The 131256-nt window shown below is 43.4% G+C and overlaps 1 protein-coding gene across 1 annotated transcript; it reads right to left on the reverse strand.

Moving 5' to 3' along the window:
• Positions 1 to 11083: 11083 nt before the first annotated feature.
• Positions 11084 to 121552, reverse strand: LOC137648911 (glucosidase 2 subunit beta-like). Its single transcript, XM_068382098.1, has 10 exons — positions 121378 to 121552; positions 110508 to 110645; positions 97717 to 97967; positions 82000 to 82302; positions 81189 to 81350; positions 80267 to 80332; positions 31229 to 31367; positions 30139 to 30329; positions 29828 to 29971; positions 11084 to 11939 (listed from the first exon to the last, which is right to left on the reverse strand). The coding sequence occupies exons 1-10, from the start codon at positions 121472 to 121474 to the stop codon at positions 11784 to 11786; spliced, it is 1647 nt and encodes a 548-aa protein (XP_068238199.1). The 5' UTR covers positions 121475 to 121552; the 3' UTR covers positions 11084 to 11783.
• Positions 121553 to 131256: the final 9704 nt, after the last annotated feature.

Below are 131256 nucleotides of genomic sequence, written 5' to 3' on the forward strand. Positions count from 1 at the left end.
TTGCAACCCTTGATACTTCAGCTCCTAGGGGTCGCTCAGCATCCTAAGAGGATCGCGAGGCTCCGTAAGGAAGTCGTACTTAAAAAGGCAGAGTAATTGTTCAAGTCGACTTCCTTACCAGGTACTTATTTATTTTATGTTTGTTATTTTGATAACTGCTAAAATGAAATAAAAAATCCTTAGCTCATAATAATGTAAACATTTATTGCTGGTCTCTACCCACCCCCCTGGGTGTGAATCAGCTTATATAATCACCGGCTAAGTTAAATATTGAAAAATGTTATTTTTATAATAAAATAAATTTTTGAATATACTTACCCGGTGATTATATATTAAAGGACCCTCCCTTCCTCCCCAATAGAGACGCAGTGGACCGAGGAGAAAATTGAGTTCTTTGTTTACATTGAGTACTGAGTACCTGCACGACAGATGGCGCTGTTGAAGTACACCCCCTACCTGCATAGCGATCGCTGGCGGATTTTTAACGTAGAGTTTTCTGTCGAGCAGCAGAGCTGCAGCTTATATAATCACCGGGTAAGTATATTCAAAAATTTATTTTATTATAAAAATAACATATTTCCTAGCTGTGAAAAATTGACCCTTTAATTTAATATACCCCTTTCAGTCCCGAGACGAAAGTCAAAAGTAAAGTATGTCCGTCAGGAGGCTATGCAGGGCAACTCGCTCGTGCCCACCCACTTTTATTAATTGCCTTGTTAATGAATTCAGGGGCTGTCTCTAACTTTGTTTTGGGTCACTTTACAGTACTTTGGTAAATGGTTACTTTACAAGTCGACTTCTTCATAATTGCATGACAAGATATACGTTAGCCGCGCATGCGCCGCCGGGCCTCACCGGGAAGGTAGAGCATAGGTCTATAAAACAATTGCCACAATGGAGGTCTTCCGATCACTTGCTCCTGTGATTCAAAACGAGACAAGAGAAACACAATCATTCGGGATTATTTCCTCCTCCTCTCCATGTGTTAAAGAACATGGCGGATCTCTTACATGGTTTCGGGTTCAGATTCCTTGTGATTTCCTCCTAACCCCATCATGTCTGCATAGGAAGAGTCTCATAAGCCATAAATCCTCAGGGTTACTCTTTTTTATCCCTAATTTTCTTAGAGATTGAGTCTGCTCATGCTTACAAACTATTGCAGACATAGATTTAAGGGATCCTCTCCTCTTTACACCTTGTCATCATGTCACCGTTTGCCCAGGCTCCCTCGGGAGTTATACATAACGACTTCAACCCTCCATCTCGGGGTTCTCCTTCGGGAAGGCTAAATACGGCCAACTAAGAGCTTGACCTTGGTCTTGTTCATCATCTCGCTGTCAATGATGCTCTCCCTCAACCTAGGTTACCTCAGCCTGCGGAGGGAATGGAAAGTCCGAAGCTTCAACCTTTCGTCTTTAGGAATAACGCCTTTCTCGTCTGCAAGTCAGGCTTACCTCTAAGGGACTGCGATTCCTCTCCGAGTTAGGAATACTCATCACTTCTTCAACCATACCTCATCCAACCAGCAGGACTCCTTCGGTTCCTGTAATGAATCCTAAGGCTGGATCCCACAAGACTTCTTGCCACTCCCGCAGAGGTATTGAGGATCGACGTTCACAGGACTCCGCCTGTGAGCAGGTGATCCAAGTTGAATGGAGTTTTTTTTCCTGCAAGGGCTTAAGCGAACAAGTGACCTAGGTAGATTACAGGGGCAGAATATCCGCAGTTCAAACATGTGTTTAACCTCTCCCCCCGGAACAGTTTTGTTCAACAAACTCCGTTCAGCATGAAGACGGCAGACGAGCTGAGACAAGCAGTAAGACCACAGGACTTCATGTGCACGCTGGACCTCAAGGACGCATACTTCCAGATCCCAGTACATCCCAGTTCAGCATGAGGACTCCCCGATTCCTATGGCCCCTATGGGATCCAAGCAGAAGACAGACCTGAGATGGTGGGTGACAGACGAGAATCTCTGCCGAGGGGTCAACCTTTTCATCCCTTCCCCGGAATTGATGCTCCTTTCGGATGCATCAAAAGAAGGGTGGGAGCTTACATGCCACACCTCACGAGCTCCAGGCTCTCGTCAAGAGTCCGAAAGGTACCAGCACATAGATCTCCTAGAGATGAGGGCAGCATTCCTAGCACTTCAGCAGTACCATCAGTTCCTGGCGGGTCACTCGGTGGTGTTAATGAGTGGCAACACCACAGTAGTGGCTTGAATAAACAAACAAGACGGTACTTTTTCTTAATACCTTTGCCTTTTAGTAGTGGATATGCTAAGATGGGCAGAAAACTTGTCGCTGCTTGTTGGCGATTCTACCTGTAAGCGAGAATATTGCTACTGTAATTTTCAAAGGAGGGCAACTTTACCTCGGAAGGTTGTGTTGCAAGCTGAGTGGCGCTGTGACACTGAATAGTGTCACAATTCTAGGAGTAATGACGATCAGGCCAGCAGACAAGACGGAAACTTGGATGCGAGCTGGAGACTGGTCACGAGCTGGTCTGCGCTCTCTCTTCATTAGTCCTGAAGTGCGATAGAGAACAGAAGGGAAATCACATGAAGAGGAATCATCAGGCGCTGAAAGTGATTGCTGGAACTCCAGAACCTGGCAGGACCTGGCAGGCAATCGCAAGCTGACAGGAGATTGTAAGCTGATGGGCGATTGTAAGCTGAGGGGCGATCACAAGCTGACAAGAGTTCGCGAGCTTATGGGAGATTGCAAGCTGAGGGGCGATCACAAGCTGACAAGAGTTCGCGAGCTTATGGGAGATTGCAAGCTGAGGGGCGATCACAAGCTGACGGGCAATCGCAAACTGCAGCAAGGCTGCTATCAGGTAGCCTAGATGGTGAAGAATCCCAAGACGTGTAGCAATGAGATGGTGATGAGTCACTCGCTGACACCCACTCATGAGCAGGGGGTTGTTCTCGTTCTGGCAGGTGATGGTGAGCAGCTGGGTCACACGTTGCCTGGATGCTTGCTGGAATCCGCTGGCAAGCAGGAGACTGCTTGATTGCTGATGCGTGGTGGTGAGCTGGGCTGGTTCACGCAGTGAAGCACTCCTGGACCAGGAACACAGATTTCCCTGGATCGCAGAGATCGCCCTAGGTGATACTTCTGACTGCGCTGCATGACAAGGGTGGAGAGCGCTGGGTGCAAGGGGCAGACTGCGCTCAGACGATGATGGTCTGGATTCCCCGGGGGGAACGGCGAACACTCCTAGACTCTGCAACAGGAACAGGACAAGGCAAGGCTGGAGCACGTCAAACTTGCAGGGCTAGTAACATTTTCTTCATGTTATGGACAAGTCCTTAACTCTCTTAGTTCCGTGTGGAGAACACTACTACAGGGAGGACCGAACCCAGGAATGGGAAAGGTGTCCACCATGAGTAGCAAGAACAATCTTTGGACTTTGCCCTTCCTCCGCCGGCTAAGCAAGCTCAGAACAAGGGAGAGCGCTGTCATCACCATGATGATCAGGAACTGGCGCAGGCTACGAAGGCGGTGACAGGGCAGGAGCAGCAACTTCCACAGGAACGAACATGCTTCCGACTCCTGCCTTAGCTGAACAATGGAGTGTGACGTTAGCGCTTTAGTAAACCACTCGGGAGAAAAACCTAGCTCGTGAATGGGAAAGAGGTCCCCCAAGAGGCACAGAAACATGCTTTAGACTTCGCACTCGCACCACCGGCTGCCATTACAGAACAAGAGAGTGCTTTATCGTCAGCTCTGAAGAAAACCAATAGAAAACCTAACCCGCGAATGGGAAAGGCGTCCCTCGAGAGGCACAGGAACAAGCTTTAGACTGCACTTCCTCTGCCGGCTGCCATTGCTGAGTGAGGGAGTGCGTCGTCATCCGCATAGGGGAACAAGACCTAAATCAAGCTCTGGTTACTGCTATCGAGCTCGCTGAGAGCGAACATCTACAATGGAGGTGCACCCACATGGAGAACGACTCCCGAGGAGGAGGACTGAGCTGCTGCACTAGGGGAAGCAGGGAAGTCATCCAGCCTAAGTGTTGTCTGGCATCAAAGGGGAAGAGATCAAAAGAAAGGTTTCTCCGCCCTCGAAGCAAACCCTGCACTAAGCCGTCAAAGGCCAGTCAAATAAGGTTGGGTGGTAGAGAGAGACGAACGTCCACACTCTACCGAGCCAAAAGTAAAAGTGACGTTATAACACAGGTGTGTGTGTGTGTGTGTGTGAGCAGGGTAGCCGGTACTACCCCCCCACCCCCACCCCCCCAACTCGCAGTCGGGTAGTTACACCTCGCTAAAAGTCTTATGGCTAGTCCTCCAGCTTCGCCCAAAGTATATTCCCTAATAATAAGCGAAATGGTTTGCACTTTCTTTCAGAACAAACATGAAAATTGAATTTTTCAATATTTAACTTAGCCGGTGATTATATAGCTGCAACTCTGTTGCCCGACAGACAACTCTACGGTAAAAACTCGCCAGCGATCGCTACACAGGTTGCGGGTGTGCCCAACAGCGCCATCTGTCGTCCAGATACCCAGTACTCAATGTAAACAAAGACTCAATTTTCTCTCTGTCGAGCTATCGACAAGACGTACTTACTCGCTGTTGCTAAACTGGAGTTTTTTCACAACTAATTGGTGAAGTACTTTATTCTAGTTTTGAGCTTTCGCTATGCAGGTGTTTTATCTTCGTCTTAAATCTTGAACTCGTTTTGGATAGATTCAATTATGGTGACAAAGAGAGTATGGACTTTCTTTCACTTTTAAATGGCCGACCCTTCCCTTAGACGGAAGTGTGTTTAGGCTTTTAGTAATTATCTTATCACGTTATAGATTTTCCTCTATATATTTTATATCTCTCCGCCTTTATTAGGCCTCTTCGATTAACTTTCCTTTTATTATAAACATATAAAAATAATTTTAATGTTTTGTTTATATAGACCTTTCCTGAGAGTAGGCGGTCCTAACTTGGAAACCGAAGTTAATCAACGTTGAGCCCTTTATATCGTAATTAGCTTTTAAAGAGCTAAGGATTTAAAACTTTTTAAATGTAATATTTTATGAAAGAATTTCTTTGATAGTCTTCGTACTGTTTTCAAAGATGAACTAACGTTTAGTTTTTTTATGCTACGCAGTTGTTGACGTTCAGGACGTTCAACATGCGCTCTATCGTTACGATAGAGAGAGAGTGTATCACGGTTTCACTTTGCAGTAAGAGTAAATCGATTCTGACGTTTTGTTCATTCTTTCTTAGCTTAAATGTTTTAAATTCTATTTTAAAGGAACTTTTTATTTGAAAAACCTTTCAGTTTTTTCCTTTAGTCAAATAACATGTTTTTTTGACGAAATATAATTGGGCTCTTCTCTTAGGTGCGAAATCAAGAGAGAAAGAGAGAGAGAGATAGAGACGGAGGGAGAGAGAGGAGAGAAAACGTTCCGTTCAAGCGGGTAACGTTGTTCTCGAGTTACTCTCGTCCCTAGTCGCTGTACGGGGAGGAAGGATAAAACGTTTTTAGTTTTTTATTCTCGTCCCCAGGCTATGTGCGGTGAGAGATTGAAAACGTAGTTATATGAACTAGTGTTTAGTCTCTTTCCCAGCCACTGATTTTTTTATCTTAAAATATGTTTTCTGTTTTTTGCTGGTATTAATGAGCTTGCATTATACGACTGATTTCGCAATTACTACCTTTTAATGAAGGGTAGAATTGCGTGTTTCAGGTAGAAATCAGTAAAAGTTTCGATTTCAGTGAAATAAGTGCAAAACAGAAAATCGAAGTGATAAAGTGATATGCGCAAAGTGTTACAGTGTTGCGTCCGAGGGTTCGTCTGTTCGTGCCTGTCGTTCACCTAGTCCGGGACCTCTTGCATGCTCCCAAGCCCAGGGGAGAAGTAATGTCAAACGACTTATGGGTTCGAGAGGCCTTGATCAACGAACAGACGTTTTTCCCTCTATGGTATCGGGTGTATCTTACCAAGATCTCCCCTACCATAAGACGAGAGAGACGTTGTTTCTCCTCGTCATCCGAAGGCTTTTCGCATAAGAAACCTGTCACAAGGTTTCAAAGCCCTTAAGCGAAAGTCAGTCCTTTCAGGACAGGTCCAGCGTCCTGGTTACAACCATTAGGACAGCTCTGACCCTATGCAGTCATCGGATAACTGCTCGCCGCCTAACAAAAGCGTAACACAGACTCCGAGTCTTTTTTTGTTGGCAAATTGTTGCGGTCACAGACGTTACCCTCGTCTCTTACCACAACCATTTCCGTTGATCCTTAATGGGTTGTATGGCAAGACATGCAGTATATGCTTGCCTCCCTTATGGAAGACTATTCTGCCGATTAGTCCGTTGAGTCTAGCCGTTTATCTCATCGATATCCTGGCTTTCAGCCAACCTAACGTTCCTTTGTGCTTACTGTTGACGTTGGCGTAGCTTAGTCACGTCAGTCAGGTTGTTTAGAACCACACTCGATGCGGTCTCGTGTGGTTTTTCAGCCGCATTTGGACGTTAGGCCACTTGCTGATGCTCCTGTTGACGTTCAAGACGTTCACTAACAATCGGAGTTGACTTGTTTTGACGCTGTGCGTCAACCTCCGCATTCTAGAGTTGTTTTGACTGCTCAGTCTAGGCAGTCAAAGCAGTCTCGAGTGGACGCTGTGCGTCCTCACGCACCTGTTGTGGTTGACAGTTCAGTTGTTGACAGTTCACAGACTGTCAAGCAGTTACATGACGTTGCGTTCTGGTCCGCTACTAATGCACCAGTGAGTGTGGACTCTGCTTGTAAAGCATTGCCACCACGGTAGGTCTCTCCCTTGCTTGAGACTCAGCTATTATCGGACAAGGTTCCTGTAGATGAGGAAGTTGCTGTTCCCCCTCCTACTGATATTCCCTTGAGGACTCTGTCAGATGGAGAGGAGCCTAAAGCTGCTTAGCCTCCTATGGACTTTAATTAAATCATGATGATTTTTTTTAAGGATCTTTGTCCGGATCTTTTTGTAACTGCTGCTCCTCGTTCGCCTAAACGTCATAGCTTACACTAGGCCTAGCTACTTCGAAGCCGTTGTTTTTAAGCTAGTGCTCTCTCGCTCTCCTAGAGAGCTTTACGTTGGCTAGGCGACTGGTTTTTCACCAGGAGGAGTTTGGGGGATACAGCCTTTGCTTTCCCTTCCTTTAAACTGGTTTATAGAGCGAGAGTCTGATATGACACGAGAGAAGTTCTCGGCTTGGGAGTTCATGCCTCTGCCCAGATAGACTTCTCATTTCTCGTAGACTCTCCCTGGCGCCTGGCCAGGAGATGCTCCAAGTTGTTTACAGGTCAACTTCACAGCTGTTTTCGAGCCTTTGAAGTTTTGCTGTACAATTATGTCATGCATAACAAGGCTTTCAGGGATGGTAAGCGGTACCGCCTCAGTCGCTAACCCCGTCTGTTGCCACACCTGCTCCCGTAGACCCTAAATGGGCTTTGCTGCAAGACATGCAGTCCAAGCTTACGTCCTTGATAGAGGACTTTAATGCGGAGAAGGTTGCTACCGAACCTTCTGGCCAACAACCTTCCAACCGGTCGGTTGTGCGCCCTGTTGACGCTGAGGTAACCTACTCGCGTCTGCCAGTTGAGGTGGTCCCTCCACCGATGCGACCCAGTGTGGGTTGCCAGCCGCACGTTGACGTTAAGTGACGCTCGGAGGTGGTTGTTGACGTTCAGGACGTTCAACAACCAGCAGAGGTGACTTGTTTTGACGCAGTGCGTCAACCTCAGCAACCCGGTAGGGTGTTGACTGCACAACCCAGACGGTCTAGACAGTCTCGGGTTGACGCTGTGCTTCCTCGCGCACCCATGGTTGTTGACAGTTCACAGACTGTGCAGCAGTTCCATGATGTTGCGTCCGGCTCCGTCACGCATCCACCAGTGCGACCGGACTCAGCGAGCCAGACGTTGCCCACTCCGTTGCCGTTTCCTCGTCAGTTTTCGGATGAGGAACCCTCTGATGAGGACGTTGCTGAACAACAAGACGATCAGCCCCCAGAATAGATCAAGCCCTGCTATCCATCCAGAAGATGCTGAAGAAGGAACGCTGCTCAGTCAGGCTGTGGATGAGTCTGGTAGGGACGCTGTCATCCGTGGAACAATTTGTGTCACTAGGAAGACTACACCTCCGTCCTCTTCAATACCATCTAGCTTTTCACTGGAAAAAGGACAAGACGCTAGAAGCGGTCTCGATCCCGGTTTCCGAAAAGATAAAGTCTTGTCTGACTTGGTGGAAGGACAATATCAACCTAAGAGAGGGTCTTCCCCTGGCTGTTCAGACTCCCAACCACGTTCTCTTCTCGGACGCATCGGACGTGGGCTGGGGCGCGACACTAGACGGTCGGGAATGCTCAGGACTGTGGAACTCGAGTCAGAGGAGCATGCATATCAACTGCAAGGAGCTGTTGGCAGTACATCTGGCCTTGAAAAGCTTCAAGTCTCTCCTTCGAGGCAAAGTGGTGGAAGTTAACTCGGACATCACCACGGCCTTGGCGTACATCTCCAAACAAGGAGGTACCCACTCACTGACGTTGTACGAGATCGCAAGGGACCTGCTCATCTGGTCAAAAGGTCAAGACATCTCCCTAGTAACGAGGTTCATCCAAGGCGACTTGAACGTCATAGCAGATTGTCTCAGTCGGAAAGGGCAAGTAATTCCAACCGAATGGACCCTCCACAAGGATGTGTGCAAGAGACTTTGGGCCACTTGGGGTAAAACCATCCATAGATCTCTTTGCAACCTCGCTGACCAAGAGGCTTCCAATCTATTGCTCTCCAGTCCCGGACCCAGCAGCAATACATATACAGTAGATGCTTTCCTCCTAGATTGGTCACATCTGGATCTCTACGCATTCCCACCGTTCAAGATTGTCAACAAGGTACTGCAGAAGTTCGCCTCTCACGAAGGGACAAGGTTGACGTTAGTTGCTTCCCTCTGGCCCGCGAGAGAATGGTTCACCGAGATACTTCGATGGTTAGTAGACGTTCCCAGTAGTCTTCCTCTAAGGGTAGACCTTCTACGTCAGCCACACGTAAAGAAGGTACTCCAAAGCCTCCACGCTCTTCGTCTGACTGCCTTCAGACTATCGAAAGACTCTCGAGAGCTAGAGGCTTTTCGAAGGAAGCAGCCAGTGCGATTGCTAGAGCAAGGAGAGCTTCTTCCATTAGAGTCTACCAATCGAAGTGGGAAGTCTTCCGAGACTGGTGCAAGTCAGTTTCTGTATCCTCGACCAGTACCTCTGTAGCTCAAATAGCTGTTTTTCTCTTATACCTGAGAAAAGGACGATCCCTTTCAGCTCCCACTATCAAGGGCTACAGAAGCATGTTGGCATCGGTCTTCCGGCATAGAGGCTTAGATCTTTCCAAACATAAAGATCTGCAAGACCTCCTTAAGTCTTTTGAGACCACCAAGGAGCGTCGTTTGGCTACCCCTGGATGGAATTTAGACGTGGTACTAAGATTCTTCATGTCAGACAGGTTGGAGCCGTTACAATCAGCCTCCCTGAAAGATCTCACTCTTAAGACTCTTTTCCTGGTATGCTTAGCCTCGGCTAAAAGAGTCAGTGAGATTCATGCCTTCAGCAAGAACATAGGATTTTCGTCAGAAAAAGCCACTTGTTCGCTACAACTTGGTTTTCTAGCCAAAAATGAGCTGCCTTCTCGGCCTTGGCCTAAAGCTTTCGATATCCCCAGCTTATCGGAGATCGTAGGCAATGAACTAGAAAGAGTCTTATGCCCTGTTAGAGCTCTTAAGTTCTATTAAAGCGTACTAAACCTTTACAAGGCCAATCTGAAGCTTTATGGTGTTCAGTTAAGAAACCATCCTTGCCTTTGTCAAAGAATGCTTGGTCAGACTTTATCAGATTGTTAATACGAGAAGCTCATTCACATCTGAGTGAGGAAGACCGAACTTTGCTTAAGGTGAAGACGCACGAAGTTAGAGCTGTAACAACTTCAGGGGCCTTTAAGCAAAATATATCTCTGCAAAGTATAATGGACGCAACCTATTGGAGAAGCAAGTCAGTGTTCGCGTCATTTTACTTGAAAGATGTCCAGTCTCTTTACAAGAACTGCTACACACTGGGACCATTCGTAGCAGCGAGTGCAGTAGTGGGTGAGGGCTCAACCACTACAATTCCCTAATTCCATACCCTTTTAATCTTTCTCTTGAAATGTTTTTATTGTTGTTTTTTGGGTTGTCCGGAAGGCTAAGAAGCCTTTCGCATCCTGGTTGATTTGGCGGGTGGTCAAAGTCATTTCTTGAGAGCGCCTAGATTAGGGGTTTTGATGAGGTCCTGTTGTATGGGTTGCAACCCTTGATACTTCAGATCCTAGGGGTCGATCAGCATCCTAAGAGGATCGCGAGGCTCCGTAAGGAAGACGTACTTAAAAGGCAGAGTAATTGTTCAAGTCGACTTCCTTACCAGGTACCTATTTATTTTGTTTTAGTTATTTTGATAACTTCTAAAATGAAATAAAAACTCTTAGCTCATAAAAGTGTAAACATATATTGCTGGTCTCTACCCACCCCCCTGGGTGTGAATCAGCTATATAATCACCGGCTAAGTTAAATATTGAAAAATTTTATTTTGATAATAAAATAAATTTTTGAATATACTTACCCGGTGATTATAAATTAAAGGACCCTCCCTTCCTCCCCAATAGAGACGCAGTGGGACGAGGAGAAAATTGAGTCTTTGTTTACATTGAGTACTGGGTATCTGGACGACAGATGGCGCTGTTGGGCACACCCGCAACCTGTGTAGCGATCGCTGGCGAGTTTTTACCGTAGAGTTGTCTGTCGGGCAATAGAGTTGCAGCTATATAATCACCGGATAAGTATATTCAAAAATTTATTTTATTATCAAAATAACATTTTATTATGGTTCTTTACGTCTATACATAATTCCGTATTTCAACAGCAACACAACTAAAAAAAAGATTGACATCTAGTTTTACGTATGGCTGTCTAGTTTATATACATACTGTATGAACACTGTAATATCCCCACCATCACCCATACAAAGACTATACCAATAAACCAGAAGAAGAAATGAGGAGGTAAAATTAAAAGACAAATTCTTCATACAAAAGTTTATTAACCATTTCTTAAATCCCTAGGGATGATTTTCAAGGAATGTAATGATAATCACAGGTGCCATGTGTCAAAAAAAAAAAAGTGTGGGCATGAATCCATTTCCTCTTTTATCAAAAAGTTCTCACCCAGATTGAAAAAGAACAGGTGAAATAGATGCTATCTTAAAAGATTATCTAGGCGTCATCAGAAGATCATACCAATATGATATATGTTCTGATTTACTAACATTCATACAATAAATTGTGCCAACAACTTTCAAGCAATGTAACAAACTATACACTATTATGTCTTCTTATTTATAAATATATGTCAACATACCTTGGATAAATAAGTTTATCTGGTGATACACACGCACAAACACATACAGCACTGACTTGACTACCAAAGAGCTTTGAACTGTTTGAGCCTTTGTATAAACAATCACATCAACCACGGGGATGGGAAATCCTTCACCTATATTAATAAACCTCAAAATAGAATGTTTCAAGATTGAGAGACATAACAGTATAAAAATAAATTAAAAACTGGGTCCACATCAATAAGAGAAAATGTTCCCTACATTCAGCACAATAGCATGGCAAGAGGCCACTATATAAATCAACAAAAAAAAAATCAAATAAAAAATACTATTAACATTACCTTATTGTAAACATCTACAAGTTATTTTCTAATAATTTTATTAATGAACCCTACAATTCACTGTGACTATGCTCAAATCCTTCATCACCGCTCGCATCTTCTGGTTTCGAGCAAACGGCCGGAGTGCTCATTACAAATAGATATTCACACCTATTAGGCTCGGTAACACTCATCAACCTTGTTTCCGTACCACAGGTGAGACGTACCTGAAATAAAAAGAAAAAGCAAGAAATTATGTATTGTTCATCCGCCATGCAAGTTTACACATTCATATCAATGACTAATCAGGATAAACAAAAAAAGGTTGTAGTTAGTGTTAATACTCCTATGTATAAAAATGACAAATTTGGAATTTGTATTTTTACTAATGATACAAACCTGTAGCTATTTATAGGGATTTATACTTTTGGACCAAATTACAAACCCTTGCTATTTATAGGGATTGACTCACTCCTTAGGAGGGTTTTAATCCAGATCAACTGGCTGGTCTTTGACCCAGGGTTTTCCCGTATGTGCTCCGCATGTAACAGTGAGAAACCCTGACACCTTGCTAAACTATTCGTGCAAAACACAATTAGCGGCCTAAGCAATTTTTGTGAACGTGTGATAACTAGCAGTGTTGCTAGTCTAGGTAAACATTCTCAGAAACATAGGAATCTTAGAATCAACCATAGACGTTACCCAATCACACCTTGCCAGGGGGTATAACAAGTATATCTCACTATACCAGATTACACAAGGGAAATGGGTAACCTGCAGACAGTGGAGGTCAGCTTTGCAGAGTACTGTAGGAGCTGTTGTCCTGTAGAGGGATGAAAGAGTCTGAGGTGTTATAAACCATTTTTGAGCTCAGCCATGTCATCCTGATGGAAGGTTCCTTTAGCTAGCTTTCTAAGTGATATTTGGCTACAGTGATACTCCCAGAGAATTAATCACAGGTTCTCAGAATTCTAACTCCTGGCGCAAGTATCTTCAATATAACTTTTAAGGATATCGCATAATATCAGGGGACGTATTTCTTGATACAACACATGGCAATCTTCACCTCTAATAGATTTTACGCTTTGAGGGGGAAGAGTGGCGAAATTGAAGGGGAGCCGTTATCAAGGTTACCCGGTGGATCCCCTCCCAGTACTACTACGGCGTATTATTCCTTTAAACGTAGCCAATTAAGCACGGTGTTTCTCCCACTTGCTCTCGGTGTTGTTACTGTTTTCAAGGAATATTACCAAGCAATCTCCAGCATCTTCATCCTCTGGAAAGTTGAGTATTTAATCTTTCCTGTGTATAATTTTTGGCTCCCTTCTCTCAGTTAAATTAACATAATTTAGGTGTGTTAAGCGGAGCAATGCCATCACCGGAGGCGGCTATTTTAGGACCGCTGTCGTAATAAATGCTTTATTTAGTTAGTAGTACGACGTTCCCGGTATATAGCTATAAAGAAATTCTAGCTAGTTAGGCAAAATTATACTAGTGAAGATAAGATTTACACATTACAATTTTCTCTTCCGAATAAACATTTCTTTCGTATACGATAGGGCCTCGTTGGTACTAGCGTAGCCGAGATCCCGACTCAAGTTAGGCTAGCCTAACGCGTTTTAGTATACTTTAGTTACGTTATCCCCGTTTAACCTCTAGTATCGTTTTATTAATTCGGTCGGAGATATAGATATCTCCTAGAATTACTAGCATAATTCGATACTCTTCTCCTAACCCCCCCCCCCCACCCCCGAGTGCCGCCAGCCAGGCGACAACCCTATCTTCTGTCATTGCCATCGAGTAGTGTACTTCGGCGTGACTGGGATAGTGTTTTCTGTCGATCTTCTTTGCCGGTGAGTAGCCGGGCTTTTAAATACCACAGTAACTCAGGGTATTCTGTCTTGATGCCGACACCGCAACCGGTGGGGGATATAGTCAATTTCCCGCCGATTACACCATTGTCGACATAGGAAGTTCAGCTTCCCTAGTCCACAGCCAAAAGTGGGTAGCATAATTGCCGCCACCTTTTTCCCTGGCGGACTACAAGACATGTCTCATATCCGACAATGTCTCAGGCTAGGGAATCGTTATTCCTCTGCCGCCCAAGATGGTGCCGGTATAGGAACTATGTTTCCTTAATTTACAGCCGAAAGTAGGAGGCATACCTGCCGCCACCTTTCTCTGTAAAATATAAGACCCTTTCCCTTCCCCTTCTGTCCTTTAGTGACGGCTTAGCCGACACTATTCCTGTGGCCGGTATTCTACAATCAACCCGCTTGTCGGGCTGACTTAGTTACCGGCCGGGCTCGTACAAAGGCGGTTAGGTTGCCGCTTCGACCCTCTCCCTAACGGAAGCAAAGCTCCGGGAAAGGTTGAGCCGGCCCTGGCGGTTGCCGATGGGAAACCCATTACGCTTTGAGTATTCTTCAGTCCTTCCTTGGACTGCCATCCACTAACCCTGTAACTGGCAGTATAGCCAGCAACAGAAATTGTGGCTGGATGGAAGCTAGAATCAATGCATTCTCTCCCCTTCCATTTGAATCCTCATTCTGGAAAGCATGCAGTAGAGACAGTAGTCTCTACAACCCTAATTATTGTACTAAACTATAATAATACAGTAGTTCTTCTCTCCATTCTTTCTCTCTCTCTGTCTGCTAGTGCCGCCAGGTGCTAGCCTAACCCGGTAGCATACCGGAAAAACTACAGTATATAAAGATACAGTAGTATGAAATTTCTAACATACTGTACTCTGTGTATCCATTCACAGTCCATTGTTAAGACCGTTTAGAAAATGTTGAGGTGAAGTATTCCTTCAACATTCTGATGTATCCTAGATCATCGGAACACCAATGATTACCCTTCAGTATTAATATTCTACAAGTGGTGGAGTTAGTGTTAGTATACACTGACTCCGGCTCTGCGTACGAGTTATTCCCCTCTGTATTTTCCCTAAGAGGGAAATGAAAAATATTAATATTGTAGGAGGTCACAGCAATTGCCTGGAGGGGGAACACAGATATGTGTCTTTCCTATTTCCTTTCTAGCTTACTATCCTAGGCTATAATAATAATAGTAATGTATACTATTTTAAGCATGTGAAAATTTATCAGTGAGATAAATTACTCAATACTCATTTCACTCTTTCTTTCCTTACAGGAGGAGGCTAAGGTGAAGTGTGCAGTCCTGTTCTCCAACCACGAAAGTAAGGACTCTTGTGGTCACAAGATGTGCAGGTCTCATGCCCCCTGCTCCATTGCAACTGAAACCCTGAGGTATTGGAATCCGAAGGGTTGCACCGTCTGCTCGGCCTTGATGACCGATGGTTTCGGTGATCCTGAGACGACAGAGTCGAGGGAGACTGCGAGGGAAACGCTCGGAAATGGGTAAGAGGGTTCCAGAAGAACTCTCCGGGACCTTACCTGCTAAACGAAGTTATGAGATGCCTTCTGTTCCCTAAAGCCCAATTCGACGCGGTTGTCCCTCAGGCACAGGTCAAGCCTCCATTCATCCAGCTGACGATAGAGGCTGACATCAATAAGGCTCTTGAAGGCATGGACATCCATCGAGAACGGATGTTAAAGGTGTCCTCAGACAACGAAAAGGATCTTCTGCAAGATCCTGAAGAAGAGGTGGCCCAGCCACCCGCGAAGGAAGAAGGATTCGTATCAACGATAACGGAAGACCCTCAGGTCTCTGTGACGGCTTATCAACCTGTGCCGTCAACCTATTCGGCCCCAACTCCTCATTTGGACCCGCTGATAACCAATAGCGAGGCACTCCTGGAGCAGCTGCAACAGATGATGAAACCGTTCCACAAGGAACAACAAGAGATGAGGAGGGAAGTCAGAGAAGCGAAACGCTCGGGAGAGAAGCGAAACGCTTGGGAGTTCTCAGAGGCTCTCACAAACCTATCAAAGTCTCCGATTACCTCAATGCTCCGAAACCAACCCCTGGAGGTATGCGGAGTATGTGACCATGATGAATGGGAAACTGTACATCTCCGAAAGGATGGGGGGCAAACCCATCGAAGATCTCCAATTCTGGCCTAACATTTCGGCTTACCCAGAATGTTATGTGAGATTGCGGGATGAACCAGCATCTCGAGAGGAGACAGAACCTAAGGAGGTCATGATCTTTGAATATGACAAGGCACAGGCTCTCTTGACTAGTACCCTACAGAAAGTCGGCTATACCAACTCGAAGGTTTCAGCTTTGAGCAAGAGGCACCCTACCTTCCTTGCTCCTTCCTCCAGAGCTTTACCCTTTTCGGCCAAAGCTCTCAACTGCGTACTGAAAGCAGTTGACGCGGGCAAACCATGTCCTATGCTAGAGGAGTGCAAACCATTGTCTCTAGCTCTGCCTACCTGCGAGAAGGATTGGAACGAGGTTCATCTAACCTTCTCAGTCTTGAAACTGGATCCAGAGATAACAGGACAACAGTTCAACGAGAACCTTCCAAAGTTGTCGGAACATCTTCTGAGAAGGGAACAAGAGACAAAAGAGAGACTAGCTGCCTCTTTGTCTCTCCAGAACTGTACGGAGATGTGTGCAGGCCTTTCAAATACCCTAGATATGTACATGGTCCTAGCCAAGATGCACATGGCTACCCTTGTTAAGGACATGTACACTTTCGTAAAGGCCAGGAGGGCCTGTAGAGAGCATGTGTTTGCCAATGTAACGGTCAAACACGAGCCCAGGAAGTTGATCACTTCATGCATCTGGGCCAAGGCCCTCTTCCCAAAAAAGTGGTCCAGGAGGTCATTGCTAAAGCCGCCACAGAGAATAGGAACCTTCTCCAGAAGTGGGGGATGTCTTCCAAGAGGAAATCATCCTCTGACGCTGGTCCCCAACCCAAGAACAGGAAGACAAAGAAGCCACAGACCTGTACAACATCCAACTGTCACCATGACCATAGTGCCCCAAATGGTTGCCCAGCCGCAAACCACCTTCCAAATGGTGCCCCAGCACCTGGTAGCTCAGTCGCCGGTATTTAACCCAGGCATACCTGGACAACTGGCTGGTGTGGGCAGCATCCAAGACAGCTTGTCTGCAGGCAGCCTCGAAGGTGATTCAGTTCCCTGGATCATCTGGGCTTCAAGATCAACTACAAGAAGTCTCGCCTCTCTCCAGCTCAGGAGTTTCAATGGTTAGGAATCCATTGGAACTTGCAGTCACACCGCCTCTCCATTCCACCGAAGAAGAGGAGAGAGAATGCGGGATCTGTCAGGAGACTACTGAAATTCAACAAGATTTCAAGATGCCAACGGGAAAGAGTACTGGGCTCTCTCCAGTTTGCAGCAGTGACAGACCCAGAGCTAAAAGCACAACTAAAGGATGTGTCAGGAGTCTGGAGAAGCTATGCATCAAACGCCTGAAGAGATCAACAGAGATTGGCACTGACCTTACTGCGATCGCTTCTAAGGCCATGGTCAAAGGTCAAGAGCCTGACAAGGACAATTCCCTTACAACCACCTCAACCTTCAGTGGTCATCCACACAGATGCCTTACCGGAAGGATGGGGAGACCATTCCCATCAAAGGATAGTGCAAGGGAACTGGTCGCACCAGTTCAAGACCTTTCACATCAACATTCTGGAAGCCATGGCAGTCTAACAAACGTGGAAGAAACTATCCCCTCACAGATCAGCCCACATCAGGCTGATCTTGGACAGCAAAGTAATAGTGAAATGTCTGAACCAACAAGGCTCGAGATCGCTTCACATCAATCACGTGATGTTAGCTATCTTTCGCTTGGCAAGGAAGAAAAGATGGCACTTACCAGCAGTTCACCTGCAAGGGTTCCGCAATGTGACGGCGGACGCCCTATCCAGGCAAATGATAATAGAGACAGAATGGTCCCTGGATGCAGACTCATTCTCCTTCATCTTGGAAAAAGTACTAGAACTGCAGATCGACCTCTTCGCAACGAACGACAAAAAGAAACTACTTCGATATGCGGCCCCTTATGAGGACCCTCGAGCAGAAGCGACTGACGTCATGTCCCTCAATTGGAACAGATGGAATCATATCTATCTGTTCCCACCAACAAATCTCCTGCTGAAGGTCCTCAACAAGCTGAGATCCTTCAGGGGAACAGCAGCAGTAGTGGACCCCAAATGGCCCAGGAGCAATTGGTTCCCTCTAATTATAGAACTGAAGCTGAAGCTGTTTCCTCTACCGAATCCAGTTCTATCCCAGCTGGTTCAGAAGTCGACTGTCTACGCTTCATCACTGAAAACCCAAAACCTACAACTCATGATTTTCTCGCCTTAGCAGCCAAGAAAAGGTTCGGGATCTCAAAAGACAACATCGACTTTATAGATGAATACAAGTCAAAGTCAACCAGAAGACAATACGAATCGTCTTGGATGAAGTGGGTTTCCTTGGTGAAAACAAAGAAACCAACAGAAATCTCAATAGACTTCTGCCTTTCCTTCTTCATCTACCTTCATGAACAAGGCCTGGCTTCCACCACAATAACTACGTGTAAGTCAGCTTTGACTAGACCTCTTCTTTATGCCTTCTAGGTGGACCTGTCAAACAAAATCTTCAACAAGATTCCAAAGCATGCGCCAGACTCAAACCAGCAACCCCTCCAAGCCAATATCATGGTCCTTGGACAAAGTCTTGCACTATGCTTCGAATTTGAACAACGAAGATTGTACCCTAAAGGATCTAACACAGAAAGTGTATTTTTGTTCGATATAGCCTCAGGGGCTAGAGTTAGTGAAACTGAATCTTTTCCCCGATCCTACCTTTCTCGCCAAAAACGAGCTGCCCACCAAAAGGTGGGGTCCTTGGAGAATCTGCCCTCTGAAGGAAGATGACTCTCTATGTCCAGTAGAGTGTCTTAAGGTCTATCTTTGAAGAACTTCTGACTTCAAGAAGGGAAAGTTCTCCCTAGGCAAAACCTCAGGATCAAACTTATCCCTAAAACAACTGAGGGCAAAACTCACCTACTTTATTCGCAGACCTGACAGTACACCCGCAGGTCACGATCCTAGAAAAGTTGCTTCCTCGTTGAACTTCTTTCAACATATGGACTTTGATAGACTCCGCTCATGTACGGGGTGGAAATCATCTAGAGTTTTCTATAAACTTTACGCGAAGCAAGTACATGAAATAAAACACTTTGTGGTGGCAGCAGGTAGTGTTATAAAACCTGTCGTTTAGTACTGCGATGAACAGTGGACTGTTTTGGGACTTGACAGTGTATTGGGTGAACAGGTATTAGCACCTTCGAGTGTAATACCTTTTAATGAAAATCACTATGGTGATTTTTGGACTGTTCTACATAGGTGTAGAATCTAACCAAAAACACCAGTGCCGTGTGAACATTTGTACAGTGTTGAAACATATCCAACATCTCGGTGAAATCAATCAAGTAATTTCACAATAGTGAGTGGCATTTATGGATGATCTAACACATATGTATTTCTTCCCTTACAGGTTAAAAATATATATACCCAGAGATGTAGATATGTTACAAAGATTCTTTTTATGATACATTTTGCTTTTTGTATTTTTGTTTATCTATAAAAATAAAATACATATAAATGTATCTGCGTCTTATTTGCCCTTCATGAATACGAATAAACGATCCAGAGCCTTTTATTTTTTCCTAAAATAATATGCTTGAGAGTAAAACCTCTGAAAGAACTACCTGGTAATCTTTACAAGTTCCACATTGTTCCTACAGAAAACAAACTTTGATGCCTTAATAGTCGATATCAACAATTTCACTGCAGAGGGAAGGAAGCCCAAGTTAGTTCCAAACTTAGTGGATATGACAAATAATGGTAATGTCATATATGTGAGGTCTGGGAGACCATTTAATGAATTAAGTCAAGTAAAGGCACTTATAATACAAACCCACAGATATAGTACTTTCAAGTAATTTTCTGGTAAGCTTCCATCAGGATGACATGGTTGAGCCCCAAAAACGGATTTTAAGCAAAGCGAAAAATCTATTTTTGGGTGATATGGCCATGTCGTCCTGATGGACCCTCCCTTCTTTCAAAAGGAGTAAAACAACTATGTAATGAAAAACCCCACCCGAAACTACTGTATCTGCGGCTATCCATGCTTAAATGCAATACGGAATAATACGCCGTAGTAGTACTGGGAGGGGATCCACCGTGTAGCCTTGATAACGGCTCCCCTTCAATTTTGCCACTCTTCCCCCTCAAAGTGTAAAATCTATCCGGGGTGAAGATTGCAATGTGTCGTATCAAGAAATATGTCCCCTGATATGCGATATCCTTAAAATGATATTTTAATTATAAAATAAATTTTTGAGTATACTTACCCGGTGAATATATAATAGCTGCAACTCTGTTGCTTGACAGACACATACAATAAAAACTCGCCAGCGATCGCTATACAGGTTGCGGGTGTGCCCACCAGCGCCAATTGTCGGCCAGATACCACTCTCGATGTAAACAAAGACTCAATTTCTTCTCATCCCACTGCGTCTCTATTGGGGAGGAAGGGAGGGTCGTTTAATTTATATATTCACCGGGTAAGTATATTCAAAAATTTATTTTATAATTAAAATACCATTTTTAAATATTTAACTTAGCCGGTGAATATATAATAGCTGATTCACACCCAAGGAGGTGGGTAGAGACCAGAGTTAAATATGTTTACATCGTATAAGCTAAGAGTTTTTTATTTCATTTTGGCAGTTATCAATATAACAAAACCAAAATAAATAGGTACCTGGTAAGGAAGTCGACTTAGACGATTACTCTGCCTTGTAAGTACGTCTTCCTTACGGAGCCCAGCGATCCTCTTAGGATGCTGACAGACCCCCAGGAGCTGAAGTATCAAGGGCTGCAACCCATACAACAGGACCTCATCAAACCCCTAATCTGGGCGCTCTCAAGAAATGACTTTGACCACCCGCCAAATCAACCAGGATGCGAAAGGCTTCTTAGCCTTCCGGACAACCCATAAAAACAACATTAAAACATTTCAAGAGACAGATTAAAAGGGTATGGAATTAGGGAATTGTAGTGGTTGAGCCCTCACCCACTACTGCACTCGCTGCTACGAATGGTCCCAGTGTGTAGCAGTTCTCGTAAAGAGACTGGACATCTTTCAAGTAAAATGACGCGAACACTGACTTGCTTCTCCAATAGGTTGCGTCCATGATACTTTGCAGAGATCTATTTTGCTTAAAGGCCACGGAAGTTGTTACAGCTCTAACCTCGTGCGTCTTAACCTTAAGCAAAGATCGGTCTTCCTCACTCAAGTGTGAATGAGCTTCTCGTATTAACAATCTGATAAAATATGACAAAGCATTCTTTGACATAGGCAAGGATGGTTTCTTAACCGAACACCATAACGTTTCAGATTGGCCTCGTAAAGGTTTAGTACGAGCTAAGTAGAACTTAAGAGCTCTAACAGGGCATAAGACTCTTTCTAGTTCATTGCCTACAATCTCCGATAAGCTAGGAATATCGAAAGATTTAGGCCAAGGACGAGAAGGTAGCTCATTTTTGGCTAGGAAACCAAGTCGCAGAGAACAAGTAGCTTTTTCTGACGAAAACCCGATGTTCTTGCTGAAGGCATGAAGCTCACTGACTCTTTTAGCCGAGGCTAAGCATACCAGGAAAAGAGTCTTAAGAGTGAGATCTTTCAGGGAGGCTGACTGTAAAGGCTCAAACCTGTCTGACATGAGGAATCTTAGGACCACGTCTAAATTCCACCCAGGAGTAGCCAAACGACGCTCCTTAGAGGTCTCGAAAGACTTAAGGAGGTCTTGCAGATCTTTATTGTTGGAAAGATCTAAGCCTCTATGCCGGAAGACCGAGGCCAACATGCTTCTGTAGCCCTTGATAGTAGGAGCTGAAAGGGATCGTACTTTTCTCAGGTATAAGAGAAAATCAGCTATTTGGGCTACAGAGGTACTGGTCGAGGATACGGAAACTGACTTGCACCAGTCTCGGAAGACTTCCCACTTCGATTGGTAGACTCTAATGGTAGACGCTCTCCTTGCTCTAGCAATCGCACTGGCTGCCTCCTTCGAAAAGCCTCTAGCTCTCGAGAGTCTTTCGATAGTCTAAAGGCAGTCAGACGAAGAGCGTGGAGGCTTTGGTGTACCTTCTTTACGTGTGGTTGACGTAGAAGGTCTACTCTTAGAGGAAGACTTCTGGGAACGTCTACTAGCCATCGAAGTACCTCGGTGAACCATTCTCTCGCGGGCCAGAGGGGAGCAACTAACGTCAACCTTGTCCCTTCGTGAGAGGCGAATTTCTGCAGTACCTTGTTGACAATCTTGAATGGTGGGAATGCGTAAAGATCTAGATGTGACCAATTTAGGAGGAAGGCATCTATATGTATTGCTGCTGGGTCCGGGACTGGAGAGCAATAGATTGGAAGCCTCTTGGTCAGCGAGGTTGCAAAGAGATCTATGGTGGGTTGACCCCAAGTCGTCCAAAGTCTCTTGCACACATCCTTGTGGAGGGTCCATTCGGTTGGAATTACTTGACCTTTCCGACTGAGACAATCTGCTAGGACGTTCAAGTCGCCCTGGATGAACCTCGTTACTAGGGAGATGCCTCAATCTTTGACCAGATGAGCAGGTCCCTTGCGATCTCGTACAAAGTCAGTGAGTGGGTACCTCCCTGTTTGGAAATGTACGCCAAGGCCGTGGTGTTGTCCGAGTTTACCTCCACCACCTTGCCTCGAAGGAGATTCTCGAAGCTTATCAAGGCCAGATGAACCGCCAAAAGCTCCTTGCTGTTGATATGCATGCTCCTCTGACTCGAGTTCCACAGACCTGAGCATTCCCGACCGTCCAGCATCGCGCCCCAGCCCAAGTCCGATGCGTCCGAGAAGAGAACGTGGTTGGGTATCTGAACTGCCAGGGGAAGACCCTCTCGTAGGCTGATATTGTCCTTCCACCAAGTCAGACAAGACTTTATCTTTTCGGAAATCGGGATCGAGACCGCCTCTAGCGTCTTGTCCTTTTTCCAGTGAAAAGCCAGATGGAATTGAAGAGGACGGAGGTGTAGCCTTCCTAGCGAGACAAATTGCTCCAGGGCTGACAGCGTCCCTACCAGACTCATCCACAGCCTGACTGAGCAGCGTTCTTTCTTCAGCATCTTCTGGATGGAGAGCAGGGCTTGATCTATTCTGGGGGCCGACGGAAAAGCCCGAAAAACTTGACTGTGAATCTCCATCCCTAAATACAGAATAGTTTGGGATGGGACCAGCTGTGACTTTTCCAAATTGACTAGGAGTCCCAATTCCTTGGTCAGATCTAGAGTCCAATTAAGATCCTTCAGACAGCGATGACTGGAAGAGGCTATGAGAAGCCAGTCGTCCAAGTACAGGGAGGCTCTGATCTCCGATAGCTCGAAACTGGTACCCCACATTCCTGTAAACAAACCTCAGAAACGGTTGGGAATCCGGGTGTATAGGAATGTGGAAGTATGCCTCCTGAAGGTCGAGAGAGACCATCCAGTCGCCTTCCATAAATGCTGTCAAGACAGCCTGGTAGACTTCATCGTGAAGTTTGTCTTGACAATGAATACATTGAGCGCACTTGCCTCTTACGTACTCCTGCAGTGAACATGGCTGCCAAATCATGGAGCCATCCCTGAGGGACTTGTCCCTGCAGAGAACGTGGCTGTCAGATCATTGGAGCCATCCCTGAAAGCCTTGTTTATGCATGACATAATTGTACAGCAAAACTTCAAAGGCTCGAAAACAGCTGTGAAGTTGACCTGTAAAATCTAGGAGCGTCTCCTGGCCAGGCGCCAGGGAGAGTCTACGAGATTTGAGAAGTCTATCTGGGCAGAGGCAGGAACTCCCAAGCCGAGAACTTCTCTCGTGTCATATCAGACTCTCGTTCTATAAGCCAGTTCAAAAGAAGGGAAAGCAAAGGCTGTATCCCCCAAACTCCTCCTGGTGATAAACCAGTCGCCTAGCAAACGTAAAGCTCTCTAGGAGAGCGAGAGAGCACTAGCTTATAAAACAATGGCTTCGAAGTAGCTAGGCCTAGTGTAAGCTCTGACGTTTAGGCGAACGAGGAGCAGCAGTTACAAAAAGATCCGGACAAAGATCCTTAAAAACCAGCATGATTTATTTAAAGTCCATAGAGGGCTAAGCAGCTTTAGGCTCCTCTCCGTCTGACAGAGTCCTCAAGGGAATATCAGTAGGAGGGGGAACAGCAACTTCCAGTAGGAGGGGGAACAGCAACTTCCTCATCTAAAGGAACCTTGTCCGATAATAGCTGAGTCTCAAGCAAGGGAGAGACCTACCGTGGTGGCAATGCTTTACAAGCAGAGTCCACACGCACTGGTGCATTAGTAGCGGACCAGGACGCAACGTCATGTAACTGCTTGACAGTCTGTGAACTGTCAACAACAACAGGTGCGAGAGACCAGGACGCAACGTCATGTAACTGCTTGACAGTCTGTGAACTGTCAACAACAACAGGTGCGTGAGGACGCACAGCGTCCACTCGAGACTGCTTTGACCGCCTAGACAGAGCAGTCAAAACAACTCTAGAATGCGGAGGTTGACGCACAGCGTCAAAACAAGTCAACTCCGATTGTTAGCGAACGTCCTGAACGTCAACAGGAGCATCAGCAAGTGGCCTAACGTCCAAATGTGGCTGAAAATCCACACGAGACCGCATCGAGTGTGGTTCTAAACAACCTGACTGACGTGACTTAGCTACGCCAACGTCAACAGGACGCACAAAGGAACGTTAGGTTGGCTGAAAGCCAGGATCTCGATGAGATAAACGGCTAGGCTCAACGGACTAATCGGCAGAATAGTCTTCCATAAGGGAGGCAAGCTTATTCTGCATGTCTTGCCGTACAACCCATTTAGGATCAACGGAAAATGTTGCGTTAAGAGACGAGGGTAACGTCTGTGACCGCAAAACCTTGCCAACAAAAAGACTCTCGGAGTCTGTGTTACGCTTTTGTTAGGCGGCGAGCAGTCTTCCGATGACTGCATAGGGTCAGAGCTGTCCTAAAGGCTACAACCAGGACGCTGGACCTGTCCTGAAAGGACTGACTTTCGCTTAAGGGCCTCGAAACCTTGTTTCAGGTTTCTTATGCGAAAAGCCTTCGGATGACGAGGAGAAAAACGTCTCTCTCGCCTTATGGTAGGGGTGATCTTGGTAAGATACACCCGATACCATAGAGGGAACGTCTGTTCGCTGATCAAGGCCTCTCGAACCCATAAGTCGTACGACATTACTTCTCCCCTGGGCTTGGGAGCTTGCAAGAGGTCCCGGACTAGGCGAACGACAGGCACGAACAGACGAACCCTCGGTCGCAACACTGATAACACTTTGCGCAAAATCACTTTATCACTACGATTTTCTGTTTAGCACTTATTTCACTGAAATCGAAACTTTTACTGATTTCTACCTGAAGCACGCAATTCTAACCTCATCAAAAGGTAGTAATAGCGAAATCAGTCGTATAATGCAAGCACATTAATACCAGCAAAAAACAGTAAACATATTTTAAGATAAAAAAATTCAGTGGATGGGGAAGAGACTAAACACTAGTTCATTCAAAACTACGTTTTCAATCTCTCACCGTACATTGCCTTGGGACGAGAATAAAAAACTAAAAACGTTTTATCCTTTCTCCCCGTACAGAGACTAGGGACGAGAGTAACTGGAGAACAACGTTACCCGCTTGAACGGAACGTTTTCTCCCCTCTCTCTCCCTCCGTCTCTATCTCTCTCTCTCTCTCTCTTGATTACGCACCTAAGAGAAGAGCCCACTTACGTTTCGTCAAAAAAACATGTTATTTGACCAAAGGAAAAAAAAAACTGAAAGGTTTTTCAATTAAAAAGTTCCTTTAAAATATGATGGGAAAAACTCCAGGTTCTACAGCGAGTAAAAGTACGTCTTGTCGACACGTCGACAGAGAAGAAATTGAGTCTTTGTTTACATCGAGAGTGGTATCTGGCCGACAGTTGGCGCTGGTGGGCACACCCGCAACCTGTATAGCGATCGCTGGCGAGTTTTTATTGTATGTGTCTGTCGAGCAACAGAGTTGCAGCTATTATATATTCACCGGCTAAGTTAAATATTTAAAAAGTTATATTAAGGATACTTGTGCCAGGAGTTAGAATTCTGGGAACTTGTGGTTAATTCTCTGGGAGTATGACTGTAGCCAAATATCCCTTAGAAAGCTGCCTAAAGGAACCTTCCATCGGGACGACATGGCCCTATCACCCAAAAACAGATTTTTCGCTTTGCTCAAAATCCATTTTATTGTGTATCCACTACAGGGACAATGGAGAATGTCTCCATGTTCCTCTGGGTCGCGTCTTCCATGAAGTGGGCTCGGGATTTAGTGTCTTGTCCATGACCTTGCAAAACCCAACCAAGAACTTATTCTTGGTGACCCTTCTTTGACCTTTCCCGGGCTGAGGAAGAGTGCCGAACACTTGGGGACGAGCTACTGTAGCTTCCTTAAGGTAGAACCTCAAGTTAATCACTGGAATAGTAGCCATTTATGTGGACCATAGACATGCTATGAAGAACTTCCAATCCTTGGAGCTTGAACCCGGGGTCCCAGGTCCGAGCTGTCAGGAAAGAAGCTGAGTGTTACTCGGTTCGTTGTCATGGAAGAGACGTTGAGGGTGACCCAAAGTGAAGGGAGACCTGCCCTCGAGGTCAGGCAAAGACCTGCTGCTAGGAGTTCTGGGTTATCGGTGGGTGCCCCCAGGGCCAAAGAAAGCGCATTTTCATGCCCCATGGAGGGGATTTCCTCTCCGACTATGGGCAGGTAGACTTGAAACGCTAAATTAAGAGAGAATGGCGACATAGAAGAAAGTTAAAACCTTTCGGTCTGAAGGTGGGTCTCAAGGATGAGCAGTGGCCTCTCATCGCCTGAGAGAGCGGCCTTACTCCCACAAGCAAAATGAGGAACTACTGGAATAGTGGCCTTGAGGGAAGGGAAAACCCTTACACGATAGAAAACCAGTCCACTTGGCCTGGGAGACCAAAGCTGAAGAAAACGCGGGTATCCAGCCATCCTCTTCCAATTAGTTGAAGATTGGGAACTCCTTTCTGGAACTGGATAGCCTCCGGGCGTGGAACCACAGCAAAGCTACGTTTTGTGAAAGATGTTTACACGTGGCTGTCATAGATCGTGTCGTAAGGGTACTGTCGGGAGTTGGAAACGCGTCTGATGGGCAAGAGGAGTGTTGCTGGTGGGGCTAGGCGAGCCCAGTAACTAGACAAGACTGCCGACGACGAGGCCTGCTTCAAAGAGCGATGGTGGAGAATGGGCGAGACCATTTCCCTTTGGAGGAATCTCCCGAAGGGGGCCTAACAGGTGAAGCAAGTCTTTTCACACGGACGGGAGACGAGACCAACGCCTGTCGCCATTATCAGGAAATCCTCCTGCAAGTAGGGAGACCGCTGAACAGAGGCTGGAGGAGGGGGTCTCCCACAGAAGGGGAGTGGATATATCTCAATTCCGTCAGAGGAATTCCTCGAAAGGGAGAACAAAATAGGTGAAGGAAGTCTTCCCGTGGACGGGGAAAGAGACCAACACCTGCTGCCAATTTAGGCGATTCTTCCCGAAAGAAGGAAGATTGCATCTTAGTGAAAAGAGGAGTACTCCAAGCTCATAGGAGGGGTTTATCCACTACTGGAAAAAACTCGCTCGAGGACGATAAAGGAAGCGATCCTTAGCAAACAACCTTAGACGAAAGGAGACCTCCGGCTACGGAAGAGAGTCATTGTCCGAGGGTTGACGAACAAGACCGAGTCCAGTGAAAGGTTGGGTATACATGTCTCTCCGGGAAAGAATTCCGCGGATGGAGGCTGAAGATGCTTGTACAAAGCTCCAAGGATGCATGGGCTGACGGAGACCGGGAGCACGCAAGATGCCACCAATCTCTGGTGTTCTTAGGAGGTCACCCATCCAAGGGTTGACCGGATCCTCCGATGCATAAAGAGGATCTGAACACCTAAATTGTTATAGCTGTTGCGCCGGACACCGCTGAATTCAATCCCTTAGAACCGAGGGAATGAAAGAGAGAGTACCCCCACGAGGTTATGTCTCCTAACGCGAAGGAGTACATTAGAGGAATCTTCCTCTACAAACCACGTCTGAGATCCGATTTGCTGCAGGTGCCTGCGCAACTATCACAAGTTCTATCCATGCAGAATCAGGTTGTAAAGGTAGTCATATACCATAACTTGAAACAAGGGAGGTGGTAGCAGCAGACTCATCTATGAGGCACATGGTACATAAGCCACTGCATAGTAGGAACAAAGTGTAGGCAAAGAACATACGTTCATCAGGGACGAACGTCCGCGCTGACTAGGATCAATGAAGAATCCTGGCCACGTGTATGCAGGTTCTCCGAACTTTGGAGGAGATGAAAACCTCGGGAACCGAAGAAACTCTTGCTTGTGAAAACAACAAAATCCAAGAGGTAAGAGAGGTATTAAGCACCAAGGTTTTAACCCTTGTGGATTACCCCGGCTGTTGATGGAGAGTGCTGTGTTAAGTTCCAAGAAGTAAATTCATGCTAAACTCCAACTCCATGCGAAACGGCTACTGAAACAGCACAAACCAAAGAGAGTTGGGGAAGACGATCTATATTGGCTAGTTGAGGGTACTTTCTGATAAGTAAAAGTGTCTCTCAAGAAGCAGAAGCTTCAATGAAGTGAGGGTCTCAAGTTAGAACAGATCGTAACTACTGGGGACTACGCACTCCATCTGACGGCTGCCGTCGCTGGAACAAAGGAGTGCGGCTTGAAAGAGCTGTATACACATCAAATCAAATTTCCGAAGAAAACATTTGGTAGAATAACCTAACCCGCAAGCGGGAAGGGTATACCCCACAAAGGATCAGACACTGCCCACGGCACTGAAGGAAAGCGGCAATATCAGCGAGAAGGCGGCAACCGGTCTCCCTCTAAGGAACTCACAAAGGCGGCAGCGATGTCAACGAGAAGGCGGCAAATGGCCTCCCTCTAAGGAAATTACCGAGGAGGCCCCCCAGCCTACGGAAAGTACAGCGTCAAAAGGGGGAGAGACCAAGGAGAAAGGACTTTGTCCTTCAGAAGACGCCCGCTGACTAAAGACATAGTGTACTGTAAAAATAGAAGAACTCATAAAGACAAGTAAAAAACATAAGTCAAATACTAGGAAAAAGTTAGGGAGGAGAGAGAGACAGATGTCTACTCAAGCCAAACCAAAAGTATAAAGTGTCTAGACAACACAGGTCTGTTTGAGCGGCGTGGCCAGTTACTGTGACTACCCCCTGGTAACCAGCGGTAAGGTACTTTATACCTCACTAAAAAGTCCCATGGCTTGTTTCAGCTTTGCCAAAATAATAAATCCCTATAAATAGCGAGGGATTGTATTTAGTGTTGGAACAAATTTCAGATTGGTAATGCTTGACAATTTTTTTTTCTTTTTTTTTTTTTACAGCAGACAAGATATACCTGAAAAAGAGCAATTAATGAAATATATAGTACTGTTAATCTGTCTGGTGGGTTTACATACTTGGACCAATGCTAAACTGGATTCAATAAGAATAATTGTGCATATGGTTGAGAATCCTAGCTAAAAAAAATAAAGGAATTGAAGGAAAAATTTGTTATAATGTGCCAGAAACATCAGCAGTCTGGTAAAAACAGCAATGAGTTATAACAAAGCCAAAATATCAGCAATTTTTTCTATTATTTTTGTCATACAGTACAGTGTATGACAAAAATTTAACACTTTAACACCAACTACATTATACTATTGGGCACCCAAAAAAAATAAGATTCCTAACTTAAAAACTTTAGTGAAATTACACTAAATAATTTCAGGAATAAAAGATGTTCAGATGTAAATTAGTATCAAGTTTTACAGTCTAATGTCTGATAGACCAAATCAAAGTACAGTACTGTACAGACAATGAGAATGAACGGACCACAAATTATTAGCTTGTTATAAGCATTTAATTATATTAAGTGAGGCTAGTTTATTCTTTGCTAGGTAAACCTTTACCGGCAAATTTTTTAAAACTTCCCTTAAAAAACCAATGGTGGAAAAACCTAAAATTACCACCACAAGAAATACTATTTACAAAAGCAGAGAACAAAATGTCAACTTACATCTGCCGACCTCGTTGGGCCATTCCAGCAAGCCTGGCCATTACTATACATCATTCTGCTATATCTGTCAGTTTCTGGACCACTCCATTCACCCCACTGACCAAGCCTTGTCTCCCCATGTCCTGCTTTTGGTTTTTGAATTGCCTGTAATGATGACAGAAATTAAGTCTTCCTAAGAACATCCATTACTATAACAGCAAACAAGTACAGAATTTTAATATACATTCAGAGCATGCAATAACTTCTAATATTTCCAAATCAGACTCAAACAATTCAACTCGATGAGATATTCCAGAAATGAATGAACCAACCTTGTCAAATGGGCAGAGGCGATAAATGTATTCCCTATCGCTGTACTCAAAGCAATTTCCCTCAAGGATACGAAATTCTTCTTCTGGTCCATAATCTTTTTCTTGGGTTTCCTCTAAACTACGGAGTTCCCGCACAAGGTCTCGGACCTCCCTATCTGCTTCGTCATATTCAGCACGAGCGGCATTGGCAGCTGTGGGAAAAAATGATGACAAATGTTACTAAACTTACCCATATGGCTCTCAAGTCAGGAATGTAAAAGCAGAAAATGCTTATACGATATGGAAATAATTTTAAAACATGCAATTCCTTCCAAAATTAATTCCGCAGAAAGGAAATTAAATATTCTGTCTAGAAATTAGCTACAGCTTTTAAAATTGTCTAAAATTTGTATAATGTGATATGTTTACCCAGTAGAATATTCAATTAAATTTTTCAAGCTTCAATGAAGTTTTATAAAAAAAAAAAAAATTCTTTTACAGTAAACACAAAAAAAGTACTGTACAGTATATGGTTTGAGAACAGGTCTTTACAAAACTACTTATCTCTAACACAACTTCAGATAAAACACTCCAATGATAATTGTTCCAAATAAGAGAATAAACTTTGAAAGTACAGTACCAAATTGGAGGTAGCTAATGCTCAACATGGGCAAGAGACAAGTCGATGCATGCACTGAACATGCACTACAGTTTGACCAGCACCTTCCCACTCAAGAAAGACCTGGAGAACCTAGGCATTGGCAACTAAGTCTCAGTAGCTAGACCTATGCAACACCTATCACTCATCTCTAGCTCAAGGAAACAGCAAGGTAGTGTGCCAGTGAAAATTTATCATGACGTAGACTGTTCATACAAAACCTTTTCTTTAAACAGATAAAAACTTTCCCAATAAATAAGAAAGGCTTTTGATGGTTGTGCTGTTTTCAGAAATATTAACAATTGTCTCTTGGACATACAAATATTACAGGCGACATTCGGTGACTAAAAGAGCCACATTATACTTCCAACATATTCATTGAAAACCTTGACAATCAAGTCTTTCAAGGGAAAGAATCTTGTTGCTGTGAAAATTAAGATAAAAGCTACTTACTGTCAACCAATTTTTGGGTTTCCTCATCATATTTTGGTTCTTCTTCCTCGTTCTGAGTATCCTCGGCATCTCCATTTGCGTCAAAGTCATCTTCAAGTCCTTCCTCCTCTTCCTCCTCCTCCTCCTCCTCATCTTCATCCTATAATTACAAAATAACATTTTATTAAAAAAAAAAAAAAAACTTTTTAATATTTTAGTAGACAGTGCTGTTCATAAAATCACCATGTGTTGAATAACAAAACCCAGTAATTTTAAAATACATAAAAAAAAAAAAAAAATTTACTCCGTAAGTGCTGCATGCACAAGACCTCCGGGTGAATTGAATCATGACAACCAAGCTGTCTGTCAACATACCAGATACTTCAAAAGTCTGATTCTTGATAAGTAACAGACACTATAAAGTACACATCAAATTTTGGTTCACATACAATAACATACACTTGAACACTCAGACAACACAACTAAATTACATACATTTTACAAAATTTTTAGACTCAACAGTGCCTTACATGTCATCACAAATTTCAAAGTAATTTGTATTTTTCATAATTATAAAAACATATTCTTTAATAGGAGTATTGCTTCTGTGAAGCTGGAATGAGCATGTTAATTTTTAACAAGGTATTAGTAGTAGTAGCTGGTGGGTATAGCCCACCTGCCTGAATCAATGGACAGTGGAGAAGGTCCAACTGGAGCATAAGAAGTTCTTCAGGTTGGTAGGATTTGTCCTTCAGAAAAAAAATGGCAGGCAAGAACTGTGACTATAAGGGTTTGTTAGCTGTTTATGGGGTGCCAAAGTGCCATTAGATGGACGTAGGCCCTGCCCTGATAGGCATTACGGTCACCTCCGGAGGTCAATGCACTCATATGAATGCAAAGACTTAATTGATCATAGACTATGTCTTGAAGATCTTTGTCTTATTGGGTAATGGACTAAAGTCAGTTGTTGTAGGCCAATGATTGAACTTCTTCAAAAAATCATTCCTCTCTATAAGACATTTGTGAGCAGAAATAAAAATGAATGCTCAATGACTGGTCTTCTTCAATGACTGAACTACTTCTGGCTTTAATGCTTTCCGAGGCTAAGGAGCAATAGATGCCTTAGGCTTTGGAGAAAGAGCGGGATTGTGTGGCACTGCACAGCACGTAGCAGCGTCACTATAGTGTCTGTCCTTGGTTGGAGAGGATCCATGCCTGCAGCTGGGCGAGCACGATGTGGTATCTCGATGCTTGTACGATTGCTGACATCAAACCTGAGAAGTAGCTTGTTCTAACCCATATCACACAAACGAGTTGGAAGATCTTGGCATCAAGGAAAATTCTTGGATTGTGGGAAGATCTATTGTGAGTTGTGGAACAGTCTCGTCACGTCAGAATTTCTAAAGCATTGAAAAATTCATGTGTATTGGGAGATCTCTGGGATGGGAAAGCTGGGAAGTAACATATGACTGGTGCACTAATTCCCAGGTGACTAGAAAGTAACAATCACCCGAAGAATAAGTTCTGATCATGTGGTTCCAGATAGCGGGGTTCCCAATCACATGGTTCCTGAACATGTGGTCCCCAATGGCATGATTCACAGTCGCCTGACCACCAATTGGATGGTTCTTGATCACGTGGCCAATCCCATGGGGAAATGTCACTCATGGATAACAAGTGTGCGATCTGACTTGCTGTGAAAAAAATCGGAATGTTCATGTAAAGATGAAACACAAAGGGAAAACCACAAGAAAACACTGGTGCTCATGAATGGAAGATCTTTAAGCCTGTACAAGCAATGAGAACGATCATAGGTTCCTCTTCCATTGGAATCATGGACTAGAAAAGTTGAAATAAAGCACGTCTGAAGTTCTGTGACCCGAAAACACTGAAAAACAGGCACGAGAGATACAAGCACAAAGTATCCGATCACATGGTGTCCAACAAGTTCGTAGAAGACTAATCACATAGTGCAGACAGCCCTCGATATTTACAGGTTTTATCTTCATGATACAGAGAACCGTATACCTATTAAATAAAAAATCACATTCACTGTTTCGCGATAAGTTTTCTTGCAGCCCGATGATTTCAAATCGACCGCATTCCTTTGCACCCGGCATGCTTCGTGCCATCTCCCTCTCTACACAGCACAGCACCTTATCTCTCGCTCACTCGGCCTCGCTCTTGCATCGTCTGTCTTCGTGTGTGCATCTCCCGCCTCAGTCCCTTTTTTGCAGAATCTTGTTTAAAAAAAAAAAATAAAAAGTTATGTTTAAAGGACAGTACACATCCAGTATTTTTATAGTGATTTTAGTATGAAATGTGATAGGTACATTATGCTACCCCACATGCCAAACCGTCTATGGCTCAAGTTACATTCATGCTTCAGACTTACTGCATAAAACTTCGTATGTAAACGGTTATTGGTGTTGTACCAATACTTTTCTTTTAATCTTTATTGTGTAAGTGTACAGTATTCATTGTATATTAGTGTTATTGTTATATTAACTACTGTTTACAGTACTATAAACAAAATACTGTACTATACAGTAGTAATGTAGATATATGCTACGTGTGTGGTGAGTTTGAACAGTGCGAGTTGAACCTACCGAAAACAGCCATAGTGTTTTGTTGTTACTGTACGTACAGTACTGTAACTGGTAACACCGACCCTGTTCAATGGAACAAAATGCTTAAAAGGGTGAAACAAGAATGCATGAACGTGCACTTCAATTCCCCTGAGACCTTCATTTTCTTAGGAAACAGAGCACCAGTAGCAGTTGAGTGAGCACCTGTACAGCTTAACGATATGTCCAATCAGGGAAGGAACTGTTCCCGTTATATACACAGGTGACAATATGGAACAAACTGCATGGAGAGGTGAAGGGGAAGGCGAGCGCATACGCTTCAGTTCTCCAAAAACCTTTGATCTAATACGGAACAGAGCACAGCACATCTGCACTGCATACTGATACTCCAACCCAGGGAAGGGAAAGTTCCCAGTACGTACTACATATCTCACCTTGCAAATGATCTGAGAACGTCCTGGGATTGTCTTCCCGATTAGATGCATGCTTCATATGCACTCAACTGTGATTTGTTCACCAAAGATAACAGTGTCTGTAGGAAAGACCAAGTTTCATATGGCGACATTTCTTCCCGCTATGGGATAACTTTCTGGTGAGCAGTGACATCATGGTGATCGTACAGCGGGGAAGAGATAGTTTGGTAACATCATGCTCATGCTGCTCATTGATCATACATTCTACCCCACACGTTCCGTTGAGTTGTTGTCTCCGGAACTCTCTGAATAACGAAGGGAACGAGGGCAGCACCTATCATCTCACACGAGGGTTCGCGTGTTCGGTTTCTTACGAGACAGATCAGAGGTAGCATGTGTGTGAATGCCTGTACCACTTACCAAACATATTCTCTGGGAAGGAAGCCTTCCCGATATGTAACCACTAAGTTTTGGTGTCACCAAAGTGTCCTGAGGCAGGAGAAGAAGAAAGGTGGCTGACAACATACTGACCAGCAGTGCTTATGCTTGGTCTCGCTTTCAAATGAGCTCTGTCATTGGTAGCAAGAGCACGAGCTCCTGTATTGTACTGAAAAACCTTCCTGTTAGGAGGGTTGGGTTTTAGTACAGCAAGCTCCTCACATGAAACCATGCAGAGGAATTGGTCGATGTCTCATGAGACTCGGATACATTGCTCATCATGTACTTTGGCCGAAGGTTACGACAATACAGTGAGGATAAACCCTTACTAATATCTTCTTTGGCATGCACCACTTCATTCTCTCTCTCGAACTTGACCGGCAGTGCATGTGCTCAGTTTGTACGAGAGATGTAAGTACTGATGATTCTTCCCGCTATGGGACAACTTACGCCACTTACTCCTGGCACGAGAATGAGCACAGGCAAAAGGTATGAACTCCCATACTGAGTACCCAGACACCTCCCTAGTGTTGTGTGCTACTGTTTCTTCCCGCTACAAGACAACTCTCAGCAATCACTCAAAAAGGGAGGTTCCTGATACCACATAGTTTCTCCAATGGGGAGAGAAATGATTGGAGTCACTCATATACGACTTCTATTGATCAGACTTTTTGGACTTCTTCAAAGACGTCTCCTAAAAGTTGCAGCAAAGACTTGAAAATGAGGCAGGGGAGAAGGGCGTATTAAATATTGGTAGGTAGCACAAAAAAACGTTTCACCATTACAATTATCATAACACACTATTTATACCTGTACTTAGCTTCTTACATTATCCCTCAAACAGGATGATCTGCTAGTATTTAATCAAAAGATTAAAACAGATAGATAAATAGGTAGCACAGTAGTTCATCTATCTGAACTGCAGCCGAAGTCAAAGTGACTGTTACTGTGCCTGTTAAGTTGGCGAGGTCTACTGTCTACCCGCATTGTAATATTACTACCTCCTTAAAAGTTGAAACACATTTCAACTTCGCTAAAGTCATACTCCTAACAAGGGACAATGCTTTGTGTTTGTGTGGGAACAAATTATAAATATTGCTAGTACAACCATACCATTCTTATTTGCAATATATTCTGAATAAAAAAGAAATAAAATTAAAACAGATACATTAATACTGTATAGTATAGTATTACAGTATACAAAACAAAAGAAATTTAACATATTTTTAACAGAAACTTTAGCAACCTAAACCCAGATTCTTTAGATATGGTGGCAAAAGGCCCTTTAAACATAAGACTGAAAGTGCAAGAGATCTCTCATTTAATGTATTTCCCTGCAATAAACTTTACAGTTAATTCAATGGGTTTTATCCTGTTCTCGAAGAATGAATGTACATCATACATATAGCATGATCATGACCATATTAATAATAATAAACCAAAAAAAAATATAAATACTGAAACCATAAAATATAGAATACATTGTATTCTGATTTCTTGCAAATTTATTTCATTTGGATTCAAATTTTAATTGGGTATCATTTAAAGGATTTTATTTAAATTCTATGTAACTCACTAAAGAGGTTTATACCTGGTTCTAGGACAAAATGTCTTGTAATATAACTCAAATGGTACATTAATCAGTGAAAAACGTACAACAAAATCTGAAAATGGGAAAATACCCAAATCTTTTTAAAAAACATTACTACGTCCTCACCCAATTACAAATTCCTAATTCATATAAGCAAATAAAAACCCCTTCTACACTTCCCTAAAAGAAATGAAGCTATAATACATTACAAACTTTATATATTTTCTTTTCCTGTTAATAAAATATGTTATTTTTATTAATAAAATAAATTTTTGAATATACTTACCCGGTGATTATATAAGCTGCAACTCTGTTGCTCGACAGAAAACTCTACGTTCAAAATACGCCAGCGATCGCTATGCAGGTAGGGGGTGTACATCAACAGCGCCATCTGTCTAGCAGGTACTCAGTACTCAATGTAAACACAGAACCAATTTTCTCCTCGGTCCACTGGGTCTCTATTGGGGAGGAAGGGAGGGTCCTTTAATATATAATCACCGGGTAAGTATATTCAAAAATGTTATTTTCATTAGTAAAATAAATTTTTGAATATACTTACCCGATGATCATGTAGCTGTCACCTCTGTTGCCCGACAGAAATCTACGGTCGGGATACGCCAGCGATCGCTACCCAGGTGGGGGTGTACTCAACAGCGCCATCTGTGAGCAGGTACTCAAGTACTTCTTGTCAACAAGAACTCAATTTTCTCCTCGGTCCACTGGTTCTCTATGGGGAGGAAGGGCGAGTTCTTTAATTCATGATCATCGGGTAAGTATATTCAAAAATTTATTTTACTAATGAAAATAACATTTTTCAATATTAATCTTACCCGATGATCATGTAGCTGATTCACACCCAGGGTGGTGGGTGGAGACCAGCATACATGTTAACAAAGAAGCTAAGTATCCCGTATTTCATTTTATTAGTTATTCAAAATAACAAATATAAAATAAATAAGTACCTGGTAAGGAAGTCGACTTGAACCATTACTCTGCCTTTTTTAAGTACGTCTTCCTTACTGAGCCTAGCGGTCCTCTTAGGATGCTGAACGACTCCTAGGTGCTGAAGTATAAAGGGCTGCAACCCATACTAAAGGACCTCATCACAACCTCTAATCTAGGCGCTTCTCAAGAAAGAATTTGACCACCCGCCAAATCAACCAGGATGCGGAAGGCTTCTTAGCCTTCCGGACAACCCAGAAATATTTCAAGAGAAAGATTAAAAAGGTTCTGGAATTAGGGAATTGTAGTGGTGGAGCCCCCACCACTACTGCACTCGTTGCTACGAATGGTCCCAGAGTGTAGCAGTTCTCGTAAAGAGACTGGACATTCTTAAGATAAAAGACGCGAACACTGACTTGCTTTTCCAATAGGTTGCGTCGATTATACTTTGCAGAGATCTATTTTGTTTAAAGGCCACGGAAGTTGCGACAGCTCTAACTTCGTGTGTCCTTACCTTCAGCAAAGCTTGGTCTTCCTCATTCAGATGGGAATGAGCTTCTCGTATAAACAGTCTGATAAAATAGGATAAAGCATTCTTTGACATAGGCAAAGATGGTTTCTTAACTGAACACCATAAAGCTTCAGACGGGCCTCGTAAAGGTTTTTTAAAAAGAACTTAAGAGCTCTTACAGGACATAAGACTCTTTCTAGTTCATTACCAACCATATGATAAGTTTGGAGTATCGAACGATATTGGCCAAGGCCGAGAAGGCAGCTCGTGTTTGGCTAGAAAACCAAGTTGTAGAACATGTAGCCGTTTCGGATGAGAATCCGATGTTCTTGCTGAAGGCGTGAATCTCACTGACTCTTTTAGCTGTGGTTAAGCATATCAGGAAAAGAGTCTTAAAGGTGAGATCTTTCAGGGAGGCTGATTAAAGTGGTTCGAACCTGTCTAACATAAGGAATCTTAGAACCACGTCTAAATTCCAACCAGGTGTAACCAAACGACGCTCCTTCGTGGTCTCAAAAGACTTAAGGAGGTCCTGTAGATCTTTATTGTTGAAAAGATCTAAGCCTCTGTGACGGAAGACTGATGCCAACATGCTTCTGTAACCCTTGAAAGTGGGAGCTGAAAGAGATCGCTCTTTTCTCAGATATAAGAGGAAGTCAGCTATTTGAGTTACAGAGGTACTGGTCGAGGATACGGATACTGACTAGCACCAGTTTAGGAAGATATCCCACTTCGATTGGTAGACTCTAAGGGTGGATGTTCTCCTTGCTCTAACAATCTCTCTGGTTGCCTCCTTCGAAAAACCTCTAGTTCTCGAGAGTCTTTCGATACTCTGAAGGCAGTGAGACGAAGAGCGTGGAGGCCTTGGAGTACCTTCTTACGCTAGGCAGATGTAGCAGGTCCACCTTTAGGGGAAGAGTTCTGGGAACGTCTACTAGCCATCGAAGTACCTCGGTAAGTTATTCTCTCGCGTGTTAACTTTGTCCCATCGTGAGAGGCGAACTTCTGCAGTACCTTGTTGACAATCTAGAACGGAGGGAATGCATATAGATCTAGATGATACTAATCTAGTAGAAAGGCATCTAAAAGAACCACTGCTGGGTCCGGGATAGGTGAGCAAAGTATTGAGAGCCTCTTGGACATCGAGGTTGCGAAGAGATCTATGGTTGGATGGCCCCAGGTGACCCAAAGTCTCTTGCATACATCTCTGTGGAGGGTCCAATATGTTGCAATTATTGTCCCTTCCTACTGAGACAAACTGCTAAGACATTCAAGTTGCCTTGGAAGAAATTTGTTACTAGTGAAAAGTCTAGACCTGTTGAACAGGAGAGGAGGTCACTAGCGAACTCGCACCATGTCAGAGAGTAGGTCCCTCCTTGCTAGGAGATGAACATCAAAGCAGGGAGTTGTCCGTGTTGACCTCCATGACTTCGTCTTGAAGGAGAGACCTGAAGCTTTTCCAGGTCAGACTTACTGCCAAAAGCTTCTTGCAGTTAAAAAGCATTGTCCTTTGACGCGAGTTCCATAATCCCGAGCATTCCCTACCGCCTAAGATCGCACCCCAGCCTACGTCCGATGCGTCTGAGAAGAGAACGTGGTTGGGAGTCTGAACAGTCAGGGGAAGACCTTATAAAAGGTTGATAAAGTCCTTTCCTCAGGTTAGACCAGACTTATCTTCCGGAAACCGGGATCGAGACCGCTTCTAGCGTCTTGTCCTTTTCCAGTGAAGAGCTAGATGAAACCGAACAGGATGGAGGTGTAGTCTTCCAAGTGACACCAAATGCACCACGGATGACAGTGTCCTAACCAGACTCATCCACAGCCTGACAGGGCTGTATTCCTTCTTCAGCATCTTCTGGAAGGATAGCAGGGCTGGGGATTGATCTTCTTGTTCAGCCATGTCCTCATCAGAAGGCTCCTCATCCGAAACTGATGAGGAAACGGCAACGGAGTGGGCAACGTCTGACTCGCTGAATCCGGTCGCACTGGTGGATGCGTGACGGAGCCGGACACAAGATCATGGTACTGCTGCACAATCTGTGAACTGTCAACCATGGGGAAGCGAGGAAGAACAGAGACAACCCGAAACTGTCTAGACTGTCTGGGTAGTACAGACAACCCCTTATCGGGTTGCTGAGGTTGCCGCACTGCGTCACAACAAGACACCTCTGCTGGTTGTTGAACGTCTTCCCAGTGACACACTGAACGTCCACAACCACCTCCGAGAGTAGCATAACATCAACGTGCGACTGTCAACCCACACTGGGTCGCACCGGTGGAGGAACCATCTCAACTGGCGGACGTGAGTAGGATACCTCAGCGTCCGTAAAAAATCCTCTATCAAGGACTAAGCTTGTACTGCATGTCTTGCAACCAAGCCCAAGGTCTATGGGAGCAGGTGTGGCAACAGACGGGGTTAGCGACTGAAGCGGAACCATTTACCCTCCCTGGAAGCATGTTATGCTTAAATAAAAGTCCATAGGAGGCTAAGCAGCTTAAGGCTCCTCTCCAAATGACAGAGTCCTCAAGGGAATATCAGAAGGAGGGAGAACAGCACTTTCTCATCTACAGGAACCATATCCGAGAAAAGCTAAGTTCTCTCAGTGAGGGTTTCACTGGTGCAAAAGCAGCAGACCAGAAGGCAACGTTATGAAACTGCTTGACAGTCTGTGAACTGTCAAAAACTGAACTGTCAACCACAACAGGAGCGTGAGGACATACAGCACTGGTGTATAAGTAGCAGACCAGAAGGCAACGTCATGTAACTGCATGACAGTTTGTGAGTTGGCAACCACTTGTGTGGGGAAGCCTCAACTCCTGCCTGACTAGTTTGCTGCTGGCGAGTGGCGGTAACCACAGTGTGTTGCGGAGGCTGACACACCGTGTCAAAACACGGCAGCTTGTGGTAGCTCCCGCACGGCAACGGAGTGCTCTGTGTGTGGGAGTCATCATACATCTGGCCGGGTTGACTGTGCATGGGTGGAGGAGCTCTCACAACAAAAGTGTGAGAGCAGGAAGCCATGCTGGGCGCACAACCGTGGGAGGTGTAGGCCCACGGGTGCATCGTCAACCTTCTCCGCAGTCGGAGAGTGGGAGCTGGCAACAACAAAAGCAGAGTGCTGGTTCGTGGGAGGGGCTGCGGTGGGTTGAGGAGCATGCGGTATGGTATGCAGAGCATGCTGTAAGGTATGCAGAGCATGCTGTAAGGTATGCAGAGCATGCTGTAAGGTATGCAGAGCATGCTGTAAGGTATGCAGAGCATGCTGTAAGGTATGCAGAGCATGCTGTAAGGTATGCAGAGCATGCTGTAAGGTATGCAGAGCATGCTGTAAGGTATGCAGAGCATGCTGTAAGGTATGCAGAGCATGCTGTAAGGTATGCAGAGCATGCTGTAAGGTATGCAGAGCATGCTGTAAGGTATGCAGAGCATGATGTAAGGTATGCAGAGCATGCTGCATGGGCTGCGGAGAATGCCGCATAGTGCTGGAACCCGGCAGCTCTACAGAACCTTCCCACTGCTGATGCGGTAGCTCACGCATGTTAGCAGATGGTGCAGCAAGAACATGCGTCTGGCAGGGTGGACTGCGCATCGGTGGTGGAGCTCTCACAGGTGGAGGGTGGGAGCAGGCAGCCGCAGTATCTGCTGAGCGCACAACCTCGGCGGGTTGTAGGTTAACAGGCTGCATTGTCAACCTTCCAGCATGATACTCCTGCATGAAGGAGCAAGCTGAGACTGTATAGTCTGCAGCATGGACCACTAGGGTCTATGAAAGACAACAACAAACGGAGCTACTGTCCGTTGTGACTGAGGGTCTAAAACAGCTGGTGCGGCAACAGACGGAGTTACTGCCTGTTGCGGTACCACCTAGCCTCTCTTAGGAGGTGTGTAGTTGTCGTACTGCAGCGAGTCCGAACTGACCCAGTGGCTACACCTAGGCCGTTGGACTTGCGCGGAAGGGACCGACTTGCACTTAAAAGCTGCAAGATTTGGTCCATGGTTTCTGCGAGAAACCTCTTCCGCAGACGAGGAATAAATGGGCTCTCTCGTCTTTGTGTGGGTGGGGTGATCACGTCGGCAACGTGTGTAGATACACCCGAAACCACGGAGGGAAACGTCTGTTCGTCGATCAAGGCCTGAGGAACCCATAAGTCCTTCGACATTACTTCTCCCCTGGGCTTGGGAGCTTGTAAGAGGTATCGGACTAGGTGAACAACTGGCACGAACAGACGAACCCTCGAACGCAACACTGTAACACTTTGCGCATACCACTTTATCACTTTTGATTTTCTGTTTGCACTTATTTCACTGAACTCGAAACTTTAAGTGGTTTGTACCTGAAACACGCAATCCTATCCTTCATTAAAAGGTAGTAATTGCGAAAACAGTATTACAATGTAACAGAAAAACATAATGAAAGATAAAGAATTCAGTGGCTGGAAAAGAGACTAAACACTAGATCAAATAAACTACGTTTAAAATCTCTCACCGCATAAAGCCTGGGAACAAGAATAAAACTCTAGAAACGTTTTACCTTCTTCCCCTATATCGACTAGGGAGAAGAGCAAAAAACGAGAACGTTACCCGCTTGAACGAAACGTTTATCCTCCTCTCTCTCCCTCCGTCTCTCTCTCTCTCTCTCTCTTGACTTAGAACCTGAGAGATGAGCCCAATTATATATATCGTTAAAACATATTATTTGTTAAAGGAAAAAAACTGAAAGGTTTCCCAAATAAAAAGTTCCTTTATTAGAATTACAACCATTTAAGCTAAGAAAGAATGAACGAAACGCTAGAATCGGTTTACTCTTACTGCAACGTGAAACCGTGAATTACTCTCTCTCTATCGTAACGATAGAGCGCAAGTTGAACGTTCTGAACGTCAACAACTGCGGAGACTAAACAAAACGTTAGTTCAACTTTGAAAAAGTACGAGACTATCAAAGAAATTCTTTCAAAAACATTAAAATTAAAATAGCATAAATTCTTAAAAGTGAAAGAGAGTCTATACTCTCTTCGACACCAACACTTCCGTCTAAGGGAAGGGTCGGCCATTTAAAAGTGAAAGAGAGTCCATACTCTCTTCGTCACCATAATTAAATCAAATTAATTCCAAAAGCTTGCTAAGCTAATGATAAAGCTTCCTGAATAGCGAAGGCTAAACTCTAGAGCAAATACATCACCAAATCGTGAACAATAACTCCAGAATCAACAGCGTATCCAAGTAGGTCTAGCCGGAGGCACGACAGAGGAAAAATTGAGTTCTTGTTGACAAGAAGTACTTGAGTACCTGCTCACAGATGGCGCTGTTGAGTACACCCCCACCTGGGTAGCGATCGCTGGCGTATCCCGACCGTAGATTTCTGTCGGGCAACAGAGTTGACAGCTACATGATCATCGGGTAAGATTAATATTGAAAAATTTATTTTATTAATAAAAATAACATTTTTCAATATTAAACTTAGCCGGTGATTATATAAGCTGATTCACACCCAGGGGGGTGGGTAGAGACCAGCATTACTTGTTTACATTATTATGAGCTAAGTATTTTGTATTTCATTTTAGCAGTTATTCAAAATAACAAACATAAAATAAATAAGTACCTGGTAAGGAAGTCGACTTGAACAATTACTCTGCCTTTTTAAGTACGTCTTCCTTACGGAGCCTCGCGATCCTCTTAGGATGCTGAGCGACCCCTAGGATCTGAAGTATCAAGGGTTGCAACCCATACAACAGGACCTCATCAAAACCTCTAATCTAGGTGCTTCTCAAGAAATGACTTTGACCACCCGCCAAATCAAGTAGGATGCGAAAGGCTTCTTAGCCTTCCGGACAACCCAAAATCAATAATAAAACATTTCAAGAGAAAGATTAAAAAGGTTATGGAATTAGGGAATTGTAGTGGTTGAGCCCTCACCCACTACTGCACTCGTTGCTACGAATGGTCCCAGAGTGTAGCAGTTCTCGTAAAGAGACTGGACATTCCTAAGATAAAAAGACGCGAACACTGACTTGCTTTTCCAATAGGTTGCGTCGATTATACTTTGCAGAGATCTATTTTGTTTAAAGGCCACGGAAGTTGCGACAGCTCTAACTTCGTGTGTCCTTACCTTCAGCAAAGCTTGGTCTTCCTCATTCAGATGGGAATGAGCTTCTCGTATTAACAGTCTGATAAAATAGGATAAAGCATTCTTTGACATAGGCAAAGATGGTTTCTTAACTGAACACCATAAAGCTTCAGACGGGCCTCGTTAAGGTTTTTAAATAGAACTTAAGAGCTCTTACAGGACATAAGACTCTTTCTAGTTCATTTCCAACCATACGATAAGTTTGGAATATCGAACGACATTGGCCAAGGCCGAGAAGGCAGCTCATGTTTGGCTAGAAAACCAAGTTGTAGAACATGTAGCCGTTTCGGATGAGAATCCGATGTTCTTGCTGAAGGCATGAATCTCACTGACTCTTTTAGCTGTGGTTAAGCATATCAGGAAAAGAGTCTTAAAGGTAAGATCTTTCAGGGAGGCTGATTGAAGCGGTTCGAACCTGTCTGACATAAGGAATCTTAGAACCACGTCTAAATTCCAACCAGGTGTAACCAAACGACGCTCCTTCGTGGTCTCAAAAGACTTAAGGAGGTCCTGTAGATCTTTATTGTTGGAAAGATCTAAGCCTCTGTGACGGAAGACTGATGCCAACATGCTACTGTAACCCTTGATAGTGGGAGGTGAAAGAGATCGTTCTTTCCTCAGATATAAGAGGAAGTCAGCTATTTGAGTTACAGAGGTACTAGTCGAGGATACGGATACTGACTTGCACCAGTTTCGGAAGATTTCCCACTTCGATTGGTAGACTCTAAGGGTGGATGTTCTCCTTGCTCTAGCAATCGCTCTGGTTGCCTCCTTCGAAAAACCTCTAGTTCTCGAGAGTCTTTCGATAGTCTGAAGGCAGTCAGACGAAGAGCGTGGAGGCCTTGGAGTACCTTCTTTACGCGTGGCAGACGTAGCAGGTCCACCCTTAGGGGAAGTGTTCTGGGAACGTCTACTAGCCATCGAAGTACCTTGGTGAGTTATTCTCTCGCGGGCCAGAGGGAAGCAACTAGCGTCAACTTTGTCCCTTCGTGAGAGGCGAACTTCTGCAGTACCTTGTTGACAATCTAGAACGGAGGGAATGCATATAGATCTAGATGTGACCAATCTAGTAGAAAGGCATCTATATGAACTACTGCTGGGTCCGGGATAGGTGAGCAAAGTATTGGGAGCCTCTTGGTCATCGAGGTTGCGAAGAGATCTATGGTTGGCTGGCCCCAGGTGGCCCAAAGTCTCTTGCATACATCCTTGTGGAGGGTCCAAGATGTTGGAATTATTTGTCCCTTCCTACTGAGACAATCTGCTATGACATTCAAGTTGCCTTGGATGAACCTCGTGACTAGTGAAAAGTCTAGATCTGTTGAACAGGAGAGGAGGTCTCTTGCGAACTCGTACCATGTCAGAGAGTAGGTCCCTCCTTGCTTGGAGATGTACGTCAAAGCAGGGTGTTGTCCGTGTTCACCTCCACCACTTTGCCTTGAAGGAGAGACCTGAAGCTTTTCCAGGTCAGACGTACTGCCAGTAGCTTCTTGCAGTTGAAATGCATTGTCCTTTGACTCGAGTTCCATAATCCCGAGCATTCCCTACCGCCTAATGTCGCACCCCAGCCTACGTCCGATGCATCCGAGAAGAGAACGTGGTTGGGAGTCTGAACAGTCAGGGGAAAACCCTTTCAAAGGTTGATAAAGTCCTTTCACCAAGTCAGACCAGACTTTATCTTTCCGGAAACCGGGATCGAGACCGCTTCTAGCGTCTTGTCCTTTTCCAGTGAAAAGCTAGATGATACAGAAGAGGACGGAGGTGTAGTCTTCCAAGTGACACAAATTGAACCACGGATGACAGTGTCCTAACCAGACTCATCCACAGCCTGACAGAGCAGTGTTCCTTCTTCAGCATCTTCTGGATGGATAACAGGGCTGGGGGTTGATCGTCTTGTTCAGCAATGTCCTCATCAGAGGGTTCCTCATCCGAAACTGATGAGGAAACGGCAACGGAGTGGGCAACGTCTGACTTGCTGAATCCGGTCGCACTGGTGGATGCGTGACGGAGCCGGACACAAGATCATGGTACTGCTGCACAGTCAGTGAACTGTCAACCATGGGGACGCGAGGAAGTACAGCGTCAACCCGAAACTGTCTAGACTGTCTGGGTTGTGCAGTCAACCCCCTACCGGGTTGCTGAGGTTGCCGCACTGCGTCACAACAAGTCACCTCTGCTGGTTGTTGAACGTCTTCCTAGTGACCCACTGAACGTCCACAACCACCACCGAGAGTCGCTTAACGTCAACGTGCGACTGGCAACCCACACTGGGTCGCACCGGTGGAGGAACCACCTCAACTGCCGGACGTGAGTAGGATACCTCAGCGTCAACAGGGCGTACAACCAACCGGTAGGAAGGTTATTGGCTAGGAGGTTCTTCTCCGTAAAAAATCCTCTATCAAGGACACAAGCTTGGACTGCATGTCTTGCAACAAAGCCCATTAGGATCTATGGGAGCAGGTGTGGCAACAGACGGGGTTAGCGACCGAAGCGGAACCATTTACCATCCCTGGAAGCCTTGTTATGCTTTAATTAAAGTCCATATGAGGCTAAGCAGCTTAAGGCTCCTCTCCAAATGACAGAGTCCTCAAAGGAATATCAGGAGGAGGGAGAACACCACTTTCTCATCTACAGGAACCATGTCCGAGAAAAGCTAGGTTATCTCAGTGAGGGTCTCACTGGTGCATAAGCAGCAGACCAGAAGGCAACGTTATGTAACTGCTTGACAGTCTGTGAACTGTCAAAAACTGAACTGTCAACCACAACAGGTGCGTGAGGACATACAGCACTGGTGCATTAGTAGCAGACCAGAAGGCAACGTCATGTAACTGCTTGACAGTCTGTGAGCTGGCAACAACCAAAGCTGTGTGGGGAAGCCTCAACTCCTGACTGACTAGTCTGCTGCGGGCGAGTGGCGGTAACCACAGTGGGTTGCGGAGGCTGACACACCGTGTCAAAACACGGCAGCTTGTGGTAGCTCACGCACGGCAACGGAGTGCTCCGTGTGTCTGTGGAAGTCAGCATGCGTCTGGCAGGGTCGACTGCGCATGGGTGGAGGAGCTCTCACAACAAGAGTGTGGGACCAGGAAGCCATGCTGGGCGCACAACCGTGGCAGGTTGTAGGCAAACGGGTGCATCGTCAACCTTCTCCGCAGTCGGAGTGTGAGAGCAGGCAACAACCAAAGCGGAGTGGTGGTGCGTGGTGGGGACTGCCGTGGGTTGCGGAAACTAACGCATCGCGTCAAAACACGGCAGCTTGACTCCACCTTCCCACTGCTAATGCGGTAGCTCACGCATGTTAACGGAGGGTGCCGCACGTCGGCTAACATTAACATGCGTCTGGCAGGGTCGATTGCGCATCGGAGGTGGAGCTCTCCGCAGCCGGAGTGAGGGAGCAGGCAGCCTCAGCGTGAGCTGGGCGCACAACCGTGGCAGGTTGTAGGCTAACGAGAGCAGTGTCAACCTTCTCCGCACGAAACTCCTGCATAACCACAGCTAACTGAGTCTGCATAGACTGCAGTAAAGACCACTTAGGGTCTACAAAAAACGGCAACAGACGGAGCTACTGTCCGTTGTGACTGAGGGTCTAAAACAGCTGGTGCGGCAACAGACGGAGTTACTGCCTGTTGCGGTACCACCTTGCCTCTCTTGGGAGGAGTGCAGTCGTCGGATGACTGCAGCGAGTCCGAACTGACCCAGTGGCTACACCTAGGCCGTTGGACTTGCGCGGAAGGGACCGACTTGCACTTAAAAAGCTGCAAGATGTGGTCTATGGTTTCTTACGAGAAACCTCTTCCGCAGACGAGGAATAAATGGGCTCTCTCGTCTTTGTGTGGGTGGGGCGATCTCACGTCGGCTAACGTGGGTAGATACGCCCGAAACCACGGAGGGAAAAACGTCTGTTCGTCGATCAAGGCCTGTGGAACCCATAAGTCGTTCGACATTACTTCTCCCCTGGGCTTGGGAGCTTGTAAGAGGTCCCGGACTAGGTGAACAACTGGCACGAACAGACGAACCCTCGGACGCAACACTGTAACACTTTGCGCATGTCACTTTATCACTTTTGATTTTCTGTTTGCACTTATTTCACTGAAATCGAAACTTTAACTGATTTCTACCTGAAACACGCAATCCTATCCTTCATTAAAAGGTAGTAATTGCGAAAACAGTTTTACAATGCAACAGAAAAACATAAAAAAAAAGATAAAGAATTCAGTGGCTGGAAAAGAGACTAAACACTAGATCAAATAAACTACGTTTACAATCTCTCACCGCATAAAGCCTGGGAACAAGAATAAAACCCTAGAAACGTTTTACCTTCTTCCCCTACAGCGACTAGGGAGAAGAGTGAAAAACGAGAACAACGTTACCCGCTTGAACGAAACGTTTATTCTCCTCTCTCTCCCTCCGTCTCTATCTCTCTCTCTCTTCTCTCTTGATTTAGCACCTGAGAGAAGAGCCCAATTATATATCGTTAAAACATGTTATTTGCTAAAGGAAAAAACTGAAAGGTTTCCCAAATAAAAAATTCCTTTATTTAGAATTTAAACCATTTAAGCTAAGAAAGAATGAACGAAACGCTAGAATCGGTTTACTCTTACTGCAACGTGAAACCGTGATACACTCTCTCTCTATCGTAACGATAGAGCGCATGTTGAACGTTCTGAACGTCAACAACTGCGGAGACTAAAAAACTAAACGTTAGTTCATCTTTGAAAACAGTACGAGACTATCAAAGAAATTCTTTCATAAAACATTAAAATTAAAAAAGTATTAAATTCTTAAAAGGTTAAATACGATATAACGGGCTCAATGTTAATTAACTTCGGTTCCAAGTAAGGACCGCCTACTATTAGGAAAGGTCGCATATAAACAAACATAAAAATTAATTTTTTATAAGTTTATAATAAATGGAAAGTTAATCGAAGAGGCCTATAAAGGCGGAGAGATATAAAATAAAAAGATCTATAACTTGTTAAGCAAAATTACCAAAAACCTAAACACACTTCCGTCTAAGGGAAGGGTCGGCCATTTAAAAGTGAAAGAGAGTCCATACTCTCTTCGTCACCATAATTAAATCTATCCAAAACGAGTTCAAGTTTTGAAATGAAGATAAAACCCCTGCATAGCGAAAGCTCAAAACTGGAATAGTGTACTTCACCAAATCGTTGTGAAAACAAATCCAGTTAGGGACGGCGTATTTAGTAGGTCTTGCCATTGGCACGACAGAGAGAAAATTGGTTCTTGTTGACATCGAGTACTTGAGTACCTACTTGACAGATGGCGCTGTTGATGTACACCCCCACCTGTATAGCGATCGCTGGCGTATTCCGCCCGTAGGTTTTTTCTGTCGGGCAGCAGAGCTGACAGCTATATGATCATCGGGTAAGTTTAATATTGAAAAATTATCTTTATATGTTTATAATAAATGGAAAGTTAATCGAAGAGGCCTAATAAAGGCGGAGAGATATAAAATATATAGATCTATAACGTGTTAAGCAAAATTACTAAAAACCTAAACACACTTCCGTCTAAGGGAAAGGTCGGCCATTTAAAGTGAAAGAGTGTCCATACTCTCTTTGTCACCCTAATTAAATCTATCCAAAACGAGTTCAAGTTTTGAGATGAAGATAAAACACCTGCATAGCGAAAGCTCAAAACTAGAATAGTGTACTTCACCAAATAGTTGTGAAAACAAATCCAGTTAGTAACAGCGTATTAGTAGATCTTGCCGGTAGCCCGACAGAGAGAAAATTGGTTCTGTGTTTACATTGAGTACTGAGTACCTGCTAGACAGATGGCGCTGTTGATGTACACCCCCTACCTGCATAGCGATCGCTGGCGTATTTTGAACGTAGAGTTTTCTGTCGAGCAACAGAGTTGCAGCTTATATAATCACCGGCTAAGTTTAATATTGAAAAATGAACTTTCAAGTGAAATTTTAGAAGAATAAATAGTGAATTTGTATAAAAATAAGATTACCAGTAGAACTTTTGAAATGAACGATCACCCTTGGAATATTCTGAGGGTTCAACAATGACAACTACAGTACCGTTATGTCTACAAAGCAATGCTTTTCTATGCTATCAACCAGAAACTAGTTATCAGCACCATTTCACAAAGAAATTTTATTACAATGAAACAAAGTTATTTGTAATAGCATAAAATTTTAAAATAAACTATAACTTTCCCTTCAGACTATCAAATTTTCTTTCAAACTATAAACTTTCCCTTCCAGAATCAACTAGCTTGTGTAGTTATTTTTAATATGAAGCTGTATGTTACTGATATACTTGAGTACAATGTGTTAATGTCTTCTGACAAGTTTTACTTTACCGGATGGTTTATGTTAAGTAAAAGAAAAACGTACAGTATCAATGTACGTGTCAGTGAGAAATTATACAGATCCTCCAAAGACAAGCGTTCTTCCGTCAATGATCAAAAGGCTTAAAGTAAGAGAGGACCCCTTACCAAACTGAATTGTCCTTAATACAGTTATATAGTTTATTAACCTAGAAAACCCACCTCTTAACTGCTTGATCAGAATTTCTGTTCAAAATTCTAAACTTTCCACACACAAAAAATTAAGTGCTTCCCACAGCCAAACACTGCAACAATTATTCTAAACAATACTACAGTTAATCTATGGGAAATATTACCAAGCATTCCATCACAATAAAACATACTGTACATGCTTTTTTTCCCCTTATGTGATATAACCTTCAGTAAACCATCCCTAACTTCATTTGCATGTTCCCTGAACTGTAATTCTAGAAAAAAAAAGTCAAACCCACACCCTAGATTCTTTGTTCCTATCATCATCGTAATATCTATGCTCAAGTTGGTAAAAGCAAGGGCTGAGATTAACAACATATATATGTATTCATTATAACAGGCAAACTACAATACTGTAATAAAGAAAAATCATCAAATTATCTAATACAATAACCAGCTTAAACAATTATTCGTAGGGACACAGTTCATGCACTGAACTACACGATAGAAAAATCCCAAATTTTTAAGTAATTTGTATTTTTCCTAACATACTTACCTAGAACTACCTTCTTAGGAGTTACTGGTAACTACTGTCGGTTAGGTAGAGTTACCAGTAACTCCTAAGAAGGTAGTTCTAGGTAAGTACCCTGTGTTGGAACAATTACAAATTATGATATCTTGAAAATATTGGAGAAATCAAAGTACTACTGTATACAGTTACCGCCAACATCAACACCTACTATATAACAAGATAACGCATAGCAATGCAACATCTCTGTCAATCACATATTACATATAAACTTAATTTCATGCACTACGCTGAGCAAAGACATTTAGGGAAACCACTATCAGTCCAGTAATTCAAAGAAAGAATGAAGAAATAGTCATAGCACCTTACTCTCTTAATAAGGCTAAGAAAAAATGGGGAAAATTATAAATATTAACTTATTCAAAAACTCAAGCCATTTGATTATTTTTTTTTCTAATAATATCTATACAGTAGTTTCTCTCTGATAATCATGGATAATAAATTCAGGGTAGGTAATCCAGTCAACAGTATTAAATGCACAAATTCTACTGATAATTTTCTTAAAAGTTTTGTTTCCTGCTGTCTGATATTATCTGTTTTTCTCTATTCCAGCTGTGACTAAGTTGTGGAATGATCTACCTAATCGGGTAATTGAATCGGTAGAACTTCAAGTTTAAACGCAGCAAATGTTTTTATATTGAACAGACTGACATAAGTTTTTTTTATAGTTTTTATAAGAAATATATGTTTTGATGTTAATGTTTTTAAAATATTTTATTGTTAATTATTTCTCACATCATTTATTTATTTCTTTTCCTCAATGGGTTATTTTTCCCTGTTGAAGCCCCCTTGGGCTTATGGTATCTTGCTTTTCCAACTAGGGTTGTAGCTTAGCTAATAAAAATAATATTCATTCTGTATATCCAACCAATGCTATATTTGTCATGTCACATTACATGAAATTAGAAGAATTCTTTTGTTTTCCCCAATGACTGAGTTTAATAAATAAACCTCCCGTCTGAAGTTCTTTCAATCCTATCCCTCTTTGGTGCAAGAGAAACTTGATGTCTTACATCACGAGATATTTTACCTTCCGATCTAATAAGTTCGATGAATTCCTCCTCACCAGTACAATATTAAAAATACTTTTAGTTATTAATAAGCAAAACACAATGCTTTACTTTCATGATTTTTTTTTAAAAATTCATTGATTTACTTTCAAATGGAAAATTTTGGTAAAATGAACAATGAAAAAACATAAAAAAGAAAGGGTCTGACAATGGGAATCATTTCTATTTTCGGTTACAAATATTTAATTTATTCCTTTACCACGTTACGATTAAACTAATAATACAAGCAATGGTCACTGCAAAAAAATAGAAGATGAATTAAATTTATAATTCAATTATCATCTTCAAAAGTAGGCTTAAACCTAACTTGTGGTGATTCACAAATTGTCCTTGAAAAAATGTCAGAACTGGCAATGAAGAATTTCTAAATATAAATATAGTGGTAAGAATAAGTGTAGGAGGTAAATTGCTTGTCAATAGTTCTCTAAATTAAAAACTACTCTGACCTTATGAGGAACAACCTTTCTCTGTATAAGCTATGCAGCATACATAACACTTACCTTGGACAGACCAAAAGCAGGAAACACATTTCTACCGACAACAGGCTATAACAATGACAACAATAACCTGTGGCTCAGCAGTTATGTCAATTTCAGAATCTGAATTTGAAGCCAAGTGTTCTAATTCAATTAACCCTTTTACCCCCAGGCTATTTGGAACTTTCCAACCCTTAACCTCCAGGGGTTACTTTTTTTCCAAGCACATTTTGCAGTATATTTTTTTTTTATATTGCTCTAACAACCTTAATTTTCATCATAGAGAGGTCAGGTTGGTCTCATTCTCTTGGAAAATGCCTAAAGTTTCTCAAAAAATTCATCAAAAATATTCAAAAATACTTGTAAATAGTAGTTTTTTGCAAGGATGTACTGGTACGTCCATGGGGGTAAAGGGATGTGTTTTGTGAAACGTACCAGTACGTCCTTTGGGGGTAAAAGGGCTAATATTCAAAGGTAGAATTTTCGTAAACCTAGAGTAATCACTAATTCACTTCATTTGTCCATGAGCTTAATGTCATTATGTACTAATAGTGACAGAATTTCTCACAGTATTTTTCACAAAACAACAATATTATACTAGAAACAATAATAATTGTTTGTTTTAGTATGCAAAAATATACAATAAGAAAGCTATATCAACAAGGTCCAACATCAAAGTTTCCATTAAAAAAGTAACAGGTCCCTCATTAAGCTAGGCCCCACCTTCCAAGAAAACATAATTAATTTGAAAATAATTATCACAGTGCTTATTGATTAGTAACTTGTGCTTACAATACAATACATGTCAAACGAGTTGAATCCTTTCATCAAAAAGAATTAAAACCAAAGAATGCAAAAGAACTTCAAGGAACTACTACTGGGATAAAAAAAAATTCAGATCTAATTAAATGAACCTCTTTCATCTAATCAAGACAAAGAATATGCAAGATCTAAATTACCAAAAGTTTTCAAAATACATACAGAAACCAAGTCATAACAACATCAAATTTAACACATGGGGTACGACCCAAACACAAGGTGATCTGAATTTAAACCATCATCTGCACGTTTTTAATCGGTAGAGAATCTAAAAGCAACTAGATTCAGTCATTGTTTTCTTTGAAAAAAAAAAATTATGCTTGATAGAAAACCAGAAAGTAACTGATCATTTTGTAGAATTTAGGACACATGGTCTAGCAACAGGGGCTGGGTAAGCTATTTAGCACCGAGAAGCCACTGTGGGGAAATCTCAAGTTATACAATGAAGTATTTAATAGAATTTGGACAGGAAGATGGAAGGAAGGAAGCAGGAAGAGAACACTGCACGAGGAACACTTAGCAGTATTACACATCCACGGAATGAAACTGGTATTTGCAGCATGAAAACGGTAAGACAAAAAGCTGTTGTTATGTGATTTATGAACACTTAAATAAAAAAGTTTTGTTCATACACAAAAGAATATTCTTAATCTCTTTAAACTACCATTTCACTATTATTTAAAGAAAGGTGCTTTAACAAACAAAACTCATCTACAACACAGTTAACCATAAAAATTCTTATATGAGATAGACTAGATATCATTTCTATCAGTTACATTAAAACTTCCGAAATGCTAACAATAATAGAATAATTCAGTGTTATTTGCTATGGAGACATTTATTACAATTGATTGTGCAGGACATTTTTTATATTCAGGATTTAGATTATGAAGGGCTACAAAAAGTAATTGAAATTTAGGGTACTTCCAAGATTATAATAAGTGTACTCCTTTTCATGATTTTACTCATTCAATTGTACTTGCAGTTTTCCGGTGAACTCATCACATGTCAGTTATTTATTCCTTATAAAGTACTCAAAAGGATTTCCATGATGTCACACTCACTCGAGGGAATATCTAATCAAGAGGTACATCCAAAACTCCATACTGTACTATACTTCATTTAATGGCCAAATGAAAAAATACGGAATCCAACGGAGTCCCCTAAGTTCAATATGCTTAGTTACACAAAATTTATTTACACACAAGTACAATAATTCATTAATGTTTTCATGGGAGCTGTAACTGAAAATATGTGATGTAGGTTGTTGGAGGCAGCATGAGGAAGGGCAGTGAATGGTGGAATGAAGGAGTGAAGGTAAAAGTGGAAGAGAAAAAGAGGGCTTTTGAAGAATGGCTGCAGAGTAATAGTATAGAGAAGTATGAAAAATATAGAGAGAAAAATGTGGAAGTAAAGCGCAAGGTACGCGAGGCAAAGAGGGCAGCTGACCTGAGGTGGGGTCAGGGATTGGGTCAGTCATATGAAGAGAATAAGAAGAAGTTTTGGAAAGAAGTCAAGAGAGTAAGGAAGGCTGGCGCAAGAATTGAAGAGACAGTGAAAGAAGGAAATGGAAGGTTGTTAAAAGGAGAGGAGGCAAGGAAAAGGTGGGCGGAATATTTTGAAAGTTTGCTGAATGTTGAGGATAATAGGGAGGCAGATATAAGTGCTGTTCCAGGTGTTGAGGTGCCAGTGATGGGAGATGAGAATGAGAGAGAGATTACAATAGAGGAAGTGAGGAGAGCACTAGATGAAACGAGAGTAGGAAAAGCATCTGGTATGGATGGTGTGAAAGCTGAGATGTTGAAGGAAGGGGGTGTGACTGTACTTGAATGGTTGGTGAGATTGTTTAATATGTGTTTTGTGTTGTCAATGGTACCAGTAGATTGGGTTTGTGCATGTATTGTACCACCATATAAGGGTAAGGGAGATGTGCATGAGTGTTGTAATTCAAGAGGTATTAGTTTGTTGAGTGTAGTTGGAAAAGTGTATGGTAGAGTAATGATTAATAGGATTAAGGATAAAACAGAGAATGCAATCTTGGAAGTACAGGGTGGTTTTAGAAGAGGTAGGGGTTGTACGAATCAGATTTTTACAGTTAGGCAGATATGCGAGAAATATTTAGCAAAAGGTAAGGAGGTGTATGTTGCGTTTATGGATCTGGAGAAACCATATGATAGAGTTGATAGGGAAGCAATGTGGAATGTGATGAGGTTATATGGAGTTGGTGGAAGGTTGTTGCAAGCAGTGAAAAGTTTCTACAAAGGTAGTAAAGCATGTGTTAGAATAGGAAATGAAGTGAGTGATTGGTTGCCGGTGAGAGTAGGGCTGAGACAGGGATGTGTGATGTCGCCGTGGTTGTTTAACTTGTATGTTGATGGAGTGGTGAGAAAGGTGAATGCTCGAGTGCTTGGACGAGGATTAAAACTGGTAGACGAGAATGACCATGAATGGGAGGTAAATCAGTTGTTCTTTGCGGATGATACTGTACTGGTAGCAGACACAGAAGAGAAGCTTGACCGACTAGTGACAGAATTTGGAAGGGTGTGTGAGAGAAGAAAGTTGAGAGTTAATGTGGGAAGAGCAAGGTTATGAGATGTACGAGAAGGGAAGGTGGTGCAAGGTTGAATGTCATGTTGAATGGAGAGTTACTTGAGGAGGTGGATCAGTTTAAGTACTTGGGGTCTGTTGTTGCAGCAAATGGTGGGGTGGAAGCAGATGTACGTCAGAGAGAGAATGAAGGTTGCAAAGTGTTGGGGGCAGTTAAGGGAGTAGTAAAAAATTGAGGGTTGGGCATGAATGTAAAGAGAGTTCTATATGAGAAAGTGATTGTACCAACTGTGATGTATGGATCGGAGTTGTGGGGAATGAAAGTGATGGAGAGACAGAAATTGAATGTGTTTGAGATGAAGTGTCTAAGGAGTATGGCTGGTGTATCTCGAGTAGATAGGGTTAGGAACGAAGTGGTGAGGGAGAGAACGGGTGTAAGAAATGAGTTAGCGGCTAGAGTGGATATGAATGTGTTGAGGTGGTTTGGCCATGTTGAGAGAATGGAAAATGGTTGTCTGCTAAAGAAGGTGATGAATGCAAGAGTTGATGGGAGAAGTACAAGAGGAAGGCCAAGGTTTGGGTGGATGGATGGTGTGAAGAAAGCTCTGGGTGATAGGAGGATAGATGTGAGAGAGGCAAGAGAGCGTGCTAGAAATAGGAATGAATGGCGAGCGATTGTGACGCAGTTCCGGTAGGCCCTGCTGCTTCCTCTGGTGCCTTAGATGACCGCGGAGGTAGCAGCAGTAGGGGATTCAGCATTATGAAGCTTCATCTGTGGTGGATAACGGGGGAGGGTGGGCTATGGCACCCTAGCAGTACCAGCTGAACTCGGTTGAGTCCCTGGTTAGGCTGAAGGAACGTAGAGAGTAGAGGTCCCCTTTTTGTTTTATTTCATTGTTGATGTCGGCTACCCCCCAAAATTGGGGGAAGTGCCTTTGGTATATGTATGTATGTAGTAATCTTGTAATCATCTTGACAACAAACAAGACAATAGAAAGATACATACATACATATACCATGGCACTTCCCCCAATTTCTGGGGGGTAGCCGACATCAACAAATAAAACAAAACAAAAAGGGGACCTCTACTCTCTACGTTCCTCCCAGCCTGACAAGGGACTCAACCAAGTTCGGCTGGTACTGCTAGGGTGGCACAGCCCACTCTCCCCCGTTATCCACCACAGATATTCTACAAAAATAGAGCAGTCTCTCAACATGACTAGACATTCTGTAAAAGCGTAAACAATCCGGCTTTTATAAATTCCAGGCAAACAGAATGGGCTTGTATGTTTCATTCTGCACCAATCCTGAGAGAGAGAGAGAGACACCCCCCCTTGCCATGAAGTCGTTAACTTGAATGTTTCCTTGTCACTCGATCCATTCATACAAAACAACTGACATTAATGCCAATCAGGTTACTTCTAATTGAGAGTTGCATATACACTTAAGATGCCAGATTAGATATTCATGGAAAGACACCTTCAATCTCTCGCCGCTTACAAGTATTTAAATGCTTACAAATTAAAGCCACCTCTTCCAGTTTCTAGTGTCTGACTTCATTCACTCTCTCCTGCCCAGGTCTATGTTGCTCAATGCTGGGTCCACCTGAATGGTTTGTGATATCACTCACCTGGTAACAGACCCGACTGTATTCTTTCCACCTCGTTAGAGGCTGGTAAATTAAGTAATTGCTTGAACTTGGCCTGGCTTTCACAGATAACTGTATACCTCTCCCAAGTCTCATTCACACTCATATTTACAAAGCTCCTGATGTTGAAAGTGTCTCCCAAGCTAGACTGTAGCTAGTGATGACATCATCATCACAATCATAGCCTGAATCCAAAGTGACCAGAAGACATCCTAAGCTCAGATCAAAACAAACCCACCATCAATTGGATAACCATCTTGTATCTTTTGAACATTCTCTGGTTACACATTAATAAAAATGGAAACGGTAATGCAAAAATGCTCACTGTATTTTGTCGAATATGGTTAATTGAGCAGAAACAAGAGTAACATTGCATAACAGTAAATTATCAATTATGAAGTGATGAAGAATACAATAAAGGGGGAAATACCACGTAAAAAATGATGTATAATTTTAAAACACAAGTCCAGAAACAACAACCCATAGGAGATTCAAAAGGCTCCCCCACAAGATGATGATCTGATCAATCTTCCTGCAGCTCATTTGAATCTTTTCTCAACACCATAACTGAACATTACAATCTAGGTAAGGGATAGAAAGTCAAATTTATGTCTTTTGAATGAAAAATTTTTGAAGTAATTTGCATTTTTCCTAACTATACAAGCCTTTATTCTTTACATAGGAGTATGACTTCAGTGAACCTGGAAACACTGCTGTTAAAATGGGGAAAAGGCGTAGCCATCGAGTGTCCCAAGGATGTCGAGGAACACCCTCTAAACGTCGCCTTCGGTAATGTTACCGGGAATTTCCATGTGAGGGACAACGCAAAAGGTCTACCGTTGGGGAGACCCCTAAAGCCAATGTGTTCTTGTCTAAGGATATAAGAACCACTTGGATCCTAACTATCTGAGTCTACCTGCCCAGATTGTCTGATAGGCTATTTTTTTTGCCCGAGAAGAAGCCAGTTGACAGGGAGAGTGTTGCTCTCTATCCAAAGCCAGATCTTTACCACTAGAAAGCAAAGCCGCACCTGCCAAGCATGCATCGTCCACTGCACGCTATACATGCACCGTCCCCTTCGCGCCGTAGACTCAACAAGTCTCGCAAGACAGTAGCGGCATGACGGGTGAACCACCAGTCGGCTGGATGATTGCTAGACAGATTCTCTGCAAGCTACGAAGGGGTCAGCTCCGCGACACAAAATAGTACTAACTCTAGCATGTTGATGTGGGCATTCCGATTTACTCCGGACCACTGACCTGACACTTCGTGTTAGAGCCGATGGGGCTTCTTAACCTTAATGTGTCTGTGAACATCTTAAGTTCCAGAAGGGAAAACAGAAAGTCTGCACTCCTGCAGAGGTTGGTGTTAAAAAGCCACCTCTCAGGATCTGTCTTTGGTTTCTTCTATCAGAACATCATTCGTGGAGGAACCTTGTTTTGCGACTAATAGGCTTTACATTGCTGCTGTACGGATTGTATCTGAAGTCGACTGTTCGGAAATAGGCGCTAGAGGGAGGCTGTGTGTCTCAAGAGCCCTTGTCACTGATGGGTTTGCCAAGAGAATTGTCTTAAAACAGAAGAGCTAGCTCTTGCAACCTCATAAGCAATCCTGTGAAAAGGGACAATCACTAAGACTGTCTAATTTGAGCCAAGGTATACCAAGATCTGCTTGGGTCCTAGGCTAAAAACCAGAGAGAAGTTCCTGATGAACACCGTGGGGCTGTTGATGACCCATGCCACAACATCCTGAACTGTTATATTCTGTTCGCTACCACAAGCTGAAGGTACTGTTGAAGGTAGAAGTCTGGTAATCTGTCACATACACTTGTAGAGCGGTCCTCTCTACTATGGTCAGTACCTCTTCCCGAAGGGCTGCGCCCTTCACTGATTCCTAATGCAACAAAGGCCTAGCAAGAACACACCTGTTGACTCGCATGCTATCCCCCATTGATGAGATAAGCTCAGCTGATCATAGACGAGCACAAACAAGGGGAGTTGTGCTGGTCAAGTGACAAAGGTGTGACACAGGTGCGCAAGCAGGAGCCTACTCTGCTGCTATACAAGGTAGAACAACCTCCACAGTGTGTGAGTGAATGCAAAGTAGAGGTGGCCAAGTAGAACATACAAGTAGGCAAGCACGATAGCAATCACACTTGGCGGGCTGACACAGACACTTGACAACGGTAGAGAGCAGAGTGGAGCAGACCTTCCTGTGAAAGTGGGTAAGCCTACTAGTGCGTATGCTGAGGCATGTGAGCGAGCTATGTGTCCCAAGTCAAAGCTCCAACGTATGATCGATCCCTCTTCTATCCAGGCTATACGTATCCTCCCACATATCGTTACATCATAAGAGGAAACCCACCCATAGAGGAGGAGGCATAAATTGTGGGACATTATGGCCTTTCGTATGCCGCTCCTATCAAGTTGATATGCTAAGCTTGCATGTATTGTTACAATTTCCTTAAGGGGTAAGTATCCGGCCTTAGACTGAGCTGACAGAACATGATCAGTGTGATTGCGCGTATCCCTACTATCCATCCAAAGACTAAATGATAGCAAAAGCTACAGGGAGTAGAAGGGGGAGGCAACAGGGCTACACGCCGAAGGTAAAGAGGGCCCCAGCAAGTGACAGCTGAAAAAAAAGAGTGCCTAAGTGTAACTACTAAATCGGCAACATGCCTGATAGGGCCCTCGGGAATTAAATGCCTTTCCTTTATTTCTGCATAACAAAACTGAGTTCCTGCTCAGGTTATGTGTAAGATTCATTCACCTTTTACCTATTAACTAACCCACTTCTTTACTTCAGACTATTAGCCGGAAGAAAATGAGAGGTTAGAAGTGTTACTCCCGTGGGCAGACAAGCGAGAGGGTGTATAACCGATCATGAGGCATTTGTTGACTGAATGCCTCATTTTTGGCACTTTGAAAAACATACATCTCTTTGACGTTCGAGGTGAGGATGGCAGGTTCATCCTTGCGATGATTCTTGGACACGATGTGTTGTACAATGCTAGCAGTATTTTTAGATTTCAAAAGCAGGTCATCTGAAAGCTATTCAGCTTTTATAAGGACATCCTTGCTTTCAATGCTTTTAAATTAAATTTCCTTTCATTCGTTATTTATAACAAATTATATCGACGTCAATGACCTTCGATATCAGGATGCCAGAAAACTCTAAATCAAGCAATCAATCTATCAAGAATATAGTATATGATTGATAGCAAACAAGTGAGCGATCGGTCACAAACAAACCACTTGAGCAATTGCTGAAGGTAAGAACTCACTTCGAAGGGTGAATGTGTTGGGGGAACATTCGCTCCAGTGCTTCCCCGGGCTTACCTGTCCTTGCATTGAGCGAGCTCAGAGTGGTGGAGTGCGCACTAGGAGAACGCTCGCCTGAATGCTACCCCAGGAAGGACAGGCTAAAGGACTTCGAGGAAATGTACCTCCAAGGAGGCAAGATGGATGAGCTTTCACCCTTGGCCAACCTGAGGAGTTGAAAGGAACTAGATATCTGCGGCCCTGCAAAAATCAAGTTCCCGACTCAAAGGGCAATATTCCAATAGATGCTACAGCGTCAATTGGAAACAGAGACCAAGAATAAAGCTGGAACTTTTTTCCAGTGTACAGCCAGAGGGGGACACAAGTCTGTCTCCACCAACTGCTGAAATCAAAGTGGAGTCGTAGTGAGTGAACGAGGGAGGGCCTGTGCTTCCTTGCTTTTCACTGGCAAGAACCTATATGGTTGTTGACACTGCGTTGAAAGTTTTAACAGCACTGTTTCCAGCTTTGATGAAGTCATACTCCTATGTAAGGAACGAAGGTTTGTATTCGTGTCTGAGCAAACAAAATTTGAAATGCTGACCAAGCAATAATCATTCACGACTGACACAGCTATACACATTAACAATTTAAATCATTAAAAGTCGTACAAGCCAAGTATTCAATGTAAGCATACACAACAAAATATAAACATATAATAAATAAGTTTCATAAAAGAAAAAAATTGTAAAATAAGACAGAAAATATCCTTTAAATGCTGTGAACCTTGCCTGAAGCACCTAAAGCCATGCAATCTTACTGCTACAATGAAAAGGTGCTCCAACCACGAAAACATAAAATCTCCGTACACCTACTACCGTAATAAAAAATGTCATGCACAAAGCCAAAGCGCCCCTCACCGACATTAGATCCCAATTTGCTCTGGAGTTTATGTAGCGAGAAATCTAGTTTGATAAACCAGTGAGAAAAAAAAAGATACCATTAGCATCTTTTTGTTAAAACTTGAAATATCTTTACCAAGCTACATAGATACTAAAGTTATAAGCTTTTTATTGTCAATAAGCATGGCCCTAAATGGTATGACATGATGAACTACCTACCTTCTACCATAAAGGAAAAAATGCAGATATACATTTGACGAGAGTAAAGTATCTATAAATGACAAAAAAGGACAAGAATTTAGTGTATGTCCCTCTATCCCTTATACAGTACAATAAGCATTATCATATACAAGTACCTATACCAGATAAAGTACAGTGATTTTTAAAGCTACAAATTTACTGTAAAGGTGATTAGAATCAATTAATACTTCCAACGAGAAGGTTCTGCCTCACCTCATAAAATGTAGATATGATCTTGTGAAAAACAGCTTTGCAAAGTGAAGACAAAGAAAATATCTTAATTAACTATTCCCATAAAATAACTAAAAATTTCCATGAAAAAAAAATTACATCTTAACTTCTGTCTACGACTAACAAGTTAAAAAATATTAACTATACTGACTGGATATGAACAGGAAGATTTTGCCATACAGAGAGACCAACAAAGAAAGTGACACCCGAAGGAGGTATTAGTACTTAAAAAGTGGAGAAGAGCAAGGAACATTAAAATGGTTGAACTGCTCACAACAGCTGGAGAACCAGCTCTTATTGAATTGAGCAGAACTACTACTACTTCTTCTTCTTTGTCTACTATATAAATGGAAGTGATAGATCCAGAAGACTGGAAAAAAAATATCATATTCACATACAAGGGAAATGAGATGCTTGGTAATGAGAAAAGTAGAGAACAGTAAAACTGTTGCAGTATGCTATGGAAACAGATTAAAGTACTGGTCAGAAAAAATAGTGAAAAAAAAAAAATCATTTAAAACTTACAAATGTCAACAAATTACAATGCCAAAGATTGATTGATTGACTGATTAATTAATTAGGAAGCAGAAGACTAATTGGTAAGGGACCTCTGGTAGTGGTTTTAACACGCCCCAGTTACTATACCGACACCCTATAAGGGTGAGCGAGCTGGGTATATTCCTGGCATTCCATGCAACTTTTTTCTCTGGTATATTTAGCAGTATTTATACCTTAGAAATGGTGCTTTAAGGAGCATTTCACGGAGCGACACAGGTTGAGAACAGAAATAGATTTTTCCTTTGTCAAAATCCCTTATCTGGCATCCTTACAATAATGCCAAAAACATGTTTTAAAATCACGCAGCTTTGGTAGAAGACCTACTCCCTAAAAGAAATTGTACTGGAGAATTGTACCTCATTAAGTTTTATGAAAATAAAAGAGGAATCAAATTGTACTCCTTTTATTGAAACAAAGAATATTTCAGAGCACCAATAAGATTCATTCCAAATTAAACCCAATTTGCTCCTGAATCAGGTAGCTCAAAAATTCAGTTTGTCAAGAACACTTCAATAGTGGGATGAAGCAATCAGCTTCAAATTGGAATACTGTTCATGTTCATTTATTATAAAAAGTTATCTAAAATAAGTGATTAAATAATAAAACAGGAAGGCAGTGTAAACAAATTACTAAAAATGGCACCTTAAAATTAAGAAGTCAATACTGCAATGATAACAAATATGTATAATGATGCAGAGTTCAATTCCTAAATAAAATACAAATAAAATATATTCTGAGGTACAGTACTTGAAAAAAAAAAAAAAAAAAAAAAGTCAGCAGCCCCATAGCAATACACAAGAGTTCAATTGTGTCTTCTGCTTATGGAAAGGACAACTATAAATGAACCAAGCAATGTTTACAGGACACATGTAAAGCCTCCCAGTCATCATAACTCCTCCTACGCCTATTGACGCAAAGGACCTCAGTGTTACTGTGTGGACATGAGTCATGGTATGACAATGAAACAACATCCAACAGATTTTGCAGATTTGAGAACAAAGCCCTCAGAAGAATATTGGGAGTTAAATGGCGGGACAGGATTAGTAATGAAACTATAAGTGAGATTACTCTAGTGCCATATGTGGACGAGACCATGGTGAGGGGCAGATGGAGATGGTTTGGTCATGCTCTTTGCACTCCCCAAAAGAGATTAGTTCACCAAACTTTCAACTGGGCTCCACAAGGCACTAAAAGAGTTGGAAGACCCAGACCTACAAGGCTGAGTAATATGAAGCGTGAAGTTGGAGATGATGAATGGAGAAGTATTGATTTAAAAGCTCAAGATAGAAACGACTGGCGAAATCTAACTAAAAGCCTCCCAGTGACACAATTAAATTCAATTGAGACCAAAACTCTGCCCACATGATTTTCCATCAATACAAACCACAAGGGAAACTGGAAAAAAGCAGACAGGAAATATTTTTGCATATGGCACTCTAACAACTAAATAGCATTAAAACATTTCCAACAAGAGTTCTTTTGATAATGGATATCTCTGGACTAAAATAATTTCTGCAAGGTTGCATTATCAAGAAAGCATGACGGCTGGTCTCCATTCAAAGAAAATTCCTGCTGTGAAATTCAGAAAAATAAACCATGCATATAGAATGTATATAAAAGTAAAAAAAAAAAAACTTTCACCATGATGGAATAAACGACTGTTGCAATTTAACTGCAGTTTTAAGACTAATATGTTCATTGAAAAAAGAAAACTTACAATATGGGTAAAAAATCTATAGAAAATAGAAGCAAAATAACAGAAAACACCAGGCTTTGATTCCAACATGCACTTTACATTCAGGTAATCCTCAAACAGGCATTGATCGAGGAAAAAGCTCATGTATTACATCATTGCTACGCTAAGATAATGATTCCCACTTATGTAAAACAATTATTTAAAATTCAAAATAAAAGAAATTTTTCTCAGAAACTTTGTAACCCCATTAAAAATTGTTTTCCAAAGAAAGATAACCTACATTAATGAAAAAGTTTATGGTACTTTTATACAAATAGCAACAAAATTCCTGGACTCCTACCTAAACATTACAAGAACTAGCCAAGACTGATACCTACTCAATAACATTCAACAAAGAGTTCAGTAACATGATCTAAGAATCATACAGACAAGTTACTAAAAAAGAAAAATTTTATTAATAAAATTACTGATTTCTAAACTCGATTGGTGTTCGTATCGCTTCTCTTTCGAAGTTGGTTTAATGTTGATGTCTACAATGGAACTAAACTTTTCCAATTTTATTTCCTTATACAGTAATTGCCCTAATCCTCTAGTGAAGTACTGTACTGGGATGTTATTATCATCATTATTATTACTAGCCAAGCTACAACCCTAGTTGGAAAAGCAAGATGCTATAAGCCCAAGGGCTTCAACAGGGAAAAATAGCCCGGTGAGGAAAGGAAATAAGGAAATAAATAAATGATGAGAATAAATTAACAATAAATCATTCTAAAAACAGTGACGTCAAAACAGATGGAGGCATATGGCAATCCTACTGCATGGATATATCATATTCTCTTGTCTTTCAGTCTCGAAGTTGAAGCTAGTTTGAGAACCATTGGACATCCCTAGTTAGTGGAGTTGGGGGCATGTAAAGTAATACCTCATGTAATGAGTAACTCAGAATACAAGCAATTCGGCCAACAAGAATGAAAGTTCAAGTAAGTTAACGATTATTGTATTGGTCAGCAAGTGGTAAACAAGTACGAACAAGATCATCACGTGATTCAAGTGACGAGTACAATTTTAATAACCTTCCATTAAACCGGACAGGACATAAGGATAGGGTCGAGTGGTTCCTCCACAACTAATGAAAGTGAGCGAAGCTTTCCCCTACTGAGACTTCTAGGGAAGGACCCTCATCATGGTCTTCGATAAGATCGACAGGCCCTGTTGGCAGTGCGTCTGGGGAGTCTGCTAGAGCAAAACCCCAATGGACAACTATTTTTCTAAAAATATTCCCTAATAGTGATAGAAACCTAATCTTGAAAAATAGTCACCAAACTGTTGAGAGGAAAAGAAGTCTTTGTGACAATGACCTCATTGTGTCACTATGTATTGTGGAGGCTGCTTGAACTACCATATTATCAATTCTATCATGATCTACTAGGAAGAGGGCTCTTTGGATCCAGATTGCCAGCCCAGACTTCTGTCTTGGAATCAAGTAACTGTAGTTGTATCGAGCCAACCGGATCACAGAAATGCGAGTGTTTCGCAATGGAAGGACCTGAAGTAATTCTAAAGAGCGAGGCCCAAGGAGAGACTATTGATTCTTAATGTGCCATGTACAGAGACCCTACTAACTGGTACACCAAAATTGCTAGGCACAACATGAAGAGGTAGCTTAAAATTCAAAACAAGGAAAGTTAAGCTAGGATTTTCACCCTTGCCCGATAGCTTGTTGGCCTTTTAAGTTTGTCCAAATAAAGCAAAATCAGTAAAAGTTATAAGAGCTCAGTACTATCAATTCCAACATGTTTGAAAATGGCAGATGTGGCATCACCAACATCGCTTTCACAAACATCAACGTGCCTGTTCTTCTCTGGAATTATAAGACAAATTTCCTTTTACAACCTAAACCTTTTATGTGAACAGCCACTAACTGAAGATAATTCTTCATAGGAGGCTTTAAGAGAAGGAACTACCTTTTTCACAACGGTAATTCAAATAACATGTCTGCACCCGATATTTGGTGGAAAGAGAACGAAGATCAATATCAGAAATAACTCCCTTGAACAACCCTCACATGAAGACTTAGGAGCGATCCAGAAGAAGACATCCTCTTAATTTATTAGATAATGTTATTTTTATTAATAAAATAAATTTTTGAATATACTTACCCGATAATCATGTAGCTGTCAACTCCGTTGCCCGACAGAATTCTATGGAGGGATACGCCAGCTATCACAATACTAGAAGGGGGTGTACTTACCAGCGCCACCTGTGGCCAGGTACTCAATCATTTGTTGTTGACACCTCCTCAATTATTCCTCGGTCCACTGGTTCTCTCTGGGGAGGAAAGGGAGGGTCGATTAAATCATGATTATCGGGTAAGTATATTCAAAAATTTATTTTATTAATAAAAATAACATTTTTCAATATTAAACTTACCCGATAATCATGTAGCTGATTCACACCCAGGGAGGTGGGTGAAAACCAGTGTACATGATTAAAGGATAGCTAAGTATCCCATATTTCATATAACAGTTATCTCAAATAACAATGAAATAATAAGTACCTGGTAAGGAAGTCGAATAGAACCGTTACTCTGCCTTTTATTTAAAGTTCGTCTTCCTTACTGAGCGCAGCGTTCCTCTTGGAGGCTGAATCAACCCAAAGGTGCCAAAGTACAAGGGGTTGCAACCCTACTAAAGGACCTCTACCAAACCTTTAACCCAGGCGCTTCTCAAGAATGAATAGACCACCCGCCAAATCCAAGGATGCGGAAGGCTTCTTAGCCTACCGTAACAACCATAAAAACAACAATAAAAGTATTCAAGAGAAAGGTTAAAAAGGTTATGGGATTAAGGGAATGTAGTGGCTGAGCCCTCACCTACTACTGCACTCGCTGCTACGAATGGTCCCAGGGTGTAGCAGTTCTCGTAAAGAGACTGGACATCTTTCAGATAAAATGATGCAAACACTGACTTGCTCCTCCAATAGGTTGCATCCATAATGCTCTGCAGAGAACGGTTTTTATTAAAGGCCAACGAAGTAGCTACAGCTCTTACTTCGTGGGTCCTTACCTTCAGCAATGCAAGGTCTTCCTCCTTTAAGTGAGAATGTGCTTCTCTGATCAGAAGCCTTATATAGTACGAAAGCCCATTCTTGGACATGGGTCTCGAGGGTTTCTTGATGGCACACCATAAGGCTTCTGACTGTCCTCGAATAGGTTTAGACCTCTAAAGATAATATTTGAGAGCTCTGACAGGGCAAAGAACTCTCTCTAGTTCGTTACCTACCATGTTGGAGAGGCTAGGTATTTCGAACGATCTAGGCCAAGGACGTGAAGGAAGCTCGTTCTTTGCTAGGAATCCAAGCTGAAAAGAACATGTTGCAGATTCGGTTGTGAAACCAATGTTCTTGCTGAAGGCATGAACCTCACTGACTCTCTTAGCTGTTGCAAGGCAAACGAGAAAAGCAGTCTTGAGGGTAAGATCCTTGAAGGAAGCTGACTGGAGAGGTTCGAACCTAGATGTCATAAGGAACCTTAAGACTACGTCTAGATTCCAGCCTGGAGTGGAAAGACGACGTTCTTTAGACGTCTCAAAAGACTTGAGAATGTCTTGAAGGTCCTTGTTGGAAGACAGGTCCAAACCCCTGTGGCGGAGAACTGAGGCCAACATGCTCCTATATCCTTTAATCGTAGGTGTTGAAAGGGATCTCTCATTCCTAAGATGAAGAAGGAAGTCAGCTATTTGGATCACAGAGGTATTGGTAGAGGATATTGAATTGGCTCTACACCAGCTTCGGAAGACCTCCCACTTAGACTGGTAGACTCTACGAGTGGAAATTCTTCTAGCTCTGGCAATCGCACTGGCTGCCTCCTTCGAAAAGCCTCTAGCTCTAGCGAATCTTTCGACAGTCTGAAGGCAGTCAGTCGAAGAGCGTGGAGGTTTGGGTGCAACCTGTCTACGTGTGGTTGACGTAGAAGGTCCACTCTTAGAGGTAGAGTCCTGGGGAAGTCGACTAGCCATTGAAGTACCTCTGTGTACCATTCTCTTGCAGGCCAAAGGGGAGCAACCAGCGTCAGCCGTGTCCCTTCGTGCGAGACGAATTTCTGCAGAACTTTGTTTATTATCTTGAACGGAGGGAATGCGTACAGGTCGAGATGGGACCAGTTCAGAAGAAAAGCATCCACATGAACCGCTGCAGGGTCTGGAACAGGGGAACAATAAAGCGGAAGTCTCTTGGTGATGGAGGTGGCAAACAGATCTATGGTAGGTTGACCCCACAAGGTCCAAAGTCTGTTGCACACACTCTTGTGGAGGGTCCATTCTGTGGGAATGACCTGATTCCTTCTGCTGAGGCGATCCGCTGAAACATTCATATCGCCCTGGATGAACCTCGTGACCAGTGTGAGGTTTAGACCTCTTGACCAAATGAGGAGGTCCCTTGCGATCTCGTAAAGGCTCCTCGAATGGGTCCCTCCTTGCTTGGAGATGTAAGCCAAGGCTGTGGTGTTGTCTGAATTCACCTCCACCACTTTGCCTAGCAGGAGGGACTTGAAGTTCAACAGGGCAAGATGAACTGCTAACAGTTCCTTGCAGTTGATGTGGAGTAATCCTTGTTCCTTGTTCCATACTCCTGAGCATTCCCGTCCGTCCAAGGTCGCACCCCAGCCCGAGTCCGATGCATCCGAGAAGAGATGAAGATGGGGGGTCTGGATGGCCAATGATAGACCCTCCTTGAGAAGGAGATTGTGCTTCCACCACAGGAGAGTGGTCTTCATCTCTTGGTTGATAGGGATAGAGACTGCTTCTAGAGTCGAGCCCTTGTCCCAATGAGCCGCAAGATGGAATTGAAGAGGGCGGAGGTGGAGTCTCCCTAGCTCGACAAACAGGGCCAGTGATGAGAGGGTCCCTGTGAGACTCATCCACTGTCTCACTGAGCAATTGCTCCTCTTCAGCATGCTCATGATGCACTCTAGGGCTTGGTTTATCCTGGGGGCCGATGGAAAAGCCCGAAAATCCCGACTCTGAATCTCCATTCCCAGGTACACAATGGATTGGGAGGGAATGAGTTGAGATTTCTCTATATTGACTAATAGACCTAGGTCTCTGATTAGATCTAAAGTCCAAGAGAGGTTCTCCAGACAACGACGACTCGTGGAGGCTCTCAACAGCCAGTCGTCTAGGTAGAGGGAGGCTCTGATGTTCGACAAGTGCAGGAATTTCGCTACATTCCTCATCAGATGAGTAAAGACCATAGGAGCTGTGCTTAGGCCAAAACACAGGGCTTGGAACTGATAGACAACCTTTCCGAAAACGAATCTCAGGAAAGGTTGGGAGTCTGGATGAATGGGAACGTGAAAGTATGCATCTTTCAAGTCCAACGAGACCATCCAGTCCTCCTGTCTGACCGCTGCTAAGACCGACTTGGTCGTCTCCATTGTGAACGTCTGCTTGGTGACATACTCGTTGAGAGAGCTGACGTCCAGCACCGGTCTCCAACCTCCTGTCTTCTTGGCCACAAGAAAGAGACGGTTGTAGAAGCCCGGGGATTGATGGTCCCGGACTATAACCACTGCCTTCTTCTGCACAAGTAGCGACACCTCCTGTTGCAATGCTAGCCTCTTGTCCTCTTCTTTGTAGTTGGGAGAGAGGTTGATGGGCGATGTGGTCAGAGGCGGTTTGAGGCAGAATGGAATCCTGTAACCGTACCTCAGCCAACTGACAGACTGTGCGTCTGCACCTCTCTTCTCCCAGGCTCGCCAGAAGATCTTGAGTCTGGCTCCTACTGTTGTCTGGAGAATCTGAGAGTCAGTTCTTTCCCTTAGATGTCCTGGGTCCTTTCCTAGACTTGCCCCTGTGAGAGTCTGGACGGGAGCTTCCTCGGCTGGGGGCTCTACCACGAAAGGGCGGTATGAACCTCGTAGCCGGGGTATCAGCCACTGGGGAGCGATAAGTCTTGGGGACAGAGGTGGTAACCTTAGACTTACGAGCCGATGAGGCTACAAGATCGTGCGTGTCCTTCTGTATCAGGGCAGCCGACAAGTCCTTAACTAGCTCCTCGGGAAAGAGGAACTTTGAGAGTGGAGCAAAAAGGAGTTGTGACCGTTGGCACGGTGTAATGCTGGCGGAGAGGAAGGTACACAGTTGTTCCCTTTTCTTCAACACCCCTGATACAAATAACGACGCTAGCTCACCCGATCCATCTCTGATGGCCTTATCCATGCAGGACATAATTAGCATGGCAGAATCTTTGTCCGCAGGAGAGGTTTTCTTGCTGAGGGCTCCCAGGCACCAGTCGAGAAAGTTAAACATTTCAAAAGCTCTGAACAACCCTTTCAGAAGATGATCCAGGTCTGAGAAGGTCCAACAAACCTTCGAGCGTCTCATCGCAGTCCTCCGAGGCGAGTCCACCAGACTTGAGAAGTCAGCCTGGGCAGAGGCAGGTACTCCCAAGCCTGGTGCTTCCCCTGTGGCATACCAAACGCAACCTTTCGAAGCGAGCTTCGTTGGAGGGAACATGAAGGAAGTCTTGCCAAGATGTTGTTTAGACTGAAGCCACTCCCCTAAGATCCTTAAAGCCCTCTTGGAGGATCTAGCTAGGACAAGCTTAGTATAGTTGGACTTAGCTTGTTGTACGCCCAGCGAAAACTCAGATGGAGGAGAGCGGGGAATAGCAGAGACGAAGTGGTCTGGGTAAATCTCCCTGAGTAGAGCCAAGACCTTTCTAAAATCAATCGACAATGGAGAAAGCTTAGACTCTTCCACGTCTGATGAGGGATCAAGGTGTGCCTCCTCATCATCCGACACTTCATCAGCAGAGGGTAGCGAAGCGATCGGACCAGAATGCTGAACCGCAGAGTCAGAACGGGTAGGAACAATAACAGAGGTTTCCTCTTCCTGAGGGAAAACCTGAGGCTCAGACTGCAAAGGCTGAACAACAGACGAAGCAGAAGGCAGGCGCATGGGTGAAGGAGGTTGACTCCTAGCAAGAGTTGAACCCAAGGAATGCACAAGCTGAGCAGAGGACGGAGGCGGAGTAGTCCGTTCCTGTTCCTGTGAGATGAGTGGAGCATGAAGAGGTTGAGGCTGCGCAGAACAAGGTAAAGTTCTCGCAAGCTGAGGCTCCTGAGGCGCAAGTCCAGGGTGTAGAGGAGCTTGCCTAGAGGAGGGTTGAGCTCGCTGCAGCGATGGTTGAGTAGACAGACTCACGGAGGGGAGAGGTTGTTGTACCCCAACCGAGAGTTGTACCACTGGTGGAGCAGCAAGGGGAGGCGGAGGAAGAGTGGAATAACTCTCCTGATCCCAAAGCAAGGGTTGCCTTAAAGAAGGCTGAGGCTGAACAACACTGGGAACAGCGAACTCCGAAAGTGGCTCAACATCGTACGCCTGGCAGATGGTGCTGCGACCAGGCGGAGCAGGTGCAGGCTGGGCGAGCACAGGCGGAGCGAGAACAGGTGGAGGGAGTGTAGGCGGAGGAGGAGGTGCAACACTCTCAGCCCGACACTCACGCATCAAGTCCGAAAGCTGAGCTTGCATGGACTGAAGCAGGGTCCACTTGGGATCGGCAGAAACGATAACAGACTGAGGTAAAGTCACAGTCGGGCTCTGTTTAGGCAGAACCTTACTCCTCTTGGGCGGAGTACAGTCGACCGATGACTGAGGCGAGTCAGAGCTGAGCCAATGACTGCAACCTGGCTGAGCACTCGCTGACTGAACTCTACGTTTAAGCGGTCTCGAGACCTGAGACCAACGTTTCTTCCCTGCTAGTTGATCAGCGGACGAGAAGACGGGCTCAATCGTCTGCAGGTGGGAGTGACGGTCTAAGGAAGACACGCCCGCAACCACCGAGGATAATTCTGTGCGCCTAACAAGGCCTGTCGAACCCTTAAGCCCTTCGACATTGCTTCTCCCCTGGGCATGGGAGCTTGCAAGAGGTCCCGGACTGGGAGGACGACTGGCTCGCACAGAAAAATCCTCACGCACCACACTGGCACCACTAGCACTTGGCACTGCACAGACACTAGCACTCGTCACAGCACTGGCACTATTTCCACCCACTGCACTCTTGACCTTCAGTTCTTTAACCTCGGCCATCAGAGACTTATGGTCACTTACCACTGACTCTACTTTATCTCCTAAAGCCTGAATAGCACGCAAAACAATTGACATATCAGGCGGAGGGCACACAGTAGGTTCGGGGGTAGCCACTACAGGGGTAGGAAAAGGTAGGGGATCATGAGGTGAGGAAAACATAGAAGAGTGAGAAGAACTTCTCCTAACTCTACCTCTCTCTAACTTGGATGAATATTTTAAAAGACGGACAAATTCCAATTCCGAAAGTCCGGTGCACTCCTCACATCGATTTTCTAATAGACAGGGCCTGTCCCTACAGTCAGAACAAGCGGTGTGAGGATCTACCGAGGCCTTCAGAATACGCCTATTGCAAGACCTACATCGTCTATGGGAGGGTGCTTGCGAAACGTCAGACATCTTGTTTCAAAGAGTTAGCCAAAGGGTGATCCAAAAACAAGCAAAAATTCATTAACCGTTAATCAGTATTTATATAAAAGCTATCTAGCTAATATAAAAAGGATTCCAGTAAAGCGACAGCCGTTAATCTAAGAGAATACTTCACCAAATATCCGTGAATAAACTCGAAGACCATAAGCGTATCCCAGAACGTCTAGCCGGAAGCACGACAGAGGAATAATTGAGGAGGTGTCAACAACAAATGATTGAGTACCTGGCCACAGGTGGCGCTGGTAAGTACACCCCCTTCTAGTATTGTGATAGCTGGCGTATCCCTCCATAGAATTCTGTCGGGCAACGGAGTTGACAGCTACATGATTATCGGGTAAGTTTAATATTGAAAAATTTGTTTTTTATAGAACTTCCTAGAAAATGTTATTTTCCTTAGTAAAATAAATTTTTGAATATACTTACCCGATGATCATGTAGCTGTCAACTCTGTTGCCCGACAGAAAAATCTAAGGTCGGGATACGCCAGCGATCGCTATACAGGTGGGGGTGTACAACAACAGCGCCATCTGTCGAGTAGGTACTCAGGTACTTCTTGTCAACAAGAACTCAATTTTCTCCTCGGTCCACTGGGTCTCTATGGGGAGGAAGGGAGGGTCCTTAAATTCATGATCATCGGGTAAGTATATTCAAAAATTTATTTTACTAAGGAAAATAACATTTTTCAATATTAATCTTACCCGATGATCATGTAGCTGATTCACACCCAGGGGGGTGGGTGGAGACCAGCATACATGTTAACATTAGAAGCTAAGTATCCCGTATTTCATTTTAGCAGTTATTCAAAATAACAAACATAAAATAAATAAGTACCTGGTAAGGAAGTCGACTTGAACCATTACTCTGCCTTTTTAAGTACGTCTTCCTTACTGAGCCTAGCGATCCTCTTAGGATGCTGAGCGACTCCTAGGTGCTGAAGTATGAAGGGCTGCAACCCATACTAAAGGACCTCATCACAACCTCTAATCTAGGCGCTTCTCAAGAAAGAATTTGACCACCCGCCAAATCAACCAGGATGCGGAAGGCTTCTTAGCCTTCCGTACAACCCAAAAACAACAATAAAAAGCATTTCAAGAGAAAGATTAAAAAAGGTTATGGGATTATGGGAATGTAGTGGTTGAGCCCTCACCTACTACTGCACTCGCTGCTACGAATGGTCCCAGGGTGTAGCAGTTCTCGTAAAGAGACTGGACATCTCTAAGGTAAAATGATGCGAACACTGACTTGCTTCTCCAATAGGTTGCATCCATTACACTCTGCAGAGAACGGTTCTGTTTGAAGGCCACTGAAGTAGCGACAGCTCTAACTTCATGTGTCCTTACCTTCAGCAAAGCATGGTCTTCTTCCTTCATATGAGAATGGGCCTCTCTAATCAAAAGCCTGATGTAATAAGAGACTGCGTTCTTAGACATCGGTAAAGCAGGTTTCTTAATAGAACACCATAAAGCTTCTGATTGTCCTCGTAATGGCTTTGTACGTCTTAAATAGTACTTAAGAGCTCTTACTGGGCATAGTACTCTCTCTTGTTCGTTACCAACCAAGTTGGACAGGCTTGGGATCTCGAACGACTTGGGCCAAGGACGAGAAGGAAGCTCGTTTTTAGCTAAAAAACCAAGCTGTAGGGAACATGTAGCCGTTTCAGATGTAAAACCTATGTTCCTGCTGAAGGCGTGAATCTCACTGACTCTTTTAGCTGTTGCTAAGCAAACGAGGAAAAGTGTCTTTAATGTGAGATCCTTAAAAGAGGCTGATTGAAGCGGTTCGAACCTTGCTGACATCAGGAACCTTAAAACCACGTCTAGGTTCCAGCCTGGAGTGGCTAACCGACGCTCCTTTGAGGTCTCAAAAGACTTAAGGAGGTCCTGTAGATCTTTGTTGGTGGAAAGATCTAAGCCTCTGTGGCGGAAGACTGCTGCCAACATGCTTCTGTAACCTTTGATCGTAGGAGCTGATAGGGATCTTACATTCCTTAGATGTAAAAGGAAGTCAGCTATCTGCGTTACAGAGGTACTGGTTGAGGAAACTGAATTCGCCTTGCACCAGCTTCGGAAGACTTCCCATTTTGACTGGTAGACCTTGAGAGTGGATGTCCTCCTTGCTCTGGCAATCGCTCTGGCTGCCTCCTTCGAAAAGCCTCTAGCTCTTGAGAGTCTTTCGATAGTCTGAAGGCAGTCAGACGAAGAGCGTGGAGGCTTGGGTGTACCTTCTTTACGTGCGGCTGACGCAGAAGGTCCACTCTTAGAGGAAGAGTCCTGGGAACGTCCACTAGCCATTGCAGTACCTCGGTGAACCATTCTCTCGCGGGCCAGAGGGGAGCAACCAACGTCAACCGTGTCCCTTCGTGAGAGGCGAACTTCTGCAGTACCTTGTTGACAATCTTGAACGGAGGGAACGCATACAGGTCTAGATGGGACCAATCCAGAAGAAAGGCATCTACGTGAACTGCTGCTGGGTCCGGAATCGGTGAGCAATAATTCGGGAGCCTCTTGGTCATCGAGGTAGCGAACAGATCTATGGTGGGCTGACCCCACAGGGCCCATAGTCTGCTGCAAACATTCTTGTGAAGGGTCCACTCTGTGGGGATGACCTGACCCTTCCGGCTGAGGCGATCTGCCATGACATTCATGTCGCCTTGAATGAACCTCGTTACCAGCGAAATCTTTCGATCTCTTGACCAGGTGAGGAGGTCCCTTGCGATCTCGAACAACTTCCTCGAATGAGTCCCTCCTTGCTTGGAGATGTACGCCAAGGCAGTAGTGTTGTCGGAGTTCACCTCCACCACCTTGCCTAGAAGGAGGGACTTGAAGTTTCTCAAGGCCAGATGAACTGCCAATAGCTCCTTGCAGTTGATGTGAAGTGTTCTTTGCTCCGGATTCCACGTGCCCGAGCATTCCCGTCCGTCCAGTGTCGCACCCCAGCCCGTGTCCGATGCGTCCGAGAAGAGTAGGTGGTCGGGGGTCTGAACAGCCAATGGTAGACCTTCCTTGAGAAGAATGCTGTTCTTCCACCACGTCAGCGCAGACCTCATCTCTTCGGATATAGGAACTGAGACCGCTTCTAGCGTCATGTCCTTTCTCCAGTGAGCAGCTAGATGATACTGAAGGGGGCGGAGGTGGAGTCTCCCTAACGCGATGAACTGGGCCAGCGATGAAAGTGTCCCTGTTAGACTCATCCACTGCCTGACTGAACATCGGTTCCTTCTCAGCATGCTCTGGATGCATTCTTGGGCTTGACTGATTCTGGGGGCCGACGGAAAAGCCCGAAAAGCTCGACTCTGAATCTCCATACCTAGATAGACAATGGTTTGGGATGGGACGAGTTGGGACTTCTCTATATTGACCAGGAGACCCAATTCCTTGGTCAGATCCATAGTCCATCTGAGATTCTCCAGACAGCGACGACTTGACGGAGCTCTTAAAAGCCAGTCGTCCAAATAGAGGGAGGCTCTGATGTCTGCCAAGTGAAGGAATTTGGCAATATTCCTCATCAGTTTGGTAAACACAAGAGGTGCCGTGCTTAGGCCAAAGCACAGGGCTTGGAACTGGTAAACGACCTTTCCAAAGACGAACCTTAGGAAAGGTTGGGAGTCTGGATGGACGGGGACATGAAAGTACGCGTCTTTTAGGTCCAACGAGACCGTCCAGTCTTCCTTCCTGACCGATGCTAGCACCGACTTCGTCGTCTCCATTGTGAACGTCTGCTTGGTGACAAAAGCATTGAGAGCACTGACGTCCAGCACCGGTCTCCAGCCTCCTGTCTTCTTCGCTACCAGGAAGAGACGGTTGTAGAAGCCCGGGGATTGATGGTCCCGGACTATGACTACCGCTCCCTTTTGTAGCAAGAGAGACACCTCTTGCTGCAAAGCTAGCCTCTTGTCCTCCTCCTTGTAGTTGGGAGAGAGGTTGATGGGAGTAGTTGCTAGAGGGGGATTGCGCCTGAACGGAATCCTGTACCCCTCTCTTAGCAACTTCACAGACTGAGCGTCTGCACCTCTGCTCTCCCAAGCCTGCCAGTAGTTCTTGAGCCTGGCTCCCACTGCTGTCTGGAGAGGTAGGCAGTCAGATTCTGCCTTTTGAGGACTTGGAACCCTTCTTCTTTTTGCCACGATGACTGTCGGCACGGGTACCTCCTCTGCTGGAAGTTCTGCCACGAAAGGGCGGGATGAACCTAGATGCTGGTGTGTCCATCCTAGGTCTAGGCACGGAAGGTAAAGCTGTGACTTTACGTGCGGAAGAAGCCACCAGGTCATGGGTATCCTTCTGGATCAACGAGGCAGCAATCCCCTTGATCAGCTCTTCCGGAAAGAGACACTTGGAAAGCGGAGCAAACATCAACTCCGACTTCTGGCATGGTGTGATCCCCGCAGACAAGAAGGAGCAAAGGTGATCTCTCTTCTTAAGCACTCCAGACACGTACGAAGCCGCAAGCTCACCAGACCCATCCCGAATGGCTTTGTCCATGCTAGACATGATAAGCATGGCAGAGTCCTTATCCGAAGGGGAGGTCTTTCTGCTTAACGCTCCCAAACACCAGTCGAGGAAGTTGAAGATCTCAAAAGCACGAAAAACTCCCTTCAACAGATGGTCCATGTCAGAAAAGGACCAGCAAATCTTAGATCGTCTCATAGCCAGTCTGCGGGGAGAGTCAACCAGACTTGAGAAGTCGCCCTGGGCAGAGGCAGGAACTCCCAAGCCGGGTTCCTCTCCCGTGGCATACCAGACGCTAGATTTGGAAGCAAGCTTGGTAGGCGGAAAGATGAAGGCAGTCTTCCCCAGTTGCTTCTTGGACTGCAACCACTCTCCCAGTACCCTTAAAGCTCTCTTGGATGAGCGCGCGAGTACGAGTTTCGTAAAGGCAGGAGCTGCTGACTGCATGCCTAAAGCGAACTCGGAGGGAGGTGAGCGCGGGGTTGCAGACACAAACTGTTCCGGATACAGTTCCCTAAACAGGGCAAGGACTTTCCTAAAGTCTAAGGAGGGAGGCGTAGACTTGGGTTCTTCAATGTCGGAGTGCGGATCGTCCAAATGCGCAGCTTCGTCGTCATCAGATACTCCATCATCCGAAAGCTGAGGAGGAAGTGGCAAAGGTGGAGCAGAAAGCTGAACGGCTGAATCCGGCAGCACGGGTGCATGCGTAGCTGCACTGGATCCAACATCATGCCGCTGCTGGTCAGTCTGCGAGCTGGCAACAACAAAAGCGGAGTGCTGGTGCGTGGGAGGGACTGCCGTGGGTTGCGGAGACTGCCGCATTGCGTCAAAACACGGCAGCTTGACAGCACCTTCCCACTGCTGATGCGGTAGCTCACGCATGTCAACGGAGGGTGCCGCATGAACATGCGTCTGGCAGGGTCGACTGCGCACCGGTGGTGGAGCTCTCACAGGTGGAGTGTGGGAGCAGGCAGCCGCAGTATCTGCTGAGCGCACAACCGTGGCAGGTTGTAGGTTAACAGGTGCAGTGTCAACCTTCTCAGCACGATACTCCTGCATGAAGGAAGCAAGCTGAGACTGCATAGTCTGCAGCATGGACCACTTAGGGTTTACCGTGGTTGGTGCGGCAACAGACGGAGTGATTGCCTGCTGCGGAACCACTCTACCTCTCTTGGGAGGTGTGCAGTCTTCGGAAGACTGCGGCGAGTCCGAACTGACCCAGTGGCTACACCTGGGCCGTTGGACTCGCTCGGAAGGGACCTTGCGCTTGAGAGGTCGTGAGACCTTGGTCCAACGTTTCTTCCTAGAAACTTCTTCCACAGACGAGGAATGAATGGGCTCACTCGTCTGTTTGTGGATGGGACGATCTCTGACACATACGTCCGCAACCACTGAGGGTACATCCGTACGCTGATCAAGGCCTGTCGAACCCTTTGGTCCTTCGACATTGCTTCTCCCCTGGGCTTGGGAGCTTGCAAGAGGTCCCGGACTGGGAGGACGACTGGCACGAACAGATGCACCCTCATGCGCAACACTGACACTGACACTTCTCACCGCACTTGCACTCACTACACTTCCCACTGCACTTTTCGCTTTCAACTCTTTGACATCGGCCAAAAGTTGATTCCGGTCATTAGCTAATGACTCCACTCTGTCACCAAGAGCCTGAATGGCACGCATCATGTCCGCCATGGAGGGTTGAGCACTAGTAGCAGGGTCGGGAGTCACCAATACAGGGGAAGGAATAGGTTGAGGGGCATGGGGAGAGGAAAAATCAAACGAGCGAGAAGAACTCCTCCTGATCCTATCCTTCTCTAGCCTACGTGCATTCTTTAGGAATTCATTAAAATCGAATTCCGAAAGCCCAGCGCATTCCTCACATCGATCTTCCAATTGACAGGATTTACCCCTACAATTGGAAAAAACGGTGTGAGGATCTATAGAGGCCTTCGGAAGACGCCTAGAACAGTCCCTAGCGCTACACTGCCTGTACTTAGGGACTTGAGAATGGTCAGACATCTTGAATTCTTGAATTAGCCAAAGGGGGGAATCCAAAATCTAGCAAAGTTCATCAACAATTAATCCAAATCTAATCAAAAAGCTTGATAAGCTAATGATAATAGTTCCTGAATAGCAAAAGCTAAAATCTAGAGCGAATACATCACCAAATGCGTGAAAACAACTCCAGAAACAACAGCGTATCCAAGTAGGTCTTGCCGGTGGCACGACAGAGGAAAAATTGAGTTCTTGTTGACAAGAAGTACCTGAGTACCTACTCGACAGATGGCGCTGTTGTTGTACACCCCCACCTGTATAGCGATCGCTGGCGTATCCCGACCTTAGATTTTTCTGTCAGGCAACAGAGTTGACAGCTACATGATCATCGGGTAAGATTAATATTGAAAAAACATATTCACAATCTGAAAGACAAAGGGATATAATCTACCCACACGGTCGGATTATCATACAACGCTATTGATCCCGGTACTACACTCCAATGACAGGGTAATTATAAGGAAAGAAAACAGGAAATTTTTAGCTTAAGGGTGAAAGTCAACACTTAACCAGCTTCAAGAGAAAAGTAACATGAATGCCAGGTTACGTAGAAATAATCCTGCAATCAAAATGAACGATAATTTTCTAATGAGGTAACTACAAAGTAGTACCTAGCAATACTATTCCCATATAAAGTATCAAGTATCAATTGAGTTTAAATCTAATGTTACCAATATCTAACTAGGAAGACTTTATCAACCAAATTTTAATCTTAGTTTCCTCCTTTCCAGTGCCTTCTTCAAACCACACCAAACACCAACTCATTCATAAGAATAAAATGTCCATATGGACCTAGAAAACATTGAAAACGTAAAATAAACCTTACTGGTGTTTAAACAAATATTTAATAAAAAGAAACAACCATAACGGGATCAAGACTAAATAACATTAAAATACTAAGACCTACCTCCGGATCCAACTCAGGGTCCAAGTGTTCTAATTCAGTATCTTCATCTCCAGGTGCCTCGGCATCCTACGGGAAATTGATAAAACTATAAAACGAGACAAACTTATGAGCATTGTAAATACAACACCATCTACATATAGTGAGTCTCCTAGATATGCAAGAGATGCATTTCAAGAGTGGGTTCCCAGTTGAAAAGTTCTCAAGTCCAACATAATTATCTTCAGCCACCATACTGTCTAATGTTTTCAGTCAGCTGATTTTGCTACAGGTAGTGAAGTAGCTTACATGTGTCAAGAATTCATATGGATATTTGTACAAAATAAATTACTTTTAAAAATCCAATCAATTTGTTTTTAGTATGGATTGATTTCATGCAAGTTCTTATTTTCAATATCCGTAAGTTGAAAACTTTTCATCCCAGGTATTTTAGGTTTAAGGTCATTCATGAATGGCAGAGGCAATGGACAGTGACAATAACCTTGCAGGGCAATTTCCTAGAAACTAATTTTATATATATATATAATATATGATCAGCACCAAGCCCCTCTCTACCCAAGCTAGGACCAAGGAGGGAAAGGCAATGGCTGCAGATGACTAAGCAGGTAGACCTACAGGATCCCTCAAACACCCCCCCCTCCTTAGCTCACAAGGATGGTTAGGTTGAAGACACTACAAGATACTATTGAGCTTGAACGGGGCTTGAACAATAGTCTGGCAGATCGCCAGGTAAGGATGTTTCCAATAGGCCACCACAGTATGTATTGATATAGAAAATCACAATATAATTTGTATAACCACAAATACACTACAGGTAAAATACAAACGAACCTAAATCGTATAAAAGAGTTATTCTTTACATCAATGTATACTATAATGCATATTATCTACCTGGAGCATCAACAAACTTTGACGATATACGTACCTCTTCCAATTCTATCGGAGGTGGTTCGAGACCGTCCGAAGGGGGCTCCTGGGTTGGGGGAACAAACATTCTGCGATCATATTTATAAACAGGCCGCACCATCTGCCATCCCGAGGTGATGAATGAATCCAAGTCCATGCTCTCCTCTAGTTTTAAATAAAACTGCAAAGATATTTTCATAAATTTAAAAGAATATACAAGATCTATTTGTAGACTATCATTTAAAAATGCAAGGTATTTGAAGGTAGTGAGCATCATCAACTATAGACTGTAGTCTACCATTACCCTTGATTTTACTTTCACTTTCCCTATCAATATCTTTATGCAAGAAGCTACAAAGTTAATTATTACCCTTGATTCTATTTTCATTTTCCCTATCAATATCTTAATGCAAAAAGGTACAAGGTCAATCATTAGCCTTGATTTTCCTTTCACTTTCCCTACCAATATCTTTATGCATAAAGCTACAGAGTTAATCATTACCCTAGATTCTATTATCATTTTCCCTATATCTTTATGCAAAAAGGTAAAAGGTCAATCATTACCCTTGATTTTCCTTTCACTTTCCCTATAAACATTTTTATGGTGGTTTAGCATTATATAAAACCTTCAAGTACCAACCAACAACTTGGTCCAAAGTCGAGGTCCACATGTGGATATTGTTTCCTTGAGTGCTTCCACACTACAGAGTATTGTACTGTATGTCTTAAAGAACTTTACTTGGTTATCCTCTATCATAATAATTATATTTTTCTATCTCTTTCTGCTAAACATATAACATCATCCATTCAAAAGCAGCAGGAACACTAACCTTGGCCTCCTCTTCGGAAACCTCGCCGTCTCTGTTGGTGTCGAAAGTCTGACGAGACTGTAACTCGGCTACGGTTAACAATCCGTCGCCATCGTTGTCTAGATGGGTGAAGGCCTCTCTGGCTTCTGCTTCATCTTTGGCCTTCTGTTCCGCTTCTTTCTGCGCTTTTTTTTCAGCTTCTATAGCATTGTATTGCTCAAGGGCTTGCTTTTCTGGCTCCTCTGCTATTTTCTTAATCTCTTCCTTTTCCGACTTAATTTTTTCTGCTTCTTCTCTCTTCGTCTTCAACTCCTCTATCTTCACCTGTAATAAAGGTTTCAGTTTACTATGTTGTTTTACTGTATATGCTAAATTTTGAAGGTTTTCCAAATTAAAGTGCCAAGAATACACTAAAATATTATACATATTCTAAACAGTACTACAATTGCAATATCTACATTTCTGTTGGGTGTTTTCAGTTTTAATTTCAGTGTGGTAATGAGGAGCTGGTGATCACTACCAATATCTGCACCTCTATAACTTCTTACATTTCTCAGAGTTAGCCCAATTTTAGTCTAATACTGTACATGTTTTTCATTTATTTCCAAATAATATGCCAAAATGTTAAACAGGTTCCCATAACTTTAAAACAATTAAAAGAAAACATTTGAAACTTTGAATAAAGTCCACAGGAACTTTCACAATACCAAAAGATTACTATACTAAAAACTTCAATGGCTTTCCATAAGATCTTTCCACATTCTTAAACAGGTTAACTATGAAAACTCTTTTATCAGAAAAGGCCATCTACGTTCATAGCATATCTTTACAAAGTACGGTAATTAGAATGCTGCATTTGGCTGTTTTTATTATTATTATTAATGGCGAGCGATTGTGACGCAGTTCCGGTAGGACCTGCTGCTTCCTCCTGTGACTTGGATGACAGTGGAGGTAGCAGCAGTAGGGGATTCAACGTTATGAAGCTTCATCTGTGGTGGATAATGGGGGAGGGTGGGCTGTGGCACCATAGCAGTACCAGCCGAACTCGGTTGAGTCCCTTGTCAGGCTGGGAGGAACGTAGAGAGGAGAGGTCCCCTTTTTTGTTTCATTTGTTTGATGTAGGCTACCCCCCAACATTGGGGGAAGTGCCTTGGTATATGTATGTATGTATGTATGCATGTATTACTAAGCTACATCCCTAGTTGGAAACGCAGGATGCTATAAGCCCAGGGGCTCCAACAGGTAAAATATCATTGAGGAAGGGAAACAAGGAAAAATAAAATATTTCAAGAAGAGTATCAATATTCAAAAAAATATTTCCTACATAAACTATAAAAAAATGTAAAAAACAAAAGGAAGAGAAATGAGATAGAATAGTGTGCCCCAAGTGTACCCTCAAGCAAGAGATCTCTAACCCAAGACAGTGGAAGACCATGGTACCGAAACTATGACACTACCCAAGACTAGAGAACAAGGGTTTAATTTTGGAGTGTCCTTCTCCTAGAAGAGTTGCTGACCATAGCTAAAGAGTCTCTTTTACCCTTACCAAGAGGTAAGTGGCCTCTGAATAATTACAATGCAGTAACTAGGGACATTTAGCGTAAACAATCAAAATATCAATAGCTAACAAATATTTGTCAATTCATCAGCAAATTATCTCCTTCAACCATATATTGAACTTTCTCATAAAGACTTGATGAAAAATCTCATCAAAAATCAAATTTCATCGCTTAGTGATAACAAAATTGGGATGGGATTTTAATTAACTAAAAGACTATAAGAAACATAACATAGAAGTTAAAAAACTATGCAACAATGAATACCTATTAAGATGAAAAAGTGTTTAAAAAAGGTGACGAAAAAACTACTTAGAAGGTCAATAAGACCTATTAATCAGTCAATTCTTCAAGTGGTTGAAACTCTCTCGTACATAATATCTATCAACATTGATTGATATGCCATTCAGATAATAAATTTCCGATAAAAATCACAATAAAAATATCTATCAACTCGTCCATAAACGTTTCAAACTTCAGGATTAACCACAATAATAATGTAAAGCAATTACACATCATTATTAAGTTTAAAATGTTTGACTCTGATTACAACACTTATAGGAGCAATGTTGGTCTTAAAGAAGTAATCAACCACTTCATCTTAAATAGACAAGGTGTTACCAAAATGCAGACGGTCAAAAATGAAATATGCAGTCACAAATTTGTTATTTGGATGTAAAAGCTGTGGTTCTTTATATGAAATGAGCTTGGGGACCATCAAGCAAATAAATCAATGGATTTGTCTTTTTGTTTTTATTATTATTATTATTATTATTATTACTATGTAAGGTACAACAAAGCCCTCAGAAGGATATTGGGAGTTAAATGGCAGGACAGGATTAGAGATGAAACTATAAGAGATTACTCGAGTGCCATGCGTGGATGAGATCATGATGAGGGGTAGATGGAGATGGTTTGGCCATGCTCTTTGCACTCCCCAAGAGAGATTAGCTCACCAAATGTTCAGCTGGGCTCCACAAGGCACCAGAAGAGTTGGAAGACCCAGGCCTACATGTCTGAGGACTATGACACGCGAAGTCGGAGATGAAGAATGGAGAAGTATTGAATTAAAAGCTCAAGATAGAGACGACTGGTGGAATCTAACCGAGGCCCTTTGCATAAATAGACGTAGGAAGAGGAGATGAAGCTACAACCCTAGTTGGGAAAGCAGGATGCTATAAGCCCAAGGGCTCCAACAGGAAAAAAATAGGCCAGTGAGGAAAGGAAATAAATAAACTACTAGAAAAGTAATGAACCATTAAAATATTTTAAGCACATTAATAACATTAAAACAGATCTTTCATATAGAAATCATAAAAAGAGACTTCTGTCAGCCTGTTTAACAAAAAAACATTTGCTGCAACCCTGAACTTTTTTAAACATTATAGCTAATAGGATTACTCAAATACCATAATTAATCCTTTTACCCCCAATGAAAGTACTGGTACATTTCACAAAACTCACCCCTTTACCCTCATGGACGTACTGGTACGTCCTTGCAAAGAACTGCTATTTAAATTTTTTTTTGCATATTTTTGATAACTTTATGAGAAACTTCAGGCATTTTCCAAAAGAATGAGACCAACCTGACCTCTCTATGACGAAAATTAAGGCTGTTAGAGCAATTTAAAAAACATATATTGCAAAATGTGCTTGGAAAAAAAAAACACCTGGAGGTTAAGGGTTGGAAAGTTCCAAATAGCCTGGGGGTAAAAGGGTTAATAAGAGAAAAATAACAAAAAGCAATTCACTCTAAAGTGAAAATACCATTAGTGTAAATTTTAAAGACAGGAAACACACACAAGTCCCTACTAGAATCACTAGCAACCTGTAAAATAAATAGGAGAAAATGTAACAACAAAGTTCAAACAGTGCTCAAAACTTAACCGAAAAAGTAGGCATACATAAATTCAATCCAATTCTACAATACCACACACTATTTACTGTGCACTGGCCCACAACCTTCAGACAAAAATCATGATAATTCGCTGTGATGATCTTGCCGAGTTTCAGTTAAATACCTAGATTGTAATACTAGGGGATTCAGCGTTATGAAGCTTCATCTGTGGTGGATAACAGGGGAGGTTGGGCTCTGGCACCCTAGCAGTACCAGCCGAACTTGGTTGAGTCCCTTGTCAGGCTGGGAGGAACGGAGACAGGAAAGGTCTCTTTATTGTCATTTGTTTGATGTCGACTTCCCCCAAAATTGGGGGAAGTGCCTTGGTATCTGTATGTATGTATGTATGTAATACTGGTCATCATCCTTAGCAGATTTAATGTTACAACTGCTTTCATGTTGGGGGGTATAAAATAATGGATACATTGGAAAAGCTAAGCTAAGCCGGTTACAGTTTGTAGGCTACCTGCAAGTGGGGGAGATCTCTACTTTGATCTAAAGGTGACTATCAAAATATTTCCTTAAAGGCTAAGTGCCAAACAGTTTAGTGATTTGCAACTTCTTTTTATTATAAGCAAGATTTGGAAGATGTTTGGATTGACTAACAAGATTTTGAACTTCGTACTTAACTATCAAAATGTGGCAACTTGACAGGTTAAATCAATCTTCTGCAAAACCATTCTAATTTTAACCATAGGTGATTTACCAACTGTTTCATTGTCCACTGAATGTTCAAATTCTTTTTGTGCAAAGTGATGGAAAAGGCTTATTGTGTAAATATTACTACACTATCTAAAACACAGTATGCTGAAATGGTGCTAGCAAACGTGAAATCCCAACACATCAGTATTTTCCAAATAAGAATGCTTATAAAAAATATAAGAACCAGTACAAATCATCATGTCCTTGTCCTTGGACCTTATAACAGGGCAATCATTTTGTGTGCATTGTCTACAGTGTGCATCACACATCACAAGAAAAGCAATACGGAAGATTGATTCTACTATCCAATCACTCCGGTGCTTGGAGTCTTCTGGATTTAACTTCTCCTTCCTTTCAGTTTGTTATTCTAAGTGAACTGAAAGTTATTAATGTATGAAACTTTCCACGGATAATTAAGAATGATCAATACTATGCATAACTAATTAAAACAAATGAATTTCCTTTTTTTTTTCTCTAACATGCAAAACCAATTCAGCATAAGTTTATATAAATTCATCATAATATTTAACAATGGTACAAGCCTGCATGAAAGTGAAGGTGAAACTAAAGGTAATATAATATCCTTATGCAATGCAATCAACATCTAATGGCAAACAATAATCTGAAGTATTGCTATGTGTATGCAGTGTTGTGACAAATTTTGAAAATGAAAATAATAATGCCGCACGGCTGAGTATACAAACACATTACCAAACTAACATCTTGCTTCTCACACGCATTTTTCAACACCTAGCGAAATTACTCAGAAAAGCTATCCCGTAGTCACGAAAATCCACACTTAGCCTCCACCGCTTGCCAAACCTTAAGAACACCAGGCCGTACATACAAGAGACCTATTTCGGTTACGCAAATTTCTGTAGTCTTGTCTAAATTGCCTTGCTTTTCTTCCTTCCAATACAAAATCCTCTCTTTTCTCATTAGAGGGATGAATGTGTTCTCTTGACCAAGCTTCACTCTTCCACTTAATTTGAAGTTTACGTCTATTCACAGTTTCCCTGATATTTTTCCTGAAGACCTACTTTTCAGGAAAGTACATGAATAGAGTATCAAAATAATGGCACATCAGGGTTGTATTACAAAATCTTTTATTACTAATATGACCTTCAGAAACCAAAATTGTTAACGTATGCGTTTCCGGAATAGCAAATTGCGCATTTCCTATTGGATTTTAAAAAGATTTAAAAACAAAATTAATAAATACCAAGCAGTGAGTGATATAAAAGTGATTTTTTTTTAAAGGAAATTTTTGTATGTGAGGACAGTCAAGTTCCTTAATAACTGAGAATCATCTTAGATTTACCAGAAAAAAAAAGAGAGAGAGAGAGAGAGAGAGAGAGAGAGAGAGAGAGAGAGAGAGAGAGAGAGAGAGAGAGGAGAGAGAGAGAGAGAGAGAGAGAGAGAGAGAGAGAGAGAGAGAGAGAGAGGAGAGAGAGAGAGAGAGGAGAGAGGAGGAGAGAGAGAGAGAGGAGAGAGAGAGAGAGAGAGAGAGAGGAGAGAGGAGAGAGAGAGAGAGAAGAGAGAGAGGAGAGGAGAGAGAGAGAGAGAGAGAGAGAGAGAGAGAGAGAGAGAGAGAGAGAGAGTGTTTAATGAAGACCTCTTAGCCCAAACAATCTACAAATAAGAAAAACTTTACCGAGGACAATTCAACACACTGAAAATGCTATAAGAAAAGAAAACCAGCGTGACAGATATATCAGGTCTGCATAAAAACATATTCCCTTGAGAAATACTCTTGAGAAATAGTATTAATGCAATGTACTATTATCACAACAGATTGCTAAACTATAACCCTAGTTGGAAAAGCAGGATGCTATAAGCCAGGGGGCCCAACAGGGAAAATAGCCCAGTGAGGAAAGGAAACAAGGAAAAATATTTTAAGAGCAGCAACGGCACCTAAATAAATATTTTCTATATAAACTAAAAACTTTTACAAAAACAAGAGTAAGAGAAATAAGATACAATAGAGTACCCGAGTGTACCCTCAAGGAAGAGAACTCTAACCCAAAACAGTGGAAGACCATGGTACGGAGGCTATTGCACTACCCAAGACTAGAGAACAATGGTTTGATTTTGGAGTGTCCTTCTCCTAGAAACTCTACTTACAATAGCTAAAGTCTCTCTTCTACCCTTACCAAGAGGAAAATTGTCAGGTGTATGGGGACAGAGGAAAATCTGTAAGGAATAGGCTACACTATTTGGTGTACGTGTAGGCAAATGAAAAATGAACCGTAACCAGAGAGATGGGTCCAATGTAGTACTGTCTGGCCAGTCAAAGGACCCCATAACTCTCTGGTGGTGGTATCTCAACGGATGGCTAGTGCCCTAAATGTTAAGTTTTAACATTCTCAATCTTATATTATCTGAATATATGGAAAGGACTAGATTATTCTTGGATAAATGGGATTAAATATTTCAATCACCTATAATCATCTGAATGGAGAATAATTCTGTTTACTTAGCATCATTTTAAAAACCAAAAGTCAACATAAAATAGTAGAGCAGAAGAATATGGAAAAAGAAAAAGAGAAAGATAAAAATAGCATATCTTAACTTATGAAAGAAATTTACAAGAAACCAGACATAACAAAACCAGTAACAGAGATGGTTGTTGAAACATCTGACACTGGGTTTGACCAACCTTAGATAAGAGGGCAGAGAAAATCTCATCTGATTTGTAATATAACTGTAGATATAGTGTCTGTCATAATTCATTTAACCCTTTTGCCCCCAATGCTATTTGGAACTTTCCAACCCTTAACACCCAGGCGTTTTTTTTTTTTTCAAGCCTTAATTTTCGTCATAGAGAAGACAGGTTGGTCTCATTCTTTTGGAAAATGCCTGAAGTTTCTCATAAAATTATCAAAAATGTGCAAAAAAATGTAAATATGACAAATTCGAAGATAATTTGTATTTTTCCTAACCATACAAACCTTAGCTATTTACAGAGGGTTTACCTTTTAGCACAGCTGAAATGACGAGCCAATAGTTTTAACGAGGGTTAATTACCCCCGCGCTAGTTAGCGGGGGGTGGGGAAGGGTAGCTTGTTACCCCTCCCCCCTCCACACACCGGTGACTTGCTTCACTTCACTTAGAGGTAGGACTTGACTTGGGGTCAGGGATGGCGGGCACATATGTGTAAATAGCTAAGGTTTGTATGGTTAGGAAAAATACAAATTATCTTCGAATTTGTCATTTGTTCCGTAACCGAAATACAAACCACGCTATTTACAGAGGGTGACTTACTCCTTAGGAAGGGTGGCAAGTCCCCAGCCTTACTGACTTCGGCTTGCCCGGGGGCTCGATCCCTCAGTGAGCAGCACTAGAGAGAGGGAGCCCCTGTACCTCACAAGTTCCTAGCATCGCTAGGAACGAGTGGCCTACATAAGCAGTGTGAGGAGGAGAGTGTGACTCGTCCTATGAAGTTGACCTTGAGACCTTCAGATAGGAATTGTAGGATAGGACGTTCCCCATACCACCTCGTCAGGGTATGGGAGACGCAACAGTATTAAGCTTAATACTAGGAGCACAAAGAAGCATGGGTTACCTGCAGAGGTCGAGGTCAGCTATGCGAGGACCAGGATGCTGCTTCCCCAAGAGAGGGGAGAATGAAGAAAGAAGTAAGGGTCAGACATACTCTTTCATTCACGAAGACTAAGACCGGGTAACAACGCCCTCAACCTACTGCTACTTGTCCAAAAAGGAGGCTGAGGTTAGACCAGCTGTTGTGCAGCCACCACAGGGCCGATAGAAAACGTATCGAGGCTCCTGTGGGTCACGTCTTGCAGGTAGTGGGCTGTGAAGGTCGTTTGACGCTTCCAGACCCCAGCTTGAAGTACCTGCGTCACAGAGAAGTTTCTCTTGAAGGCCAGGGATGTAGCAATACCCCTGACATCGTGGGCCCGAGGGCGACGTGACGGAGGAGGGTCAGGATTCAGGGCATGGTGGATAACCCTTCGAATCCAAGCTGAGATGGTGTTCCTGGTGACCCTCCTCTTTGTCCTGCCTGTGCTCACAAACAAAGCTCGCACATGAGGACGGACTGCAGCCGTTCTCTTCAAGTAGTGCCTCAGACACCTCACTGGGCATAGTAGCAGCTGGTCTGGGTCGGTTGTTACAGAACGGAGACTCGCGATCCTGAAAGAGTCGAACCGAGGATCCTGCAGTCCAGGATTCTGAGTCTTGGCCACAAACTCAGGGACGAACCTGAACGTTACCTCCCCCCATCCCCTTGAATGGGCGATGTCGTACGAGAGACCATGAAGTTCACTAACTCGCTTGGCCAAAGCCAAGGCGAGTAGGAAAGCCGTCTTCCAAGACAGGTGGCGATCGGAGGCCTGGCGTAATGGCTCGAACGGGTCTCTTAAGAGACCTGAGGACTCGAACCACGTTCCAAGGAGGGGGTCTCACTTCCGACTGGGGGCAGGTAAGCTCATAGCTACGTATGAGTAAAGAGAGTTCTAGCGATGAAGAAATATCCACGCCCTTCAATCTGAAGGCCAAGCTTAAGGCTGAGCGATAGCCTTTCACTGCCGAGACAGAAAGGCGCATTTCTTCTCGCAGATACACGAGGAAGTCCGCTATTGCTGGAATAGTGGCATCGAGTGGAGAGATACCCCTTCCACGACACCAACCACAAAAGACTCTCCACTTTGCTTGGTAGACTCCCTCAGAGGACCTTCGCAGGTGCCGAGACATTCTCTCCGCGAGGAGACGCTGGATAGTCTCCAGGCGTGAAGCCGAAGCGAGGCTACGGCCCTGTGAGGGACGCCGGAGTGGGGTTGTCTGAGAAGCTCGTGTCGTGGAGGAAGCTCCCTTCGGAGTTCCGTCAGGAGTTGCAGGAGGTCCGGAAACCATTCCGCGTGATGCCATAGCGGAGCTACCAGAGTCATGGAACAGTTGACCGATAGTCTGGTCCTGTTGAGCACCCTTCTCATCAGACAGAACGGTGGGAAGGCGTACACGTCGATGTTGTCCCACCATTGCTGGAAAGCATCTTGCCAGAGTGCCTTGGGGTCCGGGACTGGTGAGCAGTACAGAGGCAGCTTGAAGTTCAAGGCTGTCGCGAACAAGTCCACAGTCGGGGAACCCCACAAAGTCAGGACTTTGTTGGCTATCTGAGGATCCAAAGACCACTCGGTACTCACTATCTGCGAAGCCCTGCTCAGACTGTCGGCGAGCACATTCCTCTTGCCAGGAATGAAGCGAGCTGATAGTGTTATCGAGTGGGTTTCGGTCCACCTCAGAGTCTCTACTGCAAGATGGGATAGCTGTTGCGAAAAAGTGCCTCCCTGCTTGTTGATATAAGCCACTACCGTGGTGTTGTCGCTCATCACCCCCACGGAGTGACCCGCCAGGGACCGTTGGAACTGCTGAAGAGCCAGAAAGACGGCCTTCAATTCTAGCAGGTTGATGTGTAGGCACTTTTCTGATTCTGACCAAAGGACTGAGGCCCTCTGGTTCAGAACGTGCGGCCCCCACCCTTCTTTTGACGCGTCCGAAAACAGAGTCAATTCCGGGGGGAGGACGAGAAGACTCACTCCCTTCCGCAGGTTCTCGTCGGCCAGCCACCACCGCAAGTCCGTCTGTTCCAGAAACCCCATTGGGATCCGAATGTCCGGGGAATCTGATCCTTGATTCCACCGGGACTTGAGCCGCCATTGAAGGGATCTCATCCTGAGGCGGCTGTTTGGAACCAGACGGGCCAGGGAGGATAGGTGGCCTAAGAGACGCAACCACGATTGGGCGGGGAGTTCTTTTCGCCTGAGGAAGGGTTCCGCCACCCTCCTCAGCCTTGCTATCCGGTCGTCTGATGGAAAGGCTTTGTGGAGATTGGTGTCTATTAGCATGCCTAGATAAACCAGTCGTTGGGACGGCTGCAGAGAGGACTTCTCGAGGTTTACCACGATCCCCAGATCCTGGCAAAGATCCAGAAGCCTGTCTCGGTGCCGAAGAAGGGTCGACTCCGAGTCTGCTAGGATCAGCCAATCGTCCAGGTAACGAAGGAGACGAATGCCGTTCCTGTGCGCCCAAGATGAAATCAGGGTGAACACTCTGGTGAACACCTGAGGAGCTGTGGAGAAACCGAAACACAGCACCTTGAACTGGTAGATCTTGTTGTCTAGGCAGAATCTCAGGTACTTCCTGGAAGACGGATGGATTGGGATCTGGAAGTACGCGTCCTTTAGATCCAGTGTACACATGAAGTCTTGTGGTCTCACCGCAAGTCTGACCGTGTCTGATGTCTCCATGCTGAACCGGGTTTGTTTGACAAACCTGTTCAGAGCTGAGAGATCGATGACGGGTCTCCAGCCTCCAGTAGCCTTCTCTACAAGAAAGAGTCGACTGAAGAAGCCTGGGGAGCCGTCCACGACCTCCTGGAGAGCACCCTTCGCGAGCATGGTCTCGACTTCTGCCCGAAGGGCCAGCCACTTTGCCGATCCCGTGGCATAGGAGCTCAACGACACTGGATTCGCTGTCAGGGGAGGTTGAGATGTTGTGAACGGGACGCGATAACCTTGGCCGATCACAGAGACCGTCCAAGCATCGGCCCCGTGTTGCTGCCACCTGCGGATGCAACGCTGAAGGCATCCCCCCACAGGTGGACATGCAGGGGGACTGCCACCCCTAGGGCTTGCGGCCGCGGCCGCCACCCCTAGGAGTCTTGCCTCCCCTGGAGGACTTACCGCCCCTCTTGACCTTGGCTGGAAAGGGCTGGGGCTTAGACACCACTTTCTTAGCTGCCGGTGCCTGTTTGGGAGCCTTACGAGGCTGTTGCTGCTGTTGTGGCGGGGCTGGAGGCTTACAGGGCCGAGTTGTAAGGGCCCTGTGGAGGAGGGAGTCCGTGCTGGATTTCCTCCACCTCTCAGCCGTTCGCTCCATGTCTTGAGGCTCAAACAGGCTCTCCCCCAGAAGGGAAGCATGTCGGAGCCTACACACATCTACGGCGGGGACCTTCGGATGGAATCTCTCGGACACAGCATCGCGACGCTTCAACACCGAGTTGGCCCACAGGGTGGTAACCTGGTGCGCCAAAAACTCGATGGAGCGGGTGCCCGAGAGCAAGAAGGTCTCTAGGGCCTTCCTATTGGTCTCCTTGGACAAGTCCTCCGATCGCAATAGGATGCCCAGAGATCCTAGGCAGAAGTCCAGCCACAAAGTGGCCTGCATGGCACACTTAGCGACCTTCTCGTGGTTAAGGATCTCTGCCGCCGAGAACGACACCTGCCGGGCAGAAAGTTTCTCAAGGGGAACTCCCTTCGCCAGCTCCTCCACAGAGTGATGGAGAGGAAGAGCGAGGTTGTGCTCACCCAGGATCTCGAAATACCTCCTCTGCTGGAGGCGAGGAGGAGGGATGAGTTTGTTCCCGGCAGTGGAACGACTGGAGGAGGCAAGAAGTGCGAGCTGAGCGTTGGCCCTAGCCCTGGCACTCTTCAGCCCTCGAGACCAAGGCAGAGCTGCACTGGTCTTAGGGGCCTTCCGAACGTCAAACACTTCATCCAGAATCGTGTCTTTGCCTTCACGGGGGGCGATGACTGGATCCGTAAGCCTGTTAAGTTGCCTTATCAGGCTTAGGACCTGCCAGAAGGCATGTTCGGATTCTTGCTGTTCTCCTCCCTGCGGGCTGGCAGCTAAGTCTCCTGCCCCAGGAATCTCTTCCTGGGGTGATACGTGGACATTCCCCCGGGTAGTCGTGGGTTCCTGACGAATCCTTGCAGAGGATTTAGGGACGGTCTTGGAATCCTTGGATTCCCTCCTGGGAGGGATACAGGATCCCAACAACGAGGTTCGAGGGGGCCCTTCCTCACGAGACGATTCTCCTGCATGAAACGAAGTCTCCCCCCCTGGTGCCGAGGACGGAAAGGCCTCGTCCGCGGGAGAAGGAGAGAGTACTCGTGCAGGAGAAGGGACCTTCGCGACCGACCTCTTGGGACCAACTTCGCCCTGGGGGAAGTCACCACGAAGTCCACTCCTCTCTTTCTCTTCAGCGTAGGAGAGACAGCCGTTGGTTTGTTACCCTGGCCGGCGAGTGCTGGTTTCATAACCCTCACTAACGCCCGTGCCAGAGGACCAAACCAAGTCTGCTGCTCCAAGGACACAGAGTCCGAAATCCTCGCTAAAGGGAAAGGGATCGGGCGATCCTTTGGAGTGGACACGACGGTACCTGCCTGAAAAGAAGGTGGGGAAGAATGATGTACTAACCTCTCCTCGTCCTGCACTACCAACCTGTGTTTGGATGGAGGTGATCCCGAGTGCCGTCTAGAAGCACGCGTTCCTGCTGCTACCACCGGCTGCGGAATTCGCCGCGAACGATGGTCGCACGAGGGCGAATGGTCGCGCGAAGGCGAGCGGTCGCGCGGGAGCGCGGGCGAGCGATCGCGCAGGTGGATAATCGCGCGGGCGCACAGGCGAGTGGTCGCGCGGCCGCGCAGGCGAGTGGGCGCGAGGGTGGGCAGGTAAATGAACGTGTGTCCGAGGCGACGAACGCAAGCGTTGGTGCGACGGCGAGAAACGCGCTGCCGCGTAGGTGAGGAAGATCGCTGGCGATGTAGATCTACAGGCGATCGATGACGAGCTGGTGAGTGCAGTCGCTCAAGTTGGCGATGGCGCGATGTGGTATGTCGACGCACTGGCGTGCGATGGTGAGCAGCACGCGCAGGTGAATGACCGCGTAATGGTAAGCGATGGCGAGCAGCATGCGCAGGTGAATGATCGCGTGATGGGGTGCGATGGTGATCAGCATCCGCAGGAGGGCGATCGTTCAGGGGCGAGCGATGGCGAGCAGCATGCGCAGGAGGGCGATCGCGTAATGGCGAGCGATGGCGAGCAGCATGCGCAGGTGGGCGATCGCGTGATGGGGTGCGATGGTGATCAGCATCCGCAGGAGGGCGATCGTGCAGGGGCGAGCGATGGCGAGCAGCATGCGCAGGAGGGCGATCGTGCAATTGCGAGCGATGGCGAGCAGCATGCGCAGGCGGGCGATCACGCGATGGCGAGCTAGAAGCTGGCGAACCATGTTCCTTCAGGAGCGTTGGAGAACGTTGGCGCGCTAGCTGTCGCTGTTGAATAGGCGATGCTAAGATCGCCTGTGCGCGCTGGCAAGCAGGTGAACGCTGGCGAGGAGGTAATCGCTGGCGCGTAGGTGATCGCTGGCGAGCTGGAGATCGCTGGCGAGCAGAAGGTCGACGCGTGTCATGTGAAAGGACAGGTGGCGCGGCGCGTTCACGAGCAGGAACTGGGAGATCGCTGGCGCGTTGGCGAACATGTGTTTTTGACACACGCGCAGCACGATGTTGCGTAGCCACAGGACCAGGCAGATGGTGAGCAGGGAGTTCAGCAGGAACTAAAGGGTGGTCAGAGACCGCAGGGCGATGGTCCTCAAATGAGCGCTGACGCTCGGAAGAGAGCTGACGAGCAGGAGAGCGCTGGCGAGGGGGGCGAACATCAGGAGAGAGCCGACGAGCAGGAGATCGTCGACGAGCAGGAGAGCGCTGAAGATCAGGAGAGCGCTTGTGCGCTAGCACTGCTCGCGTAAGGGAAGGATCCCTTAGCCCCGAAGGGACCGTTGCCCGTCGGGTGACGAGTTCTCCAGAAGGCGAAGATCTGGCAGGAGATGGTGAGCGGTCTGCAGAGAGGTTCAAGGAGGGCGGAGCTGTAGGTTGAGGCTGACGAGGAGAGTCCCCCCCGGAGGATGAAGACCCAAAAAGGCTCCTCTTAGTCCCCCTGTAAGGGGAAGGGAGGCCCTTGTGGCGTAGCGGACGGTGAGCCTTACGGCGGAGGCGGCCTCGGGGAAGATCGTCGGGACCATCGGTCCTCCGAAGGGGAGTCTCCGTTAAAGCACTTCCCTCAGAAGGAAGCTGAGCAGCAGCCGAGACCGAAGGACTCACTTCCCCCTTCGAAGGATGTACGGAAGGAGGAGGAAAGCCTTTAGCACCATCACCCGCAACAGCACCTGCGGCGGAAGGCCCAGCCACGTCGGAGGCCTCTATCACCATGACGTCGACAATAGACAGAGGGTCTACCTCTGCTACCGCCGGCGACTGCTTAACAGCGGCCCCCAACGAGACAAGGTCAATAAGAGCAACCCTGGAGGGCAAGCCCTTAAGCCCCAGGGACGACCAAATCTGCAAAAGATCATCACTGGATAAGGCATTATCAATGACCTCCCCCGGAGGAGGAGGGGGAACCGCCTCGCTATGGGAGGCGACGCCCTCTCCCCCCACCGAAGGTCGGGAAACAGAACAAGGGCCTGCGCTCCCACTCGGCCGACTCTCCTTAGGAGGCGGACGAGGGGGAGCTTCGGAGGAGGTTTGGGCGGCGGAAGAAGAGTCCCGAGAACCTTCCTCCTTCAAGGCTAACCCCGGAGGAGAACGGTCTCTCTTGGACTTCTTCTTACGCCGACGGCCAAACCTCTCCCACTGGGAGGCAGACCACTCCCTGCACTCACGGCACATGTTCTCCTGGTCACACCGTCGGCCCCGACATTGAGGGCAGAGGGTGTGCGGATCCGTATTTACGTCCGACATGAAAGTCCCACAAGGACGACCGGCAACTCCAGGGCATGTACGCATTGTAAAGAAATAACTGAAGGTCAACTTCCAACCAACACACACGCTGAAAAGAAAAAGCAGAAAATTAAAGGCTGTCACGAGGGCGATGAGCAGACACGTCTGATCACCGCCGAGCCAAAAGTGAAGTGAAGCAAGTCACCGGTGTGTGGAGGGGGGAGGGGTAGCAAGCTACCCTTCCCCATCCCCCGCTAACTAACGCGGGGGTAATTAACCCTCGTTAAAACTATTGGCTCGTCATTTCAGCTGCGCTAAAAGGTAAACCCTCTGTAAATAGCGTGGTTTGTATTTCGGTTACGGAACAAAGCAGTTTTTTTGCAAGGACATACCGGTACGTCCATGGGGGCAAAGGAATGAGTTTTGTGAAACGTACCAGTACGTCCATTGGGGGTAAAAGGGTTAATATCTTATTGAATTAAATGCTCAAGATAGAGACGAATGGCGAAATCTAACCTAGGCCCTTTACGTCAATAGGCGTAGGAGGAGATGATGATGAACATCAATAACATAAATAAAGAAGCACTCAGAAAGTGCAAGACAGTTAGCAAACATTATATGAAATATTTTGCTAACTTAAATCAAAGATGCAAAATGTATACTGAAATGTAATAACATATATTCCCTACTCGAAGACGAAAGATCTACCTCATCACTGTCAAACAGAATGCAACGATTACCATTTTATGCAAGAATGAATATATCACAACTGTCAAAAACTTCAGTGTATTTCCATTGTAATAAACCATCTTTAACTCAATCTTCAAGGGGAAACTACATCTGAAATCATGCTCTATTAAACTATTCTAAGGAGGCAAAATATCTTTGATCGATTGTATCAAAATTGTCACACTAATAGATATTAAATATGCACCAAAATAATAATAAATCATATTACCAGCAGAGATTAGGCAAGGGGAAATTACTGCAGCAAACAATGCAAATAACAAAGGACATTTTAATGTACACAAGTGTGCAGAAGATATAAACAACACAAACCTCCGCTTCTTTTTTCCGTTTACGACCCTCCTCTATCATCGACTTCCGCAACTCGAACCCTTTCATTTTTTCCTGCCGCTGTTTCGCCGCCTCTTCCCTGGCTGCCCGCCCGAGTTCCCGGCAAGTATCGACGCAATTGGCGTCCGATGCATATTCATCAGAGGCGTCGCAGCAGTCACAAATGCCATCGTTGACCCGCGACGATGGAATGCTCAGAGGAATGTGTCCAGGATTGGGGCAACTGAAGAAACCTTAAAGAAAATAAATTTATTCGTATATGTTAGTACTTCTTGCAACTAGTATCCATTACAGTTTAGCCAATAAGTTATAATATGAACAGCTCCGTGCGATTTTTGCAGTTTCTTTGTATCCTAACTACACTGTTCTATCCTTTACTATTTTCATATCATTTTAGAAGTAAAGCTTCTCAGCATTCGTTCCAGGGTCGAGCCCTCAATGCAGGAGAGAATTGAACAGGTAATCCTGTCAAACTTAAAACAATAAAACAAAAGATTGACTTACAATATCATTTTTAAATATCAACCACAAAAATTTAAAATTAAAATACCAGTGGCACTACATAATTTCTGCATTAGACCAACTCTAACAAATTTTACCATTTTCAAAATGAAACACAACTGAGAATATTACGCAATGTAAGGGTAGAGCATTCAATTTCAGTCACTTGTTCAACTCCTATTGTCAATGGCAATATACTACATAAATGCACAAAACTGTAAGGATTTTACTAAAATATTGTTACAAGGCTATGTAATTCTGAAGGAAAGAAAATAAAACCTGCAGGACCCTAAAATTTTAACATTTTTCACTTACAAACTTTTAAAAACTCTCCGACTTAAGCCCCAATTTTCTAAATTTCCTCATCTTAAATTGAACTGCCAAGGATACAAATGCAGAATATTCAAAAGCCAAGGGACACAATAAAAACAGGATCAGTTTGGAAAAAATATTTTGTGAAGCAAATGATAATCTATAAACGAGGAATAAAAAAAAAATAAGGACGGTGGTTCCTCAACATCCGGATCTCAGTATTGATAATGTTTCTTTAAATATGTACGACTCTTTCAAAATTTTAGGTGTGATTCTCGACAGTAAATTTACTTTTGAGAAACATATAAGGTCTGTGTCTTCTTCAATTTCACAAAAAATAGGCTTATTGAGAAAGTCTTTCAAGATTTTCGGTGATCAATCTATTCTGAAGAAGTGTTTTAATTCTTTCATTCTACCTTGTTTTGAGTATTGTTCTCCTGTCTGGTCTTCAGCTGTTGATTCTCATCTTAATTTGTTGGACAGAAACTTACGGTCTATTAAATTTCTTATTCCTGATCTAGATATTAATCTCTGGCACCGTCGTTCAATTAGTTCATTATGTATGTTGCATAAGATTTTTCACAACTCTGACCATCCTTTACATTCAGATCTCCCTGGACAATTCTATCCTGTTCGTAATACTAGGCAGGCAGTTAATTCTAATAGCCAGGCCTTCTCCATCACGAGGCTCAATACTACGCAGTACTCTAGAAGTTTTATTCCAGCTGTGACCAAGTTGTGGAATGATCTTCCTAATCGGGTGGTTGAATCAGTAGAACTTCAAAAGTTCAAAGTTGGAGCAAATGCTTTTTTGTTGACCAGGCGGACATAGTCTTTTTATAGTTTATTTATGACATATTTGTTTTTGATGTTGTTGATAGTTTATTATATGACATGTCTGTTTTGACGTTGTTTCTTATTTTAGAATGATTTATTGTTAATTTGTTCTCTTCATTTATTTATTTCCTTATTTCCTTTCCTCACTGAGCTATTTTTCCCTGTTGGAGCCCCTGGGCTTATAGCATCTTGCTTTTCCAACTAGGGTTGTAGCTTGGATAGTAATAATAATAATAATAATATAAACAACAAAGCAAAGAAATTAGACAAATAACTATGAAACAAAAAGTGCCCAATAAAACATTTTATTAAGTTTTAAATTCTACAGTTACAAAGATTTAGCTACACAATTAAGAACGTTCTCCAATATGGTGACTGCGGGAGTAAAACTTGTAGAATACAGCAATATACTAAGTTTGATTGAGCATCTACCTACTAAAGATGAAGCTATTAGAATTAAGGGCTTACTGAGTACTATGTGATAAATAATGTAATTTGGGAAGATCTACTGTAGGATGACTAGAATTATGAAATATCTTGCAACTATACATAAGCTAATTCAATAACATTAATAAGTACAGTAATTAATTTCAATGTAACAAACAGACATGAGAATCAGCTGTTGACACCATTATTATTATTACTAGCCAAGCTACAACCCTAGTTGGAAAAGCAAGATGCTATAAGCCCAAGGGCTCCAATAGGGAAAAAATATCCCAGTGAGGAAAGGAAATAAGGAAATAAATAAATGATGAGAATAAATTAACAATATATCATTCTAAAAACAGTAACAGCATCAAAACAGATATGTCCAAATGGGAAAATAATACTGTATTCATAAAATGGCAGAACAAAAACATTTCTACTGTACAAACAGGTCTCCAAAAATGACAAATAATTTGTATTTTTCCAAACAATATGATATTTTAATTATAAAATAAATTTTTGAATATACTTACCCGGTGAATATATAATAGCTGCTACTCAGCGGCTCGACAGAAAACAGACTCAAAAACTCGCGAGCGATCGCTATGAAGGTTGCGGGTGTGCCCACCAGCGCCACTATCGGCCAGATACCACTCTTGCATGTAAACAAACCCTTCAATTCATCTCGTCCCGCTGCGTCTCTATTGGGGAGGAAGGGAGGGCCTTTAATTCATATATTCACCGGATAAGTATATTCAAAAATTTATTTTATAATTAAAATATTTTTAAATATTTAACTTAGCCGGTGAATATATAATAGCTGATTCACACCCAAGGCGGTGGGTAGAGACCAGAGTTAATTAAGTTTACAGCGTATAAGCTAAGAGTTTTTGACAGTTATCAATATAACAAAACCAAAATATATAGGTACCTGGTAAGGAAGTTGACTTAGACGATTACTCTGCCTTATAAGTCTGTCTTCCTCACGAAGCCCAGCGATCCTCTTAGGATGCTGAAAGACTCCCAGGAGCTGAAGTATTAAGGGCTGCAACCCATACAACAGGACCTCATCAAACCCTTAATCTGGGCGCTCTCAAGAAATGACTTTGACCACCCGCCAAATCAATCAGGATGCGAGAGGCTTCTTAGCCTTCCGTACAACCCAAAAAAAACATTATTAAAAACATTTCAAGAGACAGATTAAAAAGGATATTGGAATTAGGGTAATGTAGTGGTAGAACCCTCACCCACTACTGCACTCGCTGCAACGAATGGACCCAGTGTGTAGCAGTCCTCGTAAAGAGTCTGGACATCTTTTAAGTAAAATGACGCGAACACTGACTTGCTTCTCCAAAAAGTCGCGTCCATAATACTTTGCAGAGATTTATTTTGCTTGAAGGCCACGGAGGTTGCTATATCTCTATCTTCATGCGTCTTAACCTTAAGCAAACATCGGTCTTTCTCATTCAAGTGAGAATGAGCTTCTCGTATTAAAAAAATCTGATAAAATATGACAAAGCATTCTTTGACATAGGCAATGAAGGTTTCTTAACTGAGCACCATAATGCCTCAGATTTACCTCGTAATGACTTATTACGAGCTAAATCGAACTTAAGAGCTCTAACAGGACATAATACTCTTTCCAGTTCGTTGCCTACGATCTCTGATAAGCAAGGAATATCAAAAGATTTAGGCCAAGGACGAGAAGGCAGTTCATTTTTGGCCAGGAAACCAAGTTGAAGTGAACAAGTGGCTTTTTTTCTGTAGAAAAGCCGATGTTCTTACTGAAGGCATGAAGTTCACTGACCCTTTTAGCCGAAGCCAAGCACACTAGGAAAAGTGTCTTGAGGGTGAGATCCTTCAGGGAGGCTGAATGTAATGGCTCAAACCTGTCTGACATGAGGAACCTTAGGACCACGTCTAAGTTCCATCCAGGAGTTGCCAAACGACGTTCCTTAGAGGTCTCGAAAGACTTAAGGAGATCTTGGAGATCTTTATTGTTGGAAAGATCTAAGCCTCTATGTCGAAAGACCGAAGCCAACATGCTCCTGTAGCCCTTAATCGTGGGAGCTGAAAGGGAGCGAACCTTTCTCAGATGTAAAAGAAAATCTGCGATTTGGGCTACAGAGGTACTGGACGAGGACACAGATGCTGACTTGCACCAGTCTCGAAAGACTTCCCACTTCGACTGGTATACTCTAATGGTAGAAGCTCTCCTAGCTCTTGCAATCGCACTGGCTGCCTCCTTCGAAAAGCCTCTAGCTCTTGAGAGTCTTTCGATAGTCTGAAGGAAGTCAGACGAAGAGCGGGGAGGCTTTGATGGACATTCTTTACGTGGGGCTGACGTAACAGATCTACCGTTAGAGGAAGACTTCTTGGAAAGTCTACCAGCCATTGAAGTACCTCGGTGAACCACTCTCTCGCGGGCCAGAGGGTAGCAACCAACGTCAACCTTGTCCCTTCGTGAGAGGCGAACTTCTGCAGTACCTTGTTGACTATCTTGAATGGTGGGAATGCATATAAGTCCAGAAAAGACCAATCCAGTAGAAATGCGTCTATGTAGATTGCTTCTGTATCTAGGACTGGAGAGCAATAGATTGGTAACCTTTTGGTCAACGAGGAGGCAAAGAGGTCTATGGTGGGTTGACCCCAAGTAGCCCAAAGACTCTTGCCCACGTCCTTGTGGAGGGTCCATTCAGTGGGTATCACCTGACCCCTCCGACTGAGACAGTCTGCCAAGACATTCAAGTCCCCCTGGATGAATCTCGTCAACAGGGAGATGCCTCGAATTCTTGACCATAAGAGAAGGTCCCTTGCGATCTCGAGCAGCGTGAAGGAGTGTGTGCCTCCTTGCTTGGAGATGTACGCCAAAGTTGTGGTGTTGTCTGAGTTGACCTCTACCACTTAGTTTCGAAGAAGCTTTCTAATATCATCAAGGCCAAGTGGACTGCTAATAGCTCCTTGCCGTTGATGTGCATGCTCTTCTGACTTGAGGTCCACAGACCCGAGCATTCCCGACCGTCCAGGGTCGCACCCCAACCCAAATCCGACGCGTCTGAGGACAACACGTGGTTTGGGTTCTTGACTGCTAGGGATAGTCCCTCTCTCAGACTGATATTGCTGTCCCACCATTTCAGGCATGCCTTTACTGGTTCGGAGACTGGGAATGATACCGTCTCTAATGTCTTGTCCTAGTTCCAGTGAGAGGCTAGATGGAACCGGAGAGGCAGAAGGTGTAGTCTCCCTAGTGAGACAAACTGCTCCAGGGATGAGAGAGTCCCTACGAGACTGTTCCAACTCCTGACTGAATAAACGTTTTCTTTTCAGCATTAGTTGGACTTCGAGCAGGGCTTGACTGCGAATCTCCATCCCCAAATATAGAATAATCTGGGATGGGATCAGTTGGGACTTTTAGGTTGACCAAAAGTCCCAACTCCCTGGCCAGACTCAACGTCCAATGTAGATCCTGCAGACAGCGAAGACTGGACGATGCTCTGAGAAGCCAGTCGTCCAAGTACAGGGAGGCTCGGATCCCCGATAGATGGAGGGATTTTGCCACATTCCTCATGAGCCTCGTAAACACGAGAGGCGCAGGACTGAGGCCAAAGCACAGGGCTCGAAACTGGTACCCCACATTCCTGTAAACAAACCTCAGAAACGGTTGGGAATCCGGGTGTATAGGAATGTGGAAGTATGCCTCCTGAAGGTCGAGAGAGACCATCCAGTCGCCTTCCATAAATGCTGTCAAGACAGCCTGGTAGACTTCATCGTGAAGTTTGTCTTGACAATGAACACATTGAGCGCACTTGCCTCTTACGTACTCCTGCAGTGAACATGGCTGCCAGATCATTGGAGCCATCCCTGAGGGACTTGTTCCTGCAGAGAACGTGGCTGTCAGATCATTGGAGCCATCCCTGAAAGCCTTGCTTATGCATGACATAATTGTACAGCAAAACTTCAAACGCTCGAAAATAGCTCTGAAGTCGACCTGTAAAATCTTGGAGCGTCTCATGGCCAGGCGCCAGGGAGAGTCTATGAGGTTTGAGAAGTCTATCTGGGCAGAGGCAGGAACTCCCAAGCCGAGAACTTCTCTCGTGTCATATCAGACTCTCGCTCTATAAGCCAGCTTAAAAGAAGGGAAAGCAAAGGCTGTCTCCCCCAAACTCCTCCTGGTGATAAACCAGTCGCCTAGCAAACGTAAAGCTCTCTTAGAAGAGCGAGAGAGCACTAGCTTATAAAACAACGGCTTCGAAGTAGCTAGGCCTAGTGTAAGCTCTGACGTTTAGGCGAACGAGGAGCAGCAGTTACAAAAAGATCCGGACAAAGATCCTTAAAAATCAGCATGATTTATTTAAAGTCCATAGAGGGCTAAGCAGCTTTAGGCTCCTCTCCGTCTGACAGAGTCCTCAAGGGAATATCAGTAGGAGGGGGAACAGCAACTTCCTCATCTGAAGGAACCTTGTCCGACAATAGCCGAGTCTCAAGCAAGGGAGAGACCTACCGTGGTGGCAATGCTTTACAAGCAGAGTCCACACGCACCGGTGCATTAGTAGCGGACCAGGACGCAACGTCATGTAACTGCTTGACAGTCTGTGAACTGTCAACAACAACAGGTGCGTGAGGACGCACAGCGTCCACTCGAGACTGCTTTGACCGCCTAGTCTGAGCAGTCAAAACAACTCTAGAATGCGGAGGTTGACGCTCAGCGTCAAAACAAGTCAACTCCGATTGTTGGCGAACGTCCTGAACGTCAACAGGAGCATCAGCAAGTGGCCTAACGTCCAAATGTGGCTGAAAATCCACACGAGACCGCATCGAGTGTGGTTCTAAACAACCTGACTGACGTGACTTGGCTACGCCAACGTCAACAGGACGCACAAAGGAACGTTAGGGTGGCTGAAGGCCAGGATCTCGATGAGATAAACGGCTAGGCTCAACGGACTTATCGGCAGAATAGTCTTCCATAAGGGAGGCAAGCTTATTCTGCATGTCTTGCCGTACAACCCATTTAGGATCAACGGGAATGGTTGCGGTAAGAGACGAGGGTAACGTCTGTGACTGCAAAACCTTGCCTACAAAAAGACTCTCGGAGTCTGTGTTACGCTTTTGTTTAGGCAGCGAGCAGTCTTCCGATGACTGCATAGGGTCAGAGCTGTCCTAATAGTTAAAACCAGGACGCTGGACCTGTCCTGAAAGGACTGACTTTCGCTTAAAGGGCCTCGAAACCTTGTTCCACGGTTTCTTATGCGAAAAGCCTTCGGATGACGTGGAGAAAATCGTCTCTCTCGCCTTATGGTAGGGGTGATCTTGGTAAGATACACCTGATACCATAGAGGGAACGTCTGTTCGCTGATCAAGGCCTCTCGAACCCATAAGTCGTACGACATTACTTCTCCCCTGGGCTTGGGAGCTTGCAAGAGGTCCCGGACTAGGCGAACGACAGGCACGAACAGACGAACCCTTGGTCGCAACACTGATAACACTTTGCGCAATATCACTTTATCACTACGATTTTCTGTTTTGCACTTATTTCACTGAAATCGAATTTTTTAACAATTCACATAAGGTATGAATAAAACTGATTTCTACCTGAAGCACGCAATTCTACCCTCTATCAAAAAGTTATAATTGCGAAATCAGTCGTATAATGTAAGCACATTAATACCAGCAAAAAAAAAAACAGTAAACATATTTTAAGATAAAAAGATCAGTGGCTGGGGAAGAGACTAAACACTAGTTCATTCAAAACTACGTTTTCAATCTCTCACCGTACAGTGCCTTGGGACGAGAATAAAAAAAAAACTAAAAACGTTTTATCCTTTCTCCCCGTACAGAGACTAGGGACGAGAGTAACTCGAGAACAACGTTACTCGCTTGGGACGAGATAAAGATCGGAACGTTCTCTCTCCTCTCTCTCCCTCCGTCTGTATCTCTCTCTCTCTCTCTCTCTCTTGATTTCGCACCGAAGAGAAGAGCCCACTTACGTTTCGTCAAAAAAAACAGGTTATTTGACCAAAGGAAAAAACTGAAAGGTTTTTCAATTAAAAAGTTCCTTTAAAATAGAATTTAAAACATTTAAGCTTTGAAAGAAGAATGAACAAAACGTCAGTATCGATTTACTCTTTCTGCAACGTGAAACCGTGATACTCTCTCTCTCTATCGTAACGATAGAGCGCAAACTGCGTAGCATAAATAAACTAAACGTTAGTTCATCTTTGAAACAGTACGAAGACTATTCAAAGAAAATCTTTCATAAAATATCTACTAAAAAATATTCATTTAATAAGTTTTAAATCATTAGCTCTGTAAAAGTTATTTACGATTGAAAGGGCTCAACGTTGTTTAACTTCGGTTTCCAAGTTAGGACCGCCTACTCTCAGGAAAGGTCGCATATAAACAAATCATTAAAATTTATCTTGATGTTTATTATAAATGGAAAGCTAATCGAAGAGGACTAATAAAGGCGGGTGAGATATAAAATATATAGAGGAAAATCTATAATTAATTTATAACGTGATAAGATAATTGCTAAAAGCCTAAACACACTTCCGTACTAAGGGAAGGGTCGGCCATTTAAAAGTCAAGGAAAGTCCAAAAAACAATCCAAAGTCATCAAAAATTAAATCTATCCAAAAACGAGTTCAAGATTTAAGTTGAAGATAAAACACCTGTACTGCGAAAGCTCAAACCAAAATGAAGTACTTCACCAAATATGTTGAGAAAATTCCAGGTTCTACAGCGAGTATGAATACGTCTTGTCGTCAACGTCGACAGAGAAGAATTGAAGGGTTTGTTTACATGCAAGAGTGGTATCTGGCCGATAGTGGCGCTGGTGGGCACACCCGCAACCTTCATAGCGATCGCTCGCGAGTTTTTGAGTGTGTTTTCTGTCGAGCCGCTGAGTAGCAGCTATATATATTCACCGGCTAAGTTAAATATTTAAAAACAAACTTTGAGCTCTCTTTAGTAGGGAATATACTTTCGGCAACCCTGGAAGACTAGCCATAAGACTTTTAGCGAGGTATAACTACCCCATAGCTAGTTAGCAGGGGGTAGGGGTAGTACCGGCTACCCCGCTCACATACACACACCTGCGTTGTCTCATCACTTTTGACTATTGATTGCACGCAGGACTTGCAGGGGATAGGTGATGGCAGACTAAATTTGTATAAACAGCTCAAGGTTTTTATCATTAGGAAAAATACAAATTATTCTTAAATTTGTCTTTGTCCTGTCAATAATACAAACATTCTTGCTCTTTATTAAGGAAGGCTCACCTAAAGGTAGGTGGAAGTCTTAACCCCTGGCTGAATATTGACCTGGGGTTTTCTTCCATGCTACACACATATAAAGAGGAATAGCCCTGACACCTCGCTAAAACTTTATGCAACACCATGCTTTAGCAGCATGAGCAATCCGTGTGATTGTGTGATGCTAGCAATGTGACTTGTCTAGGAAAGAATTCTCAGAAATTATAGGATTCTTTGAACTAACCATAGATGTTACCAAATTCCTACCTCACACAGGGGATATGGGGATACAAGTATATATTTCTATACCAGGATACACAAGGAAAATGGTTATTACCTGAAGACAATGGAGGCTAGCTTGCAGAGTGCAGTAGGTGCTGTTCCCCAAGAGGGTTGGAAGATGGAAGAAAGAAGGAGCCAGTCATTCTTATTAATCACTCCAGACTTAATCCCAGGTAATCTCTACCCTCTACCATCTGCTACTTGTCCATCAAGGAGCTTGAGGTGTTTAAACCACTTATTGTGTAGATACCAAAGGACTGGTGGGTAACATTTCTATGTTCCTGTGTGTTACATCTTGCAAGTAGTGGGCAGTGAAGGTCATATGAAACTTCCACACAGCTGCTTGAAGGACCTGCGCCACAGAGTAGTTATTCTGTCCCAAAGGAAATAACATATCCAGAGAGCTGGTGTGCTGGCTGCACCTGAATTTCAGCCGCCACTGAAGAGATCGAATTCTGAGGCGACTGTTGGGCACTAAACGGATCAGGGATGCTAGGTGACCTAGGAGACACAACCACTGATGGGCTGGAAACTCTTCTCGTCTAAAGAACGAGCTTGCTACCTCCTTCAGCCTGTGTACTTTGTCCTCTGATAGAAATACTTTTTGCAATCTGGTGTCTATAATCATACTCAAGTATACCAGTCTTTAAGAGGGGAACAGGGATGACTTCTTGAGGTTTATTACGATCCACAGATCCTGACAAAACTCAAGCAGTCTGTATTGGTGCTGAAAAAGGGTTGCCACCGAGTCTGGTAGAATTAGCTAGTCGTCGAGGTATCTTAGGAGATGAATGCCGATCCTGTGAGCCCAAGATGACCCTAGGTTAAACACCCTTGTAAAGACCAAAGCACAGCATCTTGAACTGGTATCGCCTGTTCTCGTGTATGGTCCGAAGATACTGTACTTCCTTGAAGATGGATGGATTGGGATCTGGAAGCATGCAACTTTGGTTATCCAATGTACATATGAAGCCCTATGGCCTTACCGCTTGTATGACGGTGTCTGCCATCTCCGTCCTGAACAAAGCCTGAAGAACAAACTTGTTTAGAGCCGAAAGATGGATGACTGGTCTCCAGTCTCTAGACGCCTTTTTCACAAGAAAGAGTCGACTGAAGAAAACTGGGGAACCAGCGAGGATCTCTTGGAGAGTGCCCTTCTCCAAAATGGTTTGGACTTCGGCCCAGAAGACTAGCTCCTTTGCGAATCCCATCACGTAGGAGCCCAATGGAATTGGATCCCGAGTCAGTGGAGGGAGAGATTAAGTGAACGGGACGCGATACCCTAAGCAAATAACAGAGACTGTCCAAGGATTGGCTCCATGTTGCAGCCACCGACAAGCTCGAGAATGATGATCACGCACTGGAGATCGACGAGCGGCGATGTGCATTAGTGACGCATTGGCGAGCAATGTGTTGGCGATTAGCGGGTGACGCGATGGCAAGTGGCGAGCTGGAGATCGGAAAGCAGGGGAGTGGTAACATGGTGAGCAGCGAGTTGGAGAGTGTCGTCTGGCAAGAGACCATCTAGGCGGAGGACGAGATGCCGAACGGAGAGCTGTAGGGCTACACTCTTTGGAATGGTGAGCTGGAGGGCTACACCCTGGCGAATGGTGAGCTGGCGAGAAGTGCCGCTGGTGATCGCAAACTGGAGAACAGTGAGCAGAGGCTGAGCGTCCAGCAGGAGAATGACGATCACAAGCAGTTGAACGACGATCACAAGATGTTGAGTGACAAGCACAACCCGGAAGGAGAATGGCAAGAAGATCGTCAGTCTCTGGAACGGGATCGCTGCTTGACGGAGGGCGAGGGCAAATGTCTGGGTGTGCGTAGAGAACTACGGCCCCTGGAGGACAAAGAGATCTGAGGATGGCATGGGTTCTCTTCGTCAGCAGAATTTCGCCGATGGGGAGGCAAGTGGGAGCGCTGGTCTCATCGGCATGTAGGACTAGCAGGAGCAGAAGGCGAGACGTGGGCCTCACAAAAAGTACAAGCCTTAATCACTACACACTACAGAAAGGACTTCTACTTCAGAGGCCACCAGAGAAGGACCCTCTGGGCCCCATGAAGCAGAAGTTCCACAGAGATGTCCTTGGAATGCAGCCCTGCAACACCCAGCAATGGCCAAACCTGCAACAAATCAGCAAGTGAGAAAGACTTGCCTAAGAGCGGGGGCGAAGTTGCTTCCCTAGGGGAAACAGCAACGTCCAACGATCCCCGAGGTTGCCCTAGAGTTAGCTGGTCTACACTCCAACTTGCCTGCCCCTTGAAAGAGGTCAAGCAAATAGGAGCTTCGGGAAGTGACTGGGGGTTCAAGGAAGATGTCCGAGGTTTCTTCGCCCTTGAGGAAGAGTCCATGGTTTCTTCGCCCTTGAGGAAGAGTCCGAGGTTTCTTCGCCCTTGAGGAAGACCCCGAAGGCAAAGAATCCCTCCTAGACTTATTCTTGTGCCGACGCCCAAATCTCTCCCATTGGGAGGCAGACCACTCACTAAAAACTTCACAGGTGTTACCCTGGTTACAGTAGCGTCCCCTGCAGGTTGGACACAACAAATGGGGGTTAGTCTTGACGGAGGACATAAAGGTACAGCATGAGCGGCCTTCAGGTCCTGGGCAAGTCCGCATGCGGACACAGGAGAAGGAACACAAACACCTGAAAAATTAATGGCCAAAGTCTTTTGAGGGATCAGAGAGTGGACACATCCGTTCTCCTCCAAGGCAGAAGAAAAAGTGGCTCGGATTCACTAGTGTGCGAGTGAGAGGGGGGGCTGGCAATCACCACTACCCCTCACTAAACACCCGCTAATTAGCGGTTTGGGTAGTTGCCAGCTTGCTTGAAGTTCTAAATGGCTAGTCCTCCAGCTTTACCAAAAGATAATCACTTATAAATAGCGAAAGGTTTGTAATAAGTGTAGGAACAATCCAAACTTTATTATTGCAGTTTTGGCATCAAATTGTCTAACCTAACAAACTACATGGACAGCATCATTGTATACACACACTATGAAATAAATCATATATGTAAATAATCTGAGAACTCTAAACAATCAAAAGTCAATTTCTATTTAACTATTGCTCTAAGAGTAGATGGCAACTTTTCCATCTTTAATCATATCAACGAATTGCATGCATTCCAAAGTAAATCATCAACATGATAAATTTTGACTTACCATTTGGACATGCTGAAGTCCCAGGCTCATCACTGCCATCACGACAATCGCAATAGTCGTCATTCACGTAAGTGAACGGTATTGCACCAGATCCATCCAGACAATGGAAATCTCTGGTAGGATCATAAAAGGACGCCTCTGAAAATGAAAAGGGGATTTTTGGATCAGTATACACAATTTCAAAAATAATTTCAGATGTGAACAGTTCTGTAATTTCACTACAACTATAAAGAATAGTTGTTCTATACGCCTATGTCTTATATGTGTAAGAAAATTTGCAATACTGTAAACCAACCATTTACTATGGAAGGATCATAAAAGAATGCCTATGAAAATGAAAAGGGGGTTTTTGGATCAATAAATAAAATTTTAAAAGCAATTATGTTATTTTCATTAGTAAAATAAATTTTTGAATATACTTACCCGATGATCATGTAGCTGTCAACTCTGTTGCCCGACAGAAATCTACGGTCGGGATACGCCAGCGATCACTATACAGGTGGGGGTGTACACAACAGCGCCATCTGTGAGCAGGTACTCAAGTACTTCTTGTCAACAAGAACTCAATTTTCTCCTCGGTCCACTGGTTCTCTATGGGGAGGAAGGGCGGGTCCTTAAATTCATGATCATCGGGTAAGTATATTCAAAAATTTATTTTACTAATGAAAATAACATTTTTCAATATTAATCTTACCCGATGATCATGTAGCTGATTCACACCCAGGGTGGTGGGTGGAGACCAGCATACATGTTAACAAAGAAGCTAAGTATCCCGTATTTCATTTTATTAGTTATTCAAAAATAACATAAAATAAATAAGTACCTGGTAAGGAAGACGACTTGAACCATTACTCTGCCTTTATTAAGTACGTCTTCCTTACTGAGCGTAGCGGTCCTCTTAGGATGCTGAACGACTCTTAGGTGCTGAAGTATAAAGGGCTGCAACCCATACTAAAGGACCTCATCACAACCTCTAACCTCGGCGCTTCTCAAGAAAGAATTGACCACCCGCCAAATCAACAAGGATGCGGAAGGCTTCTTAGCCGACCGTACAACCCATAAAAAGTATTCAAGAGAAAGGTTAAAAAGGTTATGGGATTATGGGAATGTAGTGGCTGAGCCCTCACCTACTACTGCACTCGCTGCTACGAATGGTCCCAGGGTGTAGCAGTTCTCGTAAAGAGACTGGACATCTTTGAGATAGAATGATGCGAACACTGACTTGCTTCTCCAATAGGTTGCATCCATAACACTCTGCAGAGAACGGTTCTGTTTGAAGGCCACTGAAGTAGCCACAGCTCTCACTTCATGTGTCCTTACCTTCAGCAAAGCAAGGTCTTCTTCCTTCAGATGAGAATGTGCTTCCCTAATCAGAAGCCTGATGTAGTAAGAAACTGAGTTCTTAGACATTGGAAGAGAAGGCTTCTTGATAGCACACCATAAGGCTTCTGATTGTCCTCGTAAAGGTTTTGACCTTTTTAGATAGTACCTAAGAGCTCTAACTGGGCAAAGTACTCTCTCCAGTTCGTTCCCCACCAAGTTGGACAGGCTTGGGATCTCGAACGACTTAGGCCAAGGACGTGAAGGAAGCTCGTTTTTAGCAAAAAACCGAGCTGCAAGGAACATGTAGCCGTTTCAGATGTGAAAACTATGTTCCTGCTGAAGGCGTGGATCTCACTTACTCTTTTAGCTGTTGCCAAGCACACGAGGAAAAGAGTTTTTAATGTGAGGTCCTTAAAAGAGGCTGATTGGAGAGGTTCAAATCTTGATGACATAAGGAACCTTAGGACCACGTCTAGATTCCAGCCTGGAGTGGACAACCGACGTTCCTTTGAGGTCTCAAAAGACCTAAGGAGGTCCTGTAGATCTTTGTTGGTGGAAAGATCCAAGCCTCTGTGGCGGAAAACCGCTGCCAACATACTTCTGTAACCCTTGATCGTAGGAGCTGAAAGGGATCTTACGTTCCTTAGATGTAACAGGAAGTCAGCAATCTGGGTTACAGTGGTACTGGTTGAGGAAATTGCATTGGCCTTGCACCAGCTTCGGAAGACTTCCCATTTAGACTGATAGACTCTGAGAGTGGATGTCCTCCTTGCTCTGGCAATCGCTCTGGCTGCCTCCTTCGAAAAGCCTCTAGCTCTTGAGAGTCTTTCGATAGTCTGAAGGCAGTCAGACGAAGAGCGTGGAGGTTTGGGTGTACCTTCTTTACGTGAGGTTGACGTAGAAGGTCCACTCTTAGAGGAAGAGTCCTGGGAATGTCGACCAGCCATTGCAGTACCTCTGTGAACCATTCTCTCGCGGGCCAGAGGGGAGCAACCAACGTCAGCCGTGTCCCTTTGTGAGAGGCGAACTTCTGAAGTACCCTGTTGACAATCTTGAACGGCGGGAATGCATACAGGTCGAGATGGGACCAATCCAGCAGAAAAGCATCCACGTGAACTGCTGCTGGGTCTGGAATCGGAGAACAAAACAAACGGGAGCCTCTAGGTCATCGAGGTAGCGAACAGATCTATGGTTGGCTGACCCCACAGGGCCCAAAGTCTGCTGCAAACATTCTTGTGAAGGGTCCACTCTGTGGGGATGACCTGACCCTTCCGGCTGAGGCGATCTGCCATGACATTCATATCGCCCTGAATGAACCTCGTTACCAGCGTGAGCTTTCGATCTTTTGACCAGATGAGGAGGTCCCTTGCGATCTAGAACAACTTCCTCGAATGAGTCCCTCCCTGCTTGGAGATGTAAGCCAAGGCTGTGGTGTTGTCGGAGTCCACCTCCACCACCTTGTTTAGCTGGAGGGACTTGAAGTTTATCAAGGCCAGATGAACCGCCAACAACTCCTTGCAATTGATGTGAAGTGTCCTTTGCTCCTGATTCCATGTTCCCGAGCATTCCTGTCCGTCCAATGTCGCACCCCAGCCCGTGTCTGATGCGTCCGAGAAGAGACGGCGGTCGGGGTTCTGAACAGCCAAAGGTAGACCTTCCTTGAGAAGAAAGCTGTTCTTCCACCACGTTAGAGTAGACCTCATCTCTTCGGAAACAGGAACTGAGACCGTCTCTAGCGTCATGTCCTTTATCCAGTGAGCAGCTAGATGATACTGAAGGGGGCGGAGGTGGAGTCTCCCTAACTCGATGAACAGGGCCAGCGATGAAAGTGTCCCTGTTAGACTCATCCACTGCCTGACTGAGCATCGGTTCCTTCTCAGCATGCTCTGGATGCATTCTAGGGCTTGGTTGATCCTTGGGGCCGACGGAAAAGCCCGAAAAACTCGACTCTGAATCTCCATACCCAGGTAGACAATGGTCTGGGATGGGATGAGCTGGGACTTCTCTAAATTGACCAGGAGGCCCAGTTCCTTGGTCAGATCCATAGTCCATCTGAGATTCTCCAGACAGCGACGACTTGTGGGAGCTCTTAAAAGCCAGTCGTCTGACGGAGCCGGACACAAGATCATGGTACTGCTGCACAGTCTGTGAACTGTCAACCATGGGGAAGCGAGGAAGTACAGCGACAACCCGAAACTGTCTAGACTGTCTGGGTAGTACAGACAACTCCTTATCGGGTTGCTGAGGTTGCCGCACTGCGTCACAACAAGTCACCTCTGCTGGTTGTTGAACGTCTTCCCAGTGACACACTGACTCCGTAAAAAAAAAAAAAATCCTCTATCAAGGACTAAGCTTGGACTGCATGTCTTGCAACAAAGCTCAAGGTCTATGGGAGCAGGTGTGGCAACAGACGGGGTTAGCGACTGAAGCGGAACCATTTACCCTCCCTGGAAGCATGTTATGCTTAAATAAAAGTCCATAGGAGGCTAAGCAGCTTAAGGCTCCTCTCCAAATGACAGAGTCCTCAAGGGAATATCAGAAGGAGGGAGAACAGCACTTTCTCATCTACAGGAACCATATCCGAGAAAAGCTAAGTTCTCTCAGTGAGGGTTTCACTGGTGCAAAAGCAGCAGACCAGAAGGCAACGTTATGAAACTGCTTGACAGTCTGTGAACTGTCAAAAACTGAACTGTCAACCACAACAGGAGCTTGAGGACATACAGCACTGGTGTATAAGTAGCAGACCAGAAGGCAACGTCATGTAACTGCATGACAGTTTGTGAGTTGGCAACAACCAAAGATGTGTGGGGAAGCCTCAACTCCTGCCTGACTAGTTTGCTGCTGGCGAGTGGCGGTAACCACAGTGTGTTGCGGAGGCTGACACACCGTGTCAAAACACGGCAGCTTGTGGTAGCTCCCGCACGGCAACGGAGTGCTCTGTGTGTGGGAGTCATCATACATCTGGCAGGGTTGACTGTGGATGGGTGGAGGAGCTCTCACAACAAGAGTGTGAGAGCATGAAGCCATGCCGGGCGCACAACCGTGGGAGGTGTAGGCCCACGGGTGCATCGTCAACCTTCTCCGCAGTCGGAGTGTGGGAGCTGGCAACAACAAAAGCAGAGTGCTGGTGCGTGGGAGGGGCTGCGGTGGGTTGAGGAGCATGCGGTATGGTATGCAGAGCATGCTGTAAGGTATGCAGAGCATGCTGTAAGGAATGCAGAGCATGCTGTAAGGTATGCAGAGCATGCTGTAAGGTATGCAGAGCATGCGGTATGGTATGCAGAGCATGAGGTAAGGCATGCGGCTCATGCTGCATGGTATGCGGCTCATGCTGCATGGTATGCGGAGCATGCTGCATGGGCTGAGGAGAATGCCGCATAGTGCTGGAACCCGGCAACTCCTGATGCGGCAGCTCACGCATGTTAGCAGATGGTGCAGCAAGAACATGCGTCTGGCAGTGAGGACTGCACATCGGTGGAGGAGCTCTCACAGGTGTGGTGTGGGAGCAGGCAGCCGCAGTATCTGCTGAGCGCACAACCTCGGCGGGTTGTAGGTAAACAGGCTGCATTGTCAACCTTCCAGCATGATACTCCTGCATGAAGGAGCAAGCTGAGACTGTATAGTCTGCAGCATGGACCACTAGGGTCTATGAAAGACAACAACAAACGGAGCTACTGTCCGTTGTGACTAAGGGTCTAAAACAGCTGGTGCGGCAACAGACGGAGTTACTGCCTGTTGCGGTACCACCTAGCCTCTCTTAGGAGGTGTGCAGTTGTCGTACTGCAGCGAGTCCGAACTGACCCAGTGGCTACACCTAGGCCGTTGGACTTGCGCGGAAGGGACCGACTTGCACTTAAAAGCTGCAAGATTTGGTCCATGGTTTCTGCGAGAAACCTCTTCCGCAGACGAGGAATAAATGGGCTCTCTCGTCTTTGTGTGGGTGGGGTGATCACGTCGGCAACGTGTGTAGATACACCCGAAACCACAGAGGGAAACGTCTGTTCGTCGATCAAGGCCTGAGGAACCCATAAGTCCTTCGACATTACTTCTCCCCTGGGCTTGGGAGCTTGTAAGAGGTATCGGACTAGGTGAACAACTGGCACGAACAGACGAACCCTCGAACGCAACACTGTAACACTTTGCGCATATCACTTTATCACTTTTGATTTTCTGTTTGCACTTATTTCACTGAACTCGAAACTTTAAGTGGTTTGTACCTGAAACACGCAATCCTATCCTTCATTAAAAGGTAGTAATTGCGAAAACAGTATTACAATGTAACAGAAAAACATAATGAAAGATAAAGAATTCAGTGGCTGGAAAAGAGACTAAACACTAGATCAAATAAACTACGTTTAAAATCTCTCACCGCATAAAGCCTGGGAACAAGAATAAAACTCTAGAAACGTTTTACCTTCTTCCCCTCTATCGACTAGGGAGAAGAGCAAAAAAAACGAGAACAACGTTACCCGCTTGAACGAAACGTTTATCCTCCTCTCTCTCCCTCCGTCTCTATCTCTCTCTCTCTAGACTTAGAACCTGAGAGATGAGCCCAATTATATATATCGTTAAAACATATTATTTGTTAAAGGAAAAAAACTGAAAGGTTTCCCAAATAAAAAGTTCCTTTATTAGAATTAAAACCATTTAAGCTAAGAAAGAATGAACGAAACGCTAGAATCGGTTTACTCTTACTGCAACGTGAAACCGTGAATACTCTCTCTCTATCGTAACGATAGAGCGCAAGTTGAACGTTCTGAACGTCAACAACTGCGGAGACTAAACAAAACGTTAGTTCAACTTTGAAAACAGTACGAGACTTATCAAAGAAATTCTTTCAAAAACATAAAATTAAAATAGCATAAATTCTTAACAGGAAAAACGATATGACGAGCTCAATGTTAATTAACTTCGGTTCCAAGTAAGGACCGCCTACTATTAGGAAAGGTCGCATATTTTTTTTTTTTTTTTTTTTTTTTCAAGGAAAGTTAATCGAAGAGGCCTATAAATGGCGGAGAGATATAAAATAAAAAGTGAAAGAGAGTCTATACTCTCTTCGACACCAACACTTCCGTCTAAGGGAAGGGTCGGCCATTTAAAAGTGAAAGAGAGTCCATACTCTCTTCGTCACCATAATAAATTCAAATTAATTCCAAAAGCTTGCTAAGCTAAAGATAAAGCTTCCTGAATAGCGAAGGCTAAACTCTAGAGCAAATACATCACCAAATCGTGAACAATAACTCCAGAATCAACAGCGTATCCAAGTAGGTCTAGCCGGAGGCACGACAGAGGAAAAATTGAGTTCTTGTTGACAAGAAGTAGTTGAGTACCTGCTCACAGATGGCGCTGTTGTGTACACCCCCACCTGTATAGCGATCGCTGGCGTATCCCGACCGTAGATTTCTGTCGGGCAACAGAGTTGACAGCTACATGATCATCGGGTAAGATTAATATTGAAAATCATTAGTTGAAGGTGTCTGGTTTCAGTTCTAGTTCCATCAGAATAGATGCTCACCAGAACGTCAGCTGGACAAGCCCAACCCCCCACTGTGGTGTCCTACTAAAGCAGTAGCCTCCCGAGTAAACAGCTTAAACTAACTCACGGTCCCAGGCGGGGATCGATCTGCTGCCATGCGAATGCTAGGCAAACATGGTACCACTGTACTAGCCAGTAGGATAGTTCTGTAATTCCACTACACTATATGGAATAGTTTTTCTATAAGCTTATGTCTCAACATCTGTGTAAGACAATTTGCAATAAACCAACAATTTTATATAAGTTGTCATTTTCTATCAAAAGTGAAAAAGAGTTAAAAAAAAAATCATTGATGGCCTATCTCATCATAGTACCAGGCTCCCAACAATAGGTAAAGAATATAACCATAACACCAAGTAAATAATAGAACTAACAACACTTGGAAATAAAAAAATTTTGGTAAACAGTTTTTCTTGCACACTTTATTTACTTCAATGGAAAAATTTCAAATTCCTGTGCTATTCATTCATCTAATGAAAAGCTTTATAAAATCAAAACTTCACAAAGATGCATGTAAAACCATTCATGGCCACCAGAGAGACCCTGTGGGAGGCAGAGTGTTTGCGTAAACCAGGCGAAGCTAGAATTTACCTTGCTCAAATCACTCATGTAGACCTTGTTCAAGCATTTATATAAAGCGTAAACTGGTCTGAATAACGTATTATTTTATGAACAATTTTCACAGGTAGGATATGAGTATCATTCTATATGAACTGAAGCAGATGAATTTCTTTAAAACTTGCCCATCAGGATATTTTTGTATTCTGAATTAAAAAACTGAATTATACAAAATGAGGAACAATAATAAAAACAAGTACTGTACTGTACTACAATGTCATGAAGCCCTCTGCTATATGTTATCTAATCATCCATTCATCTATGATATTTGCTGATGTGGGATAACACCATGCGTTGATAATAAACTCAACTGGTTTCAAGTTGCAACAATGATTAAAGAATCCTCATTAAAAGGCATTAGTACAGCCAAGAATATTCTACGAAAATGTCAACTTCTGATACTAATGTCATTAAACCGATGTAAGCCTAGGCTATTTTAGTTGACTAAATTCCTACAGCAGCTAATTACAGTGCTGTATTCAAATAATGATAACTTATGTGATTCTTCCTTATAAATTACGCTTGTCAAGTTATTAATTAGCAGGATATCTACTGATGTTTGTGCTATAACTTCGATAATTTTGAAAGTCCCTGATACTTCACCAGCAACCCAGCCGCTCCTAAAATGTCACTCAACCTCTGCACTAGAGGGAGCACTTGTAACCCTCTTTCGATGCTTAGATTCCTTACATGTGTTCTGTGATTCTATATAATTAATATACTGCATACTGTACTTGTTTAGCATGATCTAGGTTACCTTTACACTCATCATATCTATCTTCTTTTAAGTACATCTTAAGGGTCAAAGGTTTTCTTGAAAAGCTTCAATACACAAATAAAGCAAAAATACAGTATTTACCATTTCACCTCACGCACATAGAACTCTTTAGGTATTTTAGGGTGCATGTAGTTGGTTGGGACTGACAAAATTTTTACTGTCAAACTGATTTGGGTGTATGTACGATAGCGGCCACCTGTAAGTATTATTATCATGTCTAACTTAGAATACGGCAGTGTAAGGGGGTCCTAGGGGGCATTAACCCCATTTAGGTAAGCAGGTATGGACACGACTTGTAGGATGGGTAAGGACACGGCTTGTAGGTTAGGTTAGGGGGAAAAGTTTAGGTTAGTTGATGTCCATTTTTAATAAATGCGTGAGGAACTGGCCGCTGATATACAGAGGCTCCAACTGATTTTCTTTATGGGAAAATGTAGAGGAGTGTATTTATGATAGCAGCTACCTGTACTGTATGTATGATGCCTGACTTTGAATACGACAGTCTAAAGGGGATCACAGGGGGAAGGTAATAAGGTAAGGACACAGCTTGTATGTTAGGTTAGGGTGAAGTTTAGGTTAGTTGGTGTCCATTTTATATGCCTGCTAGAGGAACTGGCCGCTGATATACAAAAGCTCCAAATATAGTTTGAAAATACAGGTTCGAGACTCTGTCTTAAGGAAAGCTAAGGATTCAAGAGGTCTATGGGGAGGGAAGCCAGGGGGCATAGCACTCCCCAGTAGGTAAACATGTAAGGATATGGCTCCTAGGTTAGGTTAGGTGGTATTCTTGTGTTTGTCTCCCCTATAAAATATGGTTTTTCAGTCGTAACTTTTGACATTTTACAACAAAGGCTTCAGTATTTTTCTAACACATCTTGTTTTAACCCATTGACTTCCCATATAATTTTTCCACTGTTTAGAAAAATCTTTTAATTATGTAATCTCCCTTGCTAATGAAACCCAATAGCACTGCAGAATTACATTTTTGGGGTTCTATTATTAAAATACTAAATCTTGGTTAACGTCTAGGAGAGGGCCGCATGAAGATATCACTGATATTCAATATATTTTTACTAGAATATGTAGGAATGTATGTATATAATGGTATACCAGTGAGATAATTTAGTGAAAATCAATAATAGTCGAAATATCGACGATCAAACTCACGCTACTCTTGTCTTCCTCCCAGATTTTTCTAAGTCTGTTGTTATTGTTGACTGTGTCTTATTTTTGCTCAAATGAGCCCTGTAACCACTATAATCCGCAGACAAACTAGTCCACTATGACGTCTTCACATTTGGCCAATCACAGTGCGACAATACATTTTCTTTCCCAATGACGTCTTCACGTTTGGCCAATCACAGTGCGACAATACATTTTCTTACCTATCACAGTGCGACAATACATTTTCTTACCCAGCCATTTTATTTCGTTCCTAGACATCGAGGCCGTAGCAAGCACGTCATCTGATATTGCACAAGAAGTTGAAATTCCATCTTCTTGTCCTGACTGTTTCCTAAGTTACAATGAATTTGTTCTTACTTATTCGGGGTTATATTGAAAAACTAGTGGATTTATGCCAGAGACACAATTTAATTTTACAAAATAAAAATTGTCCTGCATGTCAGGGAACCTTCGCAACGGCTTCACGTTTTCCTCAAAGCAGCAGCACATCTTTATCAACCAACAGGTTAAGGTAAGCTTCATTAATTTATGGAGTACTGTATATTATAATGGTGATAGTATAACGATGTATACAGCAGTACCATCACTTTGGATTTGGTTTGAAGGATGTGTTAGGTAGTGTCCTTAAGGGGGGGTCGCAGGGGGGGCGGAGCCCCCCCGGTAGGGATACAGGGATATTAGGCTAGGTTAGGTGGGTGTATTACGTTCGGTGGTGCCCTGAAAATCACTGTGGCCTTAAGGGGGGGTCCAAGCCCCCCCCCCCCCCCCCGGTAGGCCTAGGTAGGGGTACAGGCCCCCCAGGGTAGGTTAGTTGGTTGTATTAGGTTAGGTAGTGCCCCGAAAAATCACTTTTCTCCTCCTCCCCCCACCCAAAAACCCCGCTTCCCACTGGGGTCCCCCATAATTGTAGTAGTAGGTTTATGCTTCCATTTTGTGTGTAAGAGTTAAGTCTTAGTTTCTTTTTTATTCATTTCCTCCTGTTTCTATGCACTGTGCAACAATAATCTGGTTGTTTTTTGCCGTTTTTCGTCGTTAATACTTGAAAAACGGGTACGGCCTTCTCCTAGACATTTACCCTAAATCTTTTCTTTCACAAAAAGGCGAGATTCCAGGAAAATTGCATGAAAATAATTCATTTAGAAATAAACACGATAGTTATTATTATTCTACCTAAAAACTCATACTGAGGTTGTCGTGAATATTAACCTAAAGACCCATAATATAAGGTTAAATCGTAAATATCAACCTAAAGACTCATACTATGAGGTTAAATCGTAAATATTAACCTAAAGACTCACACTATGAGGTTAAGTCGTAAATATCTACCTACATAAAAACAATGACCAAACCGGTGTGATCTACTTTAGGGTCGATTTCCTATTCGGCGGTTAGGCTGCCGTAAATAAAAGCCAAATTCCCATTCAACTTACTGGAAAGGGGGACACCTCTTGGTCTTAAAACTTCGGCCGCTTTCACGACACCCCCGTGGCTCACGTAAAACAGGCAAAAGGAGAATAGGAGTCGCATTGTGGCCTAAATAACCCTCAGGACCACGAGAAAGCGTTGGCCATCAGCTGGTTTGTGTTTACGTTGCGTTGGGTAACTGCCATTGGCCATACGCATAGAAAACGGGCGTCGTTTTCTTTTAATTCTATTTAGTGGGGTACTACACTAAAATCTGTTCTTTTTATATTATATGATTCATACCTAATTTACTACATCTTAAATCTTTAAATAGATAATTTTCTATACGATAAGGTAAAACATGTTTTTATTGGGTACTACACTAAAATTTTCCCTTTTTATATTATATATTTTATACCTATTTCACTGCATCCCAAAACTTTAAATAAATATTTTTTATATGACAAGGTAAAAGAGAATTTTATGGGGGGTACTTACTTTTACTTACTTTTACTTTTGGTGGTTTATTTCTCGCCCTCCACCAAACACTAAAGGTCTGTTCAGGCGAGCCTTGGTGTGTGAAAAAAAAATAATTTCTTTCCAATTAATATTTTGCTCTGTATCGTTATCAGTTATTTCGCTAGCATTTGTATTCAGGCTTAATAGTTTTCAGATCACTATTATAACACTTTCTAAAAAGATAAGTCTTCAGGTTTTTCTTGAAAGCTGCCACATTATTGCTATTCTTGACATCGAGTGGAAGGTCGTTAAAGAGTCTCGGTGCAGCATAACTGAACGTTCTTCCTCCTATTGCATGATTCACACTAATTTCGAATAGTCTATGTGGGTCATCAGCATGTCTAACTCTTACAGCGGCGCTGGTAGCTTGAGGGTAGGGGACCAAGCAATCACGAAGATATTTAGGCTTATCACTTGTAAGTGCTTTGTGAGTCAACAAGCAAATTTTAAATTCAATTCTAGCCTTAACAGGTAACAAATGTAGATCCATCAATGCAGGAGTTATTCTCTCCCTTAGTTTAATGCCTTTTATCAGTCTAGCCGCCCGGTTTTGCACATTTTGAAGCTTTCTTAGTAGTGTATTGGGCAATTTGTAGTACAGAGAATTGCAATAATCAAGCCTTAATATTACATGACTCATCACTAAAATTTTTGTACTGCCCTCTGTTAAATATTTTCTAATAAATGCTATGTTTCTCAGGTGATAGTTACACACTTTCACTGTGTTCACAATTTGGTCCCTCATTGACAAATTACAGTCTATCAGTACACCCAAATTTTTCACAACAGGCACAATCCCAACATCAGCATCACCAATTTTTATACTTTGAATTAACTGGTAATTTTTCAAAGCCACCTTTGTGCCAAAGAACATACATTCTGTTTTATCATCATTTAATTTGAGCTTTTTCCTCTGCATCCATGTTTTTATTTCAGTCATTATCTCATCAATTTTCTTCTCTGTATCTTGTGTTGTTGAAATTGAGAGGTAAAACTGAGTAATATCTGCATATAGATTTAGTTTAAAACCCACTTTTTGTTTTTTCAAGTTTCCTTTTTTTATATTATATATTTTATACCTAATTCACTGCATATCAAATCTTTAAATAGATAATTTTCAATATGAATTAAAATAGAGATTTTCATGAGGCACTACACTGAAATTTGCCCTTTTTTATATCAGATAATTCGTATCTATTTCACTGCATCGCAAACTTTTTGATAAATAATATTCTATACGACACGGGAATACAGATATCTATAGGGAACTAAACTTGAATTTTATCTTTTTATACTATATAATTCATATTTGATTTAATGCATCAGAAACCTTTAAAATTTATAATTTTCTATAAGGGAAAGTATTGATTTTTATAAGGTATTACAATAAAATTTTATTTTTTTTTATACAATATTATTTATAACTAATTCACTGCATTGCAAATCCTTAGATAAATAATTTTACATAAAACATGGTAAAACATATTTTAATGTTAATTTATATCAATTATGAACTATAGTAATTTATTAATTTGCATTATATGCACTTCGGCAGTATTTTCTCATTTTGATAATAATGCACCTATCTTTTTTATATAACTAAGACTCCAAGTATAAAGCTAAGAGTTAGTCTAAAATACTTTTATTTATAGATTTTTCGGACACTAATCTCATAAAGTTGTCTTAAAATTCGTAGGCTATCTTAATGCAGTATACCAAACATATATAATGGTAGGTATAAGTATTAACTATATTTGGAAGGACATGTCTGAGGCATTTGTCTTACAGTAAACTACGACTAATGATGATGATGATATTTCTATAAAGGCGAGAACTCAAGTGTAATTAGCCTACGAGAACTATTAGATTTAAGGAAATGTGATCTAGTAACATATCAAAATCTGATTCGTAATGAAACGATAAAAGATATCAGAGAGAGAGAGAGAGAGAGAGAGAGAGAGAGAGAGAGAGAGAGAGAGCATTTTACAAGCTCTATAGTTTCGAGTAGTGTCTGCGCCTATATGATTACCTGTTAGTCATCAGAAGCCATTACCTGGCCCTCCATGGTCCTACCTTGATTGAGAGGGAGATCTTTCACTGGTCATATGTTTATATTGTCAATCTCTATTGTATTTTACTTTCCATTGTCTCACATATGAGCAACCTTTGAAGTCTTTATATACGAATAATCTTGAATCAAGGTTTCTTTCTATTTTTGTAATAGTTACCCATTAAATAAAATAATTTCCTTTTCTTCAATAGTAAATGTTACCATTTTCTTCTTTTCATTAACTTGCAGGGGAGGCTTTAACAATACCGAGGACCCTATCTATGGAAATTAAGGTATAGAACTGGGGTAAGGGAGGTGAAACTCAGGTTGCACCCTGCAATTTCAATATGAATTGCACTGTAAGAGAAGTTGAACAGCAAGGTGGAAATAAGGAAGTGGTAACGGAAGTAAATTTGAAAGGTAAATAATAGTTGTACCAAGAGCCAAAAGAGATGTTGCTAGTATAATTTTTTTTTCATTCAATTTTAATTATCACTGCAATGAGGCTTTATACTTACCAAAATTCACGTGTCTGTTCCATGTCCTCGTAGCAAGATAATTGGAGAAAAGACTCGTGTCTTTCACCAGCCACCAAAACTTTATAATCACATAATGTAAGGTATCAGAAGTTTTGTATTATTTTGGGGACTATATTTAGATTTGATTTTCTATGTTAACATTATTTCTACGGATTACTAACGATTACTCAATTCTGATGATGAAAATGCATTCTCATTATTTTCCATAACATATAATTCAAATATATCTTGTCTCAAGAAGAAAGTAGGATATATTCACACACGTAGTAGGTTGGCCACCCGTTGAGATACCACCACTGGAGAGTTATGGGGTCCTCTGGCAGGCCAAACAGTACTGCATTTGGATACTTCTCTCTGGTTACGGTTCACTTTCCCTTTGACTACACATACACCCAATAGTCTGGCCTATTCTTTACACATTCTCCTCTGTCCTCATACACCTGACAACACTGAAATTACGAAATAATTCTTCTTCGCCCAAGGGGTTAACTACTGCACTCTAATTGTTCAGTGGCTACTTTCCTCTTGGTAAGGATAGAAGACAATCTTTAGCTATGGTGAGTAGCTCCTCAAAGAGAAGGACACCCCAAAATCAAACCATTGTTCCCCTGTCTTGGGTAGTTCTATAGCCTCTGTATCATGACTCTCCACTATTCTCTTGCTTGAGGGTACAATCGGGCACGCTGTTTTCCCTCTCTCTCTCTCTCTCTCTCTCTCTCTCTCTCTCTCTCTCTTCTCTCTCTCTCTCTCTCTCTCTCTCTCTCTCTCTCTCTCTGTTTTTTGAAGTTTTTATTTTGATTGTTTATCAGTTCTCTTGTAGATTTTTATTTCCTTGTTTCCTTTGCTCACTGGGCTATTTTTCACTATTGGAGCCCTTGGGATTATATCATCTGGCTTTTCCAATTTGGGTGATAACTTAGCTTGTAATAATTATAATAATAATAATAATAATAATAATAATAATAATAATAATAATAATAATAATAATAATAATAATAATAATAATAATATACCGCCGAGTGAGAGTGTCCGTGGTGAGGAAAAAATCCTTTTAAAACACTGGTCTATTTGTTCACATTTATAATATTTCTAGTACATCTGGGGTATTGCGTACACAATGTTATCTGTAAAAACAAAGGGATTACTGTTTTTAGGTCTATCTTCGTTTCATCGATCTTTCATAACTTTACAGAGAATTACTTGGTCAGGGCTGGAATAAAACTCATAGAGTACTCTGGCCTTCTCCATCATGAGGCTCAATACTACACAGTATTCTAGAAGTTTTATTCCAGCTGTGACCAAGTTGTGGAATGATCTTCCTAATCGGGTAGTTGAATCAGTAGAACTTCAAAAGTTCAATACTACACAGTATTCTAGAAGTTTTATTCCAGCTGTGACCAAGTTGTGGAATGATCTTCCTAATCGGGTAGTTGAATCAGTAGAACTTCAAAAGTTCAAAGTTGGAGCAAATGTTTTTATGTTGACCAGGCTGACATGAGTCTTTTTATAGTTTATATATGACATATCTGTTTTTGACGTTGTTACTGTTTGTAGAATGATTTATTGTTAACTTGATCTCATCATTTATTTATTTCCTTATTTCCTTTCCTCAATTGGCTATTTTTTCCTATTGGAGCCCTTGGGCTTATAGCCTCTTGCTTTTCCAACTAGGGTTGTAGCTTGGCTAATAATAATAATAATAATAATAATAATAATAATACTGTACAGTACTGAGCCTCATGGTGGAGAAGGCCTGACTATTAAAGTACTTATTTTTGCTGTAACTTTGACAGTACATCTAGTTGAAGGTCTGAGGGCGATATTAGCATATACATAAGAAGGAATAAATGTATAGAAAAAGGATGGTTTTTCAAAACATAGTAGTACACTTGGCTTCAAGAATTCCGGTACACAATAACAGTTTCTTGGAAGTAACTGTACACTCAAGGTAACAAAACAGGAGTCGTCAGAGTATTTTTTTTTTCTTTTTTAATCTTAAAACTTTCGTTTGCTCCGTTATGAATAATATATTGATTTAATTCCAAATTTCTCTTAAAATTTATTATTATTATTATTATTATTATTATTATTATTATTATTATTATTATTATTATTATTATTATTAGCTAAGCTACAACTCTAGTTGGAAAAGCAGGATGCTATAAGCCCAGGGGCCCCAACAGGGAAAATGTGAGGAAAGGAAACAAAGAAAAATAAAATATTCTAAGGACAGTAATATTAAAATAAATAATTCCTATATAACTATAAATACTTTATCATAACACGAGGAAGAGAAATTAGATAGAATAGTGTGCCCGAGTGTACCCTCAAGCAAGAGAACTCCAACCCGAGCCAGTGGAAGACCATGGTACAGAGGCATATATTTGTTGTCTGTATTCAAAAGATATCTCTCGAGGATGGACCATCAAATTTGGTGAAAATCGGTCAAATCAATCAAATGGTTATTCATTTCAGTGAATAATTGAATGTAAATGAATGAAAATTAATGTAGAACAATCTCGTAAGTAGATTTCACGCCCATAAAAATATCCATTGAAACCAATACAGGGAACTTAAACTGTTTGTTTGTGTGCGTGTGTGTGCGTGTGTATGTGTGTGTGAAAGAGAGGAATTCTCCTTTTGTTAAGCATCAGGTAATGTCCATCGTATTGGTTGCAAGTAATTACAGGAGACTAGTGTGTAGCATCCTAAATATGTTTCCCTTGGGACCTGAAGTCCTGGACATTCTTTTGAAAAAAAAAAAAAAAAAAAAAAAAAAAAAAAGCTAGAGTCCATCTCATCAAAAATCACTAGAGAATAGAAAACAGAGTAATGAAGACGTTATATCATCACGGCATAGAGCATATTATGGCATTCTCGTCCTGCTGTGTCAGGGACATACCTAAATCTAGCAAATATAGCCGTTATGATACATCAGCAGAAGGGTTATTATGCTGTATGGCAAGAGCGGAGGCTGAAATGCATAACAGGTAGCAAAACTGGCCTTTATGATAGAGCAGCAGAAGGGTTATTATACTATATGCTAAGGGCAGAGGCTGACATGCATAATAGGGAGCATAGACCTTATGGCATAGGGACAGAAGAGCGAGAATGTTAAGCTGTTATGCCCGGAAGTAGGCGGTGACACGCTTGGCTGACCACACAATATAGTCCTTCCGGTGTTCTCCCAGAAGGTGACTGCCGGCTACTCGTGTATACAGGTTCCTTTTATTTTTTTTAATGGGCTTGTTTATTTGTCACGTACTAAGTTGTTATTGTTGTTGTTGATGATGATTTGGGTTGAGGCGTGTTTTCAGCTATCGGAATTTCACGCTGGTACCTTAAAATCTTCGGGAGAAAAGGCGTGTGGTGAAGTGAATAGGAAGGAATTCGTATAATGTGCACACGCAAACACACATAAATGGGGAAATTCTATGTACAGTATATAATTGTGTGCGTTCGCGTGCATATATATATATATATATATATATATATATATATGTGTGTGTGTGTGTGTGTGTGTGTGCGCGCGTGTGCGTGTATATATATATATATATATATATATATATATATATATATATATATATTACAAGCTAAGCTATAACCCTAATTGGGAAAGCATGTGGCTAAAAGCCCAAGGGCTCCAACAGGGAGAATAGCCCAATGAGGAAAGGAAACAAGGAAATATAACACACACACACACACACACACACACATATATATATATATATATATGTGTGTGTGTGTGTGTGTGTGTGTATGTTTTACAAGCTAAGCTATAACCCTAATTGGAAAAAAAAGATGCTATAAACTCAAGGGAAATAGCTCAGTGAGGAAAGGAAACAAGGACATTAAAAAAGAAAAAAAAACAATCAAAATAAAATATACTAAGAACAGTATTTTTCCTTTGTCTTTTATAAAGACAGCAGATTTCTTAGCTCCAAAGTTATCTGTTATTTTGCGCAAGTTAGCAAGAAGAGGCGCTTTTAGCACTTGTTGGAGAATTGGTAATGTTACTCCTCTATGTAAATGTGTTTGTGGTAGCTCAAGTCCCACTGATTACCGCCCAATTTCCATAACTCCCATATTATCTCAAGTTTTTGAACGTCTTCTGGCAAAACGTCATAATAGGTTTGCTGGAGGTGATCATCTATTCAATAGTTTGCAATTTGGTGTTCGTAAAGGCCTTGGAGCATGTGATGCCCTCCTTACAATCTCCAATGCTGTAGAGAAATTCCTTGATTGTGGTCAGGAGGTTCGTATGATTGGCCTTGATTTTAGTGCTGCCTTTGACCAAGTTAATCATGAGGCCCTTGTTTTCAAACTAAAACAGTTGGGAGTGGGTGGGTCGTTTCTTAGCATTATTATTGATTTTTTTAAGTAATAGATCTCAAAGAGTTGTTGATGGGCACCATAGAGAGTATAGGAATGTAATATCTGGTGTTCCAAAGGGTAGTGTTCTTGGCCCATTACTTTTCATACTATATACACGTGACATGTGGTTTGGCATTGTAAACAAGCTTGTTGCATATGCAGATGATGCTGCTCTCTTTGCATCAATTCCACCCCTGAATGTAGATCTGGGGTTGGTGAATCCCTTAATAGAGATCTAGCTAAAATTAGTGCATGGGGTATGAAGTGCAAATTATGGGGCATGAAATTCAATCTAACAAAACTCAAAGTATGATTGTAAGTAGGTCAAGGACAGTGGCTCCTCAACATCCGGATCTCAGTATTGATAATGTTTCTTTAAATATGTATGACTTGAAATTTTAGGTGTGATTCTCGACAGCAAATTTACTTTTGAGAAACACATTAGGTCTGTGTCTTCTTCAATTGCACAAAAAATTGGCTTATTGAGAAAGTCTTTCAAGATTTTCGGTGATCAATCTATTCTGATGAAGTGTTTTAATTCTTTCATTATACCTTGTTTTGAGTATTGTTCTCCTGTCTGGTCTTCAGTTGCTGATTCTCATCTTAACTTGTTGGACAGAAACTTACGGTCTATTAAATTTCTTATTCCTGATCTAGATATTAATCTTTGGCACCATCCTTCAGTTAGTTCATTATGTATGTTGCATAAGATTTTTCATAATTCTGACCATCCTTTACAGTCAGATCTTCCTGGACAATTCTATCCTGTTCGTAATACTAGGCGGGCAGTTAATTCTAGTGGCCAGGCCTTCTCAATCAAGAGGCACATTACTACACAGTATTCTAGAAGTTTTATTCCAGCTGTGACCAAGTTGTGGAATGATCTTCCTAATCGGGTAGTTGAATCAGTAGAACTTCAAAAGTTCAAAGTTGTAGCAAATGTTTTTATGTTGAACAGGCTTACATGAGTCTTTTTATAGTTTATATATGACATATCTGTTTTGACGTTGTTACTGTTTGTAGAATGATTTATTGTTAATTTGTTCTCATCATTTATTTATTTCCTTATTTCCTTTCCTCATTGGGCTATTTTTCCCTGTTGGAGCCCTTGTGCTTATAGCATCTTGCTTCTCCATCTTGGGTTGTAGCTTGGCTAGTAATAATAATAATAATAATAATAATAATTAAATTAGATCTTTCATGTATAATAAAAAAAAACAGGAGGAAGAGAAATAAGATAGAACAGCATGCCTAAATGCACCCTCAAGCAAGAGAACTCTAATCCAAGACAGTGGAAGGCCACATGGTACAGAGACTATAGCACTATCCAAGACTAGAGAACAATGGTTTGATTTTGGAGTGTCCCTCTCCTAGAAGAGCTGCTTACCATACCTAAAGAGTCTCTTCTACCCTTACCAAGAGGAAAGTAGCCACTGAACAATTACATCGGGTCCTTGAGCGAAGAATTGTTTGGTAATCTCAGTGTTGTCAGGTGTATGGGAATAGAGGAGAATCTGTAAAGAATAGGCCACTCTACTCATATATGCATAGACAAAGAAAAAATGAGCAGTAATCAGAGAGAGAGATCCAATGTAGTACTATCTGGCCAGTCAAAAGATACAATAACTCTCAGGGGTTCTCAACCTTTTTAATCATATGTACCCCTTGAAGTCTTTCAGTATTATTCACGTAACTCTTACCCACAATGCAACATCAGAAAGGATGAAAATAAATGCATGCTTAATTGGCTTAGTTTAATAAGCTTAATTTGTGACATACATGTTACTGTATTAAAATGCAAGTATAGACAATTCAGTTACATGGTTGGGCATGTTTATTTGCGACCAACAAGTCAATCCTTAGCAGTCTTTGAAAGAGCCACTCTTATGTCGTCTTTGATTGCAAGGCGTGAATTTAAGTTATTTTTAATCAAGCACAATGCTAAGAATGCCTGCTCTCAGGGGGTGTGGATGGAAACATCAGGAGGTTCCGTACACAATTCTTTACCAGTAAGATAAGAACATACTATTGTTGTCCAGAATCTGGTCAATGGCAAACTATCAATAGAATCTTTTGCAGTTGCGTCATTGACAAAGTCGATTAATTCTTCTTGCAATTTATCTGCAAAGGGGATAGGGTCCACGTTTAATTGATTTTGAATGAGATGGCAATCTCGAGTCTGTGATATCAGGAAAAATAATTTTCTAACTCCTGACTGGGAGAAACAAAGTGTTTATGGATGAGACCACTGAACTCATTCACACCAACTTTACACAGAACTGACAAGCTATCGCTCACATTCTCAAAAGCATCATACCGACCCGCTGTGACTTCTTCTTGCCAAAGTATGAGGTTCATCTGAAAAGCTGGGAGCTCATCCACAAAATCACTTGGCTTCTTTCATCCCTTCTTGGGAGCCAGAC

This window comes from Palaemon carinicauda, chromosome 10 (genome assembly GCF_036898095.1).
Source record: "Palaemon carinicauda isolate YSFRI2023 chromosome 10, ASM3689809v2, whole genome shotgun sequence".
In the NCBI taxonomy this organism is placed as follows: Eukaryota; Metazoa; Arthropoda; class Malacostraca; order Decapoda; family Palaemonidae; genus Palaemon; species Palaemon carinicauda.

Coding starts and splice junctions, on each gene's coding strand:
- LOC137648911 (XM_068382098.1), bottom strand. CDS start 121,474: ATGCGACTCCTATTCTCCTTTTGCCTGTTTTACGTGAGCCACGGGGGT. Junction 97,968..110,507: donor GACTTCAGCATGTCCAAATG/GTAAGTCAAAAT, acceptor ATTTTCTTTAAG/GTTTCTTCAGTTGCCCCAAT. Junction 81,351..81,999: donor TTTCCGAAGAGGAGGCCAAG/GTTAGTGTTCCT, acceptor ATATCTTTGCAG/TTTTATTTAAAACTAGAGGA.